Below are 124,840 nucleotides of genomic sequence, written 5' to 3' on the forward strand. Positions count from 1 at the left end.
CACAACGTCAGCCGAGAGTCTCATCTCGTGAAATACACTGCAGAAAGAGACTCACAATTCAACCGAACTAATCAATGGATGAAATAGTGCAAACTGCTAGCTGTGATCAAAGCTATTGTAAACTTCATTTTATGAATGCAAATGGAAATTTGTAAACTTGGAATTTCTCTGGTGTAAAATGTCACGAAAAGTCTGCTTCTTTAAAAGACCGTCACAATATGGCCAGGACCCGTGAAGGTACGGAATAGAATGTATCTGCAGTAACCCATGATTGCCGTCAGGTTGACTTGGCTGACTTGGCTCTTTGTTCTTCTCCCAACACATATGGCATGACACTGATTTATAACCAGAACATACCACTGGGAAATATCATGAAATAATGATTGCGCGTAAATCATCTGTCCAGATCACATTTTGCTTTTGACCTATAGTGCGATATCTATTATTTAAATGTTGAGAAAAAGTGTCTTTTTATGTGGTTTCTTGTATAGAAATGATCGTACAAAAAAAACAACACACGTATCTTTAGCAACGTAAATTGACATCTACAATTACCAGTGGTGCTTGACGTTTCTCCTGGTGTATATCATACTATGGCAATTTGTACATTGAGCTATAACGAACAATACGGCCTTTCTGAATGTCTGGAGTGTTAATCATCACCAGGAAACCTTGGTGGAACCTGACCACCTGACCAGGATACACGAAACATTTAGAGACAAGTGCAGCAAGGTTCCACATCTTGATCCACAGTTTACATAAGGAAGCTAAGACAGATCCAAACTGTACCCAAGACATCTAAGGCAGAACCGCTGTCTACCCAAGACATCTAAGACAGATCTACAGTCTACCCAAAACATCTAAGACAGAACCGTTGTCTACCAAAGACATTCAAGACAAAACCATTGTCTACCCAAGACATCTAAGACAGATCCACAGTCTACCCAAAACATCTAAGACAGAACCATTGTCTACCCATGACATCCAAGACAAAACCACTGTCTACCCAAGACATCTAAGACAGATCTAAAGTGTACCCAAGACATCTAAGACGGATCCAAAGTGTACCAAAGACATCTAAGACAGAACTGCTGTCTACCCAAGACATCTAAGACAGATCCACAGTCTACCCAAGACATCTAAGACAGATCCAAAGTGTACCCTAGACATCTGAGACTGATCCACAATGTACCCAACACATCTAAGACGGATGCACACAGATCATATGCCAATAAGGCTACAATAGAAAACTAGAGACAGGGTTGACATATTAGAGACAACCCCAAAGCAGACGGAGACATGCCATACGTATTGTGGTGGTGTTTTCCCTGTTAACAAAAGAGCCGGTATATGGGTGGTAATATCAGGTACGTTCTCTAACTTCAGAAACTGAACCCGCAGAAACCATTTGCAAATACATGATTCATGTTTTGCTGGTGACACACAAACATTAATAATGACAGTAACACTACATCTTACAAATATATTGCTGCTAAAGATCATAAAGTGCACGCCAAAAGTAATGGTGTATAGCATATGTTCGTATACGCTCACCGCTGATCTCCAAAACTGCTCAGCTGACATTTGAAAAGAAAACACAGCATTTGGTTTTTCACAAAGGTTGCAGCCATAGCATCTTGCCGGCGGGCGTTCTCTCCCGGGTTCGATTGCCACATGTGTACAATAAGTGTTTCTGTTGTTCCTGGAAGTGATGTTGTAATATTGCTATATGCGGTGAAAAACTAATCTCACACACTCACAGAACAGTTTGTCTTACCACTGGATAACAAATGATTTTGCATTTATGATGACAGGTACATGTTATGCCAGCGTACTGAAGGAACAGATGGTAAGACATAGACATGTGACGTACAAGGTTGACGATCACGTCCCGCGAAGACACGTCATTCAACGTCATTCAACGTCATTCATTGTCAATACAAGAGCAATACAAGTGCTCTTAAAATAAAAAATGAACCGGAGCAAGAAATAGGACTGACACAATACAATACGTTGATAAATTCAAAAGGCATTGTGATGCCATGACAAACTCAAAACCACGGAGAACGACAATGGTAATTATCGACATTTGTAAAAAGTCGGTAACTGGGTAATTTATTTTACCGAGTAAACACAATAATCCGGAAATACAGCTTGAAATTTCAATATTACGATGTGTATGCTGCATATGGTTTGGTAGTTTTACATGCACACAAGAAATTCACACTTTTTGCGTAGAACACCTTATTTTACCTTTACGGAGGTGTTGGACAAAACTGCAAAATGTCGGCACGGAGCTCCAGTCATGTGTCTCTTCAATCTTGTAATTTCATATGAATAGGCCGGTGAACAGCTATTCACACAATCATACGTAAAGTTGACTATTTTAATTTAAGAAAGACATTTGATATTTTTTATATTTGTGTGCACACACATTTATAAGACATTTTCTTGGTCCTGGTATGGTTTATACGTTGTTATGAACTACATGCGTGTAATGATTCATCACGTGTGCGTTTATCACAAAGATTTTACAGTGCACACGTCTTGTTTTCTTAAGATATTCAATATTTATCTACAAAGCAACGTCTTTGATGGCAGAAGATTCAGTTCGTAACTTTATGTCTTAAATAACTGCACAAAAATATGAACCATGCCTTGTCCCTATTTGGTCAAGAAATACAGTATTGTTCTGACAGGATGAGGAAAACGGAGCATTGTTTCCAGCCTTCATCGAGAAATACAAGTGCCAAGTGAGTGACAAGTGACAAGTTTGTTTGCTTTTGAGGCCTCATTGCCCATAGTGCTAAGATAACAGAATTATCACACAGTGCGCTAGGTATACTGGTCTATATTGCAGGGCAATTTAACCCGATGCATTTTCTTTGAGAGGGAATGATAACTTCTACATACGAACAGAATATGTTGTTAACATTAATAGAACAAATTTATCATGATAAATATAATGATATCACGGTGTCTGATAATAATAGTAACAAGAGACTAGGTCTCCCACTACTTTCACTAAATGTAACGGCATGCTCATGATGACGACATATCTATTACAGTTGTGTGTTGCCCACGACGACGCTTAGTTTTTTTACCACTTACAAGCGAGGTACATTTTAATGTATTCCGCTGCCAGTGACAACGCATTTAGTGTACAAGTTGAGGGAAGTGTAAACAGTCCAAGGTTAACACTGAGGTGTTCGATAAGGTAAATACGTTGTTTACTGATCGCTCAGGGCCCATGTGGTGATATACCCTCGATGTTTGTTTATATTCCCCTCGCTCGTCGGGCACAGAAAACATGAACAAATATAGAGGGTACATTATAAGTTGTTCACTGGTCGCGGGAGGGCCTTGGGCTCATGTACCCTCGAGATTTGTTTATGTTCCTCGAGCCCGTATTTATCTCACCGAGCACCTGAGTTTTAATGTTGGACTGTTTGAAGCACTTCTGTTGAATGCGAGGCGAATCGCCATTTTACAGACAACACAAGCTAAACAGATTTAGAGTTATCTCCCTTCCATCGATTTTCAATAGCAAAACATCGGTAATTTCCGTGCCTGATGCGTGATTCAATGTTATTCGAGACAAAGATGTACTACCATGAAGCACCAGAAGAGTTCAGAATTCCCAGCGGTGTACACTGAAAATAATACATCGTCTGTAAGCGGGGTACATTGAAAATAATAGAATAGCGCTTAGCCAATCAGAAAGCGACATTCATGTGCGAGGTAAGATAACAACCCATGACCCCTCGTGGTCAGTGAACAACATATAAAGTTGATAATTACAATATCTTGGTGACAGTTCAAGAACGATTAATAACCAGATATCACGTTAGCGTAGTGTACGCTCTCATGGACATTCAAAGTAGTCCTCCTGAACCGCTGAACTAGGTCTTCTCTGCTCCTATCTATGACGGGACAACTGACTTTCAGCAATCACTTATTCTGAGTGGTTTGGTTGACATGCTTAAAACTAAAAGTAGAAAATAGCACAACGTATTTGCCGATTTTCAAAGCTATTGGCAATGTTTGGGAGTCGCTTGTGTCGAAAATTTGTATTTAGCTCTATTTCAAAATAAATACAGGCATCAATGGTCACACAATACATTTAGATGACATGGAAATGACAAGAAGACCAGAATCTGGAAATCATGTCGACTCTTTATTACATTCCATCTACACATTGAGAAACATTATACTCATCACAGACTTTGCCTTTAAACGACTGGAAGGTTGGCAATCGTTTCTGCTTATGGCAAGTGACAGTCCTTTTGAAAATCAATATGGCATGTTTAGTGGGTCATTGTTCTTCTCTGGGAAACAAACAAGTATGATCCTTCCTTATCTTGAATTCCTGTTGGAGCTTTTTCTTTTCGTTTGGTCCACAGTAGCTGTACAAGATCACATTCCCAAAATAAATGCTTCAATGTATTCATTTTGTAGAAGCAAATGTCGCATCCCTGATATTGAAAACATTAAACCCAGATAGTTAGATTTGGTTCTGGGAAGGGTGAATATTAGAAGTTGTTACTATTGAGATGGTCTTGCAGATCAGACACAGCTATTTTAGACTTCGGTTACTTTTCCAGATATCATATCATTGAGAGAAACAAGCAATGTTCAAAAGCACTAAAATTTACATTTGCTAACACAATGTATATTTAAAGCGTATATTCGTATGTTTAGTCCGATAAAGTTCCATACTTGTTAAATATGGGATCCCAGTAACAGTGTACAACTACAACTCGTACACAGAATGTTCGTTAATGCCATTGTTTATTGTTCAAAAGCACATCTGCTTATGTGTGATTATTATTCATTTTATTAAAAAAATCGTCTATCCTATCGGCGTAAGATAGATTTATTAAGAGCTGAAAATAGGAAAATATGCTCATGTAACAGCTTTCACATACTACTATCCCATCTAAGGTTTTGAGATTGATACTGAATATCAGCCACCTCGTTTGCTTTATATTAGGCGCATTCTAGAATGTTGTGGTGTGTCCTACATATGAAATAGTCAGTTGTTATCAGCACTAGTCGTCACGTCGCTAAATTAAAAAGGTTTTGACAAATTTGTTTCGAACAAGGTGAAAATACGAAACTCTTTATGTTCTAAGGGTAAGACATAAGGCAGCTTAAATCCATTCCTATGTTAATATATATTATATGTCATTACCTTAACCTTGAGTTAATACTACACTCTCTGTAAAAATGGTGGATTGTAATATTACGTCCATGACAGACAATGTCTGATGTGTAATTCTGGAGTAGTGTGGTGTGAATGATGTTTTGAGATAAATGTTTAATTCAAGAAGTGAAAAAAGTTGTTATTACCTAAGGTTTGCTATCATTGTCCTCTCTTTCATATATCATACAATCTCGTCACACACTGCAATAACACAGATGTTAGGCAGTACAAAGTTAAGTACATATATGATACGTGCGTTTACTTTGTGCTGGAATAATTCCATAATTATTTTAACCTCGTCAATTAACAAAATGTCTAATATATACTCCTATATGCTTCTTGTGAGTGGTACAGAGAAATTTCAAAACTGAGAGATCGCAGCGTTCGGGAAATTGCTCACGCACTGTTGGTCGGGTAATAGGAATGCAACAAACTTGATGAGCCATTCACATGAAAAGTTTCAACAGTAATTTAAAAGACGGACGGTTTGATGCAAGTCGTACACCAGTCATATGGGGATGCTGCGATCGTGAGAGTACCAGTTGTCATTATAGTGTGTCACCTAGACTACCAGTTGTCATGTTGGCATGTCATTTAGAGTACCAGTTGTCAGCAGAAACTGCGCAGGCAGAATGGGACTACAAACAGTGTGTGCTGGCGTTAGGAGAGAGTGTAGGTTCCTACCCAGGATGCAACACACACCCCAAGTGGAAAGTGCATAGTACATGTATGACATTTTAATTGAGAATATTGAATCAATTACTACCTTACATTAGGCGATGGGTTTTACGTGACGCCATTTGTTTGCATTGGATATCATTTTATATTGAGATAAAGGAGAGACAGCAAGAAGCATACCTGTATTGATTACCGCCCCATTACCCGCTGAAATACTAGTTTGTATGTTTTAAACGTTTCGATCTTGTGTCACTCCTGTCGTATCTCACGGTCAATGATGACAACGGCATCACTTGCGTCGACAAGAGGAAAACACTGTTCGATGTTCATATGACATTTGCTTAAAACCTTCAAATTATGAAAAAGGTGATGTCTCTGGAAATTGAAATCAGGGGGAAGATTCCACTATTGTCGACTTCTGGTGCTCGTTGTAGCTGGCCGAACTCGTACAGAAGCATTGCATAGATGTTGATATATAATCAGATGCACAGAGTGATTGGTTGTGATCAGAGTTGAATTACAAAACTGATGAGTTTGATGTACAGTGAGATGCATGGTAAATAAAGTTCAAGGTATGACTCATATGAGACTTACAGGGAAATTCTTCAACCAGGAATGCGCTGTATATATTAGCATCCAAATCCTTAAGATGGTGATGTATTCCGTGTATTGTTAGATCTTGTATTGGTGTCCTGTACTTTTATCGTAGCTTATGTACTGATGTGCTGTGTTTGTGTGGTCAGTCTTGGTGTACTGTGTTTCAATCGTCAGTTTCGTACTCGTGTCCTGTTTTTGTATCGTCAGTTGTGTTCTGGTGCCCTGTCTGTGTTTCGCCATTCGTGTCCAGGTGTCCTGTGTTTGTATTGTCGGTGGTGTACTTATGTCCTCTGTCATCAGTCTTGTCTTGGTGTCATGTGTTCATATCGTCAGTCGAGTACTGGAGCTCAGTGTTCGTATCGTGAGTCTTGTACTGATGTCCCGTGTTTGCATTGCTAGTCGTGTCTTGGTGTCCTGTGTTTGTATCGTCAGTCTTGCCCGGATGTTCTGTGTTTATATCGTCAGTCTTGTACTGGTTTTCTGTGTTTGTATCGTTAGTATTTTCCTATTGTTATTTGTTTGTATCATTGGCCCTGTACTGGTATCCTGTTTTTGTATCGACAGTCGTGTCCAAGTGTCCTATGGTTGTATCATCAGTCTTGTTCCGGAGTCCTGTGTTTGTACCGTCAGCTTTGCACTCATATGGTGTTTTTGTATGGTATTGTCCTGGTGTCCGGCGTTTGATGGTAGTTTGTGTACTGATGTCCTGTGTTTGTATCCTCAGTCTTCCCTTGTGTCCTGTGCTTGCATCTTCAGTCTTGTGCTGGCGTCCTGTGTTTGTGTCGCCAGTTTTGTACTGGTGTCCTGTCTGTGTATCGTCGTTTTCTGTGTTTGTGTCCCGTGCTCGTATCGTCAGTTTTGTACCGGTGTCCTGCTTTTGAATCGTCAAATGTGTCCTGGTTCAAGGGTGTTTGTATGGTCAGTCTTGTACTGGTGTCCTGTGTATATATCATCGGTTTTGTCCTGGTGTCCTGAGTTTTTATCGCTAGCCTTGTACTGGTGTCCTGTGTTTGTATCGTCAATTTGTCCAGGAGTGTTATTTTTGTATCGTCAGTGGTGTACTTATGTTTTCTGCTCGTATCGTCAGTCTTGTGCCTCTTCATCTTCGTGGATCCCGGGTTAGTGTTTATCTTCAGTAACCAACTGATACGTGGATTTAAACAGTCAGAGTTTCACTCAAGAGACACTAAGAACCTGACAACCTGGACAATGTAGCACTTAGAGAAACCCTACACTATTGCAACACTGGCCTTTTGTTTATGCCATTACATTCCCCAAGGAACTGTTTGTAAGGAACTTTTGATCTAACCCTACAAAGGAGCCTATAACATCATGAAAGAGACGGAAAATGACGTTGTTAACACGAAACTCTGTCACGCATTTATGGTCGTTCAGCTTCTAAAAGCTTTTCAAGTAAACTGTAGCATGCACTGAAACCGTTCTATACAACACTTGGTAAAATACCGAATACCGTTTTTGAAATATATTGCATAATTTACAACAGGGAGAACCATTCCATTCTGAATAATGAATTGTCTGTCTGTAGCAAACAATGAAAGGTTAATTAAAATGTTGCAGCAACTATACTGGAGCACCAGGTAACAGTCACACACAGTAAGATGTTATTGTGTGTTGAAATGTTTGCGATTCGTAAAAGTTGAAAAGCAATATTTTATACGACCCATCATCCAATTATGAAATGTAAAGCCATGTAAAATTACTGCACCACACGATGGTAAACAACCTGGTAAACAACCTGGTAAACAACCTGGTAAACAACAATCAGTTCCACCACTACTAAGGCTTGTACTGATTTTGTTCGCAAACTGAAACAAGCATACAAACAGGGATGCCATGGGGCGTTGGCCAATAGCACAAAGTTATTCTATTACTCCTTGTATAAACTAGATGTCAGTGCCAAATACTGTATCCCATCTCCGTCATTCTCTGGATGTATCATTACCTTGGAATGGCTTAGACGTGATTCCCGTCACCAGTGAACACTGGGAAGTGTTTTAACCAGAAGGGGTTATATCTGAAGCTGACTACTCGTAGTAGTATTGTTTCTAGAATGCGAACAGTTGCGATACATCCTGCATTTCCGTTCAATTGATATACAGATAAGCACAACAAACCAGACAGATCTGCTTCTGTATTGTTGAAGCCAAACAATTCCCCGGAAAGTTGGTTCCGACTTGGTAGCACGTCCTGGGAGAATTCCCATTCGCTGTCGATGCTGGTGTGGTGAGAGCAACAACCGTGTGTTGATTAGGAGCCCAGCCAACCAGTCTACATCCTACCCTTATATTTCCAGCAGTAACTAATGATATGGCCGATGATTATATTAGGGCGCATAGCCAGTGAAGGTGTTGGATTTGATTTTTTCAAAGATGTGATTTTTGACATTTGTATATTATTTATGACCTCTCATCTCACATTACATCTCAGATATATATCTGGACGAGCTGCAGTCAACACCTGGTGTCCATCTCGAGATAGACCAGATCTTGGTGTTACATGTACATCATACGGGTACTGTATCAGATCAGAGACAAGCTTAAATAGAGGATGATATATCAGTGTCCATGTCATACTATGGTTAGGACATGAATGCCTCAATGGTGGTATTTACCGAGCGTGCTCAGATATAGTGATATCTATGTACGAGTGCCGTAAACATAGCATTACATAGGCACGAATAAGATATTTCGTTTATTGCCAAATTCGTCAAATTGAGGAAACATAACTTAATTCTATTTTCAAACATTGACTGACTACCCACTGTCGCGGCATGTAGAACGCAACGTCACAGAAGAAACGTGACGTCACCATGGCAAACGGATATTTTGCCGTTCTGCATTGTATGGAAAATATGAACCCGATATTATCGCCCTCGAAGGTAATAATATATTTCCCATATATAAATAAATAGACTGTTTAGATATATTTTGTTCTGTTTGTTCTGTTGAAAACCATCGATTTGTCCCAATATTCTTCGCTGTGATCACGTGACACACAATGTAGTTACAGACGCTTAACAGCCACTTGAGCTATTAATTGTGTTTCCTAAAATGTACATATCGATTACCAGTGCGATCAATACACACGCATAGATGATACATACATGTGAACAGTGTCTCAGGTCGAACCCTGGTCTGGAATATGTTTCGACTCAACAATGCCTCATTGTTGTGATCAGTGAAGAATAGGTCTTCAACAACCCGAGCCTGCCACAAAAAGCCACTATGCTTGTCTTAAGAGGCGACCAACGGGATCGGGTGGCCTGACTCGCTGACTTGGGTAACGCATGTCATCGGTTCCTTCCCAATAGCGCAGATCAATGCTCATGCTGTTGATCACTGGATTGTCTGGTTCAGACTCGGTTATTCACAGACCGCCACCGTATAGCTTGAATATTGCTTAGTGCGGCGTAAATATAAACCCACTCACTCACTTACTAATTTACTCACTGTTGTGAACAACCGTTTGTTTAATCAAATGAGATATGAATCCAGTCATATTGTAAGTGTGGTTCTTTTGTACTCTTCGTTTTGGGATTTTTCTCTAACTGAATTAATCAGCAGTCTAAGTAAACGTAGTCTCAGTGTTATTCTTTACACTCCACCACTGAGTCTAACAAACACTAGTAGAATGTCGCCTCAGGTAACCTTTGAGCGACCTATGACCGTCCAATCAATAGCGAGACGGTTAAATAGATTTAACCAATCAGACAACGGCCACTACTTTGGGATCGGAGGGACTTACAAAATATTCAGGTCACTGACACAGATCTCTCCACAAACAAAAAACCGCATAAAACACATTTAATTGACCTGCAGTGTGGGGTTGCTGTTGACAAAAGTCATGGTTACCATTAGCTAATATTTCCGCAAGATGACATCCTTGAATATTGCCCAAACCACTATTTTCAGCGAGTGTTTACTCACTGTTGTTATGGTTGTAACGTGCACCGTGTGCATCGCCCGGAAGCGACCGTATGCTAAATACCAATCGGAATCGTTCGGGTACGTTTCGATTCGAGCTCCGCTAGGATTCAAAAATACAAGTGACAAGCACTCCGGTGAGAGCAGAGTGACTGGTCCGACTACGTCATCAACATGTGCCATTAGGAACCACGTTCATCATACACTCGACATTCAACACATTCCTGGCATACTAAACCTATCTAAACATGTCGTTGCTTGTATCAGTATACCGTGTCATCAACGTTAGGGAAGAGTTACTTCATTCTAACACGAAAGCTTGGCCCAAATACATCGCGGTCTGGGTACCGTTGAGCACAAAATCTTAGCGCTAAGACTACATAACGCCTAGCAGTTACGGTCACCTTAGCGCTAAGACCGCGTTGTGTAACAGTACCCTGTTGGCTGGTGACTGGTCGATGGTTTGTCGCGGGAGTAGCGACCAGACTGAGGTGAATTTGGACCAAGTTCCAGTGCCTGGATGAAGTAAGTGTTTTTTACCACGCCCACATTCTACATTCAGATTTCGAACTCTGTAAGGAAAGTAAAGTAAAAATGACTTCACCTTTGTTGACTTGTCTATAAGTAAACTCTCATACGGGCTGCGCAGCAGAGGTCACGAACCAGTCACGAATTCAGGCATATCATCACGGGAAAAAAGAATAACGAAAGGAACAACCAGTCCACGGGAATTGCTCCGCATCAGTACCCCTTTAAACGTAGCCGTGGAACTATACTCTACACCCTGGCTGAGATCAAAGGGTTCGCAGTCGGGACATGGAACAAAAGTTCTATAATGATCTTTTTTAAAGTCATACCTTTTCTGACACATAGCCTACTGAACGCACAGGGTGAATTACATCTCCCTCGGGCAATGCGATATAAGGCATATGTGCATATATTGAGCATATGTATGTGTTAACAGAATACCATTGACTTATGCCACGGTAATATGTAATGCACACCTGGGAAATGAAAAGTTTCTCTTGCTACCAGACCATAACTTTCAGTACATAGATAAAGACTGACGCGGCATTCAAAAGTAATGAAGACGGGACACGGATTCAACAGAGCATTTACAGGATTCTTTAGAATGTTCTGATTGGGCAGCATGTTTCGATAATGATCTAACCTATTTTTCGATCTGACCTTGGGTGCTATATGTTGCTATAACTGATTACATAACTGACAGAGTCAATCACCCTGAAGAAGAAAATATATACCCTAGCGATATACACTTTCAACACTCCTCATGTGACGAAGGAATTATTATTTTATGCTTAATGACACGAAAAGAACCTTTTTACTGATGTTAAAACTGAACTAAAATTCATTCAACGAGAAATTCATGTACAAGTGAAGAAGTGTGAGGAAGACGGTGCAGACACATTGGAGTCGCAATTCTAACAGAAGAACGGTCGTCAGGCATAGAAAGCGTGGAGACCATGATTGGCCAGGTGTCCAAGTCATTACTTACCAACGTTGCAGACGGTCGGGAGTACGCTGAAGATCTAAGCCAGATTTATTCCAGATGTGACAACTTTGACGTCACCGACCAGCGCAAAGCCATCATCGACGGTATCATACCGGACATTGAGGATGCCATCACTATTACACCAGAGGTAGCCAAAACCCAGTTTTGCAACCTAAATATACAGAAAGCAACAAGACTTGACAGACTGGGTGGAACTATCCTGTATTGTACCATAGAAGTTGCTTTATATTTGAGATTACACTTTCTCATGTGCCATGTTTTAGTCGACATTATAAACACTCATTTGATCAGCATACCATACCAACATTATGGAAAGCTTCAAGCGTCATTCCCGTGCCAAAGAAAAGCAACTGTCTGGATTGAACTACTTCTGTCCAGTTGCCCACAGGCCCATAGCCGTGGAGTGTTTTGAAAGGATTACTCTAAATACATGTACCCTCATATCTAACAGCACTGACCCTCTTCAGTGTGCATATTAGAGTACAACGGAGTATGAAAGATGCTGGAGTTGTTAAGTTAAGCAGCAGCACGGCAACACAGTTTATCTCAAAGGAGGGAGTAAGATTTCCCACCTACTCTTATATATCTGACAGAGAGGGTAAGATTTCCCACCTACACTTATATCTCTGACAGAGAGGGTAAGATTTCCCACCTACACTTATATATCTGACAGAGAGGGTAAGATTTCCCACCTACACTTATATATCTGACAGAGAGGGTAAGATTTCCCACCTACACTTATATATCTGACAGAGAGGGTAAGATTTCCCACCTACACTTATATATCTCACTCGGAGAGGGTAAGAATTCTCACCTACACTTATATCTCTGACTTGGAAGGGTTAAGATTTCCCACCTACACTTATATATCTGACAGAGAGGGTACGAGTTCTCACCTATACTTATATATCTCACTCGGAGAGGGTTATAATTCTCACCTACACTTATATCTCTGACTTGGAAGGGTTAAGATTTCCCACCTACACTTATATATCTGACAGAGAGGGTAAGAGTTCTCACTTATATATCTCACTCGGAGAGGGTAAGAATTCTCACTTACACTTATATCTCTGACTTGGAAGGATTACGATTTCCCACCTACACTTATATATCTGACAGAGAGGGTACGAGTTCTCACCTACACTTATATATCTCACTCGGAGAGGGTTATAATTCTCACCTACACTTATATCTCTGACTTGGAAGGGTTAAGATTTCCCACCTACACTTATATATCTGACAGAGAGGGTAAGAGTTCTCACTTATATATCTCACTCGGAGAGGGTAAGAATTCTCACTTACACTTATATCTCTGACTTGGAAGGATTAAGATTTCCCACCTACACTTATATATCTGACAGAGAGGGTAAGAGTTCTCACTTATATATCTCACTCGGAGAGGGTAAGAATTCTCACTTACACTTATATCTCTGACTTGGAAGGGTTAAGATTTCCCACCTACACGTATATAACTGACTTGGATGGTGCAACAATTCCAACCTACACTTAATAGCTCTTTTCTACAACTCTCTTCTGCTCCATAGCGTTTGGATACACGAGAAGTCGACCTAGTTTATCTCTTTTAAGAAGTCGGAAAACATTCAAAAGCAGTACAAACATCAATTAAATCCATTAAGAAATAAGCACAATACATAGAAATCTATATTTACAGATTGATCCAAGGACGCCACTGTCACTGGATACAGAACAGCATACGTCAGCGTGGTCTTGATTTGATTGATGAATCTATAAACAACGACTTAGCCACCGATGAACATAATGAGTAGAGATGGAGATCCATCCGAGTACCTGGCACCCCGCCATCATTTGTGCATTAGTAAATACCTTCATAACAACCAGATCACAAACACACGGCGTAAAGCAACATATAAGGGTTCTTGAGTACAGATGCCGATAAATATCCTATCAAGTCCAGCTCAACCACAGAAATACATATAGATACCTAGCATCTTCATTACTAAAAGTAATTGTCCAAGTACCATCGATCATGCGATATCAATGAAAAGCTGTTCAAGACAAAGCACAAAAGTACCTTAGAGTGGAATAAACACTGACATAAACTGGGAGATGACCAGGCACCCATGGCCAGTGGTGGAACAATAGTTGTAGTGTGACACCCCACACTGACAAGATGTGGGCATGACTAGACACCCAAGGCCTAGATTTTTTAAGCTCTCTTAGCGATAAGACAGTCGTGCCATACATTAACATTAACTTACGACAATCTTAGAGAGCTTCGAAAATCTAGGACCTGTTCGTGACTCCCATGCTTTTAACATAGACTTACGACTGTCATAGTCTCCGATTGCTTTTAGGAACTGGGTTCTGGAGGGTGTGAGGTTAACTGTGATGAGTCGCGGTGATTACTTACCTGGAAGGTGTGACCTTAACTGTGATAAACTAGGGCGAGTAGTTGGGTGGAACTGCGATGAACTGTGGTGATTGGATGGATGAAATGTCTGAGATTAACGGTGATGAACTGTGGTGATTGGATGGATGGAGGCTCTGAGCCTAATTGTAATGAACTGTGGTGATCGGATGGCAGGGAGGCCTGAGCCTAACTGATGAAGTGTGGTGATTGGTTACCTACAATGCCCCGTATCATAAAGCGATCGTGGTGCTAAGGAGCTTAACTTGCGATGAACTGTGGGGATTGGTTGGCTTGAAGGTAAGAGCTTAACTGTGCTGAACTATGGTGATTGGTTGGCTGGGAGTTCTGAGGCTGACTGTGATAAATTTTGGTGATTGGCTGGTTGTACAACGTGATCCACTTCGAAGTCCTCCCACCTGGCGCATGGATACTACAGGTGAAGAACATTTCATGCAAATGAAATGCAAAGTACTTCCCAGCAGATATACAGTAGTGTCCAAGTGAATAGTGTTTGTCAACTCAGGTTGCAATGTCATGTGAACACAGAGGGTTGACTGCTGCTATTGTGATAGGCTTGTACCCATGTACAGGTGTAACGTATGGAAGGAACAACACACCGACCCTTCGGTAGTCTCCCCTTTTGTTAGTCTCCCCCTTCAGTAGTTTCACCCTTTGTTAGTCTCCCCCTTTGGTAGTCTCACCCCTTGTTAGTCTCCCCCTTCTACAAAATCAGTTAGTGAAGATTATGACACAGAGAGAAATCTGTATTATAATAAAGCCAGATGTTGACATTGATGAATCATGGGTGGTTCTCGACTGTTAATAAAAAATATGAGACACGTTCTGGTTAAAAAGAGTTGACAGATAATTCACTGAAAGCCACAAGGGCCTGCAAATGTTTGAAACAGTCGACCCGATACAATAACAACCGTGCCGGCGACTATTTCGAACGCTGATACTGGTGAACCAACGACTCGAGCATGGTAGCATATCCTTTACTAATACAGACAGCTCTGGTCGAGTTTAGACAGAGCTCTTTGAAACCTTGATTTGTCAGAGTTTCCTCAATTCTTTGAGACAGCGTAAAATCTTACTCGCTCATTCACTCACTCGGTCATGAAGATTTATTGTCAATAATTGTTGGCTGATTATTGTTTGTGATGGAGGGTCGAAATGAGTGTACAAGCTGGATCTATTCTTTTATCAATGTCTGTTAGTAATGACAATACAGTCATCATGAAAACAACAACTACAACAACAACATGGTCCTGTGCCTCCTTTAGGAATGGAATGAGGAATGGGACAGCTATAAAGCCCACCGTCATTTACACCTGATACACGTTTCGGGCAAATCTAACTCGACAAACACCCAAGGGATACATACATTAATATTTATTTTCTTACAGTGTAATTCAATACTCACTGCTCAAAGTCAACTAGCTGTTGTTGTTTCCAAGTATGCAGAAGGTCTTCATGAATTAGCTATGACCATTTGATTATTGCATTGTGAGAGTGCCAAGACATCAAGTGGAATGGATCAGACTAGTTCATTGTTACTCCGTGCAAACCAGTGCAACTGCTGCTGTCAGGTCTCACGATAATACAACAGACAAGGTTCTTTCAGTGTTGGGTCTCTGCCCACTTCGCCGTATTCACCCCAACACAGTTCGACGACGTTTACGTCATCACGGGCTCAGACCACGACGTCCCGCCATACGACCTATCCTGACACAACGTCGTCGACAAGCTCGCCCAATGTGGTGCCGAAATGTGGTGCTGTCAGGTCTCACGATAATACAACAGATAAGGTTCTTTCAGTGTTTGGTCTCTGCCTATTGGATAACATCACAACATGCAAATACGGGCTTCTTCGTCACTCAAGGACGTTACTTAGCCAATTGCCATTTTCAAGGCTTTGATAGTTGGTTTGCTTTTATAAAAGTTAAGCTGTCCCACTGGAATAATTGCATCATTCAATACAATTCGATTTTACCAAAAACATCATTGTTCTCTCGAATGTAAAGTTCTCTTTCAACCACGTGGTTTTTCAAAGCAGTTATCATTGATATATATCCTTTCCTCGCATATGCATTGCCTTTTCCCCCAACAGCACCACTTATTTGCTGCCTCTAACTATAATAACCACTCAAGGAAACTGTGCAATGTCAAAATATTATCCCAGTTGATAAGTACGATACCAGTGTCAAACGTACATATAAACTTTAATGGAGGGATCATGAGACCATCACAAGTCGGGAGAATTTCAATTGAAAGGTCAATTACAATGACGTCACGAGTGCACAAGCGGGACAGGGGTCAAACGATGTCACAAACTCAACAACAACGGGTATATCCACCATCGGCATTGAGAACAGAAATGTATCGACGACGCATAGAGCCTATCCAACGTGCAAGAGAGGCTTGTGGGATGTCACCCCAGATTCTTTCAAGTTCTGTTGCAAGGTCAAGGACGTTATCTGGCGGATGAGGAAGACGGCGTTGACGTCCATCCATCTCGTCGCAAACATGCTCTATCGCAGAGAGATCCGGTGAATTTGCAGGCAAAGGTAGTAAGTCAACGTTGTGGTGTTGCAAGAAATCCATAGCAACCCTTGGCGTATGAAGGAGGGCATTGTCCTGTTGGAATGTTATCCCAGCGCCATGACGTTGCAGAAAAGGAATTGCCACAGATCATAGATTCTGATCCCTGTAGCCCACACCAATTAAGTTGCCCTGAACAATCACCAAAGGAGTTCTTTGACGTGTTGTTATTCCACACCAAATCATCACGGAACCACTACCAAAGTGATTCCTTTTCAAGACACATACCTGTGCATAGCGTTCTCCCACGAGTCAATAGGCACGTTGACGTCCATAACTATGGGAAATGATAAGCCTGGCCTCATCTGTGAAAACAATATTTCTCCAACAAAGCAAGGGTCTGCGGACATGATTTCGGCACCACATTGGGCGAGCTTGTCGACGACGTTGTGTCAGGATAGGTCGTATGGCGGGACGTCTTGGTCTGAGCCCGTGATGACGTAAACGTTGTCGAACTGTGTTGGGGTGAATACGGCGAAGTCCTGGGATGGACCGGGCTGTAATCACTGCAGTCTGAAACCTGTGGTGAAGATGGGTCACCCTTATCCATCTGTCCTGTCTTGGCGTTTTTACACGTGGACGTATCGAACGTGGCCGATCGATGACGGTAGCGTCTAACCAGTGCAGAAATGGTGGCAGCGGAAACGTGCAGCCACTTGTTGTTGAGCCATCCCCCAAGGACCACCCCAATGGACTCATGACGTTGTGCAGACGTTAGCCTTTGCATGCTATGCCTTTCAAAAGCCGTTTAATTTTTGGAACGATCGCAAGGGCACGGGTTGAGTTTTCCAAAGTGGCAGTATTGTGTGGCATTCATTTGCTCTGTTACTCTTTCCCGGAATGCACGTGCAACAACGTATCGCACGTCTCAAGGACGAAACCACAGACGTCATGGAAAGTGGCACATGCATGAGTTTAAATCCTTATGTGTCTACACAGGTTTGATAAATTTATATTTTATTTTTTTTTAGTGCACAGTTTCTCTATGTGCCTTTATGTACCAGCAGACACTTACTGCCACTTCCCAATACACCACCAGACATTTATTGCCTGTAACTAACACATCAAAAGACATTTACTGCCTCTTCTCAATATACCATTATACATTTACTGCCTCTTCCCAATACACCATCAGACACTGATTGCCGCTTCCCTGTAGACCATCAGACATTGACTGACTCTGCTCAATGCACAAGACATTTACCGCCTCTTCCCATTGTATCCAGTCATCCGCTGCCTCTAAATAACACACCACCAGACATTTGCTGCCTCTAACGAAAAAACCATCAGACGTTTACTGCCTCTTTCCATCACACTACTAGACCCGTGAAGGTCCCGGGGTAGAATAGGCCTTCAGCAACCCATGCTTGCCATAAAAGGCGACTCAGCCATACTATTTATAAAACTGCTCTTCCTGACTACCTTTGAGATGAATAATTCTCCCTTCCAAACAAATCCGGACATAAGGAAATTTCGTCTTTTGAGACGATTGTTCTCCCCCAAAAATTGAGGGATTTAATGACCTTTACTAACAAGCCCCGTGATAACCTTTCTCTTCCTAATACAACCCCTGATATATTTAAAGTCCTAATGCAAATCAACTCGTGCTCCACGGTGTTGTTCGTGGAAGATTTTAATGCTCTTCCTTCATTCGCTGCTATGCGGTACGGTCAAGCACAAGGTTGGGAGCACATAGTTGAAAAAGATAAATAATGTACGATTGTTCTCATTCTGACACGGTATGCACTGATTGATTGTTGAATATTATCTAAGAATTATTCAGTGTACACTATCTAAGAATCCTTCCGTGTAGATAGTAGGGATACTTCAGAGTACACTCTGCGAATCTTTCAGTGTACACTATCTACGAATCCTTCAGTGTACACTATCTACGAATCTTTCAGTGTACACTATCTACGAATCTTTCTGTGTACTCTATCTACGAACCCTTCAAAGAGCATTATCTACGAATCCCATTGTGTACACCATCTACGAGTCTTTCAGTGTACACTATCTACGAATCCTTCAGTGTACACTATCTACGAATCTTTCAGTGTACTCTATCTACGAACCCTTCAAAGAGCATTATCTACGAACCCTTCAAAGAGCATTATCTACGAATCCCATTGTGTACACCATCTACGAGTCTTTCAGTGTACACTATCTAAGAATCCTTCCGTGTAGATAGTAGGGATACTTCAGAGTACACTCTGTGAATCTTTCAGTGTACACTATCTACGAATCTTTCAGTGTACACTATCTACGAATCTTTCTGTGTACACTATCTACGAACCCTTCAAAGAGCATTATCTACGAATCCCATTGTGTATACCATCTACGAGTCTTTCAGTGTACACTATCTAAGAATCCTTCCGTGTAGTACATTATCTAGAAATCCTTCAGAGTACACTATCTACGAACCCTTCAAAGAACATTATCTACGAATCCCATTGTGTATAGTATCTACGAATCTTTCAGTGTACACTATCTACGAACCCTTCAAAGTACATTATCTAGAAATCCTTCAGAGTACACTAACTACAGAGCAGTATATAAAATCTAGCAATTTCGCAATGATAATAATCTGAATAATTTACCAGTCTGTATGCTCGTATGATCTAACATTGCAGACAATTTAACAATTTTACAGCCGAAACGTTGCAATATCGTTACAACATGTGCAACCTCATAATCTCAGATAATATCGCTACATCATAGAGTCCAGCGAGCAAACGGTGCTTTCTTAGATGATATACACTGTTAGATTCTTACATATTCTATTAGACTTTGTGTAATATACACTGATAGATTCTTAGATTATATACACCATTAGATCATTAAATGATATACACGATTTCATTATCAGAAGAGATACACTATTTGATTATTAGAAGATATACACTATTTGATTGTTAGAAGATATACACTGCTTGATTATCAGAAGATATACACTATTAGACTATTAGATGATATACATTATTAGATGCACTGGTACTCTCTTAGCTGTTAGATTCCTCGATGGAATACACAATTATATTACCGAATGGAACACACATTATAAAATGCTATATATTGTGGACTGTTAGAGTATGTATACCGTGTTAGATGTATACTAACCACACTTTGATAAGGATAACCAACATTTACAATTTAGAACAAACGAAGAGTTATTGGAAACTGTACCCTTTTAAAACTGGATGTTTCATAATATCCCTTTTAGGCAAACAGACACGTTATTCTGACTCTACGTCTTTGATACATGAGTAACAATACAAATGGTTTTATGGCACCAATCAGCCATTTTGCTACTCATCGAACGATTGCTTGACAGATAAACAACACCTCAATAGCAGATATGGGATTCACTGGATGCAATGACATAATGAAACCTAGGATCCAGGCTTAAAATAAGTTTAGATATTAAAACCGAATTTGACGGCACAAATTTCTGTAGAATCCATGATTTTATCCTTGGTAAAATGTGAATAGTATGGTAGGCTGTCATAGCATACGCTGTTAGACACTACATGCTATTTTATTGCTAGAAAGTATGCAGTGTTAGAGAGTTTGAGGTTATATAATATTTTTTTAGTGATTTTACAATGTTACATTAGATTGTATACATTATCATATTGTTTGACAGTATGCATTGCAAGATAGTCAATTTCAGTCTTCTTGGTACACCACAAGGAAATATAAGATCATGAAAGCTGGCGTTCCTGAATGAATACCTGATTAGTAAAAGCCAGACAAAGTAACCTTATCACCGTACGAACGCAGCATTAGACGTAATGTAGACCCGGTGAGACACACGAAGCATTCAGTGTATGTCCACGCCTCCTGCAGCCCCCAGCAGTTCCAGGCTATTAGCTGCTAACCAAACCACCATTATCACAATCTCCCGTTACCCCCGCACCAAGAATACACCATGATACACGTTGTTACTGTACCTCGACATGCGGACATTGTGTGGCACTTACAGGTGCCGGGATGTGCATGTGTAAGGGTGTGGATGTGCTGATGCATTGATTGTTCTGATGTGTGGATGTGTTAAACTGTGGATGTTCTGATCTGTGGATGTGTTAAATTGTGCATGTTCTGATGTGTGGATGTGTTAATTTGTGATTGTTCTGATGTGTGGATGTGTTAAACTGTGGATGTTCTGATGTGTTGAATTGTGGATGTTCTGATGTGTGAATGTTTTGGCAAGTGGATGTTTTACGTATGAATGTGTTCATGTGTAAGTGTGTTAAGGTGTGAATGTGTCAGTGTGCAGGTGTGTTGGGGGTGTGTGTGGACTGGGGTGTAAATGTGATACCGTATTGATGTGTTATGGCGTTGATGCTATTTAGGCTATGCTAGTGTTGCCATGTGGATGTGTTAGGGTGTAGATGTGCTGATGTGTTGGGGTGTAGATGTGATGGCGTTTCGACGTGTGAGTGTAACGGGATATTGCTATGTGTGAGTGTTGTGATGTGGATCTTTTGGGTGTAGGTGCGTTCCCTAGTATATGTGTTCCATACAAAACACTTTGGCAAAGAGTGACATTGATGGTGTGTGTCTACGGCGTTGCCTGTTTGCAGTAATATGTGCCTTGACATATGTTTGTCTGCAGTGATGATTGCCAGCTGTGATGTGTGTGTCTCCAGCGATGTTTGTCTTTGATGATTTGTGTGGAGTGATGTTTATCGGAAATTATGTGTGTCTGCAGTTATGTGTGTATGCAGTGTTTGCATCCAGTGAAATTGTTCTGGAAGATGAATACACGGTGATGTATGTTTCTTCAGCTATGTGTGTGTAATGATGTATCTGCAAAGATATGTGTCTCTTGTGGCGTATGTCTGCAGAGATGTGTGTGTGCAGTTATGTGTGTCTGCAGCAATATGTTTGCTGTTATGCGTGTCTGCAGAGATGTATGTCTGTAGTGATGTGTGTCTGCAGTGATGTGTGTCTGCAGTGATGTGTGTCTACCATTAGGTGTCAGAGCAATGAACTTATATCATCACACCAATGCTTTCTTTAGTTAGTATTCATGTCACCATATAGACTGCTATTTTCGACATGCCAGCTCGATGTGGGAGGACTGCTGGAGGGAAACCTCTGCCTCCATCACGGAGAAATCCAAGAGCCCGGATGCAGTGCTAATAACTGAAATACTAAACGTGGATTCCAAATATTTATTACATGATCTTAATCAGTGCACTCGGGCGTTTTGGAAACCCGGGTTTCAGGTCATCCAAATCGAAAGGTGCAGCAAGTACACAGCACGTAATCACCTACAGTATGTTACCATGGACACAACAACTGCCGTACACACATGTTGGTAACTATACCCAACACGCCAAACTCGACATTGAAATGTGCCCGTTAACATCCGATTAGGCTTGATCTTCTTTAACCCATACTTGTCGTAAGAGGTGTCTAAAGTGGTCATGTTCGCTGACTTTGGTAACTGTAATGAACAGCGGCGGAAACCCTTATCAATATCCATAGGAAATACCTGCTAAACGCTATGTCGATTACAAGAAAAAAAGTATCGCAGCAAACTTTTTTTCCCGAATTATCTTTAAAATTGCCATATAACTACATTATGAAAAGAAATTAAAACAAAAACCCTATTATGTGTCTCAGACGTAACAAAGCATGATGCACGTATAGTAGGTTTCAAGTGTGGAGCATTTGAAACACTACGTAGCATTTACTATCTCTTACGGATAGAGGTTTGGATAAGGCTTTGTTTAATTTATCATGCACACTCCTATTCATAATACACAGAGGACGAGAGAGGGGGGGGGGGTGAGAGGGGGAGAGAGAGAGGAGGAGGGAGAGAATGAGAGTGTGTGTGTGTGAGGAGAGAAGGAGGTCCGGGGATGGGGTTATGGTTAAAACACGTCCTCAGCACGTTATTACCTGTCTTCAGAGGGGCTAGGATGGATTGGGTGCAGCGTTCGATGTTTTGGCGGTTACTTTGTTGATTGTTTACAGGTTGTTTACATGTTGACTTGATTTGGGTGGAAAAGAGTTTAGTGCGGCGTAAAACAATACGAAATTGAAAAGGTAAAGAAATGTCATTCTGCTTACGTGCACAGCGCTGTAACGCAAGAAGACACATAATGACCATTGATCAATGTCATTCGCATTAGAAATGTCATATGGCCTTCCGTCCCGATCCACTTCAAGTCGTATAGGACGACGATCATGTGTTACTGTGGTCTAGTTTTAACACAGAGTCCCCATGGTGTGAGATTCCACAAACTCAACAAGCCGTAGTATTTATTCAGAAGAAGTCGATGATGTCTCATGTTGGAAGATGGTCGGGAAAAATATTGCTGACAAACATTTTCTGTGTCGACTTTAGCTACTAAACTCTACCGACAGTCTAAATCGTGCGAATAAACACGGACAGATTGCCATGGATAGTCAAAGGTCTGCGTCAGAGGTCAGCTTGTAGATTATGACTCATGTGACCTCTGAAGCACATAACACAAACAGTGAAGTGTAACAGAGAGTGCATACCAATGAACTAGTTGCACTACGTAACAATAAAACAAATTGTACACGAGGCCGTAAAGTGTAACAGTCGGAACAACACATGACAGGAATGTGCAACAAGTAGTTCAACGAATGACAGAAATGTGCAGCAATTTGTTGAACACATGGAAGTACAGTGCAAGAATAAGTTTTAAACATGGCTACCAAGTGAAACAGTTGAACACAGGACAGTAATGTGCAACAATTAGTTCAACATACGACAGTGATGTGCAACAATTAGTTCAACACATGACAGTAATGTGCAACAATTAGTTCAACATTTGGTGAACAGTGGTGACAGTGCTGTCCAACAATTATTTTAACATATGGCCGTAATGTGAAATATTTAGTTCTACATATGACAATAGTGTGCAACATTGAATTCAACACATGACTCTAAAAGTGAATATTACAGTAAACTCTAACAGTAAATGAAACGCGTGAGAGTGGAATCTCGTAGTACTACGTCCGACGTAGTAGATGCTGTTAAACCCTACATGAGACAGTACACGTTACGTAGGGGATAATGGGTCTAAAAGCAAATTCACAGTGGCCCTACAACGCTTCCGTAGATTCCACTTTGCACAATGTCCAATGTTAAAACAGCAATGGTTTCACAAGTCGAACGAGACACTAAGGATTACGAAGGAGACAGTATATGGACGTAGGAGAAACCAAGTCTCAGTACGTCTCATACCTGGGTATGTTGGTCGTAGGAGATACTATTAATATTAATATTAACATTACCGTGTTTACATGAACCAATATGCATATTTGAGTACATTTACGTATATGCAAACTTTACACACTGAAATAATTTGCACATGGGAGTATGTTTGCTAAATTCCTCAGCTTACAATTAAAGTCACCCTAGAAAAAAATCTATTCGTTGATTTTGCAACGTTTGTGTGAACATAGGTATATCTTTCGAGACATTAACTTTGGCTGGTCGGGCAGACTCACTGACTCACTGGTGCTGGCCTCGATCCCAGAATTCAATCCATAATATCGGAGCATTAAAATGTTACCCTGTTGGGTGACATCAAGCACTGAGTCTGACAGGCTGCATTTCACCTGAGCTCCCACATTTTCCTGGAAAAAGCTACTTATCCTCAATGGATCTCCTAGGAAATTGTTCATGATGTTTCTAACATATCCAGAAATGTGTATCTGTGACTTTGGAAGCAAAGAGCACTTTTAGAAAATGTTCATTTTCATTGCAATAGTTGTCTGGATTTTCAAAAATTTGAAGCCTCCCATTGTTCTCCAGTCAAAGAAGCAAGCGTCTTTCACAGCCTTGTGACAATGGGAATGTGAGTTGAATAGAAGCCAACTGATTGATATAGGCATGCAGTTAAAGAAAAAAACAATGGATTGACCCTGATGTACATCAGTTCATCAGCACCTGGGTATCAGCCCTGTCGCAAGGGGTAGCCGGGTTGGACGACGCATACAAAAGAACAATCTGTCAACTAGTGCAGTATTCAGTAATTTGGATAAGTCAGTGAACCAGCTTTCAACTCATGTCCGAGGAACTCAGTCAAGTGGACATTCAAACCTAAGTTCAGCTATATGATTCCCAATCTTGTAAACATAAACCAGTTGAAATATACGACTATATACTTGATCACGACATTGATTTGTTCTTTCTCACTGAAACTTGGCGAGCTGCCGTCGGTGATGAGTCAAAATGCCATGAAAGTACCTCACCAGGGTACAAACTGATTCATGAACCTAGGCTAATCAGGAGAGGAGGTGGTGTTGCATTGATTTCCATGAACGATTTGACTGTTGAAAAGTCAAATCTACATACTGACTTTCTCTTATTTGAACATGTGCTTGTCACTGTCACTTGTGGCAAGAAATCCTTCAAAATTATGTGTCTCTATAGACCTCCACCATCAAAAATGAATAACGTCACTAACTCAAACTTCTGTGACGACTTTTCTTCACTCTGTGACTTACTAAGTTCCAAAATTGGATCCTGTGGAATAATGGGGACTTGATTTGAATGTCCATTGTGATGTGAAACATAATTCCTTTAACTAAGCAAGTACTCAACACACTGGAATCCCACAGCAGCTGCAACATGTTTACAGTTCCACGCATCTCTCAAGATCCGATGATCTGGTAACAGACCTAGAAGTCAATGATTTGCAGATGTCTGACCATTTCATGATCTCCCTTTTGGACTTCCAAAGATCAACTCCAATCATTGAGTTCATCAGAGCTCGCGACCTGAAGAAAATTGACATTGGCACGTTCTGTCACGATCTGAACAGTTCAGATCTGGTTTCTAACACATCTGATGACGTTAATGAGTTATCTGATATCCTTAACTCCATTTTTACAGCTGTCTTAGTTAAACACAGCCCTTTTAAACTGAATTACGAATTCGTAATCACGAAGCATCACCATGGTACAACGATAAAGTCCGTGAGGCAAAAAGAGACGTTGCTGAGCGCACATGGCGCATCTCCGGCTTGGAAATCCACAGACAGTTGTACAAAAGTGCCCGCAACAATGTTGCAAAAGAAATCAGGAATGCTCGCGCCCATTACATAAACGATGAAATCTCAAGAATTGCAGACAATCCCAAACGCTTACACAGCTCTCTCCACAAAATCCTTGGAAAATCTAAAGAAGTTTTGCTTCCTCGTGGTGAGGAAAAGACGTTGGCAGAGGATTTCAATACCCTTTTCTGTGAGAAGATCAGAAAACTAAGAGGTGACATTGTTTCTTCTTCCGATGACGTTGTATTCAAGGAGCTCATAGACACCCAGCTCAGTTCATTCCATCCGGTAACAGAGTCTGAGGTCAAGAAAATAATGCTTTCCTCAAAACCAGCTTCATGCGAGCTTGATCCTATACCCACAAAATTCCTTTTGAAAATACTGGATATCATTCTGCCAGTAATTACCAAGATCATCAAATGAAGATTATCATCAGGCTGTATACCATCCTGCTTCAAGCAAGCTGTTCAAACCACTCATCACGAAAACCACGCTCGACTCTAAGTGCCAGAAAAACTATCGTCCTGTCTCGAAATTGATGTTTTTGTCTAAAGTTCTGGAAAAAGTAGTCAAACGACAACTCCTAGATCATCTTTCTCAGCATAACGTGATCGATTGTAACCAGTCTGCCTACAGGCAGGCTCATAGCACAGAAACTGCTTTAAGTTGAACTCAGTCAGATCTGCAGTCGACCAAGGTGACTCTGCTTTGCTTGTCCTCCTGGACGTATCTGCAGTTTTTGACACAATTGACCATGAAATTCTTCTTGAACGTTTGCTGAAAGAATTTGGTTTGACCAATACAGTTCTTGATTGGCTAAGACCCTACCTTTCAGACAGAATCCAGTCCATTCACATTGGAACATCGTCATCATCCAGTCGCATCGTAACCTAGGGGGTTCCCCAGGGATCAGTTCTTGGACCCATTCTTTTCTGCATGTATACTCATCCGCAGACTTATGTCTGCTTACCATGTACCCCATCATTTCTGTGCTGACGACAGCCAACTGTTTGACAGTTTCAAGTCCTCAGAACAAAGTCAGGTAGAGTGCAAGTCCATCCTCAAAGCATACCTGACCAGCACAAGATCCTGGATGTCTACTAACAAGCTTAAACTTAACGATGAAAAAACAGAAACAATGGTCATCTCCACAGTCTCACGACAACGGAAATTTGTCAATTTGAAATTGGGCAACCTTCGATTCCTTTTTCTCCTCTTGTGAAAAACCTGTGCGTTCTTTTGGATTCAAACCTCAGTATGGACAAGCAGATAAATCGTCCAGTAAAGACCTGCCACTACCATCTGAAGAACAATTGCAGTATCCACAAAGTTCTGACAAAAGATGCCACTGCCACCCTAGTGTGGACACTGACTTTATCCCGCCCGGATAACTGCAACAGCTTACTGTTTGGCATCTCCTCGTCTCAACTACATCGTCTTAAAAAAATCCAGAACAAAGCTGCACTCATTGTCATTATCACCAGTCCACGCTGTCACTATTACCAGTCCACATTCTGAACTCTCTACACTGGCTCCGTATTCGTGAAAGGATTGATTCTCACCCTCACCTATCAGTCTTTCTACAACTCAGGACCTTTCTACCTTCAGGACCTCCTGACACATTACTCTTCAGAAAGAACTTTGCGCTCATCACAACAACTGTTACTTGCTGTCCCAAGCTATAATCTAAAACCATTTGGCTCAAGAACCTTTTCATATGCAACAGCGTCTCTGTGAAACTCTCTCCCAGTTGAGTTAAAATCATCCCCTTTCCTAAGTACATTCAACTCACGACTCAAGACTCGTTTATTTCTACGTTACAAATGAGAAAGTGCCAGCAATGTATATTTCAACTGGGGCTCAGGGCGCGCTCTGAGCATATCTTTGAGACGTGGAAAGGCGCTTTATAAACAGCCTATGTTATTATTATCCTTCCTACTCCACCCTTTTCCAGTTTTTATTTAGTAAGTCTATAGGTACGGCTAAGTGCATTTTCGCTTTGCACTGGTCCGATGTCTCCTCATAACCACCAGCCCTGTTATCATTTTTTTCAGAAATGTTCCTATAAATGCAAACATTGCTTTTCTTAGGATCATCCAATTGACATTCAGTGTTATTTCTCTTCCATAAATTAAGCAAATACCATGTTCAGACCACGCTAAACCTCCTCGTCTGCATAGCGTTTTCAGACAAGCCAGTGTGCAATGAAAACACAATGTCTAGATTCTACCAGACGTCTAGGACTAAACAGTGATATTATGAAACGTTTAAGGTGTATACATAGACAAAACCCCATGCAATAGTGCCCACCAGATAAAATTTACTCGTAATGTTCAATTTGCTATGCGTGTATATTGGCAGATTTGTATGGTGACTAAATTTAAATACGTCCAAATGATACTTTTGCATCTGCCCAAACCATGTGCATATTTACTGCATATGCAATTAAGTGTGCAACTGCGTTATATGACTAAAATACTTCTGCGTGTATGTATTTGCATATGTGCAGATTTTACATAGGTTTGCAAAGGTCCACGTAAATGTGAATGGATAAAGACACTTAGGGGAGATCTTGAGGAGGCATTTTGATAGACAGACACACAGACTTTTTAAAGTTTCACCTCGATACATATCAACATTGATTACATACATTAATAAAGTATACAAGTAAAATATGTCCAACTACCCACCATGAGATTGTTAGAGACTACAGTGCAGGTGAATAAACACAATCAAAAGAAAACGTGTACAAGTAAGTATAAAAATGTATGGTTAAAAGATTAAAGCATCAAAACTTTTATAAAGTATGTAAAATAAACTAGCAGGTGTATAAGACAGTGGAACATTTGGCTAACATAGCATGGCAGGTTTTAGCAGCAATGTATAAAACGAACTACTTTGTCAGTATCACAAAGATGGGTAAACTCTACAAGGTTGGCATTGCGGAGGTCTAAAAGCTCCATTCAAGCCATACTTAAATACAATAATAAAAGTATCGATAGTACCAATATAATGAGCTTGCCAAACAAAAGCAAAGCCATGTGAAAAAAGGATGTGGCAAACACAAGATAACCATTTTGCATAACCTTGAGCATCAAATTTTTTAACACTGCATAACAATTTGTAACATGTCAATTTTCAGGCATTCTTATGATTTTAAAGCAATATTTAATGGCACGCGTATAAATGTTTACATTCAACGGAGAAAGTCCACACTCACCCAGAAGAGCTGCATTTGATGTTCTGTAACTAACTTTTAGAATAGTTTTGCAAAACTTGGTATGGACTCGTTCAACTGGTTTGTTAACAAAATATCGTAATTATTGGATACCACAGGGCCGAGAAGATCCTTAAAATATTCAAACAATGTATCTAGCGATATACTAAATTATTTACCATATGTGATCCACAATTGCCAATTTTTACACTAATTTCCGAAAGGATCTACAATCTTCATCGTGACCTGCCTCATGGTATTTCATTCAGCATTCAGCTTTCTACATTTCATCTGTGCAGCCAGTTTACTCTTCTTTATCAAACCAGGGGCATTGGGTAATAGTGCTACTCTTCACATTAAATGTGTTTGAGGGATTAGGTACCTGAGATTTATGAAAGACATCCTGCAGAAATGACATACTATATTATAAGTTAGGACTGACAAGTTGCCATAAAGTTATCAAATTGTCTAAAAGAGAAATAGAATCCAAGAGACGGTTGACTGTCTGCATCGAGTCTGTGTTTGTATAGATTATAAACACATGTTCCAGGCGCACATGTAGCGCCATGTGACTGACAGGAGTTGTCGATTACAGATTAACGCCACAAATGACGGGCATGTGGTCAGACAATGGTTCTGGAGATACAATGAAGTTATTTACAGCACGGAATACATCAAGAAATGACGACCATTCAATAAATGAACATTATGTTTACAGAATAGACTGAGTCATTGTTGACCAGAATTATTTAAGATCGTATCGATCGCACGTGCAGAACCAAAGTTATCAATGCTGTAGGCATCTGTGTCAAAACGTACATAATCACGACTGTCTTCAAAACTACAGTCTTGGAAAGAGCCATTCCGGGCAGTTAAAATCACCTTGCAAAATATACACTTACATTGTGGAAAGCGAAGTGACAATAAACAGAAACAGTCTTCACGAATTTCAAATTGGAAGTAACATTGTGTTTGTCAAGTTGTATGTACACAAAACCTAGTATAGTTATAGCACCTACACATGGGAAATCACTGTAAAGAACACACTTGCCACCCATTCGGGGTATATTCTCCGGAAGTAAGCATTGAGATCAGGTCTTATATTAACTAAGATACAACCAGTATATCGACCTCGGGACTTTGTTTTGCCTCTTACACACTGGTATGATGGATAATTTCGAATATGTCAGTCAGATTCTATATTCTTGGCCCTTTTCGTGAATGAAAACTATTTCTCCACAAAATAATCTCATGTGGAGGCGCACATGGCATACAAACTGTTATTGAATACAGGTCCTGTCATAAAAACATGGGTGTGTTTCTATCTGTACACTTCTTCCGTCTGTATGTATCATTTACATGCATTAATTAAACGCTATGACATAATTCTGAAACCAGGTGTTCTCGAAAAGTGTATCCGCACCACCAGCAATAATCAAACTGTGTGTATCTTATCATATACGTGTGTGCATGTAATCTAATGTGTGCATGTTGTAATTTTTGCATCTACTTAATTTGTGTGTTATTTACTTGTAATTGTGTGTCTTAATCTAATGTGTGTATAATGTAACTGTGTAATCATCTTATTTATGCATGATGTAATTGCATATTTATCTTACTGATATGCATCATGCTTTTGCGCTTAAAAATCGGTTGTGTACATGCTGTAATGTTATGTATTTTATCTCACGTAGGCACGATGTATTTGCGTGTATTTATCCAATCATGTCTGTATTAGTTTGTTGAAGGCTAAAGCGTCGTGCTTATGATGGGTTACGTTTGTGTTCAAGTGCAGAATTTCTGCTGCTGATTATTAAAGAAAATATTCAGGATTAAGTTGGGTAGTTCTTGGCCTTGATGTTTCTTTCCAATTCAGCACAGTTCATAATTGTAAATGATCTGATAATGAAACCGTAGACCCCTTACTTTGTATAAAAAAACCCACTGACTTACTGAAATGACCCCAGACCTAGCAAAAGCCCTGTTAGTTTCCGACATCGCCTGGCAGCGTTTCCTTCCGAAAGTAGGCTGCTCACATGTCTCCATCGTCACAGAAAGCATTGGGTAGGTGGGTGGAGTTACTCCCACACACCGCCCAGCTATAAACACGTCAAACACGTCCCATCGTCCATTTGTCCAGCACCAGGTGTCAAGCTGAGGACAGTGGACCGTAGTCTGATCGACAGAACCAAGGAATCAAGTCAATATACCACGCTCATCTTCATCGGTTGACCATCCGTTGCGCCTTTCATCAGTTGTCTCTTCAGTCAGTTGGTCGAGTTTACCGAAAACTGTTTCAGACTAAAATGGGAGTCGCGAGGTTTAAGTGACCTGCAAGATAAGACCAGTTTTGTGAAGAAGACGTCATCCAGCCAGAGACATCAAGACGGCAATGTGCAAGGTTTGATTGTTGTCATGTATTATTTAGTTATCAATTTATGCCCAGTGTCATTAACTTAATAAGACGAGGAGATTTGTGGTTTTCAAACGCCGATCATTCTTGATCACCAAAACAATGCACATTTCCGACCGCAGAAAATGTTTTATGGACAAACTTTGGGGAAAGATGTTTCAAAATCAACAAGAACATCGCTTGGCTTTCAAAGTTTTATGTATCTTAAATTCGTGTTAAGGCTCACATGACCTAGCCATGAATGTCAAGCTGACTTTAGGCCTCGATACTCAACCACTGACCACTTCTTCACCTTATAGGCAATAGTACAAGTTCCTCTCTAGATCTAAAGGAAGATCATACTGTAGCTTCAATGACTTCTCCAAGGCGTTTGAAATGGTTGATCATGAAATTCTATTGAACAATTTGAGGACAGTGGGTCTAAGGGGAATTTTATCATACTCCTGTCCTCAATGTACTCTAATCTATCAGTTTGTGTGAGAGCATCAATCGCCTTATCTGAATATGTTAAATGCTGCATCGAAACCCGTTAGGGATTTATCGTAAGACTAAAATTGTTCATAATTTACTTAAAAGAACCCATATATCAACTTGAACAGAAAGGCGGGGAGAGAATCTTTATAAAAACAAATTCCCCCAATATTTATTCATTATTATATGCAGATGATCATGTGTCTTCAATAGCTGACAGTGTTGCGCAACGTCAGAAGGAAATAGATGATGTGATAGAACAATGTTGTGACTCTACAGGTATGGAAGTCAACCGAAAGGAAACAAAAGTTATGGTATTAAGGAGAGATAGACGGTTGAGAAATTATGAGAGATGGAAGTATAAAGGAACTAAACTTGAATTAAACTATCTGGGGATAGTGTTTACCCGGGCAGGGCTCCAGATAAATCTTCAAGCCATTGGGTATTTACTCCCATGTCTGTTTATGTATGAGTAATTGCATGTTTTGAGGAGTAACTGGCATTTTGTGTACTCCCACTAATGTAAAGAATATAGCACTTTTACTCAGAGTTTCTTATCCTTATTCGGTAATTAACATTGTTAAATAAATAAACACAAATGCTTGTCAATAGGCCTAAGCTTTTAGAAATTCTTGTATTGCCATCCTTGTATTGCCACATAACTGGAAGCCATTGTCAAACATTCAACATGGAAGTCACGTGACTACTACAATAAACTCCCGAAGAGTGGCTACAGCCATAATAATATATGTATATATAATCATCACTTAACATTTGCTAACGTTGTTGTAGAGTTTGGGCGCCACGACAAATTATCATATCCAAGCCAATTTATTTAACTGAGTAAAGAACGCAAGATATTATAGAGTTATTGGGTTTTATTGGGTGGTTCTTATGAGTTTTTGTGTACTCTCTTATTTGTAATTAATTAAGTAAATGTGATCGTTATTGAGTAAAATACGGAATTCGCGGTTCATGTAGATCTCTGCAGTCAGACATGCCTGCAGCCACACATCTCTGCAGTCATACATGCCTGCAGTCAGACATCTCTGCAGTCATACATGACTGCAGTCAGACATCTCTGCAGACACACATCTCTGCAGCCACACATCTCTGCAGTCATACATGACTGCAGTCAGACATCTCTGCAGTCATACATGCCTGCAGCCACATATCTCTGCAGTTATACATGCCTGCAGCCACATATCTCTGCAGTCACACATGCCTGCAGCCACACATCTCTGCAGTCATACATGTCTGCAGTCACATATCTCTGCAGTTATACATGACTGCAGTCAGACATCTCTGCCGTCATACATGCCTGCAGCCACACATCTCTGCAGTCATACATGCCTGCAGCCACACATCTCTGCAGACACACATCTCTGCAGTAATACATGCCTGCAGCCACATATCTCTGCAGATACACATCTCTGCAGAGACACATATCTACAGGTACATATCACTGCATACACACACGTCCACAGGCACACATAACTGCAGCCACAGATCTTTGCGTACACACATGTCTGCGAACACACATCACTGCAGATATTGATGAAATACGCAAATACACGCCTTATGTGGAACCCTGTAATTTAATTACCCCAAATTGAAGGAGTAAAACATTCAGCTGTCTTACTGCTTAAGGCAATAAAGCCATGCAATATATCACTACTTTTCAAAAGAAAACATAAGTTTAAAATGTTTGAAAGACGGTTAGTATAATTATTCCAATATTATGTTATGGAGTCCAAATCTAGGGAACGTCTTATAACAAACTGATTGAAAGTATTCAATCAGCATTCTGTAAAATATTTCTCAATCTTACTAAAAGTACTCCAAATGGAATGGCTCTAGGGAAGTGTGGCAGAGTCCTTCTTTAGTACATGTACATGACAAGAGCAAAAAAATACTGGAGAAGATTAATTCAACTTGGAAACAACAGACTACTTCATCAGGCATATCACATGCTCAAAACTCTTGACGATGATGATGATGATGATGATGATGATGATGAAAGATATTCATGGGCTATCTCTATGAAGAACATCTTATTTTCCTGTGTTATTATACAGTGTGGATCCAACAAAATACTGGTGATGTAGACTTATTTCTTTAAGAATTTAGAATAACAGTGTCAGCCAACTCCTATGAAGACTGGCTCTCCTCCCGGGAATCTTGCTCTAAATGTGAATTTTATCAACAGTGTAAGTCTCTACTCAATGTTGACCCACATATAAGAAATGGTGTTCAATAGCATTTAAAATATTATATATCAACACTTAGATGTAACACTTAAAGTTGAAACTGGAAGACACAGCAATATACCCCATGAAAAAAGATTCTTGATTACTGTTTGCAAACAAATGCATCGCATCTGAGAAAAAATATCTGCCAGCTGGCTTTACAGACTAACCAACAACGACAAACGTCATACACGTGATGCAGTCTACTGACAAAGATGTATTATACAAACTTGGACACATCTATCTAGAGTATTTAACATAAATCATCTTGAAAACCTGACACTTAAAGCATACAGGATAATATGATTGCAATTTATCACGCATTTTTCGTCCAGGGCCTCGTTACAGAATAAATTTCTCAGTCCGTCTGACTGCATTTTGTCTGAAAAGTTCATTTTGATATCTTGAGCTAACGCCAGTGAAGTCTGGTTCACGTGAGACATTCACGTGGATGTGGCACGTGGGAAGCATATGTATACAGGTCATGCTGTGAGAATTACCACAGTAAACACGAGAGAAGAATACTTCCGACCCCAGAGAGACGCTGACAAAAGGGTACGACAACAGCAAAACCAGCAGGCAGTGGAAATACGGCTCATCATTAGAGAGTCAACCTGAGCAGTCATTACGTGCGCCATCATATTGATGGAAATACTTACCGTGGTGATGTCACAATCCTGATTGTCTTTGTCTTCCGCGAGCTAGTGCAACTACTATCAAATCTTAACGGCTGCACGGATAGAGTCCTATTGTAATCGTTGTAATTATCATTGTATTATCAATTATAGCTGTTCAGACGTATTTGGTACGAGAGATGACAATCAGTGGTCGCTGTCTGTCCCAAACGCACCAGCTGTGTTGGAGCCATTGTGAGGCAGGCACCAAGGCAGGTCATTCGCAATTAAATACACACTTTCAATCACAGATGTCTGACTTCCATGTACATTACGCCTCAGTGAAATTAGATGCCCATCAAATTTGTCCATAGAAAGTCCATCCAGCCTTGGGCTTGCATTTAGTTGCATTTGAGTTCTGGCAGTTCCACCTCGTCAGGGTGTGACAGACACTTCTTTAATATGGGCGATCTCAGAACGCTAATCTTTTTTTATGGTGGACCAAGAAACAAATATGTTTTGGTGAAGGGACTTTCTATACTGGGGCTACTTTAGGGTTGCGCTCTGCACTGATGAACGTGCTCATGGATGTGATGTTCGGTCATATCTAGAGAATGAGTTTTGTCTGATAACGGAAGGATTTGACGTTTGCACTGTATACAGTGCGTGGTCGTAGTGGCGGAACACATGTCGGCCTAACGTGGGTACTCGAAGAGTGGCCTATACCCAACAAATTAGGCCCTAAGTGACATTTTAACCACAAGCAAAACAAGTTGCCAGCCGCATGTTTTGCATTTTGGTTTCCATGAGCAATATGTAAATTAATTATTGAATTCGCCTGATCAAATCCTATCCCAGGAAACTGAATCAGACGATGTTTCTGGCTCGCTGATCGCAGGTCCGTGGACCAACATTATGCGGTTAAAGATGCTATGAAATGTTAGAACTGCCAAAAGTAACTTTAAATGAGATTGCTTACAAAGTTTGAACTCTGCTATGGTCGTGTTCAATTTACTTCACTCAGAGGTTGGTACCGACTGGGGTGTGGTCACAATTATATAATACAATGCAAGCAAAAACAGTAAACAACTATACCCACATCGGGAGTTTTGATTCACAAACAAAAGATACGATGTAACCTGCGCAGGAGATATCTATTGTATCATTCAAGCCCAGTGTCAGCATCTTGTCATCTTCCCATCCAGGTGGCTCAGTTGTCTCCGCTGTTGTTCCTCCTCTACGTCCAGCTGGTGCCCGGCTCCGGCAACAGGCATATGCATGGCAGCTGTCGCCATACCCCTCAAGCCCTTGATATCATCGAGCGACTACAGAGTACCATCCACCCACAGATGCCCTTCTCTCATGGATCCCGCTACCCCAACCACCTGTACTCCCCGGTACCCACAATGTGCCCCCAGCTGGCCCCCCTGAGTGACGAGATCAACCTCCAGTCTCTGTGCCCCTGGGAATACTATGAAAACCACGACGAAAACAGGTATAATGCGGCACATTTACAATTAGGGTGAGATATCGATAGTCCATGTGGCACACTATTGAAATAGCGATATTCCACTGTGACATACTTCTGAGATAGCGATAGTCCATGTGGCACACTCTTGAGATAGCGATATTCCACTATGGCATACTTCTGAGATAGCGATAGTCCATAGTAACATGCTATTGAGATAGCGATAATCCACTGTGACATACTATTGAGAAAGCGACGGTCCATCGATAGTTCGAGGGTCACTCAAATTTTAACATGGCTCGCCCATGTGGTTCATGTCTGTTTCTGTATGTTCTAGGTACCCTCACAATATCATCTACGCCAACTGCACATGCGCGTACTGTATCGGAAACAACTACCTGTGTCGCCCGGTGTACCATAGCATACCTGTTATAAAGCAGGTATGTCGAAATGGCGTGTATGACTTTCACTGGGACAATGAACACATCCCAGTCGGCTGCACGTGCTCGCATCCAGGTCCAAGACGAAAGAAGTGGCATTTTTTTTGAAGTGAATAAATAATTTTTCATCGTTCATGTTATCAATACGTGGGAAAATGCAATAGGTTGGGTACGCCACGCGCTCATGACCCTGGGTGTATTTGGTGTGTCGATCAAAGTTGCAAAGAGTCTTTCTGTGGAAGTGTGGGCTGCACACATCACTGTGCATGGACGAAAAGCTGCAATCTTCTCTGGGGTAGGCTAGTTTCAGTACAAACCGAAACACTTGCATCCATTTTCCGCCCGGCCAGTAGTACGTGTTGATATTAATCTGAAACGCCAGCTCTACTCTACAGGGAAGAGAAACCACGACCCACGCATAGCACGACGACAGGAACATGTCCTTCACACTGAGGTGAAACAGAGTTTTCATTCAATGATTATCAGTTTAATATATTCTACAGAAAAAGTAGGGGAGCTTCATTTTTAATTTAAAACTGAAAAACTGGGAGATATATCGGAGTCAGTCAATGTTGATAGGATAACGATGAATGTTTTGTGAGTGAATTATGATTAGCTCTTCCTGTACAGTACTCGCTCTTGAAAGATGATCAGTGTATGACGTGAGATTTACATGTGTTGTAAATTTACATTTTACATTTTAAAACAACAAAGAAACGAACACTAACAACTGTGTTATCGATCTTCTTGAAAACCGTCAAAATCCAGAATGACACGCCATGCAGGTGTATGTCTGACTTTTGAAAGATTTGTGAACAATTATGTTTCCTATCCAAATCCAAGTGTATGTATGTATGTATGCATGCATGTATGTATGTATGTATGTATGTATGTATGTATGTATGTATGTATGTATGTATGTATGTATGTATGTATGTATGTATGTATGTATGGATGGATGGATGGATGGATGGATGGATGGATGGATGGATGCATCGGACATCCAAACTGACGTTTTCAGAGAAAGTCGTATCGAAGTATGGGATTCACAATATAGTTCCGTGACTTCAATTGCCGGTCTATCACCTCATGCTACCAAGTGTATCAGAACTGTTTATCGCTATGATAACACCACCCATCCCACGATAAAGTAATTCACCTAATCTGTCGTTCAGTCAATAGGAATCTTACTGAAGGAAAGGGGGAAATTGTCACAGTGAGGACATGAGGGTTTTCTTTTGTATCTTTAGGAAATGGAATCATGCAAATGATCCATGATATGACTATACTCGTCATCATCTTAAAAAACACGCATGTCCTTTGTAGCTAACTAGTCATCGATTTAACAACAAGTATGTCTTATGTAGCTAATTTATGTAGCTTAATACATGGATGCCCGATGTAGCTAACTGGTCCTCGGCGTAACAAAAGATGTATGTCAGTTGTAGCTAACTAGTCATCGATTTAACTCAGGTATAACCTCTGCAGTTAAATAGTCATTATCTTGAGGTATGTATGTCCCTTTCTCTTTCTCTCTCTCTCACGACTCTCGTCCTAATAACCAGAGAGGAGTAACTCTTCTTAGTGTATTAAGTATGTCATACACAAGTATTACACAACACATTAGCAGTTTGGTCAGACGCTTATGAAAATAAACTATCCCTGGATGGTGTTAGCAAGAGCAATAATACTTTGGATAACTTTTTGTGTTAAAGTCTATGTTCGTCTTGAGCCTAGTTTCGGGCGAGAAACCTCTAAACAAGTTTAGAAACAAAACATTACGACGATTTATATGCGGATCTCATAACCTTAGGATTGAAACTGGTAGATACACTAAAGAGCAGCCTGATACAAGAATTTAACACTATTGTAACAGACAATGTATTACATGTTAACACCATTATTTATTAGTGTGTGATATTCTAATGATAGATAGATAGATAGTACAGCGCATTGTGGGATCATCTGCCCCCCAAATACAGCCTGTAGCAATTGCTGTAATTATGGGCATGGTAACATATATTTATATAGCTGCGATATCCATATCACCTGCTCAAAGGCGCTTTGTTGTTCCCCTTGATCATTGGATGTCAGTCTCAAACGGCACACACATCAGTCTCAACTCCCTGGGGATCATACGACCCTTGCAGCCACTACGCGTGCGGAGTTAAAGTAGCTTTCCCATCCATACAAGGTACCCATTCACACCTGGGTGGACTGGGACACATAGTCACGGCACAAGTTTACTGAACGTTGCTGTACCCGCAAATAGGTGTTTGCATATATTGATGTGGCCACCATCTGGTCATATACCAATGGATTCGCGATTTCTTTTAAGTGCACAGGGTTGTGTGTTGTACACTAGGGGCCGGGACAACACCGAAGGAGTCTGCACACGAAGCTGACTGACACGAAGTTTTTACACCCGTTCGCGGTTGAGCTCGTTCAGCTCACCTCAAACTTGCTGGATCACTAGCCAGGCGCTTTAGCCAGCTCGCTCACCATGATCCCCTGTAGTGTAGGCCTGTCTGTGGCCTACATTGTAGTTAAAGTAGAAAATAAGGACATGGTTTGTTGTTGTTGTTGTTATTGTTGTTGTTGTTTTGGGGGATTTTTTCATAGACATAGCTATGATCATATCACTGACGCCTTGTGAAGAGATGGTTCACCACTTACGTTGTCACACGTGAAGGCTCGGGTCTAGACTTGATTATTTCCAGACCCCCGCCATATAGCTGGAATATGTCTGTTTTCGGCGTAAAACTAAACTCACTTATGTTGTCCCTGATCTCCGATACTATTGTGTCTTAGCACGGTGAGCCCAGAAGGAGAGGAAGCACTGCAGGTTAAATATAGGAAGTGATGTAAAGATGGCGAGAATGGAAAGACAGGATACACATATAACTCGATATGTGGCGCGTACGAGCGCGGGGAATGACCTACTGATACTACCGATGTTGGACATACAGACGTGGTGGTGCTGGAGTGGTTTTACTGGCTCTGTTCCTCTGATTGATACACGAGCGAGGTTTCACGTAGGGACCACACGTCAGATGATAGATCGGAAAGATAATGCGTCTTGGAGGTATATCACAGAGACCGGACGATGAATATAACGAAGTCTCTATTTGTTGGTCATGGTGATATGCTGACGTCACAGCTATGTATTCGTTTTCAAGACCTGTCCGATGATGACACTTACAGTTATTGATAAAAGGCAAAAAAAAAAGAATCAGGACTTCAAATTGTAATCGTCACGATCGAAAGACTGATTCCTCATTTCCCTGGGACAGAACAATTAAATGAGTGAGTGTAGTTATGTCATGTGGTACAGTTTGTAGAGGACAAGGAACTGATGTCGGAAGTTACAGGGGTTATAAGCTTCTCTTCTCCTAGAACAGAGCCCAGAACACAAGAGGTGTTGGTTATTGAAACGTATTGACCAAGCGTCTATTTCAAAGATTTATATTTGAGATTCAGACATGAGGCAGTTTCTGTTTTGTGTATACTGTACCGTTGTAGTCAGCATCACTGCGACTCTGGCACCGGTTTCTGGCGGCAGCAACTTAACCCTATCCACCAACAGAGTCTGGGGAGACATGGTCACTCTGTGGCGGGACTGGTCAGTGATGCTCATCAGCCAGTCACCAACTGGGCGACTTCCGGTGACGTCTGGTAATTACTATTTGGACTTTGAATCAACGTTAACGTCAGCCAGGTCCCTGTGTTCATGGGACTATTACGAGGACATTAATCCGCATCGTTTCCCATCAGTGTTGAGGCAGGCTCGCTGCAAGTGCAGAAGATGCTTTGACATCGCTTCACGAAGACTCGTCTGCAAACCTCAGTACATCACCACTCCCGTTGTGACGTGCAACAGGGGAAACATCTCTGACTGCCAACTGACCACTGAAAGAATAGCTGTGAACTGTGCGTGTGTAAGGAACGAGAGGCGGTTGACCCTGTACTCACGTGACTAACTTGGCACGCATTGCTCCTGGAATGTGTACCTAGTACAGCACATACTCCACGTTGTTTGAGAATCCGGAAGTGTTACTTGTAATTGTATGCGATCTATCAGGAGCAAGAATTGAACCACAGTTACATCGGTGGATGTTTTGGTGAAAGCTTTGAAGTTCTTGCTGACAGCTTCCAGAAATTCTTCAAAACGTATTTCCTGAAAGCCAGATTAACTTCTTAATACTCAGGTGTTGGAATAAAAGGTCAATTGATTTGCTTCCCTTTTTGTATTGTGTTTCCTTGGTTGTGAAGATTGAGTGGGTGAGCGTGTGAGAAGGTGAGTGTGCATATCAAGTCAACCTGAGTTATATTCAAGTTCCACAGTCTGCTCCCTCCACTCAACGTGTACTTCCAGTTGACCATCTCATCGTTATATCGCCTGCGGAGATATCAAACTGTAGATGGCCTCACGACCCAGCGTATTTAGAACACTTAATTGGGGAGTTGGTGTCCATGACATGGACGTCTGGGAACACTCTCACATTGCGACATACGAGGCTAGAAACACGCTCACATTACGACACACATGGCCAGGAACACTCTCACATAGTGGCATATGTGGCGAGGTACACTCTCACATTGCGAAATCCAAGGCTAGGAACACTCTCACATTACGACATGGAAGGCTAGGAACAATCTCACATTACGACATACACGGCAAAGAACACTCTCACATTACGACATGCAAGGCTAAGAACACTCTCACCTTACGACATACAAGGCTAGGAACATTCTCACATTACGACATGCAAGGCTAGGAACACTCTCACATTACGACATACAAGGCTAGGAACACTCTCACATTACTACATGCAAGGCTAGGGACACTCTCACATTACGACGTACACAGGCTTGTCTCATGTGGATTTCGAACCTACACTCTGAGTCAGCCACCTAATCGACAGCTCATAAAGTCGATTAAGCTTAGCCGCCGTTGGACAACTAGTAGTGTTTATCAGGGACTATATGTAACCCAATGACGGGATTCCACATCCTACGATCTCGACAACCAGTGGATGTACAATACACGCACAGCCCACACTGAATCTTCAGACATTCAGTAGTAGGTGTTTCATTCAGTCAAACAGGGTCCCTGAAGACATGAACGGACAACGCAGTATCAGCAGGTGTCTATCAGTTGAAGGAGAAGACTTCATATGACGGTCATCCCTGTCACAGGTATCACACGAATGTGTCGCAACAACTGACTGCTACGGAACCTCGTTATACGCCGTTTTCAGGACTGCTCAATGAATGTCCTGTTCCGTTGAGCTACAGTTTCGACGATAGGTATGTTTTACATAGACGTAAAAGGGAGTTCTGGTTGTAAGCGAGGTAACTAGAACCCTGTATAACATACAGGAATTGAGACTCTTAACAGTGTCGACCGAAAGGAGGAGGGAGGTTTGTGAGGGGTGGGGAATAATTCAATGAGTGAGTGTGTGAGGGTGTGGAATAGTCCATTGTTTGAGGGTGTGGAATAGTCCAGTGTGTCAGTGTGTGAGGATGTGGGATAGCCCAGTGTGTCAGTGTGTGAGGGTGTGAAATAGTCTTGTGTGTCAATGTGTGAAGATTTGGAATAGTCCAGTATGTCAGTGTGTGAAGATTTGGAATAGTCCAGTATGTCAGTGTGTGAGGATATAGAATAATCGAGTGTGTGGGGTGTTGAATAGTTCGCTGTGTGAGGGTGTGCAACAGTCGATCGTGTCAGCGTGTTACCCTGGCCTATTCGGGCATTGGAGCTGAATGTCTCTGTAACTGCCAAGACGCTGTATCCTTTCATATTTTAAGTGACACTCATTCAAAAGCACAAGGTAATAACTGATGCTGAACGCGCAGTAAGAGTAGAGGAAATCAATGAACATGCATATCGCAAATCAATGACTTTTATGAAGTGAGTGTACAACACACCACGTTGACCAGGTATATGGCGTTCATGATGCTGTCTTGTAACATATAGTTGTATCAGCACTACGGCAGTTTGTCTCATCACTGGGGTTGGACATTGTCTGTCTCTCATACTGCGTTGTATTTAAGACTCTAACAGGAACAGCAATACAAAGTGTGATAATTATATTGACTGGAAGTTTTCTGCCCATGTACGTACGCCATCATTCCTAATAGTTCTGTGTGTGCGACACCATCTTCTAAACTGCTTTTACATAAGTGACTCACCGTCCCCATTGTGCATCACAGTATGTCAGTGGTTTACAGATACACAAAATCACATAGAGCATTAATGTGGAATGTTTAACTGAAGTATTGCAACTGCAAACAAACAAACAAACAAATATAACAAAATAGCAATGAAGAAATGGTCACTCAGAGGCTGAGGCTCTGTCCAAAATGAAATGACCGAGGCGAGCCTTCTGATTTCCTACCCACTTGGTGTCTCCAGCGCAAATACAATTGTCGGGGTGTTCGAACTTATCTGCACTTGACAAATTATACACACTGACAGTTTGTGAAGATCGTCGACTGAGGTCGAGGACGGGTCTGGTGAAAATAAGTGAATGGTTAAAAATAACCATTTATACATCATGTCATGTCTGTAAATATATCACCAAGAATATATGACGTGAAACAATGCGAATAGGCTGACGGTGGGGATAATGACGGTCCATGTCCCTGGTTCGAGGACACGACCGGTTAATGAAGGGCAACGATTCACAGTGGCAACAAATGACTGGATCGCTCATCAAATACCGAGTGACCAGACTGTACCAAGTACCGCTGAATAGCTGCGCACTTGAATTAAGTCTGTCTCTGTGCTGAGAATTTCCTCTGAAAACCAAGCAGACTATATTTTGAGCATGTGTTTAAATATCGCCATCACATGGTTCAAACACCAGGGCCCGATTTCTAGAAACAAACGTAAGTTTTAACTCAAACCTCAAACCGAGTTTGACAATTTGAAACAGCTAAATTGTTATCTCAACTGCAGTTTTTAGACTAAAAAAGTGCAAACAACTAAAGAAATCTGTCTACCAAATTCCGATTGTCTACTATGTTTGAGCTGGATACCAATTTCCTTTCATTTTGGAAAATGCATGTTCCTGCATTTTCTCAAATTTGAGCAAAAACTTGAACTTAAGTCAAAACTCAGAGTTAAGTTTGTTTCGAGAAATTGGGACCAGGTCGTCGGGTAAGGTGATCGTATTCAGCCGCCAGTTGGTCATAAGCCTTGCAAAAGCTATAGGTAGTTGCTCACGTGAGGTGTGATACATTTCAAATTCCGGGTAAAGGATACCGAAATATTATCATCAACATGGCTATTTTATCAAATATGATACTAACATGTTTAATGTCCGGAATGCAAATATTGCCCTGAACAAGTCACAATTCAATCCTGGTCTCACCAAAGTCCAGAAAATGTCTGCATTGTGGCCGCTTTCTGACACTGATCTGACAAAATTAACCATGTAGTTATTATGAATATCTGCTAAAAGCGAAAACTCAAACTTTAAATTCGCTCGCTCGAGAAAGTTAAGCTTCAGAATTCATGTTTTGGAGCTTGTAAATATATAAAAGTTTGTTTATCATGACACAAAATTCAACCACAATGTTTGAAATATTTATGTTATTATGATATAGGCCTCACAGGCCATCTTCTGCGAATTAAAAGGTCTGAGAGTCTGAGTATGAGAAAAATATTGTTTGGGGTTTTTTTTACCCCAGGAAGGCTTTACTTCAGTCCGAGTATAGCGTGTGTTGAGAGAAAAATTTTTACCAAGGATATATTATTTCACAAATTCTATTTCACATGTCATCATCAAAGTCTTTATTACGTATGAAGGCCACAGGCCCATGTACATAGCAATGTACATCTTGGAAACAGGCATAAAAACATGGAACAGTTCTTACAGGATTAAGCATTCACCTGTCTGCTTGAGTTATTTTTTCCTTTAGTTACATCTCCAGTGCGAACTATCAGAGCACATATATGTACACGTGTGTCGGTACTGTATTATTTTATAAACATAATTCTAACACTAATTTCTATTATTTTAACCTTTCTCTTATTTTGTATGCATAATAGATAAAACGAACTAGATTAGTTCAGGTTTGTTTTAGGATGTTATTATCACCAGTTATTATCACCATACAGTAGGTCATTCATCACCCATACATCATTTAGTGTGACAAGGAATAACAGTCTAGCAGTTTACTGCAATCCTCCGTGAGAGTACAAGAACAATACACGCTGCAGTTATAACTGTTGTCAGATTCTTACTCTGTCCGAGGCGTACTGTCCAAGTACAAATCGGATCGATTTGATTGTTCTTGCCCGCTTTCTTGTCACAACAAACTGGGGAAGGTGGTTTAGCCTAATACGTCCAGCGCATTTCTGGCGTGTCCCATGATATTGCTGCAATATTGCTAAAAGCGGCGTAAACCCATATTCACTCACAACAAATTAATACTATGTTCGCAGTAAATCTGTAAGCTGGCAGCCGGAATGCCTGATACTCAAAGTATCGTTTCGCGAGAGTACAAAGTTCTATTACTGCGAATTCCATCCACTGGCTACTCACCAGTGTACCTGCTCCTAATGCTGTCTACGACTTCCATCTATTTATATGTCTACTCTTTCCACTGTCTGGTTTATTTCTGACAATAAGCGAGTGTTGTACTTCTGATACAGGCTTTCCGTCTGGACAATTCAAATATTTCTGACCACGTTAAGTGATTTATCCATGTTCATTACAGCACGAATTGATAATAATGAATGAGCAGTAAAACAATTTTATCCTTCTTCTAGAACCAAAAATAATGCATGTGCAAGTCTAGTATTTTGGCCAACAGAAGGGACATTAGACCGTGAAATCTCGTGATAATTAAACCACGCATAGCACCCAATTCCCCAAATAAATTACTTACTAGAATAGAAGACATTAAAAGATTAATCGGCAAAGGGAAGATGTGGAAGGGCAGCACTTTGAACAAGAAGTGCCCAAACTTCCATATGATGAATATAATCAGCTTACGCCTTTATCACTTAGATGCAGATCCTCCTGTCAGTTCCTATCTCCACCAATGATAACCCGGGAAGTTATCACGTGACAGACATTGGTGGCACTTGACACCGTGTGAGAGATATGCCAGTCAAGATATCAACTGGGGGATATCCCATATAATTTTACACACAAGTTATGGCACTTTCAAGCGTTTTTATCAAGACTCGGTATTGACACAGAGCTTCTTCATCCGTCAAAACCTGGTCTCGTCACTTGCTGCACCTCCTACAATTCATAAACTGATTATGTGTCATTGGACATTCACGGAAACGTTCATGCCGTGGTCCGGCGGATGTGGACATTCCTAGGAAGATTACTGACCAATCGCGGATGTCCTGATAGGGTCAGTTCACTATATATACATTTGGGGAGGTTTTCGTTTAAGAACTTCTCGTGTGCATGCTCATGCGTATTTAGTGCTGTATAATAATCCTTTAAGACACAACTGTGATGAAGACTGCTACACTTGCTTGGTTGACTCTGGCCCACTGGACTGTTTTTGTATCAAGTCAACACAACCATGCTCTGTCGGTTCTGCCTGACGTCATCAACACCTGGAGAGAATGGTCTATTCGCGCACACGACAGTAATGAAGGGCCTGGCTGTCAAGGTCATGGTGCATGTGTAGTAAGGGAGAATGTGACGTCGACGGAGAGAAGCGTGTGTTCGTGGTATTACGTGCGAGATGAAGACACAGCGAGATTTCCACGAGTATTGTACCGAGCTAGATGCACCAGCAGCAGATGTAACACCGGACTCGGCCTACGTGGAACCACCAGCCTCCCATCTGCATGTGTACTGCAACACGTCCCTATACCCGTCATCAGATGTCCAACAGCGTCATCCTGTCACGTGACCATGGAGGATCTTCCGGTGAACTGTGTTTGTGCACTACAACGACTACAACCGTACGAGAGACTGTAGAGCTGGCAGCACGCAACCCACGTGGACCACATGTAGACAATATAACACATATCTGAAAGCCTATTCTTCCACGAGCTCATATGATGTGTAAATAAATATACATATGTCCTTTGAGTACGTTGGTATTTTATCCACGCTGACACTTGGGGTGTCAGACACCGACACCTGCTAATACCTAGAATATAAACTATATAGACAGTGGATGTAAGCACAGACTGAATATATATTATACAGACAGTCGATGTACGCACCACCTTAAGATATATGCTATGCAGTTGATAGAAACACTACATTGAATATAGACTATGCAGGCAGTCGATGTAACTTGTAAGCACGAGAAAAGGCGTAGACTTCAGAGGATCAGGAGGTCGACAGGGGGTATGAGGACGAGAGTGTTGGCTACCATGCAATCACATGGACGATCACTCGGATCGTGCCAGACAATATAATAACACTTGGAATGTCCAATTCAAAATAAACATTCCATAGTTGTACAAGATTGGTTTAGTATGTAAATAAGTGTTTTATTACAATGAGCAATTATCTACATAAAATCTACATAGATTCCCATCGTTTTGTCGCTTTTGTATGAATCAAAACATTATACGGGTCAGAAAGACTTATGGTTTTCCATCGTGGCGACATCATTTTATGTACATGTTGAAAATCTATCATTGCAAAAGATACAGGTGTGCTTAATCAAGTTCTCTGTGTTTCTTATACAAAACGTCGATGCTTGTATGTCCTCAGTCATTCTCAACGAAATCAAAATCAGAGAGGATAGTGCACAAAAATGTCAAATCACCTCAGTCCAATTATTTTCCAAATCTACAACACGTGAATGAACAGGTTATGCTTTTTCAGCACTCAGTGAACAGTATTAAACTTGATTTAGTCTTGCAACTCGACGACTGCTACTGATCACTTCAACTGAAAATGACTTTGTAAGTATTCCCTTTGTAACTGAGGTACAACCTGAAGAGGATCAATAGCCACAACTGTAGGTTCAGATATTCGGGCGGTTTGCTGTCTACTCCCAGTTACCTATCATTATGTACCTGGTAAATGTGAGGACTAGGAAGTCCCCATTCATGAAGTCAAATACCTTTAACATACAACAATGAATGTGTCCACGTGTCGTCCCCATCAGGCACTCAGGCAAACGAAACACGTCATCTAGTTGACAATGCAAATGACGAGAGCGTATTTCATTGATCGAAACAAGATACGATTAGGCAAAAACACAATGCAATGAAATTACCCGTCAGTTCCACTCTATGCTTCAAAGCAGGACCTTGAACATTTACCTTTGTTACTTCTGAACGAATTAAAGCTGTAATTGATGTTGTTAGTGAATCAAGAATGCAGAGCGCTCTCGTCATCCGTGATGTAGTGAATCACCAGGTAACGCCACCTTTTAATAATATTCTATTTTTTTATATTATGAAATTAAAATTCGAAGTTTGGATTTGATTAAAAAGCACCGTTTACTTATGATTCGTTGTATAAACCTACTGTAGAGCGATCAAAAGCACTAATGCCGAGACAGTAATTACATTTACTGCTCTGTGACTGGATGAGTTGGATAAAGGTATTATTCTATCTTTGCCCAACACGTTCTTGCTTTGTGTGATGTTAAACACCACAATCATCGGATGTATTTCTTTTCCCTTTTTTCGTTTAAGTATGTTATTTCCCATTTCCATGTTACAAATACGGGATCACAGTTTCGATGAGCATTTGAAAGAAATATCATGTACAAATTCAGCATTTACATTTCTCTGTAGACTTTGTACAGATGTCGTGAAAATGCAGCATAACACACTACTGTAAGGTAGAAACAACATTTGAATTTGATCTGTAATGGAAAGTGTTGTAATTTGTACAACCAGTAAATACCATTGTTGTAATTGTTTTGCGGACAGATTGGAGAGCTTACTTAAAACGGCAGCAAATAGGGTATGGAGATATCACCAAAACTTGACTGTTGGCAATTATGAAAATGTGTTATTTGTTTTGTTTTTTTTTGCTTACTAATGAGGAAGTATCTCTCTGTTAGCATGATTAGAACCTGGTTTGAGTCTTATTACATTTCTAAACGTTTTGCTTGTCAGATGTAACGGGTTGTTCTGTATTCCTTCCAATTAAGATTTTTTTCAATTGTAAAAACCTATTCTCCCATCTACTACTGTATTTGATTAATCTGACAAGTGATTCCATGGTACTTTTGTGTAGTGGCACTCATATAAAACAATGGATAATTGTTTCAGGTTTAGTTTTGTTAAAATACTTCATGGGGAATCAACATAACCTATTTTATGTAACATTTATTTGTGAACAGTATGTTATATACAGTTATAAACTGGAACCATTCCAAACTGAAACTTTGGGTAGATATGTAGGTGATCAAGTATGTATTTTCATCAGACGTATTTCTTGTTGTTTGATGTTTTCACATAAATAATCAAATCTGGACTTGGCAATGCAGTCAATGGCATCGATCTACAGGTATAGAGGTATGGGATACGAAAAGCCAAGTCAGCGACCACCAGATCCCGTGTCGGAATCTTAACTAATGTCTTAAATGCCCATAAGTGTTGGTGGTGACATTTCACGATCACATCAATATTTCTGTGTAAAACATGTCAGTTTATTATCTGCTATGGTTGGTTCAGTTCTGTTGCAACTTGTTCATGTTCCCATGATGCACCGGCGCATAGGATCACTGTTTTATTGTAAACTACTCATATTCACAAATAGAGGACGTATGTTTGGTATGGACACTAATATAGTAGAGGACTATATCGTGACAGCTCCGCGCTGCCCGTCATTAATATGCCATTATAAGTTCTAAGAGTAATTTACTCCGTTACAAATGTACATTCACTTTATGAATGTAGAAATTTGGAATTAATACTCCATGCTTACAATTTGACTCCACAGGAACTAAACTCGCAACGATGGGTGTTACAGTAATCGTAAAATAAGGACGGTTGTGTCTGTAATAAACATGGAATACTCAACGCGTAGAGTGACAATAGTTGTGTCAGTAAGATCCACAAATTACAATTAGAGTAATGTAATGATAACTGTGTCAGTACGACACATGGATTACTCAATGCGTAGCGTGACAATAGTTGTGTCAGTAAGACATGTGGATTACTCAATGTGACAACAGTTGTAAAGATCGATGTGTCGAGCACAAACATACGACAGTACATTGGTTCGCAGCCAAAGATTGAGTTGAGTCACATGCATTTGTAATCCATATTTACGCATTACATAGTGACAGGAATCCAAATATTCGCCATGAACTGTTTTTATCAGTGAGCTAAACCATCGAGTGCATGGTGGCACGTGTTTCGTCTCTCAGTAAGAATAAAAGAATGGAAATATAAACTAAAATAATATACGTAACCAAAATTCTTTTTAAACAAAATTACCATAACGTCAGCTTCGAGCTATTGGCTGCTTCATAGGGAGCAGCAAGGAGTAGGTGAAAGCTTCTCTACCAGTATAAATGCCATAAGTATGTACATGTTAATCACCCTTACAATAGCTTGAACTACCGTAGTGAGGATGTTGAAACGGCTTACACAAACCACAACCGTACACTTATTCAATACGCGTGTAATGTATTAGGCATGATGAAGATTATCAAAATGGGTACAACGCAATTTTATGAAATAGGAATAATTGCTCTGGGTCAGTTAATCAGTTATTCTAATAAAACACTTCCAAGAGCAATCATTACAACTTTCCTGGTGGTTTATGTGGTGAATAGTAATAAATCTTCAAAACTTCCCCTTATACCAGGCCCGGAGACTGGGATGGTTGTAACGGATGATGGAGTGTAAAGATGCGGTGAACTGCATCAGTGAAGGAGGATGAGGAGAGGCGGAAGGGGCCAGAGGAGGACAGACCAGTCAGACAATTACCCTGCGCCAACTACTGGTGGATGACGTTGATTACTGTATCCACAAGTAACGTGAAAACCCTCTGGTCATACACTATTTCGGGTGGCGGTGACGGATGTAGTGGTGTATATATGGCAGGTTCTGAGAAAGTTGGACAGAGTTTATCAAATTTACAAAGCTGAAAGTAATCTACAGCGACCACCGAGACGATGAAGCTGCTGTCATCCAGGTCCATGGTGAGGAGCTCTTTAATCCTCTTTCCTCCATGAGTGATTAAGTTATACTTTACACATTATTTGTCTCCTAAGCAAATTGCCAGAACGTTGTTACATGAGAAAATGATTTCTGTATACAATGTTGAAGTGTTTGATACATTTGCCATACACCTGATATTGGGCGACTGTTTCAAGTATTGGTAAGACTTTGATTAAGTCAGTCGCCTGTTTTCAGGTAAATCCGATCTTTTACCCTACTGCTTATCACACAGTCTCTCAACCTTCTGTGAACATGTGATACGTGAAGACCGGGTTAGAATACGTCTTCAGCAGCCCATGCTTGCCACAAACGGCGACTATGCTTGTCGCAAGAGGCGACTAACAGGATACGTTGACCAGGCTCGTTAGCTTGGTTGACAGATGTCATCGGCTCACAATTTCGCAGATCATGTCGGTGATCACTGGATTGTCTGGTTCAGACTCCATTATTTACAGACCGCCGCCATGTAGCTGGAATATTGTTTAGTACGGCGTAAAACTCACTCACTCATTCACTGTGATCATGCTAATTGTCATAAACGTCATTCGGTACCTACATGTCAGTCACAACCTTTGGCAACCATGGTCCATGTCAGTCGACCGTTCACGGCCATCTGCCATATCATTAAAACTTCATACCATCTATAACCTTCGTCAGTCATGAAGCATGTGGGATGGTAGGGCAGTCTAGTGGTTCAAGCGTTCGCTCGTCACGACGAGTACCCGGTTCCATTCAGCACATAGGTACAATATGTGAATCGTAATTTTGGTGTCGGCCGTTGTGATACTGCCAGAGTATTGCTAAAGGTGGCGTAAAGGGGAACTCACTCACTCACTCACTCACTCAGGTTTAATGCTGGGTGGTGGTATCTTCTAAAACAACAAAAGAAAAGATGAGTAAACAAACACGTCTATGGAATAATTCGACAAGATCCCAATCTGTGCAAGTACACCTGAGAAGTGAGAGTGTACTGTTTCCTAGCTGCTGTGAGCAAAATACATCCGGGTTTCACAGTATGTATCCATTTAGGGAATCGAACCGGACAAGGATTTATCCTTGAGTCACCCAACCTTCAGCCTCGTGACTGCAATGCATGATAGTTCTCGAATAAGACAAACTGGAGTTTGTGTATGCATTTCCAAGAAGCGACACACACAGGCACTGAAATGACGATAAACTGACAGTGATACAATGACCTGATAATTAGCAATCATACAATATGTTCGTGGAAGAACTTGAAGGTGCAGAAGCGGGTAACTTGTCCTTTCTTAAAAAAAGACAGGGTGTTGTTCTTACCTGTTTATTCATGCTGCTTGCCATTTTTTACAGTCTCGGCCGAGCTCGTCGCTACACTTCTTAAAACATGTGCTCAAGGGGAAGAAAGATAAATCTAACCACAGGCAAACTGTAGCGCAAATGGGTTGCGCAGCATAGAGAAAATGACCAGTCGTCTTACATGCGAGCGAAGCGAGCAAAGTTTGGCAACATACTTTCCTCGCTTCGGTTCGAAAAATATTTTTAATGTCAAAATAAAACATCGCCACCATCAAAACTATACACCCATTTCTTCACCGGGTTGTGATCTCACATTTCCAACCCCATGTTGAACAATTACTGACGTGAAATACCTTTTATTCAACATTTTAAACGCAACTCGCGGTATGTCAGACCGCTCTAAGCCTCCATTGGCCCTTCCCGCTTTCGGGTCAACGGAGTGAAGGAAAAGGAGGGTGTTGTTCCATATGGAATACTTACAGTTACCTCCCCTGCATCATTCACCGTTACGCCAGAAGTGTTTTATGTAGAACAAATGTTACGAAAATACTAACAATAGCGACGACAGAAAAGACAGATAAACTCCAACAATTCACGATAAAATTAGGCAATATGGTATTTCTTTTTAATTTCTGCTTTTTCATGTTCCGTCACTCCGTTCAACTGGAAGGTGGCAGGGCTAATGGATCGGAAGAACGATCTGAATACCATGAGTGGCGCTTAAAAAATGTTGAATAAAACATATTTCACATGAGTAATTACTAAGCATGAGGTTGGAAATGTGAAAGCACAACCCCGTGTAGAAATGAGTGTGTAGTTTTGATGGTGGTCGTGTAGTTTTGATGGTGGCGATGTTTTTGGGGGTTTTTTGACATAAAAAATATTTTTCGAGCCGAAGCGAGGAAAGTACTTCGCTCGCATGTAAGAAGACTTGTCATATTCTCTATGCGGCGCAACCCCATTTGCGCTACAGTTTCCCTGTGCTCTATCATAGTACTTTAATTGCGTTAGAAACAAAAAAGACAAAAAGCGAGGGTAGCGTTATTCAAACAAACAAAAGATTGTCATACACAATAAATTAACGTATAGTTATATTATGATATAATAACTACAATACATGTATAAACAATGCTACGTTCCGAATGTATTAAAACGAGTTCCAGCTATTCATTCTCGTTGTATTTGCTTCATCCGAACATTGCCAAAGAGTTAATGGTCTTTCATTTCCATTCATTTCCAGACACTTTTCCTATTGGTCATTCTGGTAGCGACACCATTGTGCACGGCTCAAAGAAGGTCTCGGCGCTGCCGGGAGCCCATGAATCGTAAAATGGAAATTGATGACCGACTACGTGACAGATTTTACCAAGTTCCTCCTCTCCTCGACACTGTTGCCAATGTGTCCACCATCCCAGACCGGTTTGTTAGAGTTAGGCACACTATCTTCGCGGGTGAGCCCCAGTGTCCGACGTGGGAGGAGGCCGTGCGATTCCATGAGGGGAAGGTCTGCCCCTTCCACTACGTCCTCAACTACGACGAGAACAGAATCCCAAACACCATGGTGGAGACTGAGTGCAACTGTGTGGAATGTCTCAGACCTGACAATGGTCCCTCCAACCTGATGGACTGCCTGCCTATAACATATTACACCAAGGTGTTCCGCAGGACCGGGTGCGTGGAGGGCATGTATCGGTATGCCGCCGTATGGGAGCCGCTCAAGATCGGGTGTCAGTGTGCGCATGCACCAAGTCGCTTTACGGACCGTCTTCCAGAAAGATCTCTACCTTAGACACTCTAAATTCTACCGTCAAGCTCCTGATATGTTCTGAAATGGATAATAAACATTCAAACTCAAGATGCAGTGAATCTCCCAGTATTGACATATTCGACATGAATCCAAGAGGACTCAGTGTGCATATTCCAAAGTTAAACACATTTTCCAGCTACTACATTGGATTTGTTAGCTTATGATGTATCATTTAACGTATGCATATTCTGGGTTTGTATTTCTGGTCACACTGGTTCTGTAGTTTACAGTTATACACCAAACACAATCATAGATATATTTATATATCATACATTATCATTGCGTGCGTGCGTGTGTGTGTGTGTGTGTGTGTGTGTGTATGTGTGTGTGTGTATGTGTGCATGTGTTTAGATATACATTATATGTTACATTGTCGTTGATATTATTTTATATCGGGCATTATCATTGATATATTTATATATCATACATGATCAGTGATATATTTATATTAATATCATCCATTATTACTGATATATTTATTGATCATACATTGTCATTGATACACTTATATATCATGCATTATCATTGATCTGTTCATATATCATACATTAGCGTTGTTATATTTATATGGCATGTATGATTATTGATATATTTATGTATCGTACAGTATCGATGATATATATATAGATTGTACACTATCACTGATATATTTATATATCACACATTATTATTCTAATGTGTTTGAAATAAATCATGTGCCATATCAACAACCAAATATACAATTATTTCCGTGATAAATATTTTGACATGTGATATATGCATGAATGTGCATGTGCTGCTCACGGGATGTATGTATGTCCTGAGATCAGTCACATACCATTACCGGTTCTTGGAACTCATTCCAAGCTGTCTTACGATGAATGTATCTTTCCACGTGACAGAGAATGCCTCGAAACCGACCGTTGGTTTATGACAGGGTTGATTAAATTCTAACATCTATTTGTCATTTAATGCCATTTAAAGAGAGGTCAGATGTAACATAATGTTATACCTGAGATTATACCTTCCAAGAAAAGTTCAGATGCTAGTCATTGAGTTGGGCTGAGTCCCATCCAGGATTCGAGCCGTTGAGGCGGCTGACTTCTTGTGCTGGCGATTAGGTGTTTGACTCAGAGGGTATGGGATCGACTCTCCAGATGGGACTTAACCCAACAAAAGTACCAGAATCTGTACTTTACTGAGACACTGCAATACATAAACTATCCCAAAATGATACTCATAGGCGATTTGCACGTTTTGAAAATCTATTAATTACCTATTGCATTCAAACAATTGTCAAAATAGATCACAGATGTGTTGATGACATGATTTTCCGCAATTGCACAAGTAAAAAATCAATTTTACCGGAAAATGTCGATTTTGATGAGATTGCACACAAGGATTAGAAAGGTATCGCCACAACGCAACAGAAATCACCTTCCATTTGAAATTGTGCAGCAAAGAGCATTAGCTATCTGGCAAATAAAATCCAAATTTCTTTCAGGAATTGGCATTCTTTTTGAAGAGGTCTCCAGGTGAAATCACTACGTCACGTCTAGACTCTGCGACACGTAACATCGCCATTGAAAGAATGCATGCTTGCGATTACCACCTTTCTGTTGCCAGCCGTCTGAATTTTAGTCTGTGCACGATATCATGGCTTGCAGATCATTGCAAGATCATCCGGGTACTACAGTTGCGTGACCGTACTACCAGGAGTGGGACCACAGCAGCCAGGGTGCCTGGACTTCAGAGGATACCCAGTCAAACTGTACGAAACAGCTTGAGAGCCAGGAAACCAGACGCCGGGGTCGTCCTGCGGCGTCACCGTCGCGCTCAGCGTTATCTGAAAGTATCCACTTGGTTGTATAGACATTACCTTCTCTTCTAAACTGGTATAAACTTTCATGCTCTAAAATATCTGTTTGTGGACGATTTACACATGTTTGAAAATACAACATTTTCACAACAGATTTCTCGTCTATGCGTTTCTTTTGGATAGTATATATGACTAATGTTATATTTGTCAGAGTAAAGACGACTTTTGTGCGTGGCTCCTATTCCAGGGTGTCAGCTCGCCTGACTGACTGACTGAGTTTGGTTTTACGCCGCCTTTAGCAATATTCCAGCAACATCACGGCGCGCCTGGACACCAGAAATGGGTAACTGAAGGTGAGACAGTGACAGAAGCCAGTCGTGAACTCCTGTCTTGGAAGACTGCAGGTACAAAGCAACGATGTTGGGATTGAGGGGAGCCAGGTATTTCTTCAATGAAGTTGCAGGCCAACATTTGTCCAGTGTTGCATGCATACGTTTGTCAGGTTCATTTGTGCTTCTGAGATCCTTCCTGTGATGGTAAAAGGGAGTCGAAGGCGTTGTGATTAGAAGGTTGACTTTAGTTCCTTGTAGATGTCTTGACCAGCATGCACCATACTGAGTTGGAGCCTCACCTTAAGAAGCAAGCCAGGGCTTCCATTCACAATGCTCTAAGGTGATCGTAACTCACTAAGGTAGCCTTAGTGCAGTGTTAAAGAATGGGAGTTAAGGTTAACCATAGTTAAGGTTGCTTCGTGAAAGAAACCCAAGGAGTCCAGAAAATCTAATATCGCACACGCACACGCACACGCACACGCACACGCACACGCACACGCACACGCACACACACATGCAACTCTTACTCCGCCAAATGACAACAATCTCACAAGAGTGACTCCAGGTGCCCTGAACGTCCTTGTGACCATGTGTCAATATCGAAGGTACTTTTGAGTGAAGAGTGCGTGGGTTTAGTTTTACACCACTTGTAGCAACATTTTTGAAATGTCACGTCTAGGAATACTTAAAATGGGCTGCAAGCATTGTACCCATCTGGAGTATGGAATCCTGCTATTGGCCATGACGAGTGAAGGCTTTAACCTCTAGACTACCCCAACGCCCTGTTCTGGAAGCGAACTCAAAAAAGAGTGTGAGTTATTACTGTAAATACTTATGTCACGTACTGAAATATGGTGTTAAAATCATATTACGTAAATCTGGGAAGTCACTCATTGCTCACTAATTACCTTTATGCAACTGTTTAAGGTTACTCCGGTTTACTCACGACAGCTTCAGACATGCGTTTGTATCGACTATGGCATATAGTGTTATCTCTGTTTGAGATAACATCACAGCAAAATCCTACATAAATTGTGTTGCTGCTTTTGTTTAGATCGAGATGAGATTCTATCCGATAGAACCCATGAAGATCAGGTTTAAAATAGATCTTCAGCAACCTCTGCATGCCATAAACGGCTTCTGTGCTTGTGGTAAAGGGATCGGGTAGTCAGACTCGCTAACTTGGTTGACACATGTCATCGGTTTCCAACTGCGCAGACTGATGCTCATTATTTTGATCACTAGACTGTGTGGTCCAGACTAGATTATTTACAGACCACCGCCATATACCTGGAATATTGCTGAGTGCGGCGTAAAAATAAACTCACCCATTCCATGTGAACATGCCAGTCATCATCCACGCCATTCGGTACCGATAAAACACGTCTAAACTCACTCACTCCATCGGTCTGATGTTGGTTGCCGCATCTCAGTTGAGCAGCCTCGGCGTACACAGAGAGCGAGATCCTCGACCCGAGATGTCGTTCTTGTCTTGCCTCTCTTCAGCTGTCGCCACTCTGCCTTACGCTCGCTCTACCGTAGCCACACCACAGACGGAGTCATCAGAAATAACAATGCCCTTTCTTCAAGTAAGTTACATCCTACACGATTGCATGAAAAGAACTACCGTCGTGTTCATCGACCTGTGTCACGTGATCCTTACTTCCCCACCGCCACCCCCCACCCCCACCCCACCCCAATATCTCTCAATGTCAGCTGATAATACCCAGTTTTACAACATAATAGCAGTATCACTTTGCTGAAAATTTCAGATGTTCTTTTCAACAAATCCAGACTAGAGCCTATATATTCACAGACCTTTAAATTTTGTAGCATACTGGTGAATGTTCAATATTGGGATTGAATATGACACTATCACTTCCGGTTTGTTTGTCTTCCTTGTGGTCCCATCGGGGTGTCTGTTTACAAGGAGGGAGAAAATGAAATCAGAAAGAACGTTTAGAAAACGGAACTGGCCTGTGACGCTTCTGGCATTTGATACATATACCACATCACCTTTAACAATACCCCGTTCCCCCTACTTTTCGAGCTATAAAAAACCCTTAAGTCCATACTGAATTTGGTAGTGATTATAGCGCTGTGGTTCGTTCACGCAATATGATGTCATTCTGCCACATCATTAATAAGCTGGGCTCCGTCTCTCAGAGGGCCTTATTGGAAAGCGTACAGTGACGTACAGTGATAGCTCATGACGTCACAAATATATATACATGAGGTCAGACGTTCGTTGACTTAATTTTAGTACGGCTGCAGTTTTATTTGTTTTACTACTTTCTCTCATATCCTAGATATACGCCCAGTTTGCCGCATGTGGAATTGATACAGTGAGTGAGTGAGCTTTTACGCCGCACTCAGCAATATTCCACCTATATGGCGTCACGGCCTCTGTAAATAATAGTCTGGACCAGACAGTGATCAACAGCATGAGAATCGAACTGCGCAATGCGGAACAGATGACATGTGCCAACCACGCCAGCGAGTCTGACCACCCGATCCCGCTCGTCGTCTCTTATGACAAGAATGGGTTACAGAAGATCAGTGATTCTAACCAGATCGTCACGTGTCGAACTGCTACAGTAATATTGTTATTATGATGATTACAATAAGTCGGAAGGTCTCGCTGCGACTTGGCATCATTATACAATGCATTGTTCCCACTAATGATGTCATAACACGCTATTTACGACGCTCCCAAATATGTCATGTATCGTGGTTTCAGCGCCATGTTACTTCGTGGTTGGCCAACATACAGCCACACCCGTATCCACCTAGATATGGACCAAAATTAGATCACAGGTAATCTGTTTGGATTTGTAAATTTCGTAACTGACTTTTTTTGACAAAGTAATTCCCACAGTAGTTTGACTCTGAACTAAACAAAAACACGTTGTTTGTTCTCTGTGCACTCTTACACGAACCATTAGCACCACACACAGACTGGGTGATGATGCAAGGGAACGTCCACAGCGGGATATAGACCCGGATGACGGGGATCATTGACAGGATCCCGAAGGGATGATTGGGTCACTTGGCTCGAGTGAATGGCTCATAGCAGAGATTCATTACAGGAGGGAAAAAAACGTCATTTGTAAAATCCCCTCTTCTCACCCGCCATTGGTATAAAATCTGAACGTGTATCTGAGAATCCATTATAGTGTTTTTTCTCGGACGAAGCCGATCGCCAGCAGCTATGACTCTACTTCAGTCAACAGTAATGGTGAGATGAACAATGCAGTGCTTTTCAGTATCAAATAACAAAGTTATATTATGCATGAAGATATTGATCCAGGTTCCTTGTGAACCCTTACAGTGGGTTTATACCCGACGGTCACTTATATGTTAATTAATATATTCCTGTCTAGTTGGTATGAAATGTACACACTGTGAGCATTGAAGTTGGTAATGATTTCTGATATAAGTGAGTTTGTTTACATGAATTCTTAAGATATCCCCATCTTGACTGCCCTGTGTCGCTCTTAAGGACTGGCACACGATCGGGTCTGTCGTCAAGGGACGTTAAACAAGACGACTCCTATAATCCGCTTTATGATAATGTGTCATAATAACACTTCCGATGGCCTAAATTCATTCCAGTACACTAACTACCCATGACCAATAGGCTTCAGTATGTGCTGGTTTCCACATGCTTAATGATGCACTCGTGATCAGAATAGTGATACAGCGACAAAACGTTTCCATAAGTGAGTGAGTATGGTTTTACACCGCTTTAAGCAAAATTCCAGCAATATCATAGCGGTGGACACCAGATATGGACCTCGCACTTATACCCACAAGAGGAGTCGAACACGGGACTTCGGTGTGATGAGCGAACTCTTCACCAATAGGCTACCCCACGGCAACATTTTTCCATAATTGAGACATATGAGTAGAAATAAACGTGCCCAGGCGGTTTCTTAAGTTCGTTAGAATGCTTCGTGTAGTTCCGTGTCCTTCCATTTCACGACAGCCTGAGGCAGTTCATACAAACATTAGGTTATTACAGTCTATAAATCTTCTATTGGGTGGAATGTGTTCCCATGAGAACAGAACTGATGTTGATATATGTAACTGACCAGCTGATACGAGTGAGTGAGTTTATTTTAACGACGCACTCAACAATATTCCAGCTATATGGCGGCGGTCTGTAAGTAATCGAGTCTGGACCAGACAATCTAGTGATCAAAACCATGAGTATCAATCCGCGCAATTTGCCTCAACCAAGTCAGCGAGACTGACCACCCGATCCTGTTAACCTCTTACGACAAGCATAGTCTTTTGTGGCAAACATGGCTACGGGTTGCTGAATCCAGGCTTTCGTTACTGAGCGGCCTTAAAACAGAACTCACTGGGTCTCCAGGCATCACTCCGACTGTTTTTCTACATCAATGTTTTGATTTTGGTGAAGATCTGCACGAATCCAATCTACAATGGTCTTGTTTGAAACAGTTTGAGAGCTAACATCTTCCTAAATGTAAACAAAAGCATGTGACGTATCTATGACCTATGTTCCTGATAATCGAAGTCTTAAAGGAAAGGAGACTTGTTTACATCACTGCAGTATCAGTTGTCAGTTCCTCATTCTTTGTGCATTAAACCAAAAAAGCCCCGATTTGGTGACTGGAAAGAAATGTTTACGGATGTTATTCGTGATTAAAAAAGTTCAGGTTTTACATATTTGGAAACAAGGCTCTGGATAACAGCATACGCTATAACTACCACATAATCTGTTTGTAGATACTCCTCACTACGTGTTTCCTGATAGCGATGCCGGGATGTTCAGCTTGGGCAACCGGAAGAAGATCACGACGCTGTCGAGAGCCTACGAACCTTAAACTAGACACACAAGATCAACTCCATGACAGTTTCTATCAAATCCCCACTCTCCTCGACACTGTTGCCAACCTGTCCTCGGTCCAGGAAGAGTTCGTCAACCGGAGGTACATGTCACTGGCAGGTGATAGCCAGTGCCCGACGTGGGAGGAGGCCGTGCGATTCCATGAGGGGAAGGTCTGCCCCTTCCACTACGTCCTCAATCACGACGAGAACAGAATCCCAAACACCATGGTGGAGACTGAGTGCAACTGTGTGGAATGTCTCAGACCTGACAATGGGCCCTCCAACCTGTTGGACTGCCTGCCTATAACATATTACACCAAGGTGCTCCGCAGGACCGGGTGTGTGGAGGGCATGTATCGGTATGCCGAGGTATGGGAGCCGCTCAAGATCGGATGTCAGTGTGCGCATGCGCCAAGTCGCATTACAGAAAACGTCAGAGCGAGATCTCGGCCATAAGCTCATGTTTGCATTGCCCGTGCAGATTGCCGATTGTCCAAGAACTCATTTCATTCCTGCACCTGTGATTTATTTATTGCGAACATGATGAGTACGCGTGTTTATATCATTATTTATACTGAGTGTGATAAACGTGTACTGAATATCCGGTAATGGGTTTTCACGTTTTGTCATTACTCGAGTGTACGTGGTTTTTGTCTTTGTATCAGCAAGATACATTCTGTGCCACTGCACGCCCTTCCTGGCGTTCAACTGCATATCCTACCTGGGGAAAACTGTACGTTCAGTCTGGTATGTGCTGCCTTGTGCACAAATTGCAACTGTACGTCCTGCCCCGTGTACAACTGTGTCCTCACTGATTTACAACTGTAAGCCCGGCTGTATTGGCGTATAACTGTATGCCCTATCTGGTGGATAACTGTGTGTCTTGCCTGGTGAATAAATGAACGCCCTGTCTGTACAACTGTACATCTCACCTGATTTATAAATGTTGTTCTGTAATTCTTGTCCGGTGTACAGTTCATTCCTTTACCGATTACTCTCTCAAAACGTACAGGGAAACACTTGAATCCGGAACAACAAACTCTAAATACTATTTATTCATTGATAACGTTGTAGTTGTGTTCTGATGTGACTTTGCAGATCTGTTCCTCTGACCACCTGTGTCCAGTCACACATTGGACAGATATTTCCTGCTGAGTGAGTAAGTGACTGAACATGGTTTTACGCCGCTTTAGCAATATTCCACCTATATCACTTCGGGGGACACCACAAACGGGCTTCACACAATATACTCATGTGAGGAATCGAATATTTAGTGACGAAAAGCAAGGAGTAAGCTATTTTATATTCACGCAAACATTCAAAAATGTTCTGCCATTAACAATGCCATATAACGGCTATACTAACAGCCTGGTTCCCGGGGCCAGTTGCGCCTGCGCTAACTCACACTGAGTGTCGGAGCGTAAGCGCAGGCGCAAGTGACTCGGGGAATCAGGCTGCTAAACGTAAGTTTCATTTCACATAAATATCGTCCCGAAGGCGGGGTTTCCGGACATGTGGTATGGACTGTATTTACGAGGAGATGTACGTTTATTTGTTAGGTGAAGCTTCGTGGTAAGGGACGCAAATCGGAAGTTGTCAGTCAGTTCATCGTGTAATACGCTTACAAGAGAAACACTACCTCGATATACCACGCTCGTGTCTCGCCAGTTAAGACTAAAATAATATTCAACCATGAACAATTGGACAATATAGGGCAACAAGGAGGAATCTTTTTTTTATTATTTCAGCTGATCCTCAGACTGCTTGTAGCAGTTCCTGAACAAAAGGAAACGGTTTTCACAGAAAAAATACCGGACACAAAGTGAACGTGTGTATGTTCATGGGAGCTCCTATCTGGTTTTTTCCCTGCAACAACAAACTACAGCAGAACCTTTCCGCTCCAGTCTGACGGACGTCCACATCAACGGGACGCATCTGGACGAGCGAACCACGTGTCCAGAAGTGGACCACGTAGGAAGACCATGTCCTTTCTACAACGTCATCAACTATGACGTCAACACAATCTTAGCGAAGAGAAGCACAGTGCCTAAGCCCTAAAGCGGTCCAGTTCGCCTTATGGACCGTCGGCTTTAATTCATTAGAGTGCTGCGACGTCTGTAGCGGCAGGCTTTACTCCTCCTCCGCGTGAGTGTACGTCAAAGAAAACAGAGAGTGGGAACTTACACCAACCCAGCAGCTGAGAAGTTTACGTTCCCTGAGATATTTGAACAAACTACCTCGTCATCTAGAAGTGACCAAGTACTGGTCGTCTAACTCAGCTCATGCTTTGTGAGCACCACGGTACATGGATAATCGAATCTACAGGAAATATCTCTTCACAGTTGGGCGACTGAAAGGGGTCAGCTGCTGACTTACTGTGCTTGTTATGGTTCGGCAAATACCCCTCTGTAATCGTGCCGTTGGTCTAATGCTTAGACATTGAAAATAGATAGTCTGACGGAAACCGTGTTATCCTTGCTCTAATTGTACATCTACATCATTGGATACTGAAACAATTCATCACCCATTAAACACCACATGTATGAGAATATCTGAATATTGTCTATACCAAGATGGATGATTAATGTGAATATCCCCCACCTCACCCCCACCTCACCCCCTAATCCTTATAGCATAATTATATAGATGCGTCGTGTAGGATGTCCTCCCCCTAGCAATACTATACTACACAAGCAGTCTTTACTAGCATGAGCACCCCGACTCCCACCCCATCCCATCCCCTCCCCAACCCTACTATTTCCTTTGGACATCGTTATAAGGATGACACTTGTAGCCCCATCAGGTGTGTAATAGTACACATGCAGCCTTTGATAACATGAACACCCCACCTCTTTTCGATAGCCGCATGTTGCCACGAGTGTTCATGGTCTCTCAATCTGTGATGTTCCCTAGAACCATTAGAAGACGGCATTTCCGTACACAAGCGCAGTGAAGGAAGGGAGATTACTCTTGCAATCATACAACGGGTATCTCGTCTTTTTTCAACCATACTTGTAGTACAGTGCGCGAGAGATAACAACCTAAGCCATGCTGGGGGCCGGCAAGCAGCAGGTACACACACCGCGCTCGGTCAACCAGGAAGTCACGTGACACGTTACCAGCAGCCGGGTGGAATGAAGGAAATACTTGTTATACGGGTGAGTCGGTCGGCGTACGGATTGAGTAAAACATTTCCACAGGAATGCAGCTGATAGCTTGCACGGGCAGCATTTCTTACTGACTGTCCAAATCGATGTTAGTTTCAATGGTTTATGGAAGAGGTCGTTCAGTCAAAACACACGATTCGGGAAGTATATAAACCAGAAAAAAAGATTCGGGAAGTACATGTATTAGATACGTTTGTTTGAAGTGTGATCGATCGTTGTATTATAACGTTGCACTCGGCTATTCGGCTATGCTCCATTTACGGGACGGCGAGTTTGGACCAGGCAATACAGAATGGGTTGCTGCAGATAAATTGACGAAGTATGTTGATGTGTAGGAACAAACGAGATCCAAGAGTGAGTGAGTTTAGTTTTATGCCGCACACAGCAATGTCCCAGCTATATATCGGTGGTCCGTCAATAACCGAGTCTGGACCAGACAACAGCTGTCACAGAGAATGACAAGTCACCATCTGGAACAATAAACACGAGTCACCAGCTGGAACATGAGAACACAAGTCTCCATCAGGAACACAAGTCACCAGCTTAACACGAGTCACCAGCTTAACACTAGTCACCAGCTTAACACGAGTCACTAGCTTAACACTAGTCACCAGCTTAACACTAGTCACCAACGAAAGAGAGAAATGATTAAACCCCCTTACATCGTCCCATCTACATGATAGTACCAACTGCTACCTTCTGGTGAAATCCGTAAATAACAACACTGAAGGGAACCACACACGCCCACCAGGTTCTCCCCGTCACAGTAATGTATCTATGAAAGTGATACTCTGTATCTAATTATCGATAACAGTTTATGATTTATATGCTCCCCTGTCATGAAACACAATGTAGGCGAACTGAAAGCTGTGGACAAATACATATTTCTATTTCCGATAGTGTGAGTTTGAAACTGATTGAAATTCTTTCCGAGGTATTTGACAAATCAAAACTTCTTAACGTTGCATTACCTTTAATGGTTTAGGGCTGTGTGATATCATTGTGATAGCTCGTTTTCTCTTGATGTTCATTTACGTGATACCTTATGGCCTCTATGAATAACTGGGATCTTTTTACTTCACAAGTTTCCTTGTTCTCCACTGACTGATGTTTGTATGGTGTCGGTATGCTGTTGGTATGGAGGATGTTGGAGTTTTGTTGGGGAAGCAGGAAGGTCATCATGTTCGTAATTTTGTACATTAATACAGCCATATGGTAAGGTATGCGCGTGATCTTCTGATTCCACCCTGCACTGTCGCCATACACATGAGCGGCGGCTGTTACCGTAAAATCTGTCAAGTTGGGTTTCGAACATACCCGATGTGAAGAGTTGTCTCCTTTGCGTTTCTGAAAGAGATTATCTTTTAAACCTCATAATATCGTCTGGCAGAAAATGTTTCAGGACGGTGTTTGGTAACTTTACTTTAAGTTTCCAATTTGGTATGAGGCTTTATAATTCTTCTACCATTGAGGATTTTAATTGTAATAATTTATCACTCGATAATAAGAAAGTTGTCTATAACAGCTGTCATTATTTCAAGTCACAACAACACCTCACATGTCAAGGGTGTTGAGCTACTTACCGGAACAGCGACCCGGTCATGCAAATAGGCAGGTCCCATGTAAAATCCTTACATTATGCTCGGCAGATCATGTCACGTGACTTCAAGCACGTGCATTGCACGAAGTGCACACACACATCCACACATAGAGAAATGTACACGTCCAGTTTTGTCGGCTGACGCAAAAGATATTATTAGAAAAATTAATCATTATTTCTAACGCGAAAAAGAAAGGGACTGTCCATTTGTAGCTCCTGAAAACAAGTATTTCAAACGGATGCAACATGCCTTGGATCTCTCAAAGGGCGTATTGAGTGGAGTTATCCATGCCTCGTCTACGGACATTCCAGGGACCATATCAAAAATGGGAAGAAAATTAATTTGGGATAGTTTTTATCAAAGGCTTGTCAGGGACACAATTAGAAAACTAACACTTCAAAATGAGCATGTGTCGGTATGGCGATTGCAACAAATCCTTGCTCAAGACAACCAGTTTGATGTCTCTCGTTATACTATTAAGTTTTTACACGTTTGTAGTTTTTAAATAAATCAAAGTATATTTATCAGTGTCGTGACACGAAATTCAGCTTAGTTTGACTGAATTTTACTAATTTAGAGCGATTGTTTTTAAAATCTCGCCCATGGGCGAAAAACATTTGGCCCATGGGTGAGAATATTTACTATTACTCAAAATGCATCTTTTCCCATGTTTTGGAGGTTGTGAATGGATGAAAGTATGTTCATAAGTATCATGACACAAATTTCAACTCATTGTGACTTAATTCCTCTAACTGAGAGCGATTTTGAAAAGCCTCGCCCATGGGAGAAAAAAAATATTGGCCCATGGGCGAGCGAGTTTAAATTTTGAGTTTTCCACACAAAAAAAAATTCATCCTTAGCACATATACATACCAGCTGCATGCTTATTTTGGCTAAATCCCTCGCGAGAGAGTGGCCACAGTGCGGAGAGTTTCTGGAATATTGTGAGTCCAGAATTAAATTGTGACGTGTTATTTGCAAATTGTTGCTGAAATTTGGTCACAAATGTAAAAGTGTTTAGGGGATAAAACTTGCCATGTGTGAACGGCATGACATCGTAAAATCAAGAGTAAATTATTTGAGACCAATTAGAAAAAAAAAACCGCATTGATGGTTACGAACCGGTGTATCTAGAGGAGATATAGGTAAATGCCTCCCATACAGCATCTTACCAATGGCATCATGCTGAAAGACAAGAGCCGAAACGGAGGCTACCAGCTGGCAGAGGACAGAGACTTATAATTCTGCATACCGGCTCACACAAAGGATTTCTGCCTGGGTGTGATCTGGTATTTAAATCTAAGTCCACCGATGGGAGAGAAATGAACGGGGCTGTTGGGAGGATATCAAGGGGAAGGTATCACTCTACAACATGACATTCAAGTTATGGAAGGTATCACTCTACAACACGACATTCAAGTTATCTGACGTTGAAAAAAAATTGTTCACACAGCAATAGGGGAGACTGATATCAGTCGGTGGGAAGCCTGTGTGAAACGTATTGGCAGTCGAAAATGAGTACTGGAAACTAGATGGTATTAGAGAAGAGACCATCCCACCAATCTGAATAGATCTTGGAGATGAATCAGATAGTGACCTGTCCGAAGAAGAGATGCTTGATTGAAAAATCTTGGAAAATTCAAGGAAAACAAGTAAGTGATCAACCCCCCAAATACAAATCAAAGACCCACTTCAGTAATGTGTACATGTTTCACAGAAATACGATTAATGGACTGTGAATAATGCCAAGAAAATATACCTGTCCCATAATTACTTCCAAGCTCAAAATAATTTCATGGAAACTAAACAATCAAAATTCTCCTTTATGTACATGTGCATGAAATGACATCGCAATAGCAATTTGAAAACATCATATAAACATGTGACATATTTGATTTCGAGATGACCCCTTCTGACCTACACCGGTATTGACTCCGTTAACTAATGCAAAATGCACGTGCTTGAAGTCATGTGATATGGCCTGTCGAGCATAATGTCAGAATGTGACATGTGACCTGCCAATTTGCATGATCGCGTCGCTGTTCCGGTAAGTAGCTCAACAACCTTGACATGTGAGGTGTTGTTGTGACTTGAAATAATGACAGCTGTTATAGACAACTTTCTTATTATCGAGTGATAAATTATTACAATTAAAATCCTCAATGGTAGAAGTATTATAAAGCCTCATACCAAATTGGAAACGGATAGCACTTATAGTTTTAAAGTAAAGTTACCAAACGCCGCCCTGAAACATTTTCTGCCACACTATAGTCTTTACAATGTAACCCTATTAACACACTGTGCAATGTAAAGCCATGAACACATAATGCAGTGGAGCACCATGAACACACAATACAAGGTAACGCCATGAACACACAATGCAGTGTAACACCATGAACACATAATGCAGTGGAGCACCAGGAACACACAATACAAGGTAACGCCATGAACACACAATGCAGTGTATCTCCATGAACGCACAATGCAGTGGAACACAATGAATACACAATGCAGTGTAATGCCATGAATACACAATGTAGTGTAACACCATAAATGCATAATGCAGTGTAACACCATGAACACACAACGCAGTGTAACGCCATGAACACACAATGCAGTGTAACACCGTGAACACACAATGCAATATAACACCGTGAACACACAATGCAGTGTAGCATCATGAATACACAATGCAGTGTAACATCATGAATACACAATGCAGTGTAACGCCATGAACACAGAATGCAGTGGGACACCATGAATACACAATACAGTGTACCCCCATGAACACAGAATGCAATGTAATTCCGTGAACACACAATGCTGTGTACCACCATGAACACACAATTCAGTGGAACACCATGAACATAATGCAGCCTAAGGCTATGAACACACATTACAGTCTAACGCCACAAGAACCCACAAGATAGTGCAATGCTAAGAGCACAGAATACATGTGTTTGACAAACACTTGCCACAAGCACATATATTTTTTATCAGTTTTGTTTTTACCCTTTCTACAGTTTATTCTGCCATGGTGTCTGTATCTTGCAGTGTATTTACCTATAGGATACGTATACCGCGTCACCTGCCCGGTCATATTGATTATGATGTCATATCACTTGACCTGCACTGACGAAGGTTAACACCCGCCATGGACCTGTACACATGGAATACATAAACTGTGCAAGTGGAATGCATATACAGCCGGACCAGGCTTGAGAATACACACACACACGTGCTGGGGAAATGCAGGTTTATTCACATTCAAAAATATGGTGATACGAACATAGCATGTAGATAGTGAAAACATATCTTCAAACTTCAGATCCCCTCAACGTCATCAATATGATGTACATGGCACCAAAATGGTGAAACATTTTAACTGCTCTGTCTTACGGACGGTTGACTGAGGATATAAGGAAATCACTTCGCGTTATCCACTTGATATGTTGTACCTGTTTGTCCGACGAGTAATGCCCCTTTGTCTCGAGTATAATTAGGGTGGATGGCTGGCTGACGGACGGATTAGTGAATCAAATTCAGTTATCGACCGTCCATGTCCATGGATGTAATGTTCAATAAAGCATCTTCCCGCTACTTGCCCTCCACACAGGTACATCCAACTTGAATAGGTTCCATAGTCCTGCTGTATTCATACTCCTCTCCGTTACATTGGCGGCGGAGTACTTGCCGGAAGTAAAAAATTGGTTTGCACCTTGAACCTCTGCCCCTTGACCTTCCACATCTTTTGCAAGAACATACAGCTTCTACAATGGTTGGCGGAATCCGGTGTTCATCATGGTTGATTATCAGATACGAGGGGCATGTTGACCATTCCAAATATCTAGGTAGGACTGGACTCAAATCTGAAACAACAATATACCGGTGAAAATATTTGAGGAGCAAGCACAAAAAGGGCACAAATGTTCCTTCCTGGAGGAGCGCCCTGGGCCCAGCTTCACTAAGCTCTGGTAAGCCTAGGATGAAGATTGTAACTTTTCTCACACTATACGTTGCAGTATAAGATGCTACGAGTACAGTTACGAGAGCTTGCCGAAACTGGGTCTTGGTCCGAGTGCATTTCGTCGTGAAACTGCAGTCCCGAGGTTTGATACAATGACGTGGATTCCGCGAAGACATCATAAATTATAGGCAAGCAGTTAATATTCCCATTTCAGGGAAGCAGTCTGGGCCTGCATGTTCTGAAATGCCACACTGCTTGTATAAGATCATCAACCGTACCTTGTGTGTGCATACAACGTTACTAAAGGCTATTTCAACTCAACCTATTCGGTCGAACGAAGAACCACATTGTGCGGAGTGGCAAGCCTGACAGTATGAACATAGGTTTGAAGCTTAATGCAATAGGCCGGTTGATGCGCGACATCTCGATATCAAATATTAGGGACTCATAAGTTAGACTCATCGTGACCAAAACCATTAGTGCCCAAAGCCCGTTCGTCTCCCCTAGCCGCCATCATTGACGTTCAGCTTAAATGAAATTGCAGGAAATGACTTAAGTATATTGATTCTTGCTACACAAAATGACATGAAATGAACCCTCTAAATGGCTGTAACTCACCGACCATGGTATAACCGAACGAGTTATTCCCCGAGCATGTTATACCTTGGGAGTAACTCACTGGCAGTGTTATAATTTAGGATTACCTCTCCGACAATTTTATAACGTTTAATTAACACGCTGACAATCTTATTTCTTTTATCATATGATATTTATATAGTAGACACCTTGCAGTCACTAGACGCATCAAGTTAATGTCATCGATCACGTTATTACTTGGGAGTTACCCACCGACCCTGACATAACTTTGCAGGAACACATAGCGTCATAGCGCTACACAACATAGCACAAACAAGGGCAGCTGTTACCCGTATAACGCTCCCAATATACTATTCTTCTAAACGTCTCAGCAGTTCAGGACAAGTTCCGTGTATTTCCAACACTCATGGAGGCAGCACTCGCACCCACCGCACGAGGTGCCTGTTCCGTGTGCTATATGAAAACATGCCTTGCCTTACGTTCAGTTCGTAAGGCAATGAATAGTGCTCATTGATTCCAAATATTAAAACATTTCTGAAAACCCATAGCAGTTGATTGGGATTTCAGGTAGATTTATTATCTGAATGTTTGTGAAGGAATGTCCAGATGCCATGTATTGACCCAAGCAAAAACTCCCAGACACAAAGGAAGAGCTATTTAGTCTTTCCTCATAAGGAAACATGTTACAGTAGCAGCCCTGCACTGACGTGTCACAAGAAGCTCCAGTCAAGGGTTCAGGTATTTTGAATATATCCTTTAGACATCTCTGCGTCAGACATATAGCAGGCGTTGACATTCATCTCCAACACTAACGTTACCTTTACAATACATTATCTCTACAGCCTAGTCTAGTTACCTGTACAACTTAGTCCCGTTATTTCTACAACCAAGTCCCGTTACCTCTGTAACCATGTCCCGTAATTTCTACCACCTAATCCCGTTACCTCTACAACCAAGTCCCGGAATTTCTACAACGAAGTCCCGTTACATCTACAACCAAGTCCCGTTACCTCTACAATCAAGTCCCGTTACCTCTACAACCTAGTCCCGTTATCTCTACAACCAAGTCCCGTTACCTCTACAACCTAGTCCCGTTACCTCGTCCCGTTACCTCAACAACCTAGTCCCGTCCTAGTTATCTCTACAACCTATAGCTGGTCCCGTTAACTCTACAACCTAGTCCCGTTACCTCTACAACCTAGTCCCGTTACCTCTACAACCTAGATTCCATCATCCCCACCCTACCCCCTTCTTGCCAAGAGCCCAAGTTGTATCTAACACCTGTGCACACACCTGTATATTCCGAGGGTGTTCCTGAGAGTGACCGCCGCACACTGCCGCTCCCTCGGTAAGGACAACGTCTGTTGCCAGCTAGGTAAGTCAGCTTGGCCTTCCTCCTTTGCTCTACTGGTCTCGGGTACAGGTCGGACGTGTCTATTATCTGAGGCAGTTGATAGAAGGTTTCATCCAGATCATCTTCATTGAATGTCAGCTGGGGTTTGGGTCCTTTGTCATTTCTACAAGCATCCGTCTCTCCCTGGACGTCCACCAGCAACCCAATCACCACTGCCAGGGCGATGCTTAACACCTACAGCGGGGAATAATTAGAAGTATCAGTATCAGGTTTTGTTTCACTAATGTTACAACATGTACACACACAAAGCCCTTTACACAAAGTCGTTTACCTCCGCCTACGCTGATTACTTCCTGCTTGCAGGTACTGATTGTGCCGCAGTTCCGATAGTGAGGATGGATTTTCTCGTTGTTCATAGACCATAGTTATGGCTTAACACGCAGAAAATCACAATCATGTTGGGGAAATAATGGGGAATTTTGAGATTTCACCCATCGTTTCGAATAAATTTGCTTTTAAACACCTTTCTATACACCTGCACAAGTGTGTAAAATATTGATGATATGTGGCTAACAATAAAATTGTTGATTACAAAGGATTTATCTCTGGCTATCCATACTGTTATGTACACTCGATCGTGTGTCATTAACTCACTCATCGTCACAATGTCAGTGTCACAAAGAGGGTCTTATGTCACCATACCCAGGGGCTAATGTCACAAAGAATTTTCTTATGTCACCATACTCAGAGGCTAATGCCACAAAGAGGGTCTTATGTCACCATACCCAGAAGATAATGTCACAAAGAGGATCTTATGTCACCAAACCATAGGCTAAAGTCACCACAAAGAGATACTAATGTCATGATAATCAGACTCTAAACTCACAATAACAACTTTTTATGTCACCATACCTAAGGTCTAATACTTTTCGTAAATATTTCTCTTTTTTCTTTTCATATCATTCTTTTTACACCGATTTCACGACACTAAATAAACTGGACACAAAAATTACACATTACACAACATGGCACACTTTCGGTCTGTATAATCACCATTTTCAACAATGGCAACATTACCAATATCTGTTATGGATTAAACTTCTTTTTAATTTTTTAAACACAACGTTTCACGGCTTTTCCAGACCCCTTCATCGAGTGAACAAAAACAAAAGAAAACATGTCGGTGTTGTGCTCAAACATTTGCTAGCAAGCCTTTAGTTGTTCAATGCATATTTTCTACAACCGTAATATACACTGTTAGTGTGCCTGTTATACTCACAATAGCCATCTCTCGGTGTCACCGTTGCAACAATTCCACAACATCTCGCTTGACTTATATATCACCTAGGAAATATATGTAACCAAATAAAGAATATAGTTAATGGATTAATTTTAACTTATCACATAATCAGTTTTCTAGCCAATCAGATCACAGAACAGTTTCAATGGTCTTTTTCAGTTCCGCTCTTATAGAAATATTATTATTCATGGTACTGAATTTTATCGCTGTATCCAGGGGCCTGCGCCGAACCAGTCAGTTAGGAATAGATATATTTCTGCCCACAAATAACGTCTCATTGAAATACCCGAACACATCAACGTGGAGTCCAGGTTTAAGATTTCACAAAAAGGTCGTATTTTCCCGACGAGAGAAGCAACTTTAAGGAAGGTGAAACGTGACGGGTTTTCATCTAGCTCGGTGTTGTCATCCCACCCAACACGAAGCACAACGAGGGAAATGTCTCCGCGTGTCTTTGATTCCAGGAAAAATTTACGTCACCTACCTTTTGTAGCATGTACATGTCAACATCAACTAGTGACAGGCATATGTCTCAGTGGGGAGGAATTGTACAAAGACAACCTTCATGGTTTGTCAATAACACTCTTAGTCTGTCGAGAACAAATGACACCTATAGTAGTCACAAGGCGGTTTCATAATTCACTGACTAGCTGCATGGTGGGTTGGCAACGTTTGTAGGAACCATTCTGAAACTGGTGAATGTCACATGGAATGTGGGTTGACAATACCCACATGTGCCTGAGGGAAGAAGGTGTCACGACACATGGGAGGCGCTGAGACAACACTTTAACACATTGACTAACATTGGACACGTGGATACAATGACGATGAGGTTGTTACACGTGGATACAATGACGATGAGGTTGTTACACGTGGATACAATGACGATGAGGTTGTTTAACGATCTCTAACGTAGCGGAAGTTGTTTGACGATGTCTGCCGGATAAAATACCTTTGAGTTTATTTTATTTTGTCAGTAACAAGAAATGTATGTTTCCTGTATCGACTATCGGACGCTGCCTCACCTAAGACTTCGTCTAGAGATATTGCGATTAATGCAATACGTAAGTGCCTCGCGACCAGCTGATATGGTGATGCATGCAGTGTGTGTAGGACAATACAAATATGACGTTATGATATACTGAGTCTGCGGTAACACCATCTCAGGGACTCCAAACACGTGCGGAAAATGTCGCCATTATTACCTCGGTTATTGACACCAACACAAAACACGTACATGTTATAAATTCGGTTACTGTGAGCAACAAAAAAAAAGCATTATGTATCTACGCGCGTGTGTGTGTTAGTGTGTGTGTGTGTACATATATAACACACGTCACCATTGTTACCTTGTTTACTGACACCAACAAAAAATACGTGTATAAATCGTCACCACTTTTAACTCTTTTACTGTCATCAGCACAGTAATACCTGCGCCTTGGGCAAGCACTAGCTGTATGGATATGTGCGCAAAATATATATTCCATAATAATGTCTCATGTGTCAGTTTTCTCCTCCGTGGTCTGTTCATCAATTGCTCAATAAAGTTCACAATCTGCTTTATATTCCCACGCCGCATAACTTCGAAGTCGGTCAGTGTATTATTACGCCGTCAAATCCGTCACAGTCCAAAGGTACAATAACAGTTTGTTCAAATGTCAATGTGACTGTGTTTGATATTTGTTTCTGTTTGATATTTTTTTATGTTATACTTATTAAAGCAGTTTCTAATCTAATGGCGAATATGTTGTGATATTTTAAGGAATACCTTGAGAACTTTTTCTTCACGCGTTGGGATACAAAATACGCGTTGGGATATGTGCAAAAGAAACATCGCTGCAATACGGGCTTGAACAGGATGGCATTGCATCATTTACAGGATGGAACACATCACGCGTGTAAAAGTGTAGATCGTGTAAAAGTGTAGATCGTGTAGAAGTGGGTGAGAAACGTATGAGTAAACTTCAGAAAAGGAAATTTTAAGAACTGAATGTCAGTTTGTGCGTTTGCACTGAAAAATGAACGAAGTCATTCAAAATCTCACGTGAAGTCGCATGTTCACACGAGTTTGAATCATGCTTTGACATCGTTCGTTTTTCAGTGCAAACACACAAACTGACATTCAATTCGTATAAGGTGATAAAAAGCCAGTTTGACGAAACTCATGTTCATTAATGTTCCTCGTCCAACGTAAACAATTCAGTCGGTGTTCACGGATTGGTGACATGTTCTTCACCACTACCTGCTTCCGTGACACAACGCTGTTGATGACTTCACAATGAGCACCCGGTTGTGCATTTGGAGAATGATGGTGGTGGTCAACTTTCTAGGTGGTCTCTCACGGCTTTGGACAGTGATTTGTCTGGCGGGTCTAGTTATCGCGTCCCGTCACTCGGTCTTGAGCGTACTTGAGCACCCCGACATATCTCACGATATGGACGAATGGACCCTGTTTTAACCCTTTGCAAAACACCTGGAACATGATTGGTATACTAGCGATCTTGGTCGGCTATGTTTTCTGTTGTCTATGATAATGTTCAACAAACAGTGATTTTAAGGATTTCCATGTTATTTCCCGATAGCACTATAATGGATATTGCATACTCTTTAAAAAAGTAAGGGAACTGTACTTTCAATGTATGGTTGCCGAAATCGGAAGATATTTGGATTGAATCAATGTTGATACAATAATAAAGGATGTTTTGAGAATGCATCACCACGTGGATTTCATTCAAAACAAAGCTCTTCCTTCAGTTATCCCCCTTGTTAGGTGACTGGAGTATGACATGAAAATTTCAGGTTTACAATTTTCAGTCAGTAGTGTGTGATTTGACCCTGAAAACCCTGACTATGCACATATGCAAGAAAATCATCGGAAAATATGGTCTACAATGATTTATCGACCGGCCTGAAAAAACGTCAAGATTCATAATGACACCACATGCACGTGTAGGAGGCTCCAACGTTGTGCACGTGCTCCCCATACGTTGTGTTTTCGTGTGGTGATAACGGTAAATGATGCTACATACACTAGATGAATGTCATTGTAACATTCCTCAATGGGTTTTCTATCTACCAGACTTCAAAGTGCAGGTTCCCCTACCTTTTAAGAGTGTATGTAGCATACAAATGGGTTTAATTTGTAAGTAACAACTAAGACACTTTTTTAAGAGATAAGTTTGTAGTTTGTTTTCATTCATGTCTTTTAGTTTAATATGTTGTATAAAGTGAGCACGAATAACCACGGACAACACACCGGAGAATGTTTTCAACGTGCCTCCTGTGTGCAGCTGTTGCCCTTGACAAACACGCCACACTTCCTTGACTATAGTAGCATCGGGTTTAACTACACACTTGGAGAAATCCGTTATATTGAAAATAGAAAGTACAAGGTAGTAAATATTGTTGAATGCCATAAAGGTGGGCCTCACGTCCGACTATTTCAACTGTGGCGAGTCACGCAGGGTGCACGCGGGGTCTCGTGACCACAATGCCATGCGCTTCACCACCAACACTTCTGTAGCATTTGCTAGTGATTAGAAAATACACCTTAACAACCTTGAGGGATTAACTGCTCTCATGACACACACAAAAACAGACCCCGTCTTGCTACTGTTGACTCTGTCCGCCAAGCCCACCTTAATGCCTAATTCTGTGTTAGTGTACGCTCCTGGAGTCCATAAACTAGATGTATCCAGTGACATCACACTTCGTCCCTGATGGGTATGTTGGGGAGATACAAAACACACCTTAAGTTTCTTTTTAGTTAGAATAGGAATTACATTTACTGGTAAATTAACTCACCAAATATACCATAGACACATATACAAATCATCGCCTGGACAAGGTGGTCTCTGTGGCAGGATATGCTAATGGAAATATATCAGGGAACATACGAAACCTCGAAAGTGTCTCTTATTCTTTTCGGGGTTTCCTCATAAGGTATGTACTGCTAGTGAAAATCTTGAAATGAATACTTCACGAGTTTCTTTATTCGTTTCTATGAGTATATAACATTTGGACCACAGGAAATATTGTCCACGAAGTATTTGAATCGGACGAACGCTGACAGCCATGTATGGATTTGTTAGTCACTCCGGGTTCTGGGAGGGTCCGATAACACAGTAGAGTTGTCAGTCGTCCGGCAAGCACAACCAACACTGAAAGCTTCAAATGCTTTGACACAGCCTCGATCCTTCTTCACGAGCACCTGTCGGGTGTACTTAACAGCCATACACGTGTTTCCAGAGGTCATCTCAAGACATCTCTTGCAAGCGCATCTCACTTCCACGATTCTCTCCGGGATTCTTTTGGGGTCATAGTTCAGCATGAGGTAGCCTGGGCAGGTGGAACTGATCAAGTGCCTTACCAGTCCTTGTCGCCTGTAGTTTGGATCGTGTTCTTCTGGAAAGTAAATTATATTAAAATTCAGCCGGTTACACTAACATTTCTTGTTTTCATGGAGCGCACTTCTCCCATACAATGGAACAGCAGTGAACAACGGGAATTCAAAGGTAAGTAATCTTAGGAGCACACTTCAGTTGTTTTCATTTATAATCGTAAGGTATAGTTTTATCATAAGTCTTTTCATGGTTGCCATGCATGAGATCTATTTATGCTTTGCCTGATAACAAGGTCGGACGTGTCATCCCAAAGCAAGATGGCGAACAGTGCAAATGGCCATCGTTCAACTTTCTAACAAATTACGCACTGTTTTATTCTTTGAGAGCATGGGTCAATAACTAAGGAAGCATACAACAATATGGATGATAGCTTCTTGTTTTTAACTTCCAAGGAAATGTATGAAGGAAACTCTAAACAAGACTGTGTCGACGAAAATCTGACAATGAGGGGTGTTACAGTCGATCAATGTTAATAACATAGAGAAAATTCAGAGGCATTAAAGAACTCTTGGTTCAAATGTTATCTCAAACTAGACAATGTGATGAATACACATGTAGTGCTCTGTAAGATATCAGTAGGTGTAAACCAATAATAATAAAAAATGGGGAAAGTTATCCTCTAACAGTTCACCTCGGCAACGTTTCTCTCCAGCCAGCAACGTGTAGCGCCGAGTCTTGGACTTCCTCAATGGTATAGATGCCCCAATGGGTGCCATCATGGTAAAAGTCTCGTCAGTGTCGTCGTGCCCAGCATTGTAGCAGGGGATATGGTCCCCCTTCCGTCCCCGACCCCGAGTGTCGACAAAGAAGGTAGACATCACCAGCAAAACGGTGACCAGCTGAACCAACGATAAACACTGGATGATAGAATGAAATTAGTGAAGTATAATTAGTGGATTACAGAAGTGTATAGGTAGGTGACCACTGTTCCATGTCTTTACCCTGCACTCTCCTATACCCTCCTACACATGTGACCTGAACGAGAGTTACCGAGATTACCATATGCCACTCCACGCCACGTCACGCCACACCAGACTCGATCATTTACACACATTCGCCATGTAACTGGTATACTGTCAAATGCAGCGTTAAACAACGACACAACAGCGCCGGTTTCCACTCAGAACAATGAAAACGCGCGCATCAATCACAACTTACAATCATCATCTGTATGTCTGTATTGTGAATGTTACATGTGGACGCGTCTATATATAGGGCCTAGGATGCACATATCATCAGTGGGCCACCTAACATCCAGACTAAGAATAATACCAGCCATCGGAAAACACCAAACATCAATGATGTAACAATCATATCAATTCCTTTCCTTGAAACACTTTTCAAAATGTCCAAACGTCCACACTTCCTGCACTGATGCTATGGAAGCGCGTGCAATATTTGCATGTCCTGCACATGACCGACAGAGTGTCGGGACTAGAATGGTGTAGCACCCTAACTTTGCCACAACGTAACCACAACCTGTGTCATGTTCTAATGCAGTTCCCCAGGTCGATGCTGTTGAGAACTGGATTGTCTGGTCCAGACTCGATTATTTACAGACCGCCGCCACGTAACTGGAATGTTGCTGAGTGCGGCGTAAAGCTAAACTCACTCACTCACTCCAATGCAGACCACTACACTCTTCAAAACAAACAACGCAAAAGACAATTAAGAAGAATGTATTGCGCTAGCTGAAAGAGGAAATATTCCACGTAAATTCAATGGTGAAAAGGTTCAAAGTCACACGCCTGTAGACAAAGAGTTCGCCAACAAGCAGGAACCTTTATTGATGTGTTTCTGTTTAATTGAGTTCACACGATGACGTCACAATCAGTACTTTGTATAGCCACCATTGACAGCAGTTACTGTTCTGCGTGGTGTGGGCACGGAACAGACTGGAATGTGATTGCCAGTTGTGCAAGTGTCTGAGGCGTGTTTTGACGTTGACGTAAACCCCAAAAGTGGTCTATCAGGTTTACACCCGGTGATCAGGAAGACCATGGCAAGACACTCTGCTAGTATTGACAATGTACCGGACCGTGAGGCTTACGTGTGTGAAGTAGCGTTGTCATGCTGGAACAACTCCTTCCATAATCGTCACAAGCATGAAACGTGCAAGGAAACGTTCATTTCTCCGACGGTTGTATTCCATCTTACCAGTCAAGAAGAAATATTGATTCATCACTGAAACAGACTTTCCTCCAGTTTCTGAGGTTCTCGTTCCGGACTTTACGACACCACCTCAAGCGACCGCATCGATGGGAGACTCTCAACCGGGACGACAATTCACCTTCTTGGTCGAATCCCTACTTCACACAGTCGGTTATTCTTATCAAACCACTGATGCGTCGTGCTGTCTGCATGGCTCTGGCAAGACAACTGTGAAGATGAGCAACCCGAATGTAACGTTCCTGGGCTTGGGTGGTGTTAAACTCTCAGCTTATTTCATAGTCATAACATCCAACTTTCTTCAAGGACCACACAGCGGCAGCCATTCTTGCCATGCTGGGTCAATACACAATCGGACGTGTGGTCAAAAGAGGTATTGCCATGAGATAAGGATTTGGGAAACGGAATTAAGACAGGTGGTAACTCTTGAACGGTCTTTTCTGGGGCGATCTTTGGCGGAGCTTGTATGCAGGAAACGGTCTCAAATTATGGTGCTCTGATGAACGTTGAAGGGCCGGGAAACTGCAGACTACACCTCCACAGCGCCATGGTGGTCAACGAAGATGTTTCAGTTCGCGGCACTCAGTCTTGGAATGATGATTTCTTCTTATCTGCAAAATCGAATGGCTGAATTAAACAACGTTTGTCTTTTTTATAGTGATTGATACCACATGGGGTTTTTTTTCACTTACATGCACATGCAGTTTGCTTTGCGTATTCTCTGGGGCTGAAGCTTTTTACAATCACACATAAAATTACGCTTTGTAAAGAAGTAGACTTTTTGCCACAGTTTCGTGAGTCCAGTATTCTCAAAATCATTTATGTGTAACTAACAGTTTCATTTTTTGGATGAGCGTATAGCTGTCAAGCAAGGCTGTGGGGCATGGCTGTTACTGAAGTTTCATCAAGTATTGTTGTTTTTGCCGCCATCAAACGTGTCACAAAATGGCTTTAGGAAACAGCAGTTTTCGTATGAACAAGGTAATTGTGTTGGGCTACAGTAAAATCAAATAAGGGTTCTCGTGTAAGGTGGAAAGGTGGAAACGTTTGCTTAACCATTGTTGCAACCATCACGTGTGTGGGACTCGCTGTATTGTATGGTGGCTGAGTAGGGTCATGGCTTTCTCGCCTTAAACTTTGGAGACGAGAAAGCCATATCAGAAGACGAGAAAGCGATAACACGAGACGAGATAGCGATAACACGAGACGAGAAAGCGATAACACGAGACGAGATAGCGATAAAGCGATACAGCAATTCGAGAAAGCGATAGAGCGGTATAGCGATAGAGCTACAGAGCGATAGAACGATAAAGAGATATTTACCTTAATTCTGCCCTGTCTGCACATGCCGTCTTGTCTGCGTATGACTTAATCCAACAGGAAGGTGAATCACCATTTGTTTTAGTCGCATAGAAAAAAATGCACATGCTTTCAAATTCTATGGCATTTTTGTAATTAATCTTTTAACTTGTCCAGACTATAATCCAACAATAACTCCAGAAACCGAGGGTGAACAATCCCTGGCTTCCATTTGCTCATCCGCCTTACCAGTTTACCAGTTAATTAACTACCGGTTTCCCTTGTTATCTTATCACGGTTGTTTCAAATGATACAACCTCCAAAACATTAATTCTGGATGAAACTAAACATTTTCGCCCATTTTTTCTTTTTTTCATCCTTAGTACATATCCATAACAGCTTATTAATTTTGTGAAGCCCCTTATGAGAGAGCGGTTCCAGTGCGGAGGGTTTCTGGGCTTAAATTAAGTCCAGAATTAAATTGTGACGTGTTTAAGAATCTGGGAATTTCAGAACAAAATAGGACCTGGACATTTCCCACCTTGTGTGTGTATTGAGATACCTGTTGGTTTCTTCAACATTCATTCCCTCGTGCTTGGAGATGTAGCCATCTTGAATTCATCCTAGTCTGTGAAATAAAACATATTTTACAGAAGAAACGTTCATGGTAAAAACTTAAATATAACGAAAAGGAGCTCTGAGACCTTTTTCATCAGCTGTGAAAATCTCGACTTGTCAAACATTCTAGACTTGCGTTGGTATCTAGGATTATATCTGCTTCGGAGACTGTATGGCCGTGTATATTCCTCCTTCTCAGTGGTCATGTGATTGTAAGAACATCTATAGCAGGGGAAATCATGTTAGTTCCAGTAAAATATTTTACGTGAATGTGGACACTGAAGTGGGTTTTGGGTCTAATTTGTACTCCACACTCAACAATAATCCATCTTTAAAGGAGCACTGATGCGGAGCAATTTCCGTGGACTGGTGGTTTCTTTTGTCATAGCTTTTCCCCCGAGAGTACCCGGATGATATCCCAGAATTCGTGACTGTCTCGTGATCTCTGCTGCGCCTTCCATATGCGCAGTTAATAGTTTATGTGTAGACTGATCAATAAAGATGAAGTCATTTTACTTCGTTATTATGAAAACAAATCGAACACCTTGAAGTTTACTTATCTGCCAGTGGTATAAAAAAAACACTTTAGGACTGAAAAATAACGAAGTCAGTGTACGTCTTTATATAATTTGTCTTATGCGAAAAAGTGACATGACACATCGTTTGGGAATTTTTCACACTGGAGTATACGTAATCTCACTGGTCACCCAGGACAGCACACCTGGCAACTTATTGTATGATGTCTGCCATTAGTTAGCCAATAATGAGCAACAATCGATCAATCAAGGCAGTGGCGGTTAATTCTTTGTGGGAAGGATGTTGTTGTTACACTCGTACTTTACGACAGGGTGAATCCTTTGATCAATGTTTGTTTTTGTAACTCAGCTGATAAAACCCTCTTGCATCACTTACATGCACATATTACATAACATGCAATACATTTGCCACTACTGACCTTAATTTATAATGTTGAGTATTTACTCCAGACAGGAGAAATGCCAAATGGGAACCTTTGTCGAGTACTTTTAGTGGTTTTACCACTATCTATACCCGTTATAAATTCATTAACTGACCATCAAGTGAATAACGACAAATAACACGTGTAGGTTTATATCATCAAACGCGAGTTACAGCAAGGAAGATGTAATCTCTGTGTCGCATGCAGCCCGAAAACACTTATGGGCCGAAACTGTTTTGAGGATAGGAACTTAACTTCGTTACATAAGAAATACACACAGGTATTTGCTGTGTATTTGGGTAAATGGGTATAATCAGGTTTTTTTACGTAAGAAAATTTTCAGATTTCTCAATGGCAAAGTCGTTGGTATTAGTTTACAAATTCAGATAAATCAACTGTGTTTTCTTTTAATATCATAGATAATAAACCAGGGTCTTAGCTACCAAAATTTACGTATGATGTTTGCTATGACAGCTGGACCAACCCTCAAAACGGTTTCGTAATTAGACCGTTGGTGAGAAACATTATTCGCTCCGCATCAGTGCCCCTTTAAAGGTCTTGGCTGATTCTGATACCTTTCAGTATGCACTTACCGAAACAACTCATCAAAAATGCCAATTCAAGCTATAAAGTTGAAAAAAACGCGATGGAAAAAGCCTGCGAAATCAGAGTTCAAACGATTCACTAATTTTCCCACAGCGCTGGGGGTAAAGGTGATTTCAACAGTTACGCTGCGCTCATAACGCACTCGCAGTGAATATGTTCGCGGAGTTTGAAACAGTGTGCCTGCCCCGAGTTTGACGGCGTGAGCAGTAGTCAGATCTTGGTTGTGTACACAAACAAGGGTTTTTATTCTTTGGTTTTTGTAATCAGCAATTCATTTTATATATCATGAATAAGTTATATCTGTGGTCAAATTATATTTGATTTTTTTGTTGCATGTGACGACGGCCAGTGCAGCTTTTCAGCTGCTTTCCTCGACCATGCAGATAAATTACTGTCGTTATCAATAATACCAATGTTCCTTGCGTCAGTATAAGGAAAAACATTCGTTACTAACTGGTCCCGTCATTAGAGAGTTCTCTCCCCTTCCGGGTACTCGATCCCTCACGAAAAAAGACTATACTCGACACGGTTTCGATTACCCGAATATCCCAGCCCTAGTAGAAGGCGTACTCGAAGCACTATTGCCGTGTTTGTTGGGGGCGATAGTTTCACATCTCTGTCTGTAACTAGCGTACTCGAAGCACTATTGTCGCGTTTTGCTACAATAGCTGCCCGAGTACACTCCGTTATCTAGGAAGTTTACAAAACACCCGTTCAGATCATACTAATAGTATAAATATTTGAAGGTTTTCCAAGCAGCTGATGGCCACCTCAACGCAATAGCTGCTGAGTGACAGGCTCCGCCTGATCCCACAAATGGCTGAGAACAGGATCCTTCGGAAGAAAAACCTGCACATGAGTACATAATGTAGCACCTACCAAGCAGGTTTACACATGACTAACTCAGTCATCTGTGTTATGGACTCAGCCGATAACACGCCGCACGGTTGTTATGAAATGCTACAGCGTATTTGTACACACACACACACACACACACACACACACACACACACACACACACACACACACACACAGACACACACACACACACAGACACACACACACACACACACACACACACACACACACACACACACACACACACACACACACACAGCGGTGGCTGCAACTGTTGCGACCAGGGTAACCTGATACGCGTGATGTTTCCTGTATATACACGTGTACAGTGACGCCAGAAACTACGAACATTACAGATCCGGGTCGACACCCGGCATGGAATGTCATTCACCCTGCTGTCGTGGGAAAGTCTGCCTCAGATAGTTGCGCCCATAGCGCGAAGGGAATTTCCACACCCGGAAATCAGGGTAGTGACCGGCTTTCAACGGTTGAACAATGCAATGCAACTGCCGAACTCACTGTAGCTGACGGACTCGATGTAACTGACGTATTTTCTGTAAATCACCTTTCAGTAACAGACAAGCATACGTCAACCGACGCAGTAACTGTAATCGAAGCATTTACTGTCACTGATGTATTACAGATACCGTAGTGTGTATGATAACTGTACCCTAGCGGTAACTGTACGCTATGACACAGTTACCGTACGTGGCCCTGCTAGTCAGTAGTTGACGTAAGGAAAGCAAGATTTACGGATGTCCGATTCTTTAATGTGACTAACACGACGTCTTTGTAGTAAGAGTGAGAGATCTACTGTGTAGATATGTCGGTCATACAACTTGGACATATTGACTTCTGTTGCCAGTAATATCCAACTTCAGTAAAGATGAAGCTATTGTTATTTTCGAATATCGATACGTGCAGTAAACCAATAAGACTTCCTTAGAGTTCATTCAGACAATTGTATTCCACGTGGTTTATTTGTACGCGATATAGGCTATCTATATAGAGGATATTGATTATCAGTATAAACTGTTGATGTCGTAGTTTCAAGAATTCATGCGTGTCTGACCAAACTAGGATGTGAGTCTACAACTGTCTTCAAGTGAAGTTAGACTGGAAGGTGTACACCCGTAAACAGATCGTGGTAACGTGTGTTCCTATATTTCAGTCTGGTTACGGTAATTACAAACACTCCGCTGCTTTCGTAGAACGATCAATTCTTCCGCCTCCGTGTGTCTCTTTCCAGAATGCTCTGTCCTGACGAGCACATTCTCTCCAGGCACATCTTGACAATAGGTACCAATGCAAACATAATTCAAAAATAGAAACTAGCAAATCATATTAACAGTTCGCCCAATCATATAAGTTCTTTCACGTTTCACCTCTCGCGTCGTGAAACCATGACAACAATATAAACAGACCAGGTGGAGTATCACTGACTCGAGAAAAAAGTAGGGGATTCCCCCTATAGGTTCTAGTTGACATATGATCTATAAATAGACATCGCACGTGAGCATGTAATCCCTGTCGGGTGTGTTCTGTCATCCTGAAGTCTTCCTCCTCGACCAACAAATCATCTGGTCACTCACAGGATGTCGTCACATCCTCCTCAAACATAAAGGCCATTGCACTCATTCAAAAGACAATGAATGCAAAATATATACGACCAATCCCTCTATGGTATTTTGTTTATCTTATTGTGAAAGATACATACCATAAATACATATCAGTAATTCAGATTCACATTTAGCATTATCATATAAAATTCGTGTTGTGACATAACATGGTTTAAACATATTTCTATTCATGAGAGAATCTGGTTTGGAAAAGAAGCAAATCTTTGATTTGGTGAATATGTCACCAGTACAAATACAACAAAAGACAGAACACACAAGAACTAACAGCTACTCTATGTCCAATTCAAAAGCAGAGAGTGATGACTTTTGATACCACCCCCTACCGATGAAATCAACATCGCATGTGCCTGAGCTGCAGCTACATATATGTTTTGTTGACATCAGTTATAACAAAATTCTGCAGGGTGAGTTTTTCCTTTTTATTTGAGTGTTAGTTTGAGTCATGTATTTGTTTTTGAGTTGCAATTCATTGGGGAGATTATGACTCAAATGTGCATATTACGACAGATGTGTACGTAGTTCTTGGGATAAATACATATACCTAATAGGTAACAGTTCATCGCGCTCTCCCATCCCAAATAACCAAAAGCTTCAAAATTAAGTACAATATATAGGGTTGAACCACTTACCATTACCTCTGTTTATCTGCGGTGTGTGTGTGTGTGTGTGTGTGTGTGTGTGTGTGTGTGTGTGTGTGTGTGTGTGTGTGTGTGTGTGGAGGTGTGTGTGTGTGGAGGTGTGTGGGGGGGGGAGAAGGGGGGGGGGGTGGGCGGTGATGCAGGAACTCTTTCCGATAAATATTGCAAAACATGACTGATAAACCTAACTACAGTAAGTTGTCTCTTTTAAGTACTTGTATGAAAAGCACAAACGCCGGCGGAGGCTTGAACTCAAACAGGCAAAAATCGCCCAAACGCAGCATGATATCAATAACAGCGTTAACCTTTGGATTTGTTCACAGCGTTAAATTCGTAAATGTTGGTCACTGGTCCAGAAGCACTGGACTTTGGACAAGCAGGCAGGCAGTAACCAGAGAAACACCACGAATACGCCAAGACTTACGCGAACGCAACAAGACAGGGCGACGGGCATGACCAAAACAGGCGCTTCACAACGTCAGCTGGCAAAAACCTTCATCTGCAATCAGGCCACCACCAGTAAATTGATTACCGCTACCAACAAACAAGTCACACACAAGACCACCAAGGATCAGGAGGACTTAGATTTCAAGACACCGGCTGAACATCAGTACATTCGTGTCGGAGACATTTTTTACATCATCTCGATCAACACGATTCGACAGCTGAGATAGCGTGCAACACCTCCATCGATAGGAAGTTGAACTGACTTCTGGAACAGGATTACTGGTGAAGTCATCCGCCGACCAGGGTGGTTCCACTCGCTACGGATCACGTGACCCCTGACTCTTGTCTCATTATGTGACACTTAATGCACTTTTGGAATGAAATCTGATTTGTCTAATTTTTAATTCTGACCCTTTGTTTTCTTCCAAATGCATTTCAGTTTGAAAAATAATCATCATAAATACCACATACGTCTTTGTTTCTATTCTGTGGTCAAATAAAGCCAGTGATAACTTTCTTTTGCACGGTTGTTTCCTTCAAAACGTTACTGAAGTGGTACGTTTTACTGTTTGCATAGTTCTTGCAATGTGATTTGTTTTACTGTTTCCAAAAAACTGTTTGACACTTTTATCCAAACATGGGACAGGGCCTAAAATTTAAGGTCTGAACTGCCTCTGTGGCCTTCTGCTTTAGCTAGTATTTAGAAATTTCAAAAATAAACGTTTCCCTTCTTTCAAGACAACACGTTTGACGTTCATTTGTACCGTTGTTGCATGTGATGTTGACGCTGTAGGTGTACTGCTGTTGTATGTAGTGTTGACATTGTAGGTGTACTGCTGTTGTATGTGCTGTTAAAGCTGTAGGTGTACTGCTGTTGTATGTGATGTTGACGTTGTAGGTGCACTGCTGTTGTATATGATGTTGACGTTGTAGGTACACTGCTGTTGTATATGATGTTGACGTTGTAGGTGTACTGCTGTTGTATGTGGTGTTGACGTTGTAGGTACACTGCTGTTGTATGTGGTGTTGACGTTGTAGGTACACTGCTGTTGTATGTGATGTTGACGTTGTAGGTGCACTGCTGCTGTATATGATGTTGACGTTGTAGGTACACTGCTGTTGTATATGATGTTGACGTTGTAGGTGTACTGCTGTTGTATGTGGTGTTGACGTTGTAGGTACACTGCTGTTGTATGTGGTGTTGACGTTGTAGGTGCACTGCTGTTGTATATGATGTTGACGTTGTAGGTACACTGCTGTTGTATATGATGTTGACGTTGTAGGTGTACTGCTGTTGTATGTGGTGTTGACGTTGTAGGTACACTGCTGTTGTATATGATGTTGACGTTGTAGGTACACTGCTGTTGTATGTGGTGTTGACGTTGTAGGTACACTGCTGTTGTATATGATGTTGACGTTGTAGGTACACTGCTGTTGTATATGATGTTGACGTTGTAGGTACACTGCTGTTGTATATGATGTAGGTACACTGCTGTTGTATATGATGTTGACGTTGTAGGTACACTGCTGTTGTACATGATGTTGACGTTGTAGGTACACTGCTGTTGTATGTGATGTTGACGTTGTAAGTACACTGCTGTTGTATATGATGTTGACGTTGTAGGTACACTGCTGTTGTATATGATGTTGACGTTGTAGGTACACTGCTGTTGTATATGATGTTGACGTTGTAGGTACACTGCTGTTGTATATGATGTTGACGTTGTAGGTACACTGCTGTTGTATATGATGTTGACGTTGTAGGTGCACTGCTGTTGTATATGATGTTGACGTTGTAGGTACACTGCTCTTGTATATGATGTTGACGTTGTAGGTACACTGCTGTTGTATATGATGTTGACGTTGTAGGTACACAGCTGTTGTATATGATGTTGACGTTGTAGGTGTACTACTGTTGTTTGTGGTGTTGACGTTGTAGGTACACTGCTGTTGTATATGATGTTGACGTTGTAGGTACATTGCTGTTGTATATGATGATGACGTTGTAGGTACACTGCTGTTGTATGTGATGTTGACGTTGTAGGTACATTGCTGTTGTATATGATGATGACGTTGTAGGTACACTGCTGTTGTATGTGATGTTGACGTTGTAGGTACACTGCTGTTGTATGTGATGTTGACGTTGTAGGTACACTGCTGTTGTATGTGATGTTGACGTTGTAGGTACACTACTGTTGTATGTGGTGTTGACGTTGTAGGTGTACAGCTGTTGTATATGATGTTGACGTTGTAGGTACACTGCTGTTGTATATGATGTTGACGTTGTAGGTACACTGCTGTTGTATATGATGTTGACGTTGTAGGTACACTGCTGTTGTATATGATGTTGACGTTGTAGGTACACTGCTGTTGTATGTGGTGTTGACGTTGTAGGTGTACAGCTGTTGTATATGATGTTGACGTTGTAGGTACACTGCTGTTGTATATGATGTTGACGTTGTAGGTACACTGCTGTTGTATATGATGTTGACGTTGTAGGTACACTGCTGTTGTATATGATGCTGACGTTGTAGGTACACTACTGTTGTATGTGGTGTTGACGTTGTAGGTACACTGCTGTTGTACATGATGTTGACGTTGTAGGTACACAGCTGTTGTATGTGGTGTTGACGTTGTAGGTGTACTACTGTTGTATGTGGTGTTGACGTTGTAGGTGTACTACTGTTGTATGTGGTGTTGACGTTGTAGGTGTACTACTGTTGTATGTGGTGTTGACGTTGTAGGTACACTGCTGTTGTATGTGGTGTTGACGTTGTAGGTACACTGCTGTTGTATGTGGTGTTGACGTTGTAGGTACACTGCTGTTGTATGTGGTGTTGACGTTGTAGGTGTACTACTGTTGTATGTGGTGTTGACGTTGTAGGTACACTGCTGTTGTATGTGGTGTTGACGTTGTAGGTGTACTACTGTTGTATGTGGTGTTGACGTTGTAGGTACACTGCTGTTGTATGTGGTGTTGACGTTGTAGGTACACTGCTGTTGTATGTGGTGTTGACGTTGTAGGTACACTGCTGTTGTATGTGGTGTTGACGTTGTAGGTGTACTACTGTTGTATGTGGTGTTGACGTTGTAGGTACACTGCTGTTGTATGTGGTGTTGACGTTGTAGGTACACTGCTGTTGTATGTGGTGTTGACGTTGTAGGTACACTGCTGTTGTATGTGGTGTTGACGTTGTAGGTGTACTACTGTTGTATGTGGTGTTGACGTTGTAGGTACACTGCTGTTGTATGTGGTGTTGACGTTGTAGGTGTACTACTGTTGTATGTGGTGTTGACGTTGTAGGTACACAGCTGTTGTATGTGGTGTTGACGTTGTAGGTACACAGCTGTTGTATGTGGTGTTGACGTTGTAGGTACACTGCTGTTGTATATGATGATGACGTTGTAGGTACACTGCTGTTGTATGTGATGTTGACGTTGTAGATGTACAGCTGTTGTATATGATGTTGACGTTGTAGGTACACAGCTGTTGTATATGATGTTGACGTTGTAGATGTACAGCTGTTGTATATGATGTTGACGTTGTAGGTACACTACTGTTGTATGTGATGTTGACGTTGTAGGTACACTGCTGTTGTATATGATGTTGACGTTGTAGATGTACAGCTGTTGTATATGATGTTGACGTTGTAGATGTACAGCTGTTGTATATGATGTTGACGTTGTAGATGTACAGCTGTTGTATATGATGTTGACGTTGTAGGTACACTACTGTTGTATGTGATGTTGACGTTGTAGGTACACTGCTGTTGTATGTGATGTTGACGTTGTAGATGTACAGCTGTTGTATGTGATGTTGACGTTGTAGATGTACAGCTGTTGTATATGATGTTGACGTTGTAGGTACACTGCTGCATGCAGTGACACTGATTACAAAACCTAGTAATGCCATGTATTACCATTCCATTTCGTTTCCTCACAGATGTTTGTGAATCAAGAACTAATGGCGACATGCTCACTGAAATCAAAACTGAATGAAGTCGATGGAGTTCTTTAACATATTTGGACTGCTAGATGTAGCAATATAGTCCACAGCAGAGTGAAGCGGTCTGCGCGAGTACATGAGCACCTGTTTGGGAAAAGGTCCCCAGTCGACCCAATCAGTACGTATGTAGTAAGGGAGGTAACTCCCATTACTCACCAATACGTGTCAAAACGCCAAAGCGCCATAAAAGATCGCTTGCTAAAGCTCATACCGACACGCGCTGGAAGGAATGTACCGACTGTCCGAAACTCCTTGAGGCATGAAGTGACATGTTAATAGTGGAAGCAAATAGGCTGTCGTTGGGTGTCTGCTTCTTCGGTATAAAAGGACTTGCGGAATCTAAACGCAAGAATTTGACCAGGAATCTTAACTTAAGCTTGGGTATGTCGTTGATATCACTTTAGTCAAAACCTTTCTCTTCTTACGGCCTGTCTGCCTTGTGTTCCGTGTCTGCACAATGTGTGCCTCTCGTCTGACACTTCGGTTGCGCCAGTATGTTCCGTGTGTGTACAGTGACCACCCCCTATGCTTGCCGTAAAAGGCGACTATGCTTGTCGGAAGAGGCGACTAACGAGATGAGGTTGTTAGGCTCCCTGACTTGGTTGACACATGTCATCGGTTCCAGATTGCGCAGATCGATGCTCATGTTGTTGATCACTGGATTGTCTGGTCCCGACTCGATTATTTCCAGACCGCCGACATATAGCTGGAATATTGTTGAGTGCGGCGTAAACCTAAACTCACTCACTCACGCACCTTATGTTACATCTCGTTTGTGCGTGTATGTGCCGTGTGTGTATCATTTCCGCCCTTCTTGTGACACTTCAGTTGTCCCCGTGCCCCGTGCGTTTACATGTCTTTTGTTTGGTACTTCGCTTGTCTCGTGTGTGTCCCCAGTGTGTACAATGTCCACCCCTTGTGTGACACTTCGGTCCCCCGTGTGTCCCCTGCGTGTACAATGTCCGCCCCTTGTGTGACACTTTGGTTGCTCCTGTGTCCCTTGTGTACAATGTCCACCATTTGTGTGACACTTTGGTTGCGCCCGTGCCCGTTTGTGTACAATGTCCTCCAGGTTTCCCTGACGTCCAGTTAAATAAATCCAGGGTGTTGTGATAGATATTTAGTTGAACGTGGGAAACGTGACGACGTATCCGCTGGTCTACCATATACTGGACCTTAACATTTTACACGTCATATCACCCGTGAAGATCCTGATTAGAATTGATCTTCACAAACCCATGTTTGTCGTAAGAGGCGACTAACGGGATCGGGTGGTCAAACTCGCTGGACTGTTTACACACCGCAACATTAGAGACTGGAATGTTGCTGAGCTCTACGTAAAACTAAACTCACTCACTGCACGTCATAACATTCTTGTACACTTGTCACAATCAAACTCTACCAGATTGAATGCCACTGCGGTGAATCCTACATTTGTGAAACCCCAAGACCAGTCCCCATTAGGAGCAAAGAACACCATGCTGCTTGCTTTCCTATCATGCTGCTTATTACTTAATATGTGTTGTATGTATATATTAATGTAATGGAAAGTCATTACTGCTTGCTTAACAGTCTTTGTTCGATTTACTTTGAAAAAAAAATATATTTACATACACAAGAAAAGTTTCCGATAACAGCTGAAGTGATTGACAGTTCCTTGTTTGATTTGGACTTGCCCTCAAACCCTCAAACAGGAAGTGATGTAATCAAACCCGACCGAACACTGCATTCCCATGCGAAATTCAGTTATTGACGTGATTGAAGGAAGTCTTTGGAAGCCGCAAAAAAAGCAGATTAGATGACGCATGTCATCCAGTTGGCTTACCTATATAGTAAGATGAACTAAATGTTCAGTTGTAGTGGATAATGGTAACATATTGCCTGTATGAAGAATACTGGTATTTCAACACTTTTGTGTGTGTGTGTGTGTGTGTTTGTGTGTGTGTGTTCGTTCGCGTGGGTGTTTTCATGCCTGCGTGTGTGTGTTTGTGCATGTGTGTGTTTGTGCATGTGTGTGCATGTATGTATGCATGCAAGTGCAGAAGGCTATGAATGTGGAAAGGGCTTTGTCGTTTCTATTAAGAAGGCATACAAAGGCTCTTACATTATATAATGAAACATGCAGTTTATTCACGTTGATTCATTATGTACAATACAGTAAATATATGGTGTTGTTCGGGACACACAAGATACAAAACTACATATAACAGTACAATGAAACTGTAAAGCTATGTGAACATCACATACAACATACAATACCACGTGGTATTGAGGTGTGCGTTACGGCAGAGTTTCTCGACAGGTAATCACAGCCCAGTTGGTCCCGAAAATTCCTCGTGCCCACCCCACAGCCCAACGTGTCCCGACAACCCCTCTACCCACCCCAACAGCCCAACTTGTACCGACAACCCCTCTACCCGCCCCAACAGCCCAACTTGTCCCGACAACCCCTCTACCCACCCCAACAGCCCAACTTGTACCGACAACCCCTCTACCCACCCCACAGTCCAACTTGTCCCGACAACCCCTCTACCGACCTCACAGTCCACCTTGTCCCGACAACCCCTCTACCGACCTCACAGTCCACCTTGTCCCGACAACCCCTCTACCCACCTCAGAGTCCACCTTGTCCCGACAACCCCTCTACCCACTCCACAGTCCAACTTGTACCGACAACCCCTCTACCCGCCCCAACAGCCCAACGTGTCCCGACAACCCCTCTACCCACTCCACAGTCGAACTTGTACCGACAACCCCTCTACCCACCCCAACAGCCCAACGTGTCCCGACAACCCCTCTACCCACCCCACAGTCCAACTTGTACCGATAAACCCCTCTACCCACCCCAACAGCCCAACTTGTACCGAAAACCCCTCTACCCACCCCACAGCCCAACGTGTCCCGACAACCCCTCTACCCACCCACAGTCCACCTTGTCCCGATAACCCCTCTACCCGCCCCACAGTTGCCTAATTTACGCTACAATCCACTGAAACAATGTACTGTAGTTCCTTCAAATCGTGTGTGAGAGGGCTTGATGTGTGGTAACCATTCACCCATCAATATGTCAGAGAGCAGTGGCAAAAAAAATGAGTTTTCGGTCCCCAGCACATCCCCCAGACATATCCACCCCAATTACCTCCCTTGGACCAAGCTGTGACAATTCACCTTTTTCTCGCTGGGTCAGTGAGACACCACGACCACCACACGCCATAGCGGCAGTACATTGCAGAATACCTTTTGAATAAATAGCACAACGTAACATGGCATGGCAGTGACTTATGTTACACTAAACAAGAAGTGGGTATACAAAGTGGGGACGGAACAAATAGGATAGGTCGGTAGATATTGACTATCAATCATCAGAAGACTCATATACTCATCAAAATAAATAACGAACACTGCACAGTTTGATGTGGAGTAACGCCGAAGAAATTAAATGCCAGTTTATCCACATGAAACACCGAATCTTGACCTCTCGGTGACCTGTGGACACAAAACACTCATTCGCAAACAAGAACCCGGTATACATGAGGTTCGGCGTCAAGGATTACAAGCATTGCAACTTGTCCCATAATAGGTCGGAAGAAATTATTCCGATGTTCTTTCGTTTAGCTGAGGATTAGATGCATGTCCAATACAGTGACACCCAACACCAAACGCCTTCAAGTGGTGTTCGTAACACCTGGTGTCGTGTGGTCCCACCTTCCTCCGTCTGATCAGGACGTCGCGATACACATACACGGGCGAACACCGTCTAGGGTTCGGGGCCCGCTCAGACAAACAGTTCGCGCATGAGCAGCGAGCCTCGAAGATGGTGGATGGTATCCGATCAGGGTCAAAGTTCAAGATAAAGTAATGCGGACATGTCCTCTTCACCTGCAACGTGGCATATCCCTCCGCGCAGTTGACGTCAGTGGAGGTATTTAACGTCATCGTCTGCTGTGACGGTGAGCTAGTTAGGGCTTTGGACTTGTGTTCCCGCAACGCTGGGAGGAGGTACATGCTTTCATCGGTATGTAAGACCATTGAATCATCGCAAATGTCTGGGGTCCTGTATTGACGGCGGCCATAATGTCTTCTGCGGTTCCGACAGGAAGCGAGCGTCATCAGCTGTGGATGAATACATTCATGTTAATGGACGCTTCTAGCATGAACACAAATTGGCATTGTTCAGCTACCGCAATGAGTTAATCCGCCCACGGATATGAGGTGAAATAAACCCAGGACGATATGACGAGAGACCTGTATAATAAAGAAGACACTCCACCGACTCTCAGCCTTGTGGACAGTCAAATATACAGTGGAAAAAATTCATGGATCACATGAAAGATCATTCGTTCCTTTTTTTATAGGTTTCTTCGCAAGCTAGTTTGTGAAAAACTAACCGGAAAAACAATAAGCGAACACTTGTGCTATACTGTGATCCTTTTTTCCCCTCAGTGTATGGCATGAATTACGTTACGCCATGTTCATACAAACAAGAGCTCAATTTTCAGGAGATAAGAACATGCATAGAAATTCCTGCAAAGCACTGATCAGACGTAAACAAAGAACGCACTGGGGGGTCGATGTTGAGGGAAAGAGCAGCCACGTGATCCGAATACACATTTCAGTACAAGCTTCCAGAGACGCGGTTTACAGTTTAATTTACAACAGGAAGTCTTGTTGAGGTATGACCCCCACTTTAAATGAGCGGTCGATAGTCACCTCTGGACCAATAAGGTCCGGGAGATTTTTCACATGATTGGACAGTGCTAAAACCCATTCACTAACTCACTTATCGACAGTACATCGAAAAAGGTAGCCTGTCCCACAGTCCCTAACCTCATTATTTTCTATACTGACCAGCTACCCTGCAATGCGCAAGCCTAAGTGTAGCAAGTCTATACTTTCTCTTGTTCTAAATCTCACTGGACTCCTTTTCAGTGTTAACTATGCAGCGGCTAGTGATGGCGACAACCAGGAGATTGCTCTGTTTAAATATAGATGGCTGTACATCATCTTACCAATATCAGCAATGTAAATACACGACCGTCCATGGCCATTGAGCTCGTAAGGAGTAATGATGACATTTCTAACATGGCACGCGTTTTATGCACCCGTCCAGGAATAACACACGTCACTGCACAAATCAAAAACAAGCAAGAAGTATTCTACTTCCTCTAACGGAAAGCTAGTTACTTCTTGACCGACGTGAGGATCTGAAGTCGACTGTGATTGGCTATAAGTTTTCTGTATAACGGTATGTTGAGCAATGGGGCGTCGGATGGTCTATTTATAGAATCATTGATTAGGTGATTCCCGAGATACCTGCCGTGTTCATGTGTGACCAGCTCCCGCCGTTTTCCAGTACGTAAGGCGATATATTGATACGCCATATACTGATACACCATGTCCCGCATGCATAGGTTAATCACCTAGGCAAAGTTTATTTAAAGTAAAATTTATTGATTATGTTTAAATTACTACTGTAGTGAGGGTGATTAAATGGCTTACACCATGAGGGTAACTTGTTTAATACGCCTGTGATGTATTAGGCAGGATAAAGATTATCCAAATAAATACAATTTCATTGGGTTTCTATTGATAGAAATAATTGCCCGAGGTCAGGTAACCAGGGCCCTAGGTCAGATAATCAGTGATGCTAATAAAACACTTCCAAGAACAAGAGACATAACTTTCCGTCGTGGTTTAAGATCTACCCCACGGGCGACATCAGGGTCCCACTGGACCATCCATTGTAACCATGTTCACGTCGCACCTTAGCTTGTGTCACGGGCATGGTATTTAGCAAACATTCTATTAATAGATTTATGATGCATAGTTCCTCATATGTGGTGACGCAGTAATAAGAACATCGCTGACAGTGAATATAACAATTTGTAAAAAAAAGGTTTGTGTGATTGTCATGTAATAACGCACACAGCAATAGTCCAGTTTTGTGTCTGCAGTTCAACTTTCGAAATCATAATATGTCGGTTCAAGAAAGTATGCCTCTATCACGATTGTCCAACATTTGCTACTTTATGTGATCGATATTCAGGCCATCAAGAGTTCATTGTCAGTTATATGTGGGCTGAGTGTGGGGAGTTATTATCAGAATAAAAATAAATGAAAAATAACTGAAATTTGTAAAACGAACTCATGTTCTCTTTATAATAATACTTGATTTCATTACTCAAGGCTGTGCAAGAAGTTGACATTGCGAGTGTCGCGTCTGGAGATTTGCTGTGCATACAAAACAAAGCTGAGTTGGGAAGGCACCATTCACCATGTTCTACGAGTATTTCGTGAATAAGTGTATCTTATCTCACGTTGGAATCGTGGCTTTTACTATGTTTATTGTAAATAAACCATCATTATAAAATCAAATCAATATGCGTCATTATTATGGACTATCTCCATAAACAAACCGTATAAAATTTTATTTTAAGCCAATATTATAATCAATATGAAACTTCACAATTAACGATAGTTCTATACATCGTTAATATTGTATTATGAAAAATCATAATGAAAAGCTATAGTTATGTGTATCTGACACTGATATACAACACTGCAATACCATAAAGACCCCACAACCATGCAGATTATCTTCAACTCAAAACATGTAAAGAGCTACGGAAGCAGGGCACGACTGTAGCTGGAATCCACTGTGTCCTTTCCTGACGTCATTCCAAAAACTAAACATCGATAGTGAGAAAGTATTTTCCCACGGGGGACGTAACATCGTAACACTACATCTGTAACGACGCACATCCTCCACCTCTTCCGTCACAGCATGCTTCCTTCTAAGCAATACTCGGTTTCACCGGGAGCAGATTATCAATAATTTACGTTTGATTCTGAAGTTACCTTTAGATACCTGAAGTTATCTGTAAATACCTGTAGATAACTAGAAATAACTTAGGTTAACTGCAAATACCAGTAGATACCTATAATTACCTGTAGACACCAGAAGTTGCCTGCAGATACCTGCAGATATCTGAAGTTACCTGTAGATACCCGAAGTTACCTGTAAACACCAGCAGATACTTGAAGGTGCCTGTGATACCTGTAGATACCATATGTTGCCTGTAGATGCCTGTAGATATCTATAAGTACCTGTAGATACCTGAAGCTACCACGTAGATAGCTACAGTTACATATTGTTACTTTCAGATACCTGTAGTTAAATGTAGATACCTGCAATTTCCATTATCACACATGGCTGGTTTGAGAGGGATATTGCCTGTCTCTTGACACAAACCATACTGTACATATTGTAAATCATTTGTATGTTCTCTGTGTCACTTCATGTGATTTATGAGAATAAACTTCAGATCTTCTTCTTCTTCTTCTTCTTCCGACTTATCCCAGATCTTTTTAAATAAAGGGCCGTCGGCGTAAACTCTGTACTGATTCTGCGTATTGTATTTTTGTGGTTTGACCGGCGAGGCTGTTTATACACAGCAATGCCGCGATTGGATCAAAACCTGTTCCACCCGCGAGGGACCCGTGAAGGTCCCGGGGTAGAATAGGCCTTCAGCAACCCATGCTTGCCATAAAAGGCGACTATGCTTGTCGTAAGAGGCGACTAACGGGATCGGGTGGTCAGGCTAGCTGACTGGGTTGACACATGTCATCGGTTCCAGATTGCGCAGATCGATGTTGTTGATCACTGGATTGTTTGGTCCAGACTCGATTATTTCCAGACCGCCGCCATATAGATGGAGCCTTGCTCAGTGCGGCGTAAACCTAAACTCACTCACTCACTCCACCCGCGAGGACGGTTAGATTTGAAGTTGTGTACCCTCTCGCCGTAGTGTGATTGGTCGGGATGCACACTGTAACGTTAAAAAGTGGGCATTCATCTCCACCACGTGCACCTTCCTTCGCAACCACTAGGATCGAATCAGATAGTCAATCAGCCTCTCCAAACATTCTGATTCACTGGATTATGTGGTCCAGATTCGATTAACAAATGAGCTGTCGCTCCTATTGACCTTCACATTCAAGCAACACACGGAGGACCACGCCCCATTGTTTGTTCCCACGTTCCTGAATAGAAAAGCAAAGTGACATTTCAGCCACCAATGAGGTGTCATCCGGGTAACTCCCCAGCGTGCACTATTGTGTCATTGTACTTAACGGGAAATTACAGAGTAATGTCCTTAGGTTGAGTAATAAGCTCAATCAATTTAGACAAACGTATCAATGAAACCCAATGATTGAGTCTGCAAATTGCATCCGCGTGTTTCCCTTTATTCAGTCTGACTAACTTAGCCACAAGTATGGGCCTGCACGTGACCTTGGTCACGTAACAACCCGTTGGGTAACTCCCAAGAGGACATAGTATTCTGGTCCAAATGAGGACATGTGAACCAGAGAACGTCGATGTATGTGATACATGTGGCAGGCTTCAGATAACAGAAATGCTTGTGTTACATGTTGGTATGTGATAGTAGAATGTACGATGGATGTTGGGTAGTTCTCACTGAGACGCATGACGCATATTCAATGCTCCAGGTACCCACAACTACATCGATTACCCGGAAATCAGAACACAATATAAAATACTAAATGGCAACTGTCATTTACGTCAATGCTGTCAATACTGAAAACAAACATATACAGATTATTCTGCTTTTATTTGTTTTAACTAAGTTTATACAACATTTTACATGCCATGTTATCCATCATTATGCTAATGTCCCGCCGTCTTCCTAATAGTTCCGTTGTTATACCGACAAGTGTTCCAGTTTTGTAATGTATACACATCACAGTCATTTATTTTATTTTATTATCTTGCTGTTAATTAGCTGTGTAATGTGAATTTCCATTGGGACACCGTAGCGTTATCTTATCTCTTATGTCCAGTGGCTATCTTTCAAGATCTCCATTAACCGTGAAGGATGATTGCTTAAATATAAGTATATGCAGTATTTCAGCTGAACTCTTGCAGTCAGATCTGACTTTCCCAAGCCGCACATCTTTAAACGTGTGTGTTCGTGTCCGTTGAATGATATGATCGAACAAATGTAACAGTCAACGGACATTTCAACTGTTGTATTTTCACATGGATGGATTTGCCCATAGAAACAACTTGGAGCCTAACAATATCGACCGATACATACACAATATATGCCTAAATGAGGACGGTCTTTGACAATATCTTTTTTAAGAGAATAAATACATATTCTTTTTTGGAAGAACAAACTGAAAAAGATATGTGCATTGGTTTGGCTAAAATGTATCAGATCTTTAAACATAGGATACCCATGTGTCTTGGGATGATGAGCTCAGCATAACCATGTCATGTGAAAGTATTACTTACTCTGTAAGAGATTGACTGATTGATTGCCCGTGGGTAACTCCGGCGTGAACATCGTGCACAACGTCTCGACTGGCCAGGTGGTTACTGGGACAATACATGTACTATGTATGGTTTGAAGTTACTTTATTGGATTCTCATTTACTTGTTGACGCACAGACGCGAAAGAAATATCGATGGAGTGCTGAACGGTCACTTTGCTGCAGGAGGAAAAGATAAACCAGATGACAGTCCCAGTTGTGGAATGAATGAATGCTTGAAGGAAGGAACAAAATGTGTGTGTGCGTGCATGTGTGTCTGTGTGTGCGTGTGTGTCTGTGTGTGCGTGTGTGTGTCTGTGTGTGCGTGTGTGTGCGTGTGTGTGTCTGTGTGTGCGTGTGTGTGTATGTGCGTGTGTGTATGTGCGTGTGTGTGTATGTGCGTGTGTGTGTATGTGCGTGTGTGTGTGTGTATATGCGTGTGTGTGTATGTGCGTGTGTGTGTGTATGTGCGTGTGTGTATGTGCGTGTGTGTGTATGTGCGTGTGTGTGTCTGTGTGCGTGTGTGTGTATGTGCGTGTGTGTGTATGTGCGTGTGTGTGTATGTGCGTGTGTATGTATGTGCGTGTGTGTGTATGTACGTGTGCGTGTGTTCACGAGCATACACGAAGGTATGTCATTCTGAATAAATGCCGATTTCGAACAATATATCGTATGTTCCTATCCATGTAGATTATGTACACAGGTGTACTCGTTACTTCTGTGTGTCATGTATAAACCAGTCATCGGGCAGGTAACAATAATGATTACACGATGCCATTTAGAAAGTGGTCAAATGCAACATATGTCATATTTGGGATTTCACTTTCTCAGTAAAGTACAAATTCTAGTACTTTTTGTGGTTGAGTCCCATCCGGGATTCGAACCCGCACCCTCAATCATAGCTTTCGGCCGTGGGAGCCGTGCCTATTCACACTCATCAGAGGGGTACACAAAGTACGCAATCTAGACTACCAGTTGTCCGACTTTCATTTGTGTGGAAGTCGCGGTGGCTGAGCGGGTTAGGCGGCTGACTTTGTGTGCTGGCGATTAGGTGCCTGACTCTGAGGGTGCGGGTTCGAATCCCGGATGGGACTCAACCACAAAAAGTACTAGAATTTGTACTTTACTGAGAAAGTGAAATCCCAAATATGACATATGTTGCAGGTAACAATAAGTCAAGGATACATTGTACACTGGGATACATCAGCCTTTATTTCAACGTTAGTCGTGAAATGCATGTTAACTTGTACATAAGGTTAAAGGTAATAACATGTACACATTCCAACACTGATACACATGCAGTACACACAGACACGCACGTCCACTTACACAACACGGTCACACAACACGTTCATACAACACGTGTACATAACACTTCCACACAACACCTCCAGCCAACACTTCCACACACCACGGTCACACAACACGTTCATACAACACGTGTACATAACTCTTCCACACAACGCTTCCAGCCAACACTTCCACACAACGCTTCACAAATTTCTGTCGTCTCGTGTCCAACAACATATAGACTCATGAACAACGTTTACTGACTATCATTTACGTAGATCCAACCAATATGGTTCACGTACAGTCAGTGATTACACAGATCCAACCAATATGGTTTACATACAGTCAGTGATTATGTAGATCCAATCAAACAGTTTACGTACAGTCAGTGATTTTGTAGATCCAACCAATATCGTTTACGAACAGTCAGTGATTATGTGGATCCAACCAATATGGTTTACGTACAGTCAGTTAGTCTGATGCTGTTCTCCACAGTCTAACTACAAGAATTAAGTAATGATCGACATAAAAAAGAACAGCGATCTTGAATCATGGAAGCAGGTAGTACACTTTCATCACCTCACCCAAACACAAAACACCAAAACACGTACATCTGACCTGCAGACTTCTGCAAAGGGTGGACTAGCTGTTTGAGACAAAGGGATACGTTTGACACCTGTTAACACCTCTTGTCTGTACAAAACTATAGACTGTTTGCAGAGAGTTTCACTTTTCAACAAAACGGTAAATCCGAAAAAGTGAAATTAATATTGTATATATATGAGAGAGAGAGAGAGACCACACATAAATGTTATTGCATATATATATATATGAGAGAGAGAGAGAGACCACACATATGTAAAAATCCTGTGCCTTAATTCATTGAGTTTAGAATGAAAAGTATTCGGATTAGGAGGTAGCCATATTAGCCGAATCATTTTAAGAGCAAAACCACATTAAATCAAGAGATCAATACGGTGACACTGGTGAAGACGGTTACATGGGAGTTACAGTATTGGTTTTCTTCTCTCGATGTGTCAACGCACAGTGACAACCAACAGTAAACCTTCTCATAACGCGGGCATAGCAGGGTTGTCTCCCTTGCCGGCGAGATGGCGGCACCTCCATCACGGCCCGATGGTAGTAGACGGGTCTACAGATGTTGTGAGATACTCCATCTACACTGAGGCATGTCTCACACGAACATCTTGCCTCCACAACCACGGCTGGGAGTCGGTATGGGTTGAAGTTCATGACTTGGTAACTCGGGCATGTTGATGCATTGATACTTCCACGAGAAGGACATCTCTTGTTGTACGTCAAATCTGCTACTTTGTCGTCTGCATCCCTCCGAAAGCCTACATCTACGAACAAATGATATTGTAGAGGATGACGTTAAACAGCACACAGACAAGACAACAACGGACGCAGTCGGTCCGCTATCGCAAGCAAAGTGTTACATTCCATCCCAAGTTCAAAAAGCGGGACATCCCATTTGGCACTCCACATTAAACTTCGACTACAGTATTTGCCACTATTGTGTGTCGCGTAGTCCATGAACCACATTATTTGCAGGACTAAACCCCTTAATGAAGCAAGTCGAGATTTTGTTAGTCTGAATTTCCCATCTCAATATCGATCCTTTTCAGGTAATATTATTTTTGCTTTGGTTTTATTAATGTATCTGGAATCAGAGATTACACAGCATTAATCCTACTGGGCCCCTACTTAAGATATTTGGTAGTTGTAGCTAATGCTGTGATTTCAGCAAGGGTTAGTATTAAGGGATCATCCAAGTAATAGTAGGTACAAATACCAAACTTTCACGCGTATTGTCCATGATCTCCAAATTCTGTATGGACTGTAATATGCAAACAAGCCGTAATATGATCTTATGAAAAACGAAAAATAAAGCCAGGGCCGAAGGCTAACAGTATTGTGACCATCTCATCCCATCCCACCGGGTACTCATTCACTGTGTCTAAGGTGTATTACATGCTTCATAGTTGGACTGTCGAGTTCCCAAATACGTTCACAAGTCACGACCAACGCTGCTTAACTTCATTTCAATCGTGACTTGTGCTCTTTGTACAGGGCCGCACACCACCGTCCAGATGACGGAGTCCAAACAGAAATGTATGACAATATTAATCTCACCCGATCGGTAGCCAGTCACAAGATAGAAGGTCTCGTCCGCAACGTCGTCTACATCCTTTTGGTTGCACAGCCTGGGGGACTTTTCGCTGCGATACTGGGGGAGCTGGAATCAGAAAATGAAAATATGTATTTAAAAGCAGTAGATTCTCTCATTCGTCTTCAAACGTATGCTACTGTCAAACATTTATCACTTTGGTCGGTATTTAAACGCAAAGCGCATGTACTTAACGTGGGAGGAAACTGACTCTACCCACTTATATACGACGCACGGGAATGACGTTATGCAGCCAAGACACGTAATAAACATGATGTGGGGTTCAGGAGGATACTGAGGGAGACTAATAACAAACCAAACAACTTGACACTAGCAGCAGTAACGTGTGGTACGGCATCATGGTGTTGGTTAGCAGTCAGTCTGTGCCAAGGCGGTCAGCTTCGTACGTCAGTATTAGACACTACTCGGTAACTCACAGACTGACACAGATATATATGCAGAGAGACTCTATCGGAAGTACAACCTCCTTGTGTATATATCTGTATAACCCGGGCGCATGGGTTAATATCTATATCTATTTTTATCTAAGTGGTGTAGGTTAAACACAAATATGATGGACAACGGGTGTTTAGCAATACTCTGTAAATGGCACAGCGTTGATTGGAGAAGATCACTGCCATACTGGAAATAGTTCCGGAATATGTCATACCAGGCAGCCTTTCAGGATGATCTCATATATAACAGTTACTAATAACATTTGGCATTGTCAATGAACGTCGATCTGAATTTATCGATAGTGTTCGATATCAAAATACCCATTAGCTTATCTCTTCGATGGAACAAGGATATTGACTCTGTACACGGAAGCAGCTGGTGTTGTCGCCGGCATTGGTCACCGAGTGTACACACGCAAGGAAGCAGCTGGTGTTGTCGCCGGCATTGGTCACCGAGTGTACACACACAAGGAAGCAGAGTCGTCGCACAGCGGATATTATTAATATCCTTTCTATATTCTTAAATTAGGTAGGAGATAAATATTAATTGCAACTAAGTAATTCCAAAGTCCATTATTTCAACAAACATTAGTTTTAACCAATAGTGAACGAATTAGAATCACTTTTACCTTGGAAGTGAAGTATGTCATGACGATCAAGAAGTTAAGATGGGTGTGTTGACGGTATTGGGTCACTAGTGATAATACCGCCACAGAAATTGATCTGTAGTGATAATACGACTTGTCAAATACTTGTGAACTGATTAAACATACCATTCATGAGTCTTCTTAGCTCGACTTGAGGGACTACTCTTGCAGTCCCTTGCTTATATCTCCATGTCAAGTTGCTTATCTCTCTCTGTCAAGTTTCCCTACCGTGGTCGGCTGCATATCTGTCTCTACTGTTCATCTACTGTAGTCGGCGGCCTATCTCTGTCTGTCAAGTTCATCTACTGCAGTCGGCGGCATATCTCTCCTTGTCAAGTTCATCTAAAGTAGTCGGCGACCTATCTCTCCCTGTGAAGTTCATCTCTCGTAGTCGGCGGCCTATCTCTCCTTGTCAAGTTTATCTAATGTAGTCGGTGGCCTATCTCCCCTTGTCAAGGTCATCTAATATAGTCGGCGACCTATCTCTGTCTGTCAAGTTCATCTACTGCAGTCGGCGGCCTGTCTCTGTCTGTCAAGTTCATCTACTGCAGTCGGCGGCCTGTCTCTGTCAGTCAAGTTCATCTCTCGTGGTAGGCGGCCTATCTCTCCTTGTCAAGTTCATCTCTCGTGGTCGGCGGCATATCTCTCCCTGTCAAGTTCATCTCTCTCGGTCGGCATCATATCCCTGTCAAGTTCATCTACCATGGCTTATCTCTCCCTGTCAAGTTCTACCGTAATCAGCGGCCATTCTCTCCCTGTCAAGTTTATGTTGGAGGTGAGCATTTACGATACGTGCACGATGAGCATGTCCTTTGTCATCCTGACTGGCACACTTTGCATTCGCACTGCAAACAGAAAAATGAAGGTAAACTATTCAAGCAGAACAGACCTGCCATTCTTCCTTGCGTTATCCACATCCGCTAGCCTAACCTTGGATTTAATCAGACTATGGTTGTGGTAGAAGTACCAAGTTAATCGGGATGTGTCTGAAACCAGGCACTAGCCAGCGACCACTGTCACCTGTTTAAACTATAACCATGTCTAAAGGGTGGCACAGCAGGGGGCCGTCGATCACGGATCGCTGCATATATGAAATCATACCCGATTTCCGGATGCCATCTGTATATCTGTTTACAACTCGTGAGTGAGGCGTAGCGAGTTGAGATTGAGAACGTGCACTGTCAGACTTTGTTTCAAGTTGGTTCTCAATGGTACCGTAATCTAAACCCACAGCAAAACCATAACTACAAAACCCTGGGTTACTTTATTTCTGAACTAATGGTATAGGGCCATTGATGCAAGTATAAGCAAATGTAGCTGGAGAGTGTTACATGGACGTTAAAGCTTTGACAGGGCTTGATGTACGAACCTAGTCACGTTCTATAGAAGCTGAGCATATTATGTTGATATTAGTATGCAAAATGTGTAAACTGTAAGCTAGGACGTATACTTAGATAGGATATAATGGCTCCTTAGACCTTCGCACACTTGTAGGACGTGATATTCATCTACAGTACGTCAAGATACTCAGGACAGGGAGTGTGAGATGGCATGCAGTGTTGTTAGTCAAGACAGGGATAGTAAGGTGGCCTGAAGTACTGTTAGTCAAGACAGGGACAGTAAGGTGACCTGTACCCTTGTTAGTCAAGACAGGGACAGTAAGGTGGCCTGAAGCCTTGTTAGTCAAGACAGGGACAGTAAGGTGGCCTGTAGCCTTGTTACTCAAGACATCGACAGTAAGGTGGCCTTAAGTAATGTTAGTCAAGACAGGGACAGTAAGGTGGCTTGTAGCCTTGTTACTCAAGACATCGACAGTAAGGTGGCCTGAAGTAATGTTAGTCAAGACAGGGACAGTAAGGTGGCTTGTAGCCTTGTTACTCAAGACATCGACAGTAAGGTGGCCTGAAGTAATGTTAGTCAAGACAGGGACAGTAAGGTGGCTTGTAGCCTTGTTAGTCAAGACAGGGGTCAAACTTTGCATGTATTTAGTGGTGTCATCACTACTTGTAGGGACTGATGAACATTATCGGCATTATCGGAATGGCACAACTATCTCTTGCTAGACGTTTCTTCTCAAATGGAAAATGGTGTTGACCCTATTCTTCAACTTTCACAAACTAGGGATATTTCACAAAGTAGGAATAGGTAGGTTTGACAAAGGAGGAATACATATTTTGACTAATTTGGCATATATGCTTGACAAACCAGAAACTTTCTAGCATAGTAGAAATGTATGTTTGATTCATAAGGTATCCTGAATGTTTGATACAGAAGGATGCTTTGTTTCATACAAGGAATCATGCATGTTTGAATGTTTGTTTGATACAAACTCAGTGTATGTTTGATACAGAAGGAATGTGCTTTTCATATACATGGAATCATGGATGTTTGATACAGAAGGAAGGTATGTTTGATACAGAAGGAAGGTATGTTTGATACAGAAGGAAGGTATGTTTGATACAGAAGGAAGGTATGTTTGATACAGAAGGAAGGTATGTTTGATACAGAAGGAAGGTATGTTTGATACAGAAGGAATGTATGTTTGATACAGAAGGAAGGTATGTTTGATACAGAAGGAAGGTATGTTTGATACAGAAGGAAGGTATGTTTGATACAGAAGGAAGGTATGCCCGGTATAAAATTAATGTATGGGATCGCCTGTGTAAAATTATTTGACAAAATACGGATCAATGCTCTGCTTGACATAAACCAGGAAGCTATAGCAATTCGAACTGATTGGACATGCATATTTTAGCATAGTAGGAATATTGTTATATTATGATTAGCCGACGAGAAAGTAAAAATGTGCGCGTTTTACAAAGGGATGTGCATTATGTCTAACAAAGTAAGGTTATGTGTTGTCGCGGACGAAAGAGAAGAGTGAGTGAGTGAGTTTTGCACCGCACTCAGCAATATTCCAGCTATATGGCGGCGGTCTGTAAATAACTGAGTCTGGACCAGACAATCAAGTGATAAACAGCATGAGCATCCATCTGCGTCACTGGGAGCCGAGGTCAGTCTGACCCGTTTGTCGCCTCTTACGACAAGCACAGTCGCCTTTTATGGCAAGCATGGGTTGGTGAAGGCCTATTCTATCCCGGATCTTCACGGGAAAGAAAGAGAAAAATATTGTGTTCTACTAAGAAACAATGTATGTTATGTTCACAAAGAAAGAATGAATACTGTCTTTGACAGTTAATAGTACGAAGTATATTTGACAAGGTAGCTACATGCACAAGGACGACGTCACTTTTGCGCTGCACTTCATAAACTGCCTCTACTTGAAATTTCTTTTCGAAGCTAATTTCTGCCAAATTCCCTCTTTCAGTAGTCGTGCGTTGGCGTAATTCTGTCTGTCACCATGGTAGCACGAACACAACGGCATGCTACGGGGTATCCGCGCAGTTTCCACGTGTAACATCTATTCCATGGGTTCTTCTCCAAGACGTATCTGTAATACATCACACCCTGACACTGACCAAACGTGCACGTGCGACATGCGCAGCGAGCGTGGTACAAAACGGTCGGTATCCGGTTCCGATTGAAACTTATGACGTAAAAATGAGGGCAGTGCTGTTGTGTGTGATTTTGATAGGGGCATCCTCTGTTAGTTGAGTCAAGCTTCATTGTTCGCTGGGTCCGTACATCTGCGGGATTCGGAAAGTTTCTCAACTCCGGTATCAAGTACATCGACTCCTCCGTGTTCGGTTCTGGTCCTACGGTACATGTTCGTTTCTTGCAGTCACAGATATGAGCGCATACTGTTAGTACCTAGAACACGGAAAAAATGGATTGAATCTATGACAGTTTAGGTTGTGAAGAGTTCATAGGCAAATACTCTGACCATTGATGTTGAACCCCGTGAAGACATCGACCCGCTACTATGGTCCCTGTAAAGACATCGATCCCCGCTGTTATGGCCCGTTATGGCCCCCTAAATGGACCTTGTTAAGACTTCGACCCCGCTAGTCTAGCCACGGTAAAGGCGTCGATCAATGTAAAGATGCTAGGAACACGTTACTCCATCCAATTGTGTTGGGCAGGAGCCTAGCTGTTTTGTGGATAAGGCGTTCGTCTTCTGTCGCCACAAAGGTCCAAAGTTCGAATCCCGCGGAATATACAATGTTCATACTGATTATAAAATTAGATTATCAACAAGGCAGCTACTAATAACTGTTTAAAAATGTCAGTATGTCTAAAATATAAAAAGACTTACGAATAGAGCCAACACTGTTCGTTGTTTCATATTTCAACCAGGATTGAGTTGAGCTCACGGCTGATGAGGCAGAGTGTATGGGGTGTGCATTTATATCTCTCTATAGGGAAGGAACATAAGATTGACAATACATCACAAGAGGAATCCGACAAACAGCTACACAGGAAATTAGCATCACAAACAGGGAAGCACCGCATGAAATCTGAAAACCTCAGAAAGGAGGGTTTATAAGGACAGGTGACAATATCAGTCTCCATTTACTGTTTAGCTTGTCCACATAACTCAGTCCGATGTGTAACTCCAAACACACTTCATTTTTCAATGCAGACGTCATAAACTGAACATCAGTTCATTATATTAAAACGAAAGGAATCTGCATGTTGGGCAGGGGAATCAGTGTGTACAACCAACTAACACAACAACACAAGGCTTGAGTGAACACACGTTGAGTAAACAGACACAGAGGACGTTCATGTATAATCAGCCCACACCAAAAATGTTTATAATCAATAATATGAGTATGATTACAGTCAGTTATAAGTACACATATAAGAAAATTCAGAAAAGATAGCCGCATTTACCTTACGTAAGTATATTCGTATTAAAGTACACATCCATGCACGTTACTCACGTTGATGTTCTTATTCATGTAAACCATTATAATGTACACGTCAAAGTACGTTACTTGCGAGGTGTCTTAGATCATTATGAATCACATATCCATGTGTACGGTACTTACGAAGTGGACGGATTAAAGTAAATCGTTATTCACATCCATGCACATCATTTGCGAAGTGTGCGGATTCAAGTAAATCATTATACTCATCCACGCTTGTTACTTGCAAAGTGTACGCAATCAAACAGATCATTATCAAACACATATCCATATGTACGGTACTTACGAACTGTACAGATTCATGTAAATAATTATACAGCGCATATTCATATGTACGTTTTTTTCCGAAATGTACTTATTCAAATAAATCATTGTACATATTCATGCGCGTTACTTACTAAGTGACGGAGTCAAGTAAATCATTATAAATATACATCCATGTACTTTACTTACGAAGTGTACGTAGTTAAGTAAATAATTATGCAGCACATATCCATATGCGTCACTTACGAAGTGTACGTATTTAAGTAAATAATTATGGAGCACATATCTATATACTTTACTTACGAAGTGTGCGTATTTAAGTAAATAATTATGGAGCACATATCCATATACGTTACTTACGAAGTGTACGTATTCGAGTAAATTATTATAAAGTAGACATTCCTGTTAATTTTCTGCTGTTAATTGCTTTGAACAAACGAAGTCGTAAGTTTGCCTCAGTTTGCGACAGATGCGTAGAGTAGAAGCTGATTTGTGATTGGTCGCTGTCTGTCGTGAGCGTAAACGTCCACTGTGCGAACTCTGGTATACAGGTGAAAGTTCAACATTCCTGCTTCATTCAAATTTCCAGAGTTGTCATAAACCCACCAGTGTCAAAAGCCGCTATCGCTAAAAATGCACGACAACACGGCCCACCTTGCTACAGATTATTGCAACGTCTGTGTCTTCACAGGTGCTGTCACGTGGTCAGGTTGGTGGGTGACGGGTGACAGAGTCACATACGTGCCGAGCATATTGTCAGAGAAAACCTCTAAAACAAACATGGAGAGATTAAAGGGCAGCGGAAGATGGGGTGTATGACATGTGAAAGGCGGGCGAATCAACAGATAAGTGTGTCATTTAAGAAGAAACGAATTAAATATTTTCATAATGCAGCCATAAAAGCGTGAGTGGACAGTCACAAATCAATATCTCATAATACTCTCACTTCCAGGTGTCTTACAACACGTAAATTGTGACACTGGGTTTCTGATAAACATCTTCTTTCATGTCAACTTCAGGTAGCTTCACTTCCTGATTCTGTGACGCAAACGTACGACTAAAGAAGTGGGTTTCCCAGTATTTATTAATAGAAGACACGCACACCTTGGCCCTGAAATTGCTGCACTCTGTCATGTTCGTGCAGAACGTCACAACTCGTGACGCCGGTTGTCAGTTCTGTCGGTGCAAACAATACTAACGAATGGCACTGTTCACTGTGTTACCCGACACCTGGATGTGCGTCCTGTATTTATAATTGTATAAATACTACGTCAAGAAGGATGCTCAAAACGCACCACAATTCGTGAGAAGAACAATAAATTTCCCGTTAGCTGATTAATTGTCTAATCTTACGGCACATTGAACTACAGCATTACACCATAGTGTTTATTGACAGGACGTATATAGTTTCCTCGTTTTGGGTTTGAATTAAATTAAATTAAATTAAATTAAATTAAACTGAGTTAAAATATTATAAAATCATTTTCGTTTAGAGCTTAACACGTCCACATGTTGTCCTTCGTACATACGGAATTTGGTCCCACCAGTGGATGCATTTCGGGTTTATCATCATAGGAACGGTAAATAAACTTCTGGTTGGAGCGTTTTCTCGTCATACCAAGATCCCCAAAATGGGTACCAAGTGGGAATCTATTTCTAATGTTCCCTTACCCGATAATCTGGGTTAGAATTAGTCTCCGATCATCCATGCTTATCGTCAACAGGCGAATAACGAGATCGGGCGGTCAGGCTACCTAACCTTGTTGGCACATCTCAATCAGTGCTCATGTAGTTCAATGCTCATGCTGTTGCTTGATCACTGTATTGTCTGGTTCACATTCGATTATTTACATACCGTTAATATCTGGTCGGAATATTGCGTCGTTAAATAAACTACCAAACTAATGTTCCCTGCTGTGATGTTGCTGGATTATTGCTAAATGTTGAGTAATACATTGCTCGTTCATTCTACCATGATCCTAACAGTTTACTTGTTTAATCTCATAATAAAGAGGACTGTCAAAGAAATATGTACAATCCAGGTATTCCAAAACAATTAAATTTGTTATCCATACAATGTATCCAGTTTGGGTGGATGTATGAATCACAGAGAAACCAAATTTACTTGATATATAAACAATTATTCGAGGGTATTAGCGGGTTGTTTGTTGTGTTTCTTAAAAAACACACACATACATTTTCTAGGTGCTTAGTCTGTGCCGGGATTAAACTAAAGGACTATTAAATATTTAAACCAGCCTTGATTTCCTGCAGTCGTAAATAAACCCCTGGAAAGCGGAACCCAGAAGGTCAAGAGGCCTAAAACTGAGGAGAATGGAGTTTTCTCAGAAGTACCAAAATCTTACAGATCGATTGTGTCAATAATTAATTTGATCATGTTTTCCCACGACGTCACCAAAGCCGACGTATCCACCGTCATTATCATTCTAATGATGCCGTAATTAGGGGCATGTTTATCTCCATTCATGCGTTATTATATTTTTTAAGTGCATACAGTGTCGGAAACTAGAGGAATATAATGTGACTATATACCACTGAATGGCTTTAATTAACCAATCACAATTCAGTTTTGTTATCTGAAGACGTGGTAGAATTGATGATAGATGCACTCAGTCCCTCCTTTGTGCCCGACATTGTTATTCATAACCCCTTCTCTTCCTGCTCTGTCAGTATATTAAAGTAGATTGGAACAAGTCACATCATCATGCGATGAACAGTAGAATTAACGGCTGCCAACATGCTTGCATCTACGCTGACGTTGCCTTGCTGTCTGTTCACTCTTCTACTTAAGGTTAGAGTCCACTCACTCACTCACTCACTAAGGTGTTCGCCTGTATGATGGAAGTGTGAACGTCACACTGATGCTGGCTATTGGCCGTGGCATGTCATTCGACGGGTAGGTCGGATGGTTAAGGAACATACAATTGCGGAATCTGTTGCTGTCATGCCTGGACAAACACCCAGATATGAAGGATCTCGCATGCCTGTCGCCTCTGCAAAGGGAATGGACATTAGAGAATCTTGACAAACAATTGTGATACTTGCTTTCATTGAACAGTATATTACCCCCATCTAACGGAATCTGTAGGGGAGCAACAGAGGTCATTTACCAGCTGCATAAGTTCAGAGGATCATTTACAAGCTGTACAAGATATCGGTCTAACTGGAGGTTAGTACCTGGGGGCATTCACCAGCAGTATAAGATCCCTGGCTAAATGAAGGGTAGTAACAGAGGTCATTCACCAGCAGTATAAGATCCCTGGCTAAATGAAGGGCAGTAACAGAGGTCATTCACCAGCAGTATAAGATCCCTGGCTAAATGAAGGGCAGTAACAGAGGTCATTTACCAGCAGTATAAGATCCCTGGCTAAATGAAGGGTAGTAACAGAGGTCATTTACCAGCAGTATAAGATCCCTGGCTAAATGAAGGGTAGTAACAGAGGTCATTCACCAGCAGTATAAGATCCCTGGCTAAATGAAGGGCAGTAACAGAGGTCATTCACCAGCAGTATAAGATCCCTGGCTAAATGAAGGGCAGTAACAGAGGTCATTTACCAGCAGTATAAGATCCCTGGCTAAATGAAGGGCAGTAACAGAGGTCATTTACCAGCAGTATAAGATCCCTGGCTAAATGAAGGGTAGTAACAGAGGTCATTTACCAGCAGTATAAGATCCCTGGCTAAATGAAGGGCAGTAACAGAGGTTATTCACCAACATTATAAGATCCCTGGCTAAATGAAGGGCAGTAGCTGAGACTCAGTGCAGCCAACATAGGAGATATCGCCTCGAATCACTTTGGCGAAGACAGTGTTGACATTAGTGTCCATACCTGTGTGGCATGTGACTCTTCCCGAATCTACCATACAAGCTTCATTTTGGGATCGTTACCAATGAATATGGCAGGTAGATCTGAAACAAACACGACTCAGAAGTTTGAAATGCTTCCTTTTGATAAAGGGCAGTAACTCTAACGGGTAACTGGTGAACCCACCGTTAATATACCACTGACAAAGTTACTTTTGTGTTCTAAAGAAACGAATATGTTGGCAATCGTTGTTTTTCTCTATGCGGCAGTTGTCTGACAAAATCATGTCGTGGCGCTTCATTCCCTTGCGGGTAACTTACCCTCTCCACACACAGTCGGGGAAAAGGTTTATGGTGAAATAGTGGGCGAGAGTCAACGATATTTCTCATAAGTTGGTCTACAACTTGATAGTTTGTCCATGACGCTATCGATAGTGTGTCCATGACGTTATCAATGATTTGTCCATGACGTTAACGATAGCTTGTCCATGACGTTAACGATAGCTTGCCCACGACGTTATTCAGTCATGGGTAAACTGAATATAGGTTGTCCATGACGTTATCGACAGTTCAACATGTCGGGAATAACAGTTTGTCGATGACGGTACTGACAGTTTGTGCACGGCTATAATGATACAGGTAGCTGGAAGAAGATGGTATTGGCAGATACGAGTACTACAACCTTGACGTGTACACATTGTGTCTTGTGTCTGATTACAGGCTGGTACTGGCCTCCAGCTGTGTGACCCTGATCATACACCCAACGAGGAGTCCACCTATTTGCTACAGTCAAACATCCTAGGTAGGGTGCTTATGTTACAGTCAAATATCCCAGATAGAGTAGTCATGTCACAACCAGACAAATGAGGTAAGGTGGTCCTGTTGCAGTCAAACAACCCAGCAGAAAGGGCTATCCAATCCTGCTCCTCTTGCGTGAATGTACTTATGTCGTCGGCGTGAACCGTAACTAAAACCGCCAGCCTAAGATGTATTTTGTCAATACAGTGACAGGCCTACAGTAAATGGAATCTTGCTGCCTGGAATTACCCCCTGTTGGCAACATTTTGACTTTCTCTGAAGTCCTCACAGTTTTGTTCAATTCCTGCCGTCCATTTCAGATGTGACAGATGCGTCATACAACAACGGACGGTCAACCTATCTCCAGGGAGACAGAGGATGTCCACAACACAACCAGTCAACTCGAGCCACCTGTCCCACGTACTTCTCGTTAAACTTCGACCCGAACCGAGAACCCCCAACTATTGCCGAAGTGAACTGCGCATGTGAGAACTGTCGCTATGAGACCGATGAATCCCCTAACGCCTGTGTCCCAGTCTACTACTACAGGAACGTGTTGGAGAGGGAAGCAAGAAGACGCTGTTACAGGTGGAGAGTCAGAGCGTTCAGGGTGGGGTGTCAGTGTCTGGGTGCACGGACTGATGGCACGTTATTCACACAAACACAGGAATAACACGTCTAGTTGTTGAAGTCTGGAACAGGTCTGAATCACGACCAAAGCTGTATCTTGTCTGAATCATGTCCACCGTGGATGTTTTACTACAGAAAGTTTAAACTATCGTTAATGGTCATTTTGGTTTTAAAATATATGAGAACCATGTGAGTATGCGACGGTGCTTTAAGTGAATGAGATGAATACAGTTCCTATCCTCTATCCCGATCTAACTATCTCCCGATCTGCGCAATGGATAACACCAAGGACAGAAGGTCGATAAGCAAGAGACAGCATGTTCACCATGTACTGCTTGATCCTCGTTAATCTTGACCTGCTCCTTCAAGACGTCGCATATCAGGAACTCAGACCCCGTAATGAGTTGCATCAGCGTTAATCGACCAACTGAATATTTGCTATTCACAGCTACTTTCACTGGAGGATGTTCTTTCTAAGCCACTGACGGGGCTTTTGTATCTACATGTCACTGTTATGTTCTTGGTAAAACACAGTCTTAAGTTTCTTTATAGTAGTTCAACATTTTAGTTGATCCTATGTATTCGATAAATTCACATCAGACAGAGGTAGGGGCGGGGAGGTAGCCTAGTGGTTAAAGTGTTCGCTAGTCACACTGAAGACCCGGGTTCGTTTCCCCACATGGCTACATTTTGTGAAACCAATTTCTGGTGCGTCCACCATATTGCTGGAATATATGTTTCTAAAAGCGGCTTAAAACCATACTCGATAGCTCACAAACACAAACATCACAAACACAAACATCACAAACACAAACATCACAAACACAAACATAATCTGTGTAGATGGTCGGTTGGTGTTCTACGCCACATTCGCCAATATTCCAGCTATATGGCAGCGGTCTGTAAATTCTGAAGTCTGGACCAGACAGTCATGTGATCAGCTATTCTGTGTATTGATATGGCATTAGTCTGCCATGGAATAACACATTCTTACTCTCCGATCACTCATGCAGCGTTATATATGAATACGACTACGTGGAGCTACAAAGGGATTGAACAACTCACTCCCCTAACCAGGAACGGAAGATACTAAATCTTTCCTGTAGACCTGACAGTCATTTGAATGTGACACGTTTTAATTCCGTCCCTTATGCCATAATCTCCTGGAAGTTGGACCAGGTACACATGACGATGTCTACATGTCTATAATAGACAAGGGATCGAAAAAAGGGATAATGTAATCAAGAGCAAAGTACAGAAACGGCATCCGAACTCTAGTGAGAAACTTGACCTTCTCCGAAATCAACAAACACGAGCTAGAAACGTTACATCTTACAGCACCGACATAAAACAGAATACCCTGTAATAAAGTACTGTCGGAAACAGGAAAAACTATTTTAAGGCCGTTACTGTATATTCCTCAAACACAATTGCTAATAGGATATGTCGAAATAACTGACTTCGGCCACCTGGGCATTCAGTGGGATGCGTAACTGGACGTCCAGAAAAGCATGTTTATTCGTAAAATCGGGCAAAACTGAAAAAACAGACAAATCTGCTGAAAACAATAGATCACACTAAAGATGGCAATTGGGTCGCTCAGCCAGGTATGACGAAGGAAAGTCGACTCACGTGGCATGAAATGCATGCGCTGTCTACTGGCGCAAGGGGTCATCTCAAAGATATTTTGTGACTGTTCATGTGTGTTGAATATGTAATCAATATCTAACTGGTCTTTCTTTCATGAAGTTTATGTTAAGATATGTAAACGAGTATGATACCCATGGAAAAGCATTATGGCATTATTATGTGTCTCAAATTATATAGGTGCCATGGCCACATGAGGATCGACGGGACGGGATATTGTTTTATGTGTTAGGACATGTCGCGTACTTCCATACTTTAATTCCCTTATGGGATTATCATACCTTAGTTGGTATCTCTATCCCCCAGCCCGACCCCAACCATAGTCTGCTTAACCCGTCCTGGTGTTGCTTTTGAGACGACCCATTCTACCTGTAACAGTGTGACTCCATGGTAGCTACATCCTCAGTAGCTTCAGCATGAAAGTTATCATTTTTAACATCAGCTTGTAATGAAGCTAAGTCTAATTTCTAAATGAGCATTGAAAAAGTGCCCTTTGTAATTTAATATCATAGTACACTACTTGGCATTTACCCATGGCCTTTTCCAAATAAGACTTTACAAAATCCGTATTACTCATTTCTGCACTAATCTCTCCTCAGTAAAGTCCTTTCCAACATCCCTGTCACTGGAACTGGAAGTAGTCCGAACTTATTATAACAGATATTTCACACTGCGCAGATCGCAGATCGCTGCTCATGTTGTTGGTCACTGGATTGTCTGGTCCAGATTCGATTATTTACAGACCGCCGCCATATAGCTGGAATATTACTGAGTGCGGCGTGAAACTAAACTCACTCACTCTACATAAGCGCTGAAAGATATCACTCCAAGATGTTGTTTGATCATTCTCGTAAAATGATTCACGGACTTTCTTGTTCTGTCTAGCTGGTGTTATGGCGTATGCAAAATAAAATGTGTTCAGAATCAACTTCTGATACTCTCCTGTAGGTTTTATTTAAAAGAAACACCTAAATCCTCAACCATTATTGTGTACATATGTGCACGATGAATCATGTAAGATCCAATAAAACACGTCTTGGTGTATTGATTTATTATTATTTATTAGTTAAAATATGGTCCGTTTTAATTACTGGATGGATGCACATGTAAAAACATAGCAAATGTTCACAATATCATTCTATCTCAGCTTCCCGGTGTCTCAACCTGCATTGCTGCTGTCTTCGAAAACTGCTTGCAAACCGACCTGATTCTAACTTATGTAGTAGAACCTGTAGCGCCGCGAGTTCATGTCTCCCTACGCCTTCTGTCAGGGTTAAGCCGCTGTTTCCCAGTTCTCGGATTGGCACGTATACCCACGTATAGACCTATTCTATCTCGGATCTTCTCGTGTCGGTGATGCAGACTACATCACACTATGGAAATCCTCATTCTGGTCAAGCAGATCAGTGTGATGGTGAAACCAGGGTACAGTCGATATCTCACATACGACATTAATAACGACTAGGCTTAAACCAGGATTTTTACATCCATCCTATTTTTGGACAACTAGGTCGGTACGGCATGAGTAATAAGTAAATTCAGCTCCTAAATCTTAGGAGAACGTCTTGTGTCTCTTGGAATGGGGCCTCTTCCTGTTTGGTCTACTCCGGGACGAAGTTCTACAGACACATCCATTCTGAAACTGTCTCACAACCCGACGGTAACACCTCCGGGACTCATCCAACTCTAACACTGGTCGATAGTAAAACACTGAGACGCAATGACCGGTATAGTTGCCACCGCAGGCAGCGCATGCGCATTTTGCCTCAGCAATCAGTTCCGGTATGCGACGTGAATCATAGTTGAGATTGAAAAAGACTGGACATAGAGGAACTGACCCGTTGCCCTTGTTCCGTGATGTCCTCGTAGAGAGTCTGCAACTTCTTTCTCCGTACAGATGCACTTGTTTTCCGGTATTAAAGCCCATATCGAGACCTTCCCGGAACTCCTGCAACATGTAGAAGGACGCCTCCATTGGCTGTGGGTCTCTACATGTGTGAACCCGCGGGGACTTCCCTTCTGTTGTGAGGAGTGTACACTGTAGAGCAATACAACACTGATAATACGGAGAAAGTGAAATCCCAAATATGACATATGTTGCATATCTGTGTACAGTACAGCGTGTTTATCATCGGTATAGAAAAGTTGAATTATTACACTTCTAAAGTAGACATTTCTGCAATAAATTTTACCAAAGTATTAATTTTAGTATAGAGACACGTACACCGATCTAACGATATGGGCGAAGCTTTCATCCTTACCAATGATCATGCACACACGATTCAATCTGAGTAGCATTACACAAACTTGCTTGCGTTCGCATTGCAGTAACAATTATGACAATACTGCGAACACTATTGCTATAGTTTACATAATGGATGATGTCCACAGACAATATCTGTTACTCATTTCACTCAGTTTGGATCTGACTGACAGTAACTTAATATGAGTAACGAATATGTAGAAATTGCTATCTCACTACATACATGTCATAAATGAAAACGCTACGTAACAATGTAATTTACTTACAGCTATGGTCACAGCCAAACATATGTGTTTAATCGTGACAGAAACATCGCCCAAACGCATGGCGAGTACACTTCACTATGACAAGTGCCCTTTGAGTGATGTGTTACTGTACCCTCGACTTAATTATAGTGGACACAGAACGGAACACTAACGGTAGCGTCTGTGTCCGCTGGAGGGACTTTCCAGCTGAATGCAGTGGCTATTCTTAATTTCATCAGGGTATGTCTGCAAACAGTTCATGACTAAGCTTCAGTGTTGTGATTGGACGTCGAAGTAGCTGTTGGTATTCGAACCACTCCGTTAGGTAGATCAAGGAAGTCGTTGACGCTTTGACGTTCAAGCTGCCCACGATAGATTGTTGTTAGGGTTTGATCTATAATGCAGAGTTGCCATGACGATAAGCAGGGTTGCAGCCAATAATTGTCTGTTTTATTTTGTTGAGGACAATTTAAAATGACTATGTTCAACTACCAAACGTACCGGGGAGTCAAATAGATGTCTGTATATGAATAAATAGTGGGATTTAGAAAAAAAGACGTTACGCAATGGCTTTCTGTAGCAAAGAGAAATTACAGGAAGCGAAATTCCTAAACACGTGGATATGCCAACGTGTACAGCGACGGTGACGTAATGGTTGTCAGTGAAGACCCTGCTTCATGTCCTTGTGAAATGTCCGTATCCGGGGTCTCCGGCCATAGCAAGATCCTTTCCTTACATCTCTTTGTCGCGGTGATCTGTCCCACGTGACACAACATTCCGTCTACGCACTATAACCCTACCTTGTGTCTTCTACTGCTGAACACAATATAACCCTACATTGCATCTCTACTGTTGAACACACTATAACCTTACATTGTATCTTCTACTCCTGAACACACTATAACCTTACATTGTATCGTCTACTGCAGAACACACTATAACCTTACATTGTACCTTCTACACCTGAACACACTATAACCTTACATTGTATCGTCTACTCCTGAACACACTATAACCTTACATTGTATCTTCTACTGCAGAACACACTACAACCTTACATTGTATCTTCTACTCCTGAACACACTATAACCTTACATTGTATCGTCTACTCCTGAACACACTATAACCTTACATTGTATCGTCTACTCCTGAACACACTATAACCTTACATTGTATCTTCTACACCTGAACACACTATAACCTTACATTGTATCTTCAACTCCTGAACACACTATAACCTTATATTGTATCGTCTACTGCAGAACACGCTATAAGCTTACATTGTATCGTCTACTGCAGAACACACTATAACCTTACATTGTATCTTCTACACCTGAACACACTATAACCTTATATTGTATCGTCTACTCCTGAACACACTATAACCTTATATTGTATCGTCTACTGCAGAACACACTATAACCTTACATTGTATCGTCTACTGCAGAACACACTATAACCTTACATTGTATCGTCTACTGCAGAACACACTATAACCTTACATTGTATCGTCTACTCCTGAAGACAATATAACCTTACATTGTATCGTCTACTCCTGAAGACAATATAACCTTACATTGTATCTTCTACTCCTGAACACACTATAACCTTACCTTGTATCGTCTACTCCTGAACACACTATAAGCTTACATTGTATCTTCTACTCCTGAACACACTATAACCTTATATTGTATCGTCTACTCCTGAACACACTATAACCTTACCTTGTATCGTCTACTGCAGAACACACTATAACCTTACCTTGTATCGTCTACTCCTGAACACACTATAACCTTACATTGTATCTTCTACTCCTGAACACACTATAACCTTACATTGTATCGTCTACTCCTGAACACACTACAACCTTACATTGTATCTTCTACTCCTGAACACACTATAACCTTACATTGTATCGTCTACTCCTGAACACACTATAACCTTATATTGTATCGTCTACTCCTGAACACACTATAACCTTACCTTGTATCGTCTACTCCTGAACACACTATAACCTTACATTGTATCTTCTACTCCTGAACACACTATAACCTTACCTTGTATCGTCTACTCCTGAACACACTATAACCTTACCTTGTATCGTCTACTCCTGAACACACTATAACCTTACATTGTATCTTCTACTCCTGAACACACTATAACCTACATTGTATCTTCTACTCCTGAAGACAATATAACCTTACATTGTATCTTCTACTGCAGAACACACTATAACCTTACATTGTATCTTCTACTCCTGAACACACTATAACCTTACATTGTATCGTCTACTCCTGAACACACTATAACCTTACCTTGTATCGTCTACTCCTGAACACACTATAACCTTACATTGTATCTTCTACTCCTGAACACACTATAACCTTACATTGTATCTTCTACTCCTGAACACACTATAACCTTACATTGCATCGTCTACTCCTGAACACACTATAACCTTACATTGTATCGTCTACTGCAGAACACACTATAACCTTATATTGTATCGTCTACTGCAGAACACACTATAACCTTACATTGTATCTTCTACTCCTGAACACACTATAACCTATATTGTATCGTCTACTACTGAACACATTATAACCTTACATTGTATCTTCTACTGCTGAACACACTATAACTTTACATTGTATCGTCTACTGCTGAACACAGTATAACCTTACTTCGTATCGTCTACTGCTGAACACAATGTAACCTTACTTTGTATCGTCTACTGCTTAACACATTCCACGTTATCTTGAATCATCTACTGCTGAACACGTATAACCTTACCTTGTATCGTCTACTGCAGAACACGCTATTACCTTACCTTGTATCGTCTACTGCAGAACACACTATAACCTTACCTTGTATCGTCTACTGCAGAACACGCTATAATATTGACCTTGTATCGTCTACTACTGAACATACTGTAACCTTATATGACGATGCCTGTTATGTATTACAAGGGGTAGTCACTTTAAATGAGACCCTGAGAACATGAAGGGTTGGTTTCTACTGAAGTCTAAGTTAACGCTAGTCACGTACAGCACTTGCAATTGTTTCACTATTCCAGCTACTGCATGTACCCCTTTATAATGTCAACCAGTAATAGCGGAACTATGATCGTCTGTTAAACATTTGTCCTAAGTTGAATACAATTCTGAGATTTCAATGTTCAATTGGCACGGTAAATTTCGCAATCATAATTTCACTTTTTTTGATTAACTTGTTTATTTAAAATGAAATTCATCGGTACGTTTTCACTCCAAACAGACTATAAGCTTTCATATCAGATGACGAACGCGTGGACAACAGAACTGACAAGTAGAAAAGCTCATGGTTCGGACACATTTTGGTTGTACAATTCAGACGGTGCCTTGTCTTCTAGACTGTTTCATGAGTACACAATGACATTAACAAAGTGGACAAATGTAACATGCATTATATTTGGGATTACTCCTTCTGGGCTCACAAAGTCAGCAGGCTAACCCCGCTCAGTCACTGCAAAACATTATCCCAGATATAACGTGTTACGTCGAACAGTTTCTGTTGGGCATCTGACAGTGACATATTCCCCACAGTAATGACCCCATTACAGAGAAAAGAAGCAAGCCCGATCCTTGAATCAAAAAATATATTCGCCGTCCCATCCTGTATTGACATAATGTGTTACTCTTCAAACCACGTCGTCAATATAAACCCTCTGTAGCCTTTGTTAATAGTTGAAAACATCTCTCCACCCAATAGGGAAAGCGTACTGTATATTTAGAGACACGTATCTTGAAGCATCATATTGGCTGTCCTGTTGCTCTACAGCAAGGATGAATTTTGTGCCGAAATTGTGCCCATCATGTGCTACTGAATTGCAGATTTTGTCCCCTCACGACAAACATGGATTGACAACGTCCCGGATGTAACACACAACGTGAAGCATAGTGTCGTGTAAACAACTGGTTTAATAAATTCGAAGGCATGAATGATGAATTATAACACAAGCTTGCAAAGGTACAAAGGTGAAGTGGGAAAATATGAGCGTCACGTACTACAAATTAATCCAGGCAGTTAAAAAGACCAAACGATTTTTGTGAGGAATCTAGTAGCATGGTCAAATCTTTGGGGGGCATTTAGAAGTGGAATGCATACAAACGTCAACTTTTCTATTGTGAATAATGTTCAAGTTGAGGTCTGGTGCTGTCAATCTGGGTCTAGTGGAAGGCTTTCCGAGTGCGGGCTGATTCTAGAGATAGTATGGTGAAAGATCTTATCGCTGACAGGGGAACGTTGAAAAGGCGATGATAGCTGTAATCCTCTAGGTACGAGGTTGTTATCTCGGCAGCGAAAAAGACGATGAATGAGCAAACATACACTCCGAAATGTCGTGACATTCGCAATAAAGAAGTTGACATCCTTAAATGTTGTTTTTTCCGAAATGTATAAACATGTTTAAAAGGATTGACATTCCACAGAAGTATGTGTCGACGCATGACGTGTTCAGACCTTTCTTGTTTCAATAAGAAAATACTTAATATGTGTACAAACTTCGATGACTGGTTATTCGGTGCAGGTTTGGACTGTTCGATTTCAGGATAAATGAGCGCAGGAAACCGTTTCCTTAAAGACCATTCTATTATTTATCTGTAGAACATACAGTTTACTTAAAGCATGTCCATATTGTTGTGATGAACGAAGCTAGGTCACACCGGGTCTCCCTCAGCTTATTCCATCAGCTATTTTCTGTCTCCTCTTCAAAAGACGGTGATGTTTTATTAAAATCGGCTTTATGAGTGAAACTGATTTGCAAGAAATTTACCTAATTGTGTAAAAGACTTTTTTTTACTTGTTTGTACTTTAACGCATTTGCAAGCACTTGTACAGGATGTAAGTCTCAGACGCAACAAAATCCAATAAAATACCTTCAGCTTACGTTGACAGGATTTCAAACGGTATTTTCGGAAATCAATAATATTTAGTAGGTGATTTCAAGTGACGCAGTGACAGTATAAAGAGGTATAAAATCGATGCGGTGACAGTTATTTGTGCACCACACGTCAGGAACACTGTCGGTCAGAAACCGCTAGGTCACGTAACTGTTGCGGGGATTTCAAACAGGAAGTCAAATACCGTGATGCAACAATGTTTAATGTTTAATGGTAGTGATGGTGTAATTGTAGTGATAGTGTTGGTGATTTAATGGTAGCGGTAGTGGTAGCGATGGTGTAATTGTAGTGGTAGTGGTGTAATGGTAGTAGTAGTGGTAGATATGGTGTAATTGTAGTGATGGTGGTAGTGATGGTAGTGCAATGCAGAGTCGATTGTACAATCGTACGTCTAGAGTCCTAGGTGACAACTACATGCTCCGGGTACAACTACATGTCTCTCTTATCTCAGACTGCACTTAGACTAGCAGTCACGTTTTCGCCAAGGATATCCACCCTCTGTCCCAGTAAGTCTGACTACTGCTGTAGCGATATGAATACTATTGCTACGAACTACACTTCATTTCTTTGAACGGCATGTTAGAAGTTGTCAGCTTCTTTGACTATCGATAGAACTTGGTTTTCGTTTATATTTCACTTGTTACAGTTGTTATTCTGTCATTTAATGTTACTTTTTATCGAATTAACTTTTTACCTTCTATGTTATTTAGTTCCCATTCACTTGCTTTGATCTGTAAAACTAGTTAGAACACAATTATTGACTGTGTACATAAGGGTC

General features: G+C 41.5%; 4 protein-coding genes across 4 annotated transcripts; all 4 read left to right on the top strand.

Moving 5' to 3' along the window:
* The first annotated feature begins 31,539 nt into the window (after nt 1-31,539).
* On the top strand, nt 31,540-36,976 carry LOC137273336 (interleukin-17C-like). The gene is made up of 3 exons (XM_067805946.1): nt 31,540-31,614; nt 36,166-36,455; nt 36,766-36,976. Exons 1-3 carry the CDS (start codon nt 31,606-31,608, stop codon nt 36,974-36,976), a joined length of 510 nt encoding a protein of 169 aa, XP_067662047.1. The 5' UTR covers nt 31,540-31,605.
* Nucleotides 36,977-37,052: 76 nt separating this feature from the next.
* On the top strand, nt 37,053-54,066 carry LOC137273345 (uncharacterized). The gene is made up of 2 exons (XM_067805957.1): nt 37,053-37,163; nt 53,518-54,066. The coding sequence occupies exons 1-2, from the start codon at nt 37,053-37,055 to the stop codon at nt 54,064-54,066; spliced, it is 660 nt and encodes a 219-aa protein (XP_067662058.1).
* Nucleotides 54,067-58,658: 4,592 nt separating this feature from the next.
* On the top strand, nt 58,659-61,527 carry LOC137273355 (interleukin 17-like protein). Its single transcript, XM_067805969.1, has 2 exons — nt 58,659-58,811; nt 60,970-61,527. Exons 1-2 carry the CDS (start codon nt 58,659-58,661, stop codon nt 61,525-61,527), a joined length of 711 nt encoding a protein of 236 aa, XP_067662070.1.
* Nucleotides 61,528-113,824: 52,297 nt separating this feature from the next.
* LOC137273370 (uncharacterized) lies at nt 113,825-115,010 on the top strand. Its single transcript, XM_067805993.1, has 3 exons — nt 113,825-113,851; nt 114,260-114,341; nt 114,658-115,010. Exons 1-3 carry the CDS (start codon nt 113,825-113,827, stop codon nt 115,008-115,010), a joined length of 462 nt encoding a protein of 153 aa, XP_067662094.1.
* Nucleotides 115,011-124,840: the final 9,830 nt, after the last annotated feature.

Source organism: Haliotis asinina, chromosome 1 (assembly GCF_037392515.1).
Source record: "Haliotis asinina isolate JCU_RB_2024 chromosome 1, JCU_Hal_asi_v2, whole genome shotgun sequence".
Classification (NCBI taxonomy): Eukaryota; Metazoa; Mollusca; class Gastropoda; order Lepetellida; family Haliotidae; genus Haliotis; species Haliotis asinina.

What these genes read in the sequence shown, in the direction of transcription:
- LOC137273345 (XM_067805957.1), top strand. Translation starts at nt 37,053, where the DNA reads ATGACCCTGGGTGTATTTGGTGTGTCGATCAAAGTTGCAAAGAGTCTT. An exon ending in AAGCTGCAATCTTCTCTGGG is followed by an intron (nt 37,164 to 53,517) that starts GTAGGCTAGTTT and finishes ATTCATTTCCAG; the next exon opens with ACACTTTTCCTATTGGTCAT.
- LOC137273355 (XM_067805969.1), top strand. Translation starts at nt 58,659, where the DNA reads ATGAGAATCGAACTGCGCAATGCGGAACAGATGACATGTGCCAACCAC. An exon ending in TCACGTGTCGAACTGCTACA is followed by an intron (nt 58,812 to 60,969) that starts GTAATATTGTTA and finishes ATCTGTTTGTAG; the next exon opens with ATACTCCTCACTACGTGTTT.
- LOC137273370 (XM_067805993.1), top strand. Translation starts at nt 113,825, where the DNA reads ATGTCGTGGCGCTTCATTCCCTTGCGG. An exon ending in GGCGCTTCATTCCCTTGCGG is followed by an intron (nt 113,852 to 114,259) that starts GTAACTTACCCT and finishes GTCTGATTACAG; the next exon opens with GCTGGTACTGGCCTCCAGCT. An exon ending in GCTACAGTCAAACATCCTAG is followed by an intron (nt 114,342 to 114,657) that starts GTAGGGTGCTTA and finishes CGTCCATTTCAG; the next exon opens with ATGTGACAGATGCGTCATAC.
- LOC137273336 (XM_067805946.1), top strand. An exon ending in GAAAACCACGACGAAAACAG is followed by an intron (nt 36,456 to 36,765) that starts GTATAATGCGGC and finishes TGTATGTTCTAG; the next exon opens with GTACCCTCACAATATCATCT.